Source organism: Struthio camelus, chromosome 1, assembly GCF_040807025.1.
Source record: "Struthio camelus isolate bStrCam1 chromosome 1, bStrCam1.hap1, whole genome shotgun sequence".
In the NCBI taxonomy this organism is placed as follows: Eukaryota; Metazoa; Chordata; class Aves; order Struthioniformes; family Struthionidae; genus Struthio; species Struthio camelus.
Genome location: NC_090942.1, coordinates 36,777,266 through 36,921,444, shown reverse-complemented (window position 1 = coordinate 36,921,444; position 144,179 = coordinate 36,777,266). Strand labels below are relative to the sequence as shown.

Here is a 144,179-nt window from a genome sequence, read left to right as displayed (position 1 = left end):
TCCCTTAGATCTCCCTTAGGGACCCCTTAGTCCCTCCAGTAGCCAACTGACCCATAGTCTCGCCCTTGGAGACCCCCATCCACACACACACACACACACACACACACCCCTGCCTCCCAGGTCACTTCACCTACTCAACAGCTCATCCAGCTTGATGTTCACTCACTCTGCCTACTGGCAGCACAGGCACATGATGGGCCCCTGCCCCATGGCCTGACTCTGGTTGCTGGCACTCAGGCCTCCTCACACACACATGCACACAGAATAGAGTCCCTCATGCAGGAAAATAGAAAGCAATTTAATAAGAAGACAGGACAGACTCTGCTGATCAGAGAGAGACTCTGCTGAAAGGTGCTCTGGGGAACTGCTCCTGCTGACTTCTTGTGATGAGCTTTACACTTCGACAGTGGGGCTGATGGTCTCCTGGGACAGGCCTGGGAGAAGGAGCCCGGCTCCTCTGAAAAGGAGATTTCGGTTCCTGCTGCCTACATTGTCTCTCTGTGCTACGTTGTGTTTGTGGAGATGCAACAGGGACAATGTTGGCAGTCCAGACTGCTAAGCACTGCACTGTTATACAGTATATATATGCACATATATGCATATATACATATAATTCGTCGGTTATGCAGAAATTCCCATACACTAGTATAACTCATTTCTTGCTAGAGATGAAACCTATCCATTTATCTGAGAAGAAAATTCATACCTTAGCTGACATTTTAACTTGATATAGTACTTGAAAATAGATCAAGTTTGAAAGTACTCTCGGAAATCACAGCAGTCGGTCACACTATCTGTCTAGGTGCTGGCCTCCACCATCCAGAAACCCAGCTGGTTCCATTCTGAAGATTCCCCATTATTCTCAATCCCCCCTTACTGTGTGGTAAATAAGTGTATACACCTCCCCACACATCACTCACACATGTCTGAGGGCTCCTGCCATTTCCCAGGACTTTCATTTGAAGAAATACTTGGATGGCAGTTATGCTATTGTCATCTCATCCCTTCTGAAATGTCTGTCAGGCTTGATTTGGATGACATCATCTATTGCACCCTATGTGCTTCAGACCACAATTTATACTAAACCTGGGGAAACTTCAGGGAAAAATAACCTAAAGATGAGCTAAGGAGCAGGTAGCAAGACATCCAGCATGAAAAAGGAAAATAAAAAGGCCTCTCTGCCAGCTGCTGTTCAGGACCAACACAAGTATAAAGCTACTCCTGTTCTAATTTAGCCTTTAGTGGTTGAGGTCAGTAAGATTTCTCCTCCTATTTTGAAATTGCTTATCTGAGGGAAGTGAGTTAATAATGCCTTTATAGTTTGCATTCTGTTATGACTTTACTCTAAGCATTATTAGCAAGCAGTTATGTTCTGTATTTTCTCAATTTATCATACATATTTTTAAAAAACACCAGGATACATGCTACAAAACAACCAGGCTTCTTGATTTATTCATTAATGAGCAGAGCAATGCTTCAGATGTTGTGTCTTAGAGGCTTGAATTCCATACTAATCACTTCCGGATCACACAATTGCAGCTGCTACTTTTGCAAAGACAAACTAAAAACAAAAAAGTGACACTCCTTTAAAATAATGTGGTTCTGCTGCCTTCTTCTCCTATAAACAGCAAGAATAAAAGTTCACCTCAGTGAACTTCCTTAGGGAAATACTGCAGTGCCAATAGGGATAGTTGAATTAACTGATGAGTGAATATTACCTAGTTTTGCAATTTAAATAAAACACACATGCTGAGTTCTGATAGAAAGGCTTTGAGTTAACTCTTGTGGGCTTTCTGCTGCAGCCCCAGCATCCCTTCTAAGTTTTGGGAGGAGTTTGTTTGTTTGTTTGTTTGTGAGTGTAGCTCCTTCCTATTGCCTGTGATTTGCTGATACGTTTGTGAGAATATGGATTTTTTTTTTTCTAATATTATGAAGATATTTCTCCTCCAGTCCTAAGAGGCCGTGTTGCACAGAACACAGTAGTTTCTATTTTTTATTCGCAGTTCAAGGCTGTTAGCAAATAAACCTCTGGAACGTGTTAATAGATCAGATGTATCATACATAGGTCTGCAATGAATGGCAAATGGATGGTGAACACTCTCCTTTCAAATCTTACATATAATTTAAAGTGTTGATTCCATTAGAGAAGAGAGTAAATTGATGCATTATTACTAATCCTTTATGCACCTTATATATTTTCTCCAGGAACTGTGTTTAGACTACTGACAAAACTAAAGGCTTTTTTGTTAATGCTGCAAATTTGATACTTGAATCATAAAGAGAAACTAATCTTTTTTTCAGACTCATGCATCAGTAGAACTGCCTGCTAAATTTCAGTTTGGGAATGTACTATATTATACTCCCAATGTATATTGGGAGTGTCTGGTAAAGTTGTTCCTGGAGGTTCAGAGTAAACCAGTCTTTCTAAATAAGCTCATCCAACATACTGAACAGTTCGATACAAAGAAGGGGAGATACAGGGACAAGTAGGGCTACCATTAACAAGGTTCTTTTCCAGTCCTAAGAGATTTTCACCACCAATCTGTCTCGCTAGCTCCAAAATTAAGGTCCAGTACTGAATATTGAGTAGCAGACATGGAAATATCAGACAAAACACACAGAATGGACAGTCTCTAGAATTTCTGAGAGGGATTTAGTTCCTCTCTGGTTTATAAATATTCTGTTTATTCATCTAGGTATAATATTAAAATTGAAATAAAATATGTAGTGTATGATGTAATGAGAGATTGTACAGTTAATTTGTTATTTGAGTCAAATTTGATCTTAAACTTTAAAATGCAGACACAAACAAGATACAGAGTTTTCACCAAAACTACCAATGTTGCTCTTTTCAGAGAGATTTTGTAATCTCTTCTAAGATAGGAGTAAGGAAAGGTCTTAAAAAAGTTTAGCTTCTCCGAAAAATTGTAGATAACCTAAAAAGCTGTTGATATGTATAATATTCCTCATGTTCGGTGATTTAAGTCTTGGTACTTTTGACATCAGTGAGATCAGAATTTCAGCAACGAGTTATAAGGTTAGTGCAACAGTATCTGTAGCAGACAGATCTCATTTGGAGGTCTCCACTTACCTATATTCAACTACTGCCATAAATTAGAAGATTCAATGTAATAAATATTTGAGAAGTAGCATGTCTGAACACTTATCTGAAATTTTACAAAATGTTCTACTAGAACTCATTCATTTTGTTAGTACAGTTTTTTAGAAATATAGATTGCAACTAATATAAGTATTCTGATAATGCAAGAACAGTTTTTGTAATTTCGCAGGCCCTATTGATTGATTTGGCAGTATTTCTGAGTTTATGCCTGTTCAATAACTATCGTTAGCACACTTCGATAGAACAGGATGTAACAGCTATGCATTATTTAAAAGCCATGCCTCGACAAGTGATGACAGTTGCACATGACAACTTTGGAGATGTTTATTTTTTAAGATTTCACAATAATCACTTTTCAGACTTCTTGCAAAATTCCTGTTAAATAATAGTTCAAGGCAGCTCAGCAACAGTACTTTATTCTATTAAACTAGAAAATTCCTCCCCAAACCATCTGGGCTGGCAGGTGTTCATCATCAGATCTAGGTTGCTATGAGACCAGAGCTTGCTTATGCTAATTAGTCGTATAGCAAGAAACTCCAACTTTGCTCATTTGAAGCAACTTACATTTGCAAGAGCATATTATCAGTACCTGTAAAGCTCAAAGTGTAAAGCTGAAATCAAGGATATGAGAAAGTGATGATTTCATCAACTAAAAAGCCTTTTAAGTAAGGTCTGCGATGGAGACATTCATACACATAAAGCTCTCAGTTTAGTCCTTGCCTCTCTGACCCATCTACAACTGTTATAATTCAGTGCACTCGCGTCTACTGATTTGAGATGGATCAAATCCCAGGTCCAGCTAAGTCACTTAGTTTAATGAACAAGAATTAGGATTATTTCTCTGGGTTCATTATGAAATCACGGTAATGCTCAATTTTCTCCTGTGAATCTGTTTAATGCTTCAAGGTCCAGGACAAGAAAGGGCAGGAAATGCCGTGCAGTTCAAATCTTCCAGTTGTGATTTTTATTGTTTTTATTATGATAAAACTCTGAAGCTCAAACTACGATTAGTATAGAAGCATCCAATTATTAATATTATAGACAGACAATAGATATAGCTGTAGCATTTTCTATACTGGAGGTGGAATAAGAAAAGGTAAAAGTCAGACAGGATTCAGGCACTATACTGTCCAGACTGCCTAAATTTTTAGCACGCTAAATAAATCAAGATTTCCATTATGGATTCCAAATTTCCCTGCTCACAGGCTCCCAAATTCTCCATCCCGTATGACCATCTAACCACTTAGTCTCTTTGTAAACATCATCAAAATTCAGAGAGAGGGTAGAAGAAGAGGTATGCAAACACTAGTTACATCCTCATTTAGGCCTGGACACCTGGAAGAGGGCTGAGTTTAGTCTCAAGTACAGTGGCTATGATTTCATGGTCACAGTGGTTTCATTCAAGAATATGATAAGAGAAGATTGTATAAATAATAAATTCACTGAAATGGTTTCAAGAGTAATCTCTTCTCACAGATTTTTCTATGCATTCTCATCTTCACTGCAAAATGTGTAAGGAATTCCCGGAGATCAAAATTCAGGGAGTCCCATTTTCACTGAGATACAGTCATACTTTTTTACTTCTTGCTATTTTTGTCCCATAAGTCTTGCAGAGCTTGTATAAAGGCTTTAGTAGGAAGAAGGCAACCTGTCACAGTTCTGCCCATAATTGGTGAATAATGTTGTAAGTGAAAACTGTGGGTTTGAATTCCCTCAGACCAATGGAGTCACCATCACCCTTGCCTAACAGTAGTTGCTCAAAAGGTGGATATTTTTTCTCCTCTAATTCCTTATCCCTATACTGAAATCCAGCTAAAACAAAGATTCCTAATAAGTAGCCCTTAATCAACTGCCAAGGCACCAGAAATCATCCTAGACAAGTTCTTTGCCTACTCTTTCTTGTTGGCTGACTGTAGCTGTCCGCTGCCAAGCCTACAAGAGCACTGAATCACTCCTTGAAGATCCTGCTGTTTGTTAGAGGAATGAGACTCACACATCTGAGGCCACGCTGTTTCCAAGTGATTTGTCCAAGGTCACACAATTATGTCAGATCTAGAAACTGCATTTAGATCTCCAGAGGTCGTGCATTCCAGGTAATTAGTTCATTAATTCTATTCAACTATCAGGATTTAACTATCATAACAAAGTATTTCTTTTTGCATTGAGAGACTTTTTTCCATCTCATTTATGGCCTGTTGATTTTTGATGTACTCAGCACAATGCATGTGGACTGACTCCAAGAAAGGGTCCAGGCAGTTGTAGTTCCCCTATGACTACCACAGTTCATGTCTGCTCTAGGACAAGCGTCCATCTGGCTTCCTCAGTATACAGGGGCTTAGATTCTATTTTATTTTCTCTTAATGGCACACAGCCACCTTGACAGCAAAGGAAAAAAAAAAAAGTTACTGTGACAGACCAGCTTATGATAAGCACAAAAATGCATTAGACTTTTAATTCATGGTGCTGGTAAGCAATAGACAGCCTTCAACAGAAGCAATGATTTGCAGTGCACAATTTTTGTTACATTCCCAAATTCAGCCCTCAGAGTCTGTCATTATGCACTCAATAGCAGTTGATAGTTGAGGTGCATTTGATGTGTTCTTGAACCATGACTTTCAATTTAGTTTCATGTGAAAGTAATTTAGGTAATGCACTCCAGTAACAAACTGGTGTGAAAGCCAAAGTGAAGGGAGTCAAGAGATTTACTTCAAAAGCTTCTTCTCTCTTGATCTGAACCAAAAGTGCAGTACAGGGGTATGGTCAGTTTTTTTTTAAATATCCAGCCAGAGATATGAATAATAATGCAAGTATTCTACAGAATCACTTTAACCCGTAAGTTCTTTGAGATAAAAGCATCTTGAGTCTATCTATACTGTGCCTAACTTGAATGGGCCCTTATAGAGTAAATGTGTTTGTTCATATGAAAATAATACAGAAATGGTAGGTTTACTCACAAAGTTCTAATACTTGACTGAGGGTGTAATTTTGAATATCAGTCTGTTCCTAAATTTCCATTTTCAATCACAAAAAATTAAAAGGAACAAACCCTCAGGTCTAATAATTTAGCTCTGAATATTAGAGTCATTGAAATTCTTGCGAAGTCCCTGTATTTCAAGGGAGGTTGAAAATTCTCCTCCCCCAGACTCTATAAATTCTCTTAATGATAAATAAATAAATAAATAAACAAATAGGTAAGGTAAAAGTAAAGATAAGGTAAGAAGTAAGGGACAGAGGGGAAGGGGAAAGGAGAAAGGAAAAGTATTGATGTCTGTGAGATTGACCTGGAGGGAAAACAGAGAAGTGATTCATTATTTCCTGCGCCCCACCCCTCGCAAAAACACCACTTTGTTGTAACAAGAGCTGGAGCAATATAACATGTTGCACTCATTTGTTGAATCACTGGAATCTTTAAAGTCTTATTCACTCATGCAAGAAGAATACTGAGAAATCTGCTGATTCAAGGAAAGAGTGATTATTGCATAGACATCATTTTACAGCTAATTAAGGAGAAGCAAAGTTTGGTGTTGTCTTGATGTGGGCAACAGGAAAACAGGCATTGTAATTCTGTAGTACTGCAAGCTCTTAGAAATCAAGAATGAAAAAATATATGGAAAATAAGCTAGCACTCATAACATTATAGATGAACTAAACACCTAGTGCTTCACTTTTTAAGATTATGGAAATGTAATAAAGTGTAGGAATTGTGGGAGATTAAAATACATTTTTGATAAGCATCTTTTCATTTTAATTTAGCTGTGTTTGTGTCATTGACAATTATCACACTGGCATTTGTGCAACAGGTTTTTGTAGCTGTTTTGAATTTTGCAAGCATATCTAGCGAAGAGCTTTCACCTGCGATTCATACATATCACAGTATAAACATTGTTTTTGTCACTCTATACCTGCTCCAAGTGATCTAAAATGCCTATGTTACAAAAGGAGAAGGAAGTTAGTTTTCCAAGCCATCAATCAATTAAAACGAGTAAGAGAAAGGAGGACGATGAGGAGTATTTTCTGAGCAGAAGGATCCTCTTTTGGAAAGCCTTTGCTCTTCTTCAAGTAAAGTTGCCACTGTGTAGCTGGATAATAAGACAAGTTGAAAGATTAGATGTTGCACAACATCCATTCTATATGGCTTCATTTGCACAGACGCATGGTAATGGGCTATGGGCTTTCTGACCAGTGTGACTAGTCAAAGAGCTGATGGAAAGGAGAAATAACACATACATTTTACTCAGAGAAAAATGTAGGAACAGAAAGAAAAAAGGAAACGGAGTCATACACACAGATAAGCACATTACTTCTTGAGGCTTGTGGTAACAGTCCTTCAATGATTTAAAGGCTGCTGAGCACTCTGTCATACCATCTTACTGTGTTCTTGTTAGCATCTTCTAACATGCCAGCCATAAGATTCTAAAATTGGGGTTTAGGAACTAATGCTGTACACTTTTTTACGATGTTTTTTTTTTAGGTTAAACCAACCCTTACAATCTGTTTTCTGAGAGGTGTGAAGATCAATTATTCGAAATACAGAATGCAAAAGAAGTTGTGTCTTCTCTGTTGTCCCTGTGGATGGTGCTGGGCAGTTACCTTTTCTACATGTCTCGATCTGCCAAATCAAAGTTAGAGACAGCCATGATGAAGCTGAGCTGCTACATAAGCCCCAAAATAACCTGTACATATAGCTACCAGAAAAGGAACTAAAACAAAAAAGCTGCTCTCTAACAACTAATACATAACCTGTGGCTTTTATTCAGCCTAGCTTGGTACGCACATAGACCAAAATAAGGTAGTTAGAAAACCACATAAACGTGCCAAACGGTGGAAAGAAGGAGCAGATGCTGTGACAGTGGCCTACAAGAAGGATGAAGTAGATGCTGTGATGGGAGTTGCAAAGTTTTAGCAGGACACAGGGAACTGGTTTTCCATATCAACGGGGAGACTGTGGAAAGGAGAAGGGGAGGGGGAGGAAGGGGAGGGGAGGGGAGGGGGAAGTTCTGTTCTAAAAAAGAGTCAAGAAGCAGTACAATGACCTGAGAAATAATGCAGTATCTGGACCGTTCTGTGGCAAGAGGTGAGATCAGCTCATCCTCAACCACAGCTTTGTTTACTTGCAGTAGATGCTTAGTAAATATAGTGTGTCTTGTAGTCCTTGGTAATGAAGTCACACATCAGCTGACTGGTGACATGTGTCACTTTGTTGGCACTTTTGAGTCAGTCACAGAGTAAATGAGAATAGTTATTCACCTTCTTTCCCTTTCCCATATCCTTAAAGTACCTATTGCTGAGCAGAGTAAAAGTCAGTCAGCTAGTCTGACTACTGAGTGGTGACTGTTCCCTTAGCTGGAGGTCCTGGTAGATGGGGGGGTTACAGCCTTGTCCTCATGTGTGACTGCTGGAGGAGAGCAATCAGTGTATACCTGCATGGCACTCCCATCAGGCGATCCAAAATGCACACAGCCTCCTGCAAGGCTAACGAGGCTCCTTTCACCTCCCCCTCAGCAGAGGCAGCAATGGTAAACGGGGAGCATCGTGAACTGTCGCGAAGCACTGAGCACTCAGTATTCAGAGGATGCCCTGAAGATGTAGTTCCAGAGCCACTGCTACACCTGCCTTGTGCTTTTTTGCAGCAAAAGGGAAGGAAGCTGTCGGGCATCGGGTTATGCCCTCCTGATCCTTGGGAAGGTCTGAGCCCCCAGTGCTGTCCAGAGCAGCCTAGAGGGATCCTACCATGGCTGAACATAAACAGAGCACTGCCTCTACTTTGGGACTGCACAGGGTAAATGAGAGTCACGCACTTTTGAAAGCACTTAAGAATTTCCACGTCAGAGGGAATTTCCCTTGGACCTTCCTTGCCTTATGACCTTCCTATGACCCCCTTATGCTTCTTCAATGACACAGAAGACACGGGTCACAAATCTGGTCCACACCGTGCTGCTGCATATAAACCACATTGCTCTGACCGACTTGTCTCAAAAGATGCTTAGAGAATATTCCTCAAAGATTAAAAAAAAAAAGACTTAAACCTATAAAAAGTCTTATAAAAGCACTTCACTTAAATGAATTTCTAATTGGAAAGTGTTAAATGTTTAAGGTTCACCATTTATGACTTTTTGTTTTTAAATAAATTAGTAAAATTCTGTTGCTAAGCTAATTAGGCAACTGCCTTTCATTACTGTGCTGCCTCAGCTTCCTGCCAGCTTGGGTTTTCATAAGCAAAATGAGCATGATGATTCCAGCCTACTTTCTAGTTGTACAGAACCCTCATATCTGGCATGCTTCAGCAATTAGCAAAACCTCCACATGTAATGGCTTTACTGGTACAGCATCTGAGCTCCACCTCTGGTAACGGATGTAATTTACTAAACAAAATAAGCCAAATATGGTTCGTGGAAGAAGAAAGTTATTGACACCAAGGCATATGACAGCTTGACTTTGCTTCAGCTGTGCATTATTTCCCAGTAACATTTGTACTCACTGCATGATTAAGTAACAGCCTGAGCAGAGGAATGTTGCCTGTGTGTAGAAGATGTGGTATATACTGACAGTAAGGACTCCATCATCAGCCTATGCAATGCAAATGACTAATATAAGGGTCTCAGTCATTAGAATACCTGCATAAAATCCTATAAACTACTGCTGGATCACTTGCATAGAGTCCATCCCATAATATGTTGCTCCTCAGCTGATCAGCGGTGCAATGAGAAGAACAGCTTTTCTATATCTGTGAGGATAAATGCATTTGGCCTGTGGAGCAACAGGTAGAGCAGTGCTGGCAGCTAAGACAAACTTCTGATCCTTCCCATGGTACAAAGAAATGACTAAAGATAAATTCTGCAGCAGATGAAGATCACAAAAAGAAAGGCATAAGATCCCCTCAAAACTCTCTTGTCATCCCGCTTCAGATTCGTTTTATGAAGGGTTTTTCTTTTTTTCCTCTTGGAACTCATTGCAATAACAAAGCACTTCAGAAGAATAAAAAAACAAAACGACTCAGCCCATCTCCCACCACCCCCCCAGAAAAACAAAACAAAAAACACTCCCGAAAACACACTGCTATTGGTTTCTTTGGATGAAGCAAAGACTGAAAAAAAGAGAGTTGAGTAATAAGCAAGCCTTCCACAATAAGTACACTTTGCAAGACTTAAAGCAAGATAACAGGATAAGAAGCCCTCTACAAAGTGATAATGGATACATTGTTCATGATAATACCAGCAATAAAACCAAGCTGCGTTTTACAATAATGGATCATCTTGTACAGATGATAGTGTTCAGGCCCCTCTGTGCTCTTTTTTCCTGGTGTGAAAAATGAACCATAAACATTAACAAGTACTTCTGTCTGACGTCTTGATTCTCTGCTTGAAAGATGCCACTTTTAGGTAAAGAAAGCTTCAAAAGCCTGCCATTATCAAATGAAATAAAATCAGTGTGACTTGAGGCATTTGAACTCGGAACTTGTGTTGGATTTGTAGCAGCGTTATCACACATATACACACAAAGGGAGAGAGAGGAAGTTTTCCATCTGCTTTCATTTTTTTCTTGTTTTAGATGCAATTTTGTTCTAAAACGCACTGGTCAAGCCTTCTTAAAGGCAGACAAAAATTCATTTCAGATCTTGTTGTCATTAATCACTTTTCTTTAAGTCTAAAAGAGAAGCCAGAAGCCATAGATGGCACTTGGAGGCAGGATCTCATTGCAGGCTCTGTGCTTGGATCGGTGGAAGTCCAAAGCAAACTGCAGACGTGGCGAGGAGTCAGTGCCGATGCCGCAGCTGCCAAGTCATCTGGCAAACCTGCTCTAATGTCAGAACTGAATAATCTTGGCCCTGGGATGAAGATATGGACCTGGACCAAAATACTGCTGACCATATTCTTTTAGTAGCCAAAGTAATTAAATAACCCAAGAATGGAAACAAATGGAATATTCCAAAAGTCTGTGCAGGTATATTAAGCTGCTCAGAGTTGGAAGTTAGGTAATAGTGCAATGGGCCAAATTCAGCTGTGTTTCCAAGAATTTCTGATACCTGTCCTTCTGACGTCCTTCAGCTCATACAGAACTGGTCCCTGTGGGTAATGCTCGGAAGAGTCAATAGTGAAAATCAGAAACAGCAGTCTACAGACGCTTTCTGAACTAGTTCAGTAGCAAATGTCAAAAAAAGTCAAGGGGAAGAAAATTTAAATTCTGCCCCTCAAAAGTCAGGTCTGTGCAGAATTTGGCAAGCAGTCAGCAAAAAACCTTCCCTCCGTGCCTACACCTAGGAGAGGGGCATGAATTTGATACCTACATATGCTAGTAGTCTAGTAGTTCACTCCATTTCCTAGCAGTTAATCATAAGTAATCCTCATTTGCTGATGTGACAGATGGTGACAGCTGAAGTTTTGAGTCTCTTATTTCCCTCCCAACATGAGAAAGGGAGCACATCTATCTGAAAGCAAAATCTCAGAACCTGTGGCAAGCAGCTTTTATGGAATCTAGCTCTTAACTCTGTCCCAGATTTATTTCATGACAGAAAGCAAAGACTTATTCCAATCTTCTTTTCATAGATCTTTATCTTTTTTTAAGTTAACAAAACAAGTTCTTTTTTTATTATTTTAATATATGATTAACACACTGAGTTAATCTACCTATTAATTTAGGATGGAGTTAATTTTATCAGAGAAAAATAATTAAATGGTGAGTTAATACAGAAGGTCATCGAAAATAAATTACTTTTTATTTATAGCCTTCTTAATACCTGGATAGGAAAGGGTCAGCTTTCTCATTCACTGACTCATTGTATTATTATTTTTACTTAGTGTGATTTATTTTGTGATTATTAAGTGCTAATGTTGGGAACGTTCTCAAAGATAGATATTTGGACATGTTTAATTTAGTTTAGTTTTGTTTTGTTTTCCTGCTGACTACCTCAGAAGGAAAAAAAACATATTTTTTGCTTAACTTTAGCTGAAAGATGAAAAATCCTAAAACAGATGTTGCTGAAGGAGAGGTCAGGAAAGTACAGAAATATTTGCTTTCCCTGTCTGTACCAGGATCATGCTTTTAGAATAAATTATATAATTAAAGTTGTATAATCAGTCTGAATTCTGGGCCTTCAGTATTGGCTACTCAACTTTAACAATGACCTATTAGTTAATGATTAATTACTAACATTTTTTTGTCCTTATCAATATATATATATGTAAATTTGCCAATGCATTTAAGTGGGCATATTTACTAAATTATTCTCCAGCTCTACGTCCGCCAAAATAAGTACTGAGTAGCTAAAAGAGAATGCTTTACTTCTCCTAACTCCATCTCCAAACATTAGTCAAGTTTGGATAGGTAAGCATTTGAAATCTAAGAAAAGGGGGTGATTGTTTTCAGAAGTTTAAATCTGTGAGACCAGCTCAAGAGGTGATTCACACACACCCCCCACCCCACCACCACCTTTGGTAGTAAAATGAATGAGATTGCCCTAATTTTCTACAGGATTTTAACCTATAACTTGCTACAAAATGAAACTCTAATCAAATAACTGTCTGTGAAATTTCAGAGGCTTTTGAGGAAGGGAAACAAAAAATTATCAGTAAAATATTAGAGCATAATGGTATCCAAATTATTTCACTGTGCTTAAAACTGTGAGTAAGTCCACAAATATATTTAAAGAAATACAATAGGGTTTGGATTTTGTTCTTTTAAACATAGTTTTCAGGACCATTCTCTTGGTAGTTACACTAGCTAGTATACTAGATAGTATGTAGCTATATACTAGGGGTGGGTGTGGTATACATACATGTATATGTATGCATATTAGTGTATATATATACACTATATGTAGTATATAGGCTACTATATGCAATATTATATACATATATAGTATATATGTGCATACAGTATGAGAATACAGCAGTATTCACAAATACATATAGTGTATATAGTATATATACAATACTATTTATATACTATAGTATATATAGTAGCATATACAGCTATATAGAGTGTGTGTGTGTATATAGGTATATATTTGTATAGCTATATTAGGTGTATATTTGAGTTATGCATACATAACTCATTTTCAAGAGCAATTTAAAAAGTCGTAAATATGGCAGTCAAAGGCTATATCTCTATGGACTCACAAAATAGTTAATCTACATGCATAAGAACTCCATACCAAAATGTACCCATCTGACTCCATTCTAAAGTACTATGCAGTTGATTAAATAAAAAGAAACACAAAATCCTTGGGAGAGAAAAGTCTGTTACAAATATGCAATCTCCATTATTTTTTCATACTTACCCACTCATCATATCACCGTGAAAAAAATAAATATACATGATCAAAATCAAATTAATTTCTGTAACTGGATAAAATAGATTATAGGTAAGGAAAAGTTCTAATGAACTTCCTTATAAAACTTTATAACAGAAAGTAGATTTCCATCACAAGCATATAAATATTTCCACTGTCCCTAGTACAGGATAAGGTTTCTTCTCTCATTTTAAAAGCCATCAGAAGTGTCATCCCACTGGTAGAAGTGGATTGAAAAAGTTTCTTGATAGAGAGTATATAGAATACATTGCCTTGCATTAAAAATCTGAAATGTTTCCCATTATATCAAATGCAATTTCCTTCTCCAACTCCTAGGAGGTTTTGAAGCAGATTCTTCTCCTATAAATTTTGCAGACATGGCAAGCTACCATTTCTCGATAAACTTTTCTAATTCAGCTTCTGTGCCACCACTCTCAGGAACTTTTATCTTCAGCGTAGTCTGCATTTCTTAAAGTTGCACTAACACACACATTTAATCACTCTTGGAAGACAGACTTAATGTTGCTACTTTTTAATGAAGTAAGGTTGCTGGGGAAAAAAAAAAGTACTATTTTCATTATTATTACTTATAATGTCAGTGAATTTAGCACTCATGGAAATAAAATTGAATTTCAGTGACTTTGGCAATTCACATTACTGTCAAACACTGTAGAAGGTATTCATAAGCCTACCATTGGAATTGAGACACAATTTGTCTTTTGGACATACAGAACACAGTCACAAATGCCTTTTCAGGCACAACTACATTCCTGTAGTTGTGAGGAATGATTAAGTTGGAAACCCTAATCTCTCTCCCTTTAATTGTAAACCAGGACAGCATGTGAACAAAGGTTTCCAGAGATTAAATAAGGTGTATTGATTGACTGTATCATTTGTCCCAGCATTGCACACAGCATTGTACATGTCCGGATCTGGAGAAGCTATTTCTGCTTAGAAAAAAATGCAGTTTTTTATGGTAAAATATGTAAATAAATGGAGTCAAAGTACTGTTATACCATTCAAGCATTGGCAAATTGACACAGGAAGATTTCATTTTCATAGCTGTATACGAGAAGTGGAAAGTATTTTGGGCTCTATGGTATTCTGATAAATGTTTGTACGATAGTATTTGATCATTGTATAGATCTGATGAAAGTGTGCCATGCAAATAGAAATTAAAGGTGCTATTAATATCTTTGTTTTTATTCTACAGTGTCTATTTGCTATAGGTTTTTTTTTACCCTGTTCTATATATATATTCTGCTTGCTTTTTTTCCTAGCCAGTAAATATATCTTTCCCAGGAAGTTCACCTTGCTCAGTGGTTTCCACACATAGGGGAGCACAGTGGAGCAACGGCAGGTGAGAATCCACACGATTCCCTGCCCTGGCAACCCCATGGCCAGCACAGATGGGTGATTAGCCTGTAACAGCTCTGGAGCACCCCAGGCCAAGGGGTCACTGCCCCAAGCTTGGGTCCATATGCGAGATGAGGACATCACGAGGCTGCACGGACTTACTGTGGGGTGCTTTGGGGAGGGCCCGATGGCTGGGGAAAGGACACATCAAGGTGGTTCAGGGAGGAACAAGCCTGGGAAAACAGTGGAGCAGAGGGTAAGAGGGGTCAGGCAGATGCAAACTAGGGCTTTACCCTTGTCTGGCCATGTCCTACACCTGATCCCCACAGCCAGCCCCATTTCCTCATTACGTTCCACTTCTAACTATTCTCCTGGGTGAAGGACATGCATGCACAAGTGTGTATAGAGGTCTAAGAGCCAGCAGCTGGAGGAGGACCATGGGTCAGGGGGGCCATCACGTGCCTTGGTGCCAGCATGTGGAGCGAGCGAGGGTGCTCTCGTCTGTGTGAGCACTAGTGAGCATCAAGCCGGACGAGCTGGTGAGTAGGTAAAAGGACCTGGGAGGCAGGGGAGTGTGTGTGTGTGTGTGTGTGTTGGGGGGCTGTCTGTACCAGCAGCTGGCAGGGGGCTGTGGCCTTGAGGGTTTATTTTTCCCTTTGGTGACAGCAGCTGCAGAGCCTGGGGGCTCCTGGCGCAGCTACTGAGAGAATGTATGTGTGACTCCAGCTCCTGGCGGGATCCGCGTTGAGTATTTGTGTATGTTTCCCACTAACAAACCTTCCCCCTGATCAGCCAGAGAGGGGAACAGGATGAGGCCATTGGAGCTGTCTGTGTCTGCCTGTGCTGAGTGTTTCTGTGCTGATCTGTGAGGCTGGCTATGGGTATATGTAGATGTGCAGCATAGACGTGTTTGTGCCTTTGCCTACTGGGAATACGTGCTCAGCCCTGCTCCTGGTTGGATCTGAGGGCATGGAGCTGCAGCGGTCTTAACTCTGTTGGGTTACTGTATCCAGTCATTCCTAATACACCCTGTAAAGGTGGTCATAATTTTCCCAAGTATACTCAACAAGTTTACTCAGTCTGTTGTAAAGAATTTTCTCCATTAGAAAGTAGATTAAAGTTGCTGTTGCCCTCTTCACCTATCAGCATTGGTATATTACCTTGAATTTTTTGTGCCCTTCTGGCACCTTTTGTTCACCTTGCATTATCCTGGTGACTCCTGCGCTCAAAGACAATCATTTTGCCTATAGCCATCAGAACAATTTTTAAATATTCCCTTTTACAAAGGAAGAAACAGAAGCAAATTCTCCTAGATATTTTGCCTATTACACACTTACTCGACCAAGTGAAAGAAATCTCCATCCTTCTGACTGCATGTCAGGAAATAATCCAGGAATGTAGGAACAGTCTATGAAGGGGACATCATGTGCTCTGGCCTTCAGTTTCAAAACTGAACATATCCACAAAGTCACAAATTGTTGTTGATAATAATCATTTCAAAGCAGTACAAACAACAATACGACATTTTAAAGTGTTGCCAAAAGCCATTCCACACCACAATGATACACCTCTCATTTATGATTGAAACTTTATAAGTATACTTTTTTCAAGAAAAGAAGTATACAAATGTCTTCTGTAGATTGGACAAGGACTTGTAAAGCATATTAGAGACCTTCCTTTACATTAGTAGTGGTACAACTTTGCTACTGTCTTTTTTTTCTTATTTTCATTATCTGAATGATAAAGAGAAAAGACAAGCCTAATGAATCCTACAGGAGTTGAGCGAAAAAGACACGTTCTTATTTGTTCACTTAGCGAAAACTCTTTAGGAAGGTATTATGTACTTACATCTTCCACTGCTGATCTGTGAGGTATGAATTTAAGCAGGCTTATTGATGGGCCCTAAGAACTTTTCAGATATTGTTTTCTATACTACTTTTTATAGAGAGTCTCTGTTAGTGGTCTGGAATGTAGCAGTTGCTTAGGGCAAAAACATCATCTACGGTGCTGCATAAAAACAAGGTGTATTATAACATCCAGTGTTTTTACAAAAAAGTATGTTGAGTTTCAGTAAAATCAATCCATATCCCTGTCTTGATCTTTTCTATAGCACAGTTACTTACATAAGGTAGATTAAACTCCCTGGATATAAAAATTTTTGTTAGCTACTGTTCTGAATATCTTACAAAAAATCTAAATGTCAGGCCGTCTAAGTTCAGTGGCATTAACAGATATTGAACATGGCCCAGCTCACAGTGGTGGCTGTGCTACTCTAGTAGAACACAAGGAAGACAAAGCCATAACAAACAAACAAACAAAAAAGATATTATACCATAGTATACCTTGCTCTCTAGGGCCCAGATTTGTCCTACTGATTTTTAGCTATATAGGTTGCAGCTTATGCTCAGTAGCATAAATTGGCTTAACCACACTTCGAAGTTGCTGATCAGTTGCCATACGGACAGCTGATGAAGCCTGGCTGACGTTGGCTTGGAAGTAAGGGTACTCAGTCAAGTAGGATGAATTTGAGCCTGAAGATATTACCTCTACTCTCTGCCCTGTCCTTTTTCTTCCTTTCTGCTTGGAGTTCAAACCCTAAGAGTTCGGGGTAAAAAAAGAAACGAGAGAAAAGTTAGAGGGCATATAGTACTTAAAAGATGAGACCTGCGACATGTACAAACCTCTAATTATTAAATATTGTGCTGCATCTGAAAACAAGCATTACCGAATACAATAAACACGCAGAGGAAAACGGTTTCGCCTCCGCCTCCGCTACCTGCGCTAATCATTCTTGCCTACAATTGTTACAGTGTTGGCAGCTCTTCTACCCTCCATGCACTTGATAATGTGATGCCTTCTCTCTCTTTCTCACTCTTTTTTGTGTAGCTACAGAAAAGCCACAGAGCTGCAGAGACAATAGAAGCATTTCCCTGTGCTGGGATGCTGCCCTTCCTCTGTCGTGGGACCAACACTGTCTTACGATCCAAAGCAGGGAGAGAGGCAAAGCAACCAACTCTGTATGCATTAGAGGGGTATCCTTTCCAAAAAGAAGTCCAGCTGACTGTTTTTTGAATGTATGTGTTCACTAGAAGTGAAGCAGCTCACTGAAGGTCATTGGCATTACACATGCACCTCAGATTTTTGGGATACACCTTTTGACTCATCTGTGGTAGCATTACTCTTTGAAATATAAATTACCAAAATAGGGAATTGTACATTTCAGATTTGAATCTGTGTAACAAAATTATAAATAGTGGGTAATGCTATCTTGCAGTATTTCATTTTATAAAGTGATACTACTTTGATAGTGGAAAACTTAATTGAAAATATATATTTGACAACTGTCAGAAAAAAGATATTGGGAAATATAGACATTGAGTCTGGCTGTGGCAGCTGTTCCTACGTTTTTGTGTGATTCTTGTGTGAAAATATCCATGATTCAGTTTCATAAAAAAAAATAACAAAATCTGCAATATAAAAGGTGTTAAGGCATTCCAAATCATTAAAAAAAAATCCAACCCATTGTAACTAATTCTAATTTCCTTTTCGCTGTATGAAACATGGAGCGACTTCAGTCATTTAATGTACCTTGGATTTACATTGACAGATAAAGTAACTGGATTGGGAAAGCAATTGCATCATTTTGCATTTTAAGTTGTATTGCATTTTCTGCCTGATGCTACAAGATGATGAAGGAAAGTCAGAATAATAATAATCTTTTGTAAAAAGAAAATACAATCATTACTTGCACTTTTTATATTAATTATAGGCTGTAGATATCTAGTTTAGGCAATGCGATGTCCTTATGTTTTACTGCAGGAGAGGAAATTTAAGTCTGAGTTTTTTGCTAATTTATAGGAACTTTTGGTTTTCACATTTTTTACGTGATCTCTGGCTTAAGGCACTTGAGAAAAGCTTGGACACATTCACAATAAAATGTCTGGAAAGGCTACACGGGAAAAAAACTCCATCTCCTTGCTGTTTCTGTAGATGCTTTTTAGGGGCATTGGGATACATTGAAGGCACGATATTACTTGATTTTCCAGGGAAGAAGATGGTGAGGGTGGTAGGTGTGAAAATGGAATCTTTTTCAGTAAGAAGTGAGAAATCAGTGACAGATGTGGAGTAATTCACTAGAAGCTTAATGGCTGTTAACTGCATTACCAAGTTGTTGAGTTACATGTTCTACACTTAGAATCAGTTTTACAAGGAAGTCTGTGTCTAACTGACAGGAGGAGGTATATTTTCTCCATAGGTTTTTGCTTGCTCAAAGTTTTTCTGTTTTTTTTTCCTCCAGGTGACAGCCGACAGGGAATGCTTGCGACCACTACCCACTTTTCTTAAGAATGGCTTTCTGACTGTATGCACAGGAGGAGCATATAACCCTGCCTTGTATTTTGTAGTCTTGCATTAAACAAGGCTTCTTTCCAAAGCCCTGTTGAGCATGCTCGCTGTACAAATATTAGGTATGACTACAAGCTCTACTGGACTACTGGACAGAGAGAGACTTAAGCAGTGAATTAGAGCACAGAGCACAGAGATCTAAAATAATTTGGCTAACTGGACCCTAAAATTCTATTTCTGCCATGTACATCCTGTGCCTACGTGAATAATGCGATCAGGACAAATATTGATGAAGAAAAGAGAATGCATTCCTCAAGACTTACAACACTTGCGAAGTGAACTTGCAGAAATAGTTCTAATGAAAGCAATTTTTCTGGGGTGCTATTTGTCTGGAATGAGAGCAGAAGAATCAGGCTGATTGCTAGAAAAACAAATACAAGAATATTATTCAAAGGTATATCTAAAATACATTATATTTGAGGTTTTCAAAATACTTTACAAGAGTCGATGATTTAGGGCCCAGTCCCACAACCAGGCATGTAAGTAGCCTTTCACATGTATATAATTCTATTAGGTCTGATATAAACATACTTGTCAAAATAATCATGTTTGTTACAGGAACTCAGGTTTTAGTTCTGGAATTTCTCTAAGGTACATATATATGTGCAAAAATATGGATAGGATTTCTCCTTCATCTTCTACATTCATTTTTTACAATAACTGCATATTAAATTAAAATATATTACTGGTTTTATCAGCATAGTATGTACAGTGGTTACCAGTTCTTTCCTGAATTCATCTGCCTGCTATGTTCATTTTCCACCCACTCCAACTGTATAGTATACATCATTTAGAATATTAGAATCTATTTATGAAGATTTAATGCTTAAAATTTATGCAGTTTATAAAAGCAATTAGACATTCTTTTCAATGTTTATTCAAATTAAGGATTAGATCTCTATCAGCAATGGAAAAGAAAACTTTATATAATAACCTCTTAATAATTTATCTCAGTTTCAGCATTGTTATGCCTTTTTGCCTTTGCATGGAGCTATTTCTTACCAGGTAGAGACTCTTTTTCTTTAGCTTCCTACTGAAAAATAAAGATATGCAGAGCTATATCTTATAAGTTATTCTGACTAAATATGCTAAGGTCTAAGGTCCAGTAAAAATAAATCTGCTCAGAAAAAGAACAGATGTGCTTTGGCCTAATAATTCTAAATACCTACACAGCTTCAGCAGCCTGTCAAATTAATAAAAAAATTATAGATTTAATTTTCGGTAGTGGTTTTGATTGTCTACACTTTACAATTTGTGATGTCAAGTTAAACGGGTGAAAAAATGCAGGATGCTTTCTATGTAAATCTTTTGAAAGAAAAAGTAAACCGTCTTTATGTGGGATTAAAAATAACCTGCAATCTGCAAACAGTAGTAAGGGAATATTTGCCAAATAGTTCTGAATTATTGAAAATTAGGGTGAAAAGTCCAAGATTTGCTTTGTTTTGTTTTCAGCTTGTGAGTTGTAATTCATACATCTAATCCCAGGGTTATTAAAAAAGTCAAAAGAAAAGAGAAATCTTGATACTGTGGTTATAACTGCAACTATATCAGCAGGATATCTACTCGACACATACACAATATTGATCTTTCTAGAAAGGGAGCAAACGATTAGTTAGATAACTTACCTAAATCCAAAATTGCAACTGAAAAAAACTGTATACGGTAGCTGCTTATATATAAGGTGTTTTACTGGATGCTCTTTGACCTGGAGTTCCCATGATTTCTGTACTTCTGACTTCTATGCGTGCCCCTCCATGTTTGGACTTCAGCTTGCATTTAATCATCATTGAACTCTGGAGACTGCAAGAAGACGACCAACGCCCCTTTACTTGTTCCATAAACAACCTTTCTGCATGTCTAATGACACTAAGCAGAACGAGCCCTTCATGAGCGGAAGTCTCAGGTTCTTTATTTTGTTACTGTGACCACCATCACCAGCTGTCCTACATATCCTAGGGATTAGAGCACTCTCCCTCAAAGTAGGCAGTATGTATTTACTTCCCTACTTGAAATGGAGAGATACAAACTGGCATTTCTCACTCCCACTTCCAACAAAAGCTTTAGCTTGCCCTTAGTCCTGATTCTGGTGATAAACTCTGAAAAGGAGCAGTAGTCTAAAGGCACTACATTTGCCTTGTTTAACTTGAAGACACCTAAGTCTACAACTGGATCTAGTCTAAGAAGATATAATCTTCTAATTCTGCTTAAATATCAGGGACAAACAATACAGAACCAAAACAACCAAACAAACAAGCAAACAAACAAACAAGGTATTACCTCAGTTGATAGCCACTGAAGTTAGCACCCCTTACTGTTTCAAGAATTTTTTTTACATTTAATCCAGCGCCAAACTGAGATTTTTTTCATCTTTAGACTCACAGAAAGGTATTATATAATAACCGTTACTACTAATTCCTGCAACATGTATTTTCCTTTGGGGTCTCCAGCCAAACTGAATGCCTCCATCCTTCCTTCCTCCCACACATCCAGTGTGGAAGATCCACACTTCTATTACATTATAAGATCTGTCAGGGTCATAGCCCAGAGTAATATGGTTGCAAGACACATAAATATATATTTAACATCTACTAATAGAAAGATGTTTCTTTGATGATAACACAGAATTTTATGAATGCAAGTCAAGAGCCTACAGACGTTCCATAGCACTAAATGAGGTTCCATTCACATGAAAGAACTTACTAAAATTCCCCTGACCCATGGTTCCCCTCCAGCTGCTGGCTCTTAGACCTCCATAAACGCATGTGCGTGTGGCATAGAGGGTCCGTCACCCAGGAGAAGAGTTAGAAGTGGAATGTAATGAGGAAATGGGGCTGGCTGTGGGGATGAGTTGCAGGGCATGGCCAGATAAGGGTACAGACCAGCCCATTTGCACCTGACGGCATCCCCTTACCCTCTGCTCCCACTGTTTTCGCAACAGACTATGGTTAACACAGGTGGGATCTGCAGAAGCACCCTAAGAACATGGAGGCATGAAACCTCCATTTTCCTTCTGCCTTCCAAACTGAACGAGTTCCAAGTACAGGTGAAACAGTACAAGTGTCATACAGATCTCTGTCTTTTAATAGAACTGAGATATCCTCATTTTTTTGGCAAATTAGATTGGTTAACTATAGGAAATATCTGTGCTTTATTTTTTATATACAATTTTCCTAAATTGGTTAAATGAAGAGATGCAGTTTGCAAATGCAATAGCGTTGTTCTGTCTTGAAAATATCTTTCTCAACTCCACCTCACCAGTGAAACTGCACTTCCCAAAATATATCAGGATTTTATATTTAAGAGTCTATATGGAACCCTTCTTTAACTTAAAAGAACGGTCCTTAAAATATTAATGTTCTTTTTCCCTCTTTTTACATTTGTCCATTCCTTGAGGTGAAAAACGCAACTGAATTTCTCTACAGCTTCTCTAGCTGTAGTCTAGGGGTTCTTTTGAGTATTCTTTTTTAATTTGTAGAAATTTTGAAAGTAAGCATATTCATTTTTGGCCTATATATTTACCTGTAGCCATGATATATCCTACAGGTATACCCTATTCTTACTAACAGTTGAAGTTAGATACTTTCTGATGCTTTTATATTAAATGTTTTGGAGGCTAATTAGAGTCAATAGCTAAAAAAAGAAAATAACAGTGGAAAACCCTACAAAAGAATTTAAAACAGAAAATTATCTCTAAATAAAATTATAGACTTAAAATTAAATAGCTAAGTCAGAGAAGCTGAATGGAAAGCAATAGCCACTTTTATATAAGTAAAGTTCGTTAAAATTGAAAGAAATAATGTCAATTCATCTGAGTTGTTTCCTCCAGAGATGGCTGATCCCTTATTCATTAGTTAACTAATAACAGTAAGGGATTTTCTACTAAAAGTTTTTGTGTGTAGGGGATTTCTTTAGGATTGATTGCTGAGAATCGCATCCAAGGTATTATTAAATTATTCACATTAATCAAAAACAAAGGTCAGCTCCAGTGAGGCTATTTAGGAACACACATTTCAAGTACTTACATTCCTTTAAGTAACCAACATGGCCCATTCTAAAGCTATCCGTAATAATTCCAGGCTTACTCCTGTCTGATTTTTACAGAAGGATAGTAAATTATGTCATAAGCACAACCTTTATTCTTTTAAAGGTTGTAGGGATTTCTTATGACTTATTTTTGTCTTCCACAAATTATGAACGGTACCTCAAAGGTTACTGATGAGAAAGGTATTTTCACCTATTAAGGTAGGGATTTGATGCAATACGAGGGCAGGAGTTACCCTTGTTCCATTTTCCCAGTCTCCAAGATCCTTGCCAACTTTGTAGTCATTTACGTGTAGGAGTGAATAGAGAGTGAGAACTAGAAACAGGTAAAATGAAAAGTTTTTATGTTCCCTTTGTACGTATGAAAGTGACTCAAGTGAAATCTGTGATTTGGCTTTTATGTTGTCTCACCCCAATGCATGTTTTAATTTTTGACCTAGATATGCTGTTATTCTTCTCAAATGAAATAAGGGACAGACTTAAACTTCTGCTATTGAGTCTAAGTTTTGTAAACCTGCGAGCACTTCATTCTTCCTCCTGCTGGTATTAGATCATCCTACTACCCTTAAATGGTGCTTTCATAATGCATGGATACAAGGATGTTTCTCTGAGAAAGCAAACTATGCCATTTTGCTCCATGGTGGAATACTTGGTGCCCTCCAAAATTATGACACAGATATTCTACATCCATTTTATTTTCCTTGTGTCAAGGACAAGAAAATAATAATAACAGTAAAATTAGTCTCTCCAAGCCCTACAGAGCATCACTCACTACTGAGAAAACAATTTCAGTGGGTTAGATGATCCTGAGTAAACTCTGTAGTAGGAGATGTATAAGAATAAAATGAGAAAAAGTATTTATTATAAACCCAGCAACTAGAAAATTATAAGAATTCAGGCTTGAGTCTCATGTGAAGACATGTACGTGATTTGATTCCTGTATTATTTTAGGTTTTTCTTATTATTGCTATGTACTCTCATCGGCAGAATCTTACTCTTACCAATAATCAGGAAGAAACAACAATTACCATTATCTTCCTTTCCTCTCTAAGACATTATAGTAAAGAGCAGTACATAGTTTCAGAGGTGGGAAGATGATGGACAAAAATAAAGGCAAAAAAGTACGCATAGCAATGTGACTAACAGAGAAGAAAAAATATTTCTAGATTGGAAAGGATTTAAATAGTCATACAGATTTCATAGTCATTTCTTAGTAACATGTAGATATGGTGCAAATCAATTTTGTTTTTTCTTTTTTTTTTTTTTTTTTGCCATGCTTATCCGGGCTCACACCTAGTAATTATATGACTTCAATCACAAAAAAGTGCATCTTTGAAGTGAGATTCCATGAGCCAATTAGGCAGATTAGTTTCAAAACACAGATGATGCAGCAGTTCTCATTTGTTGACCTTTGGACAGCTGTGCTAATGGGTTTGTCTCTAGATTATCAGTATATTAGTTCAATTACAGCAACTTTAGCTGAAAAAAGTTAGGAACCTGATTAAAATTCACGGGTTACATAGAATACATGGGCTCACTGTCCAGATTTATCTTCTGCTGTTAGGCATAAAAAACACAGTTAAAGAGGGCAAAGACATAGCCAGTGAAGTGGAAAGTCAGCTCAAAGTCCTAAATGTTCCGAATTGTGATGATTTTAATTGGCCTTATCAACACAAAATTTCTCTGTAAACAGTTTGTTGTTTAATTTTGATAAGGCAAGCAATATGGACATAAAAATATGTATGTTTCACTTACTGGGTAATAGGAGGCTGATGAATGAATTATAGCTTGACTGTTTTTTTAGAAAGTTTTTAATTTCTGTATTTTCACTTTCAACAGTGTTATGCATAAAGTTTCGTACTTTAATTAGTATGAAAATACAGAAGCAAATGCAGTAGTCACTATTCCTCAGTACTGTTATTCATGTATTATCTCAGATTTTAGAATTGTCTTAAATAATAAATATTTTAAATAACAGATTTTTTAATAAAATATTTTATTAATAATTTATATACAATTTAAATGATTTTTAAATAAGATGAGGAACCTACAGCCATCCCTTTCCCTGGAAAACTAACTGCAAGCCCTACCATTTGTTTAGAAGTTTCCTTTTCCCTATGACAAGTAGTAGGGCTTGCAGTTTAATACTTCAAGAGGAACAAGGCAGCACATCATATCATAACATCCTCTCACCCTATTTCCTGCTCAGTATTACTACTGAATCTAGTTAAGGCCAACAGCATTACTAAAAGTTAAACTAAGATGATCTTCAGAAGACACAGAACCAGTATTAAGGATTTTATGCCACTTCTGCTTGCCATTAATGTTATAGGGAAAAAGACACCTAGATCTGGCTCCTGCTGTTGCATTTTTCCTGGCGATCACTATACTCCAAAATCAATTAAACCATTCATGATAAGAGTGAAAACAGCTCAGGAAGACTGGTCTGTGCAGAAAAACAGCAGGATCAGGATTCTATAAAAAATTTGTCTATGAACCTCACTCTGATCTAGCCAGTGCAAAGAATTAGCCGCCTCCCAGGGGCAAACTGGGCTGATGATAAAGCAAGATTTTATTGCTTACTAAAAATAGTTCTTACAGGATTTTTCACTTTGATAAGGCTTTTATTGATCTTTTCGTTGATGATCAAAGCCATTTTTGGTACTGATAAAGTAAAACCTGAAAAGCATGATGAAGGTGTAGATTTTACAAGGAGAGAGGAAGCAAGGGAGAGGAAGAAATATAAAAAGAGAGAAAGATAGGGAGATGCTTTTCTTCAGAAAATAGATGTCAACCAGTGCTATCCTAACAGGAGAACTATTCACTGACATTTGGGTTAGGGGACTAAAGTAAGTTACAGGCTAATTCACTTTTTCTTCCTTAACCAGATATTCAGATTCAATCCTGTTTACCCAAACAGCTTGCGTTAGGGTCTGTGGGCAATTGCTTTCTCTAGGCAATGAAGAGAGAAGGACACCTACAGTAGACGGTTCAGCTTTTGGTTTACATATTCTAGAAATGCCCATATCTTAATGCTTAGTAGAGAGGAGCCTGAATGCCTGGAGATAAATGGGATGATTCTAGGTTTCTGATCTTTTCTAATAGCACTGTGTAACATAAAAAATTTGTCTGCCCCTTCCCTCTGTGACTGGACAGAATATATCAATCTTTATTTTACAGTTCTTAATAATATTGACGTTTGTCAAGCCTACTTGCACGAGTGGGTACTCTGCTGATCACATGAACTATAGACCAGTGTTTTATACAGTCAGATGGAGTCATATGGATCTCAGCAACTAATTTAAGCTTATTGTTTAGGCTCAGTCTTAGTCTGCAGGAAGAGATGAGCAGCTCTAAAAGGTTTTTAATCTCACTTTACTTAAAGACCTATCTTAGGATAGCAGAACTCTCCCTATAGAATTGATGACAAGAAGGGGAAAGGTGATTGACATGTCAAATAACTGAGGTGTCGAATTCTAGCAGTTCAGCAGAGAGGTATTTTGTGGTACTATAAAACTAGTACAATAGCATAAGACATACATAAATAACCATTATGTTTATTATGAATAAAGGTACAAAATCAGGTCTATCATGTAGCCAATGCATCTCTAGTGAAAGCATTCAATTTAGTTGTGTAGGTCGTCTAGAGTCCAGGAGCTTCTGTTTTTTTCTTAGAATCCCTTTTATTGTGACTGAAAATATTCTTTCATCAAATTTCATTGGTTCTAGGTAAAATCCGTGGTGTTAACCCTTGCTTTTTTCCTTGTTAGTTTAGTATAATTGCTAAAAAGGAAAAAGTTCCCTTGGGAGTGTGTGGGGGCGGGAGGGAACTACACCGTGCTTGTACTATGCAAGATCAAATTAATTGTGCTTATTTACATCAGTGAGGATCTAGGTTCTCAAAGGGAGTGTTATTTAATCAAGCGTTACAGATTCAGTTTTACTTAAATCTATTTTTACTCTAACACATGCTTTCACTTTTCTATATCTATTCAATTAACTTCACAGTGACACATCACATCCTCTTATTTCTCCCCAAATTATTTGTGACAAATTCGCAGTTCTTAGCACCAGGCTTGAACTGCTCCAGATGATACATGGCTTAGCTGGTGAGCTCCTCAGATGACCAAATGTCAGGTGACATATCTCTTTTATAAACTAGTCAAATCTCATTTAATTCTGGAAAGGAAATCTTAAAGTCCTTTTGTGTATTATGTAACAATTTATTTTTCCCTCACAGGATTGAACAGAGATATCTAACAGAAGCAAGCCAAGAAATTTATTAGACCCTTTGGAAAAGCATATAGCACTAGGGTGTTAGGAAGCTAATGCTACAAGACAGCGATGATGGAAACATTTTTCATAATGCTTTAAATCTAAGTTTTTACTCTCCTCAGTTCAGTTCTAAGCTGCAGAGTCTTGAAGTTTGAGAAGGTCAAGTATGTCTTTCCTTTCTTTTGTTAAACTGTGTTTCATGAACAGAGCAGCAAGTATGCTCTTTGACTTTACATGATGTCTATTACCAGGATGTTTTAGAGCCATTCCTTTAATCTTATGAGAAGATTCTTGTGATGACTCACATAACAAGGACAGATCTCATTTACTGATCAGTGAAAGCAGACTTAGTTTCTGACACTTTCATATATATCCCTTTTTTTCTAAATAATCTTCCTAACAGAAGAGCTTAAGGAGATGAAATATAAAATAGTTAATTATGAAGACAGAGAAACTGCTTGAATTAAATGAGGATTGTTCCCTATGAGCAGGCAAAGCTTTAAAAGTTGAAATATGAAACTTTTTTTAATAATTAATATTTTAAAATGGAAATGAATCAAATGAAAATTCCGTTGAAAGTTTCCTGGAGAGCTCCTCAGGAAGTACATACTCGGTACAGCACATTCCTATGGACCTTTCCTCACGCTGAGGAAAATGAAAGTGAGAAGATATAAAAGCTGTATTCAGCTCTGGGATTTTTAAATTATTTGATTAGAGTAAGAACTTTTCTTAAGTATTCACTGAAAACTTGTTTGACCTTTTTTATCTCTCCTTTTTCATTAAATGTAAAAGATAATAAATAAACAGCTCTGAGAAGTATCTGCTTTCTGGACTTTTTTTTGTCTTTGAGACATTTACAAAATATTGAAGGTCAAATAACATATGTATATAAATAAGATAAGACAACTTTTAAAAATGCATGCATTTTTTTCTGTTTTTTATGTAAATATATATCTACATCTACATATAGATACATATATCTATATCTAGAGAAGTCCCTGAGGATTCCTTTTAAATTGCAACTCACTGCAGTCAGAGTCTGTTTCCAAAATTGTCACCTGCCTGTCTGACTAGTAGATTTTAATGATAGAATTTATCCCAATTAAACATATGGCTAGTATTTTCAAAGCTGCTCCTAACATCTCTAGCTGAGAAACACCAACTCACACAAGTTAATTCATTTTAGAAGGTTACAATGGGTCAAGAAATCTGTTGGACAAGAGTGAAATTTGCAGAGCTCCGTGAAGATCCTGGGTCTTCACGTGTATTCAGAAATTCAGTTATACATCTAATACTAAGGTTGGGTGCAGGTCAGAATGTGCATGCTCATTCTTCCCTTATGTTAGATGGTTGTAGACTGGTAGGTAGACAGTTGTGTAGAAGGCCTTGAACCAGCTTCTTAGATTGTTTGCCACACCTCTTCCTAATGTAATAAAAATCATATTTTAAAGAAAATGTGCCATTCAAAATTACATTGCAGTGTGCAGAAACTTTACACTGCAGCTGTGAGTCAGGCTGTCATATAATGCAACTGAAGGCATGAGGCTGACTGTGACTTTCATCAATTCACAACGAATTTCAGAAACACTATTGTTAACTGATGCAAAGAGACCACTATACTTTGAGCTTCATAAACCAAACTGTTGCTAACAACTTAACGGAGCTTACCACATTCTTTGTGGATTGCTCCTGTTGTTTCTTCATTTCTTTCTCCTTGACTTTGTACTTTTGATGTGAAGGCTTTGGAGAACAGCTTACTTCCTGATCCTGAGAAGAACCTGCCTTCTTCATTGCAGAGTTCCAACAGGCAGCTCACCTGTAACTGTGTACAGCCAAGATGTAGACTGGTGATGCTGAAGGAACCTCAGCCTGTGACACAAGAATAGCTCCCCATTCTCTCTTCTCAGCCAGTACAAGATTTAGTGAAAAGCTGAGGACTGGTTTGAAGTGCTGGTCATCAGTCCTACTCTCCCATTCCATAGGCTGCCTGTGAGGTCTCCCCCCATCAAAGCTGCTTACTAGTTGTATAGGAAGTTGTTACTTTCAGGCAGATGGAAATAACAAAATATGATGTGGCTCAGAGAGTCATTTGTCCGGCAGTGCTGTCTGTGGATCAGCAAAGCTTAGGGACAGCTAATAGAGAGGTGATGTGGATGATCTCTTAGCAAAGATACAAGTGATCTTCTTGGACAGTGCATAAGTGAAAGAAGCTTTCTGCTGTTTTACATAGGTATCTATAGGTCTATTGTGAAAATCCCAGCTGAAAAAAGAGGCTGCTGCTGTGACATTGGTGCTTCACTGTATGGTTACAGCATGCATGTGCCACAATCTGTCATACAGCAGCAGGACCATATTGCTATGAAATTATTCTTACTTAGCAATTTAGTCCAGTATGATTTCAGTTAGACTATTTTGAGAGACACAAAATTGCAGCTGGAAAGTGCCTGTGAAAAAAAAAAATATGAGAGGGGAGCTAACCAGGCAAGAGCGAGCTCCTGGACTCCACTTTTTACCTTCTCAGGGTAGATACTACTCAAATGCTACTGGGAAAGCTAACCTTACGTTATGTCTCCAAATTGGGGAATGTAACAGAGTGCATCACCTTTTGAAACAGAGGAAAAGGTGGTGGGAAAAGAACACCATTCACCAGCTGTGCAGCACATGAATTTCTCTTCGACTTTTGGTGACAGAGAGGAGCTACGTTTCAACACAGTGGCTGGTAATGGGAGTAGGAGGAGGTATACACCTCTCCTTGCTCTGCATTCTCTACGAGTCCACAAGGCTGTGTCACATTATCCAGTTAATACAATTTAGGGTTAATCAGCTGGAATCACATGTCAGATATTCATTTGGTATTAAAAAAAGAGAAATGGTGACAGTGAGGAAGATGACTCCTTACACACACTAGACATTGTTCTGAAAATGTGGTGCTTGATTTACATTTTTAGCTTCACAGAGCACTTTAAGATCTCTAGCACCTAATCTATTAGCACCCTTACAAATGTCCATATCTATTATCACCTGTGATAATAAACCTGAAAGAAATTAGCAGCTGAGTACATAAATAGTCGCCTTTAATTTAATATATAGCGCAGAGCTTTGGTGAACTGTCAAGTTATTTCTAGCCCATAGGTGTTAGAAAGTGAGCAGCTGTTCCAGTACTCTTTCTTTAGGGAGGCTAGCAACCTCATGCTGAGAGCTTATTGCCTGCAATTCTGTACAATGGGAAGTGGTTCCTCAGACGTTACAAAGGTGACAAGGAAAACAGTATGTGTTTTGAGAATATAATAATACCAATAATCACTGATGTTACACCTTGACTTCATAGGTTTCACTTTGCTTCGCAAAGCTCTCTGGACATCATTTTTTGTATGCTTAGAGAAGTAGGATGTTAGAGAGAAATCAAATCAAGTAAGTTGTTTGGAAATTTCCTGAAAATAATGCACATAACAGATAAGACACAAATTCCAGTTACCTTGCTTTTTAATATTCTTTTTCTTTATGCTGTGATCCTGTGTGAAAGGATAACTTTCTAAATATGGAAGCTTTTCCACAAACATCTATATCAAAGGAGAAAGGCTGATTTACAGCAGTGGAGGAAAGACTCCTGGATATGATAGTTCTTAGTCTCCTTATGTTTGGGGGTTTTTGTGTTCCTCCCACCTGCCTAAAGATACTTTCATCATGGGATGGCTTAGGATTTTCACACAGTCACATCTACCTAGTTAAAATAAAAAAATTATTTCAGAATGTATTTTTCTATACAGTGACTGTAAATTTCCTGGCAGAGATGAAACTCTCTTAATGATAGGGAACCTAAAGTGGAAAAATATCTTCACAGAGCTCTTTGACTGCCTCCCTGTGTGGTTCTTAAGAAGTTTGGCAAAATACATCAGAAAGAAAATTCCTCAAATTGAAAACTTTTCATTTTCCTGTGGATTATATTCACACACACTGAAGGCCATGACTATCAGAGAAAGAACCACACAAACCATTCAGCTTAAAGGTTTTGTGTTCCCAGTCAGAATTTGTGATCAACTACGGGGATATAATTTCGTTGAAGCACCTGAATTAATTTTGTTGATGCTGACTACACAGCCATAAATTGCAGACGCGTTTAGTTGTGAAACATGGCAATTGAATTTTGATATGCCCTTTATATCTACAGACTTCAAAATTTAAGGTGATCGCGTTTTGGAGTTGCTTGGTTTACCCTGTAAGATTTTTTATCCCTCTACACAGCTTGAACAGACAGAGGAAGAATTTGGATAGTGTTCAAAACAGATACTCCCCTGGCATGACTTTCAGTGAGCTGAGCCCCGGAGCTGAGCACCTTGCAGAGCTGAAACAAGGCATCGGTTGCTTATTGTGTATCGTTGATGCTGAAGTATAATCTTCAGAAAGTGCAAAAAGTGTGAGGGAAGCAATTTCCACCCCAGCCTATACAGCCAGCTGCCTGGTCTACACTTGGAGGAAGGTGAGAAAAAGGTTATCATGAAGGCCTCTCAGTGACTGTAGCATCCGTAAACAAAACACATTACTGGCTCTGATGACACCACTGTGGGAATTAGTTATTAACTGACATATAAAACGGAGTTGTAAATAGATTCAGGGTGTTTCGTGCTTGCTTGATGCGCTGCACCAATCGTGGAATTTCAAGCAGCCCTCTGGCTGTGAACTTGTGCTAATCTAAAATGCTTGGAGGCAATTAAGCATGGTAACACTTCTGAGAGCCTGGGCCTGTAAACTTCTGCGAACCATCCGCTCGCCTACCCTCTGTCAGCTGCACTGAGTCTCCAGGTTGCTGCTGCTGGGGTTCAAAAGGGACAGCTTAGGAAAGTGTTTTTAAAACCTTCTCATTTGATTAATTTTGAGACAAAAGCTCACTATAATAAATCCGAGTGGAGCCTATAATTTATACCATTTACTGATCCTGTTAACTTATGGGGAAAATATTGATAGGAAGATTAACTCTCTGGGAAAATAAACGCTACTTGGGGGCATTACTTCCCATTTTCAGATACTTTTTGTATCCAGAGTGAATGTCCATGTGCCTTGAGTTTGAGGATGGGAAGGGAAATTTCTAGTTCCATAAGCTATTCATTTTTGGTCAGCTCAGGCAAGATCTCTGATGAATGAGTGGCCGTGTAAACACAAGCCAGCTGATGATGTATTTTAGTAACATCCAGCAATAAAAACTTTTACTTGCTATTATCACCAGCTGAATAAAAAGAAATAGGAGATCACCAGTGTCAGTCTGCTTTATTTCAGTCTTTCAAAGATGATAAAATACTCCGTCTTGTCAAAGCAATACATTTCCTAGGACAGTCCCCGTACACCACCCTGTAGGATTTTTCTGGCTTGAAGTTATTAGCTATATCTTCTACTGATCATTCACTTTGCATAAAATACTCACTGTTGGACGATATATAGTACTGGGGCTAGAGTGCCTCCGTGAGAAATGCAGCAAAAGATTGGCAGCCTCCACTGCAGCGAACAAGACGTGGAGCAGCACCAGCAGGATAGCGGCTGCCTAATTCCCTCCCTAATACCCAATAGCTTTCGGAGAGGGAACCATGGGCTCGTTCATGTCAGGCAGAAGAGAGGAATGAACCTGCCTCTCTGTATGTTTGACGAATAGTATGTTCACTGCTGAATCCTGTTTTATAAATGGTATCCAAGTCTACCTTTATTTCCATTCAAGAGATCCAAAAAGCTTTGTTTGGTAATTAAAACAAAGAAATATTTTTTTGAGGGGAGGAGAAATTCAGTTCAATCTCAACCATTTTCCCCCCAATTATTCAGTTCAGTGACTGAACTAAATAATTACTCACACTGCCTAAGTGCTCCTCATCTATCATTCAGATCAAGCTGGAATTGCAGTTATTAATCAAAATACATGTTGATGGTTGGCAAAATGAATCAGTCTTCCTCCAAAATAAGCTCATTGTCAGTGAAAATTGATACATGTGTGACATTTCATAAAATTTTGCCATTTCTTTCTAGAACGTATCTATCGCTTTAGGAATTTACAGATCCATTTCTGAAAATATTTATTTTATTGAAAAATATGACCACATACAATTTACAAATTGCTGAACTGAATACATAATTCTTTCTCTTTCCCTCAGTATTCTGTTTAAGCTTGTTTCAAGAGAAATTTTTGAGAGTTTTAAGACCTTTGATTAACTCACATTTTCCTAATTATTTCACATGGCTTTTCTGGTCATAGTTTCAAATGCAATATAAAACAAAAACTTTTATTCAGAGCCTGTTTTTCTGTAGGTTTCAGTGAACTTTGATGAAGACAATAAAGCCAAACTGGATTTTGTTAGAGTATTTCAGCTTGACTTAAAATGCAAATAAGAAAAGTGGCATTAGCAAGCTTCTCATTCCAATTTCATAGGCATTAAAGAGTTCAAATAGTTTGTGCACATTTCCATCTTGTGAAAAATTATGTGAAGGGGGAGTAGTAAGGGCAACGGTGATAAGTCATGACTGGGACTGCATACAGTCAGTATGGAAGGTATTGGAATTCCTCTACTATTCCAAGAAGTCTTCAAGATTTATATACAGATATGTATATCCAAATATGTTTTTATTAACTACAGTCAAACAATTTCTATGGAAATAAATTATAGTTAAATTCAGAAAAAAGAGTTATCGAAAGAAAATTCACAGCTTTTGTAACAAAAAAGGCAACACTGATAGATATTGCCACTCAAAAGTATTCAAATTAAAATTCATGATATCGATATGTTACAAATTAATGTTAACATCTTTAACTGAAATAATTTTTGAAGTATTTTAGAATGGTATCTAGAACGGCCCAATGGTATCTTTTCTAGTGATGGATTTTGATTCAATTTTTTTTTTCTTTATGAAGACTTAGCCATTTCACAGTGATTTCTCAGAGGTGCTGTTTATCATACATGATCTGATATTTTTGCTTTTCCAAGGTTCTTGGAAAATATAACACATATATTTTTCACTTTTTTGTTCCTGCTGTTACTTAGGTGTAATTTTTTTAAACAGAGGAATAAAACTACAGAAGTAATTACCTCTGAGTCACAGTGGTAAGTGTAACCTCTTAACTCCATTTGGGGAAACCAGTAGAGTTAAAAGGGTCTGTTACTAGAATAAAGTACCATTTGTCGGAAAATGTACTCTGTAGCAGCTGACCTTAGAGAAAGCTACAGATTGAGGTCTCCGCCTATCTTGTCCCAGAGTTACTGAAGTACAAAACTTCAGGAATGGGTATGTTTGGACTGAATGAGAGGTTCTATTAATTAGCAATGTATTTTAGTATTCAGTGAGGCAACATGTAGACATCCTTCCAGGCACACAAGTGATACTAAGAATGTCTTCAAGTAGGGTTAAATACCATGTTCCTAGTAAAAGGAAAAAGGAAAGAGCAGTAATGGACCTAGTTCACTGTGCTGAAGGAATGATTTTATCAATAGTTATTTTTAACTCTATTCCTAATTTTTGTTTGGTCTATGCTTTAAAATACATTATTTATGAGGACTGCAAATATCACAAGGGGCTAGAATATAAAAGAAATCTAAATAAACTCTAGTAGATGAATCCACATTGGCATACCAAAAAGATGATAGTTAAGACTCCTTGAAAATAGATTTTACAGTTATTAGAGATCTAAAAATAAAGGTCAACTGCTTTAATAGTCTAAACTATTTCTTTCATATTCAATAGTTAATCTTTTTTTTTTAAATTGTTCCCTGTTGTTTCCAGTAGCTTACTGTGATTCTATGCAAAAGGTACATAGATAATATGCAAAGAGTGAGTCAATTTCTCTAATTTTAAATATCCAATCAGATTCTACAAATAAACACCAATTTAACTGTGGCAAGCAAGCATAACCTCAATAGTCAATTGACAAATACCTATGATTTGGCTTAGAAAGATGAGAAGGACTAATTATCTACACCCACTATTTTGAGCCATATAGACAAATTCCTCTTCTGTATGAGAATGAATGTTGGTGGTAAACAAATTATTACATGTATATGGAATAGAGAAAAATACCCCAATCAGAGCAATGGGGAAAAAAATCCTGCTTGTCCAGATGGAATTTGATTAATTTATGAGGTTAAATCATAACCCTGGTAGAGTGAGGAACAGCATAGGGGCTGGCAGTAAATTCTACTGCTAGTAGTATCTTTCCTATACAATAAATCTTTCAGTTCTTTGTACGCAAGGGGAGAGATTTTGAGATCTTAGTGAAATTTGAATAGTGAGCCTATGAATATGTCTACGCTTTAAAAGTGCAAATAACTTCCTAATAAATAATCTTTAAAAAGTGACAACATATACACCCTTTCAGAAACTTTACACAGCAACTTTATTTTCATTTTCATTTTTCTTTTTTTTAATTACTTATCATACACATTTTTCCTTGTAATTTTCCATAAATATGTATCAACAAATTTGACATATTAGACAGGCCTGGAATAGAAGTTAATGAGCAAGAATGCATTTAAATACAATGCAGTGCTGTGCATAAGCATTTTACAGAGTTAATATACAGTATGAACAATGAATTTTGTCAGGTCAAAAAAGCATTTGGCATATAGAAAGAGAAGGTTATCATCCACTCAGATCTCTTTGGAACATAAATAGCACCTCTAGCTAATAAATGATTGTCTAAAAAAAAAGGTCTAGCCAATATATTCAAGTAAAAACCGTACAGTATTGCAAAATATAAAAAGGAAGAAAAAAATCTTAGTCAACAACAATGGCTACTGCATATTTAATTATTGCATAGCAATACGAAGTTCTGTTGGTAGACTGCAGAAGTGGTGAACTTTCCAAGCAGGCCATAAGTGGGAAATGCACCTATGTCACACTTAAGGAAGGGTATTTATGTAAGTGCTTTATGTACCACTCTTCAATCTCAATAACTTTAGGTAGAACTTTTAAGAGTCAGAGGCTAATGTAGACCTTTCATTCAATTGCATACTTGCAAATAAAAATAAAAGTAAAACTTGGAAAAGTTATGAAAAATGGTCAGTGCTTTTATATCTTACTATTCAGGAGAGATATGCAAAACCTCAATTTTAACTGATTTTTTTTAATAGGAGTGTTGTTTGAAAGGCCTTGAGTATCCTCATTTTCCATACACTTTACAAGAACATCGTATCCATCAGTAACCCATATGATCTTGTCATATATCTGTTAACTGCAATAGATGAAAACTCAGTGTATTCACAAATCATCTAGTTAATCCTTCCACAGCAAAAACAACCAACCAACAGCACCCCTCCCCCTGCAATTGTTGCTTTTTTATACTCTAAAAACAATGAAAACTCCCAGTGATCTTAGGCCACTCTGACAACTGAGTCATGGTAGAAATATCAGTGTTGTGTAGTACTATAACTTTCTGAATGAATTTCTAATATAAATAAAACCAGCAGAAACTGAAAAAAAATATACTCTTGTAGAAAAGCTTTAATTTTTCTTTCATTTGCTGAAGTCTGTTATCTGTTTACAAATACATTTTATTTATCAGGCACAGTATGCAACTTACTCTAAAGTATTATATATATTTTATATATAAAATATATAATATATATATAAATTAGAGCTTTATATACAGGGGAATACACACACGCAGGCGCGCGCGCGCACACACACACACACACATACATACATACATACATACATACATACATTCCAAAATGTATTCTTATTTCTCTGAAAATAAGAATAATGAAGATTATAAACTGCTGAAGGAAGGCTTGAAAGGAAATCAATAATTTTCCTTTGGGATTAAACAGATTTGTTCAGATATTTATTTAAATATACGTTCTATATTTTATAATCTACATTCAGAGTTATGTTTTAATTATTTACATAGACTATCAAAGTAACAGATATTGTGCGTTAATTTAGGGATTGATTCATTAGGAATATTATGCAGGCCTAGCTAAATTTGCCAGTTGCAACAAACCCTGCATTTGCTGTGTTATATCTGATACTCCTGAGATCTGATATGGAAAAATAAGGCTGAAGCCTCCCCTGAAGCCCCATCACCTCCAAGGTCTGCTAAAGCTCTTTGACTGTGGTAGGTTCTTTCTGTTGGCTTCAGCGGACTTTGTATTAGATCCTAGAAGGCAAGAATAGTTTGCAGACTAAAAGGAAGAGTATCTTTGAAGAAACAATCAATCACCTGTGTTGTTAAAAACAGCACATGAAGAACAATCATTATGCCTTGGCCTCAATCCAACTTTTTGTGATCATCTTCCCCAGCCGCCTCACGAGAAGGAAAGAGAGCTAAAATTTTATATTATTTACAAATCAGATGATAAACTTTTTTTTCAGGGATGCACAATGTGAAGCGTTCTGTAACACTCCTTTTTAAAACTGTTTTGTATGTACTAACAATATAATGCTTCCATTTCATTATTTCCATTAATTTAGAAATGGAAAGAAAAAAAAAAGGAGAGACAGCATCTCACACAGAGGGCAGTAGATCTTTGTATGTTTAAATGAAGCATGGAGTTTTTACACCACTTCATTGGTGTAAAAACTACACCAGTAAGTCTTCAGAAGGCAGTCTATAAAGCAATGTCAATTGATAGAAACAAAGAATAGGGTCATAAACATGCAATGCCTGTAAAAAATGAAACTAAGTGACTTCAAATATTTGAGAAAATTCCTAATAAACCGTATAGGCTTTATCTCTGTGTTTTTTGTTAAATATGTTCTTTCAGGGTCATGCACGTCTCCAAACTGTAATCGAGAGGTAGATGATGACAGAGAAAAAAATTGAATGGCAAAAGAAGCACATGCAAATTATGTTGAAATTATATAGCACATTGTTTATGCAAAGGTGCCTGTACATGCAAATGCTTTTAATATATATGTAAAAATATCAGAAAAGTACCCAACAGCCCCCCCCCCCCCCCCCAAATCCACAGAGAGCCTTGTTAAAATTGATATGTCATTTCTGGTAATAATCAGTTAGAAAATCCCTTTATATTCCTCTGTGCGAGTAGAAAAACAGTTATCTATAGAGAAACTAACAAAAGTTGTGTCAATTCAATTTTGATATAGGCAAAATTGTCAGTATAAGTTACAGCAAGCTTGTCTAAAAAAATAGTCACTAGTTTTGTTTAGCGAAATCCTGATGCCTGCCCTGAATCTGGCTGTATGTGATGTCTGCAGCTTATTATGCAGCTGAATATGAGTATGAACATGCAGCTTTTTATCTATCACTAATGCAACTATCCAGACCTGGAAGTAACAAGTGAAAAAAGTCACATACTCATCTGAGGAAAGATAAAGACATGAAAACATTCAACAAAAGTTACTGTATGCCAGGGCCTAATCCTTTGTGTTATATTGGAATGAAAAACAGAAAAACAGGAAAAAAAAAAATCTTTACGAGGAATGAGAGGGGAAATGAAATTAGAAAAATAGTAGTTAAGTATGCAGATTTAAAGGGTAATAAAGTGAATATAATTTCTACATGGGTAAGCTAAATGAGATTAATTCTACCTCTTGAGTCAGTCTATTATATACTGTTACTTTATGGAATCTTTATGGACAGTTGTACAAAAAACATTTGAAACTGGTCATTTGCCACAAGAGCTTGTGAAACTCCCACAGGCTTCTCCAAGTTTTGACCAATTAGGTACTCATGGTCCAATGTTTTTAAGTACATTGGATGTTGTTATGCAAAGGACCATTAAAATTAATGTGAATTTTGGATCATGAAGTCACTGAAATTGCTGCCATTAACTTTAGCAGAAAAAGAGAGAGAATCACTACAAAAAAAAAAAAAAAAACCCTACCTGGAGGTAAAAGAAGACTTCCCCCAACTCTGTCAAAAAACGTTCACAGCTCATGTCCCAACTTACGTTACAGGATTTAAGATCAAAATGTGCTTTTGTGAACTTGGGGGAAATGCTGAACTTGGAATGATTGCAAACAATTCAGTGGTAAGAGGTGGCAGGGGCGAACTTTTGATATGAAACTTGAAAGAATTGAGAATTATTGGTGATAAGTCTGTCGTTGGAGTTGGAAAGGGCAATACAGAAGAACTCCCCAGCTACTAGAGAGGTAAGCTGTCGCAAAACCTTAAAGAGTTAAAAGTGACTGTACATGGATGTATACTCTGAAACTGAAATTTAACCTTGATGTTGGATAGGAAAAATATTACTAATGTAGGTTAATTACCCCCTCTCATACTAGTTTTAAAATGTTGATACTATTTTTCTTGATTAATCGAATAAGAGCAAAATGATAATTAGGCTCAGTGATAATATGGCAGAGGAATGAAGAGGATGAAGCATAAATGATTAAAAATGAGATTATGACCGATTAAGGATATGCTTGCACTGCCTGACAGACACCTTGTACTGCATAACAGATGCACGTGGTATTTCTTGAAGTTTGAGAGTACATTCCCCGATTGTAGGGCAGGGACATCCCTTGGTCCTGCAGCCCCAGTGGTCCAGGCTGAAGGCTGCCTGGAATAACTAAAAGAAACCAGGGAGATACAGAGAGATGGTATATACCCAGCTCTTAGCCTGAAAATAGAAACGTGATGATGAAAAGACTTGCAGTACAAGGTACAGCTCAGGGCAAGTAAGAACGATATACAGGGGTCTATTATGGTCATTTAGCTAGTTTGCTGCTCAATATAGATTGGATTCAAGAAATGTATTATTATTATTACTTTTAGAAATAAAAGCTACATATATAAAGTAAATTCCCCTTCAGGACCTTTTATTTGGAAGACACAGCTTTTGGAATTCCAAGCAGTTTTGCATAGATATGGTCCCAACCTTCCTCACTCAGCTCTGTGTTTGAACTTCCCTAACATTCAGCAATATCAAGAATATTCTGATTTTTTTTTCTCTGTTGCCACTTTTAAGAGCAAAAATAATGAAAGAGGTGTAAAGAAACGTTTCAACTAGTTCACACCTTATATTGGTTCAGGTGCCTGCTACACCATTTTACCTTATCATGTGATTAAAAATTGCACATTGGTTAGAGGTGGTAAACCAGCTCTTTCATTATTATTATTTTTTTAGTGTAATTGACTGGAGATGAAAGAGTAGTAACTCTTCAGAGGATTATGTTTATATAAATTTTGATTTCTTCTAAGATAGTAACATTATTTTTGGTAGTTGTAGTCTGTTGTGTCTATGGCCCAAGGAACTACTTTTTTTCCCTCACTTCCTATGCTATGTTGCATTGTATTCTGATTTTGTGATCCTGAACTCAACAGGTAAGTTGCCTGAATGGTTCCTGAGAACATTTTTTTAATCTTTCTTCTGAGTCCCTTATTTACTCGACAGTAACATTTAACAGATGAAGCCAAAAGTTGATGCCTGTTGTCTTCTACCCTGTATTTTTAATCATGCTGTTTTTTGCAAAGAGATAATAAGCACCTAGAGTTTTGCCTCAGTCATTTTGGTTCAGCCTCTATATTCATCTCTTTTCAAATAATCTCTGCCTTTTTACCACTTGCTGTCAAAAGCAGAGTGATGTTCCTGATGACTACTCTTTAGCTAAAGTTTTAGCTCATCTTTCACAATCCAGCATTTTTAACTGATATTCCTAGCAATATGAAAGCTGAGTGTTTATGAAACTTCTCACCTCTTTCTCCCTCTGGGCATGTAGCACCTTCACAGCCTATGGATTCTGGAATTAACCCTGTGTATTTGTATAGCGAAAAAGAGAACAATGCCTTTACCTCATGGGGTGCTGGCAGGTCTACATCTTGGGAAGAGGTGCAGTGTACTGATTTCTTCTCTGAAGCAGGGGGCTAGAAGACAAACTGTAATTTTACCAAGACTACAAAGCCAATCATTCTTCCTTCACAGTTCACTGTTCAAACATGATTTTTCTCCCAAAACTCTGAAACGCACATATTTTGTTGCCGATGCTCCTATAAAATTCAAGACTTTTAAACATTGTTTGGTGTTCTTGAAGACAAATAGGTGAAATGTAGGCATTAATTTATGTACTATGCTGATAGTAGATTTATGATGCTGCTTCCCAAAAATAGTGGAAGGTAATTAAAAGGTTCAATATTACGGAAGAAGTTCATCGTATATATGGTGATAACCCAGCAAAACAGAAGCAAGCACTACCAAATTTAAAAAAAAAAAATAATAATCATATTGAACACTACTATTAGGATATGGCTTTCTTAAAAGCACTCATACGCCGGCAGGACTTTATGATTGCATTTTTTTCTTTTGATATTGGCACTTCATAATGTGTTTAACATAGCTTTCTGTCCATACATTTACACTTTTTTGAGATTTGAAAGAGGGCTCAAATGAGATATTCATTTTCCTGAACTGAATGTGCATGTATCCTGCATAAACAGTGCATAAATGTTTTATGAATCAGACCCTTAATTTTCACAATTTCAGAGGCATTTACATGCATCTCTCCAAAGTGAATAGCACCTCTCCTCACCTACAAATAAAACAAAAATATTTTCATTTAATACTTTCAGAAGCTTTCACTTTTGGCTTTTAAGTGCAATGCTAGATATTCTTTGTAAAGTAAAATTGCAGACTTATGTTTTCTTTTGCCTAAAAGAAGAAAAACAGCAGTGTACATTTTAATTGATATTTAATATGAGTATCTGTGTGGAATTGTAGACACAAGACCAAATACTGTGCACAAAAATGATATGTCAATACAAGGCTCCCAGACTAGCACTGTTGACGTGCCTTGCAGCATTTTTGCTCAAACCTGCAATGCGAAAAAAAAGTGGGTTTTCACTAAGTACGTGGGAAAGGCAGGTACGAACTGGTATGAAGTTACTTGTCTGCAAGGACCTGAAGTTGGACCTTAAATCTCCCCTCAACAGACTGTCAAAGAACTAATGACTTCTTATCAATAAACCTGATTTGGAGTAATTGCCATGAAATACATTCAGGACACAAAAGTCAAGGGAAAATATCCTTTTAACACCAATGGCTTCTGAATCAAGTCCCTAGAGAAAGAAGGCTTCACAGACCAATGCAGTTCCTTCAACCAAACATGAACACAAAACTGAACAGACTGATTGTCACTCTTCTTAGCAACGTAAATCTTGATTTAAAACCCCTTTTTGTACAGGCAGATTTTAGCTTAGTTCCAATTAGTAAGGTCTGAACACAGAATGTGAAGTACAGTGTAGTCAGCTATCTCTGGAAGAAACAACGTCTGGAATATACTTTAATTCAACTTTTACTGCATTTTAGATATAGAGCCTACCAACTGTTTGCCTTCTAACCCTAACTTTCACATCCATATTGACACAATATATTTTTAATCTAGTGGGCATACAAAAAGGAAAAATGTTTCCAGTGTGCTTCACATAGTAATTCTATCTCTTTGGAAACAAATCATTGAGTTTATATTCTTTTTTAACATCAGTTGTAAATATAGTGTGGGCAGATTATTTCAACAGATTTTACTAATATTCTAAAGATGAACATAAAGTGAATTCCCAAATCAGATTAAGAGATGCTTTTACATTAGAAGTTCTTTTGAAAGGAAACTGTCATTGGAAGGCTTTATAATCTGGCTTACCTGACTCTGTCCAGAGTTTGGATGGATTCATTTGCATGGAATCACTACCTCTGTGACCTCAATTTTGTATAACTGAAATAAATAAATAAACTGCAAATGGTAATTTAACTTGGAGTCTTGCCATGGGGCATAAATCTGTTCCCATCCAATATTGTGACTGATCATTGTTACTACAAAACTTGGCCTGTATCTTGAAAAAATATTTCTATTGGAAGTCATAAATGTTGACTTCTGAGCTATACTGCAGATTAAATATTGGTTTCTCTTTCTGAAGGATCTTCTAGAGCTTTGTTGGCCCTGCTGGAAGCATCTTCATTCTCATTGTTTGTTAATGGTTCGGCTTCTTTAGGGTCAGCATTCTTCTGTGCTTTCTGCTTCTCATCTTCTAACTTCTTTTCTCTTGCCAAAAGCCTGTAGTTAATGGCATTGCCAATGAACAACCAGATACTGGCCACAATCACAATCACTCCGCAGACAAAATACATGTACTGATATTCACCAGTAACATCCACTAACCAACCTGAAAGACAAAGACAAATGGAAAAAAAAGAGACTTGAGAATAGAATATGCATTACATTCCACATCTTTCCCTAAAAGAAATATCTATATATTGCATGCTTTCAAAGTTGGAGCAGAAAAATATTGTCAACAAATTCAATTTGTCTATCATACGTAGTGGACCTCTAATAAAACTTATATTAGTCAAACTAGCAACTGCCATAGGAATCACTGACAACAATGAAATGTTGAAGAATAAAGTAAGTAAAGTCTAACGAACAATGACTGACAGTTTTTAGGTCTTTCATTTTCATTCCTTCATTGTCTTATTTTATTCACCTCCTAATTTTGTTTCCTATTGTTTTGGAGTGACTGACACTCACGGAGGCTGCATACAGACAATAGGATGAAGAGGTATGTGCCTTCTCAGGCTGCTGTCACTGTATATCAACTGCTTGCCTTTCATTTTTACTTTCCTGTGTTTGGTGAAAGAAATAGAAAGGCTTATCCCTTCAGCCATCACATACAACTGCTGAGATTTGCACTCTGAAGCCTGTACCTAAAAATTATACACACACTTCTGAGATTAATTTGGTTATGGCAAGGAAAATAAAATATAACTGTTCTTCCACTTTACGAGCCATTCTTTCTGAATTTTCTCAGCTCCCAAATCATTTGTACATATCCAAGTATTTAGCTCCAAACTCAGCCACACTATCATCGAAATTCACGGAATAACTTGCATATTTCAATTTAATGTTTATTTAGTTGCTTTTACTGAGTCGGAGCCATAGTACCAACATATTCACTTGATACACATTTACAAGCTATCAAATTATTTTAGTTTTTAGCTTATTCCACAAGCTTTGTATTAGGAAAAATTCAAATGATATTACTATAGCACTGCAAGTGTATAATTCACCTATTAGTGTAAAAAGTAAAATTTACTGGGTTTTATACGCAAGCAGTCTGGCAAAACTGATTAAAAATGAAATTCTGCATTAACATTACTTCAGCATAACATTTAAAAGATATGAAATAGTCAAAACTGTAATTTAGCTTTTTTTTTTTGTTAATCCCCTTTGTTGTCTCTATTTAACAAGAGAAATCAATTATTCATACTGTTATAGCACAAATACATGCTTTTCCAAACTCCTGCAAAACTAATATATTGAAAAATAAACAGTTGCATACTCTATTGCTCCATTAATATTAGATTTAATATCTTTAGAGTTAATATCTATTTCAGAACCTGATTGAGAAGGCGAGATTCAGTCACTGGCCAGGCCCCCCACTAGGTGGCATAGGAAGAGCCTGTGTTAGAAGGATATATTTTGTTCTGCCATTACAATTAATTCATATATTAAATGACCAAGGAAATATGGAATATCTTGGAGACTATTAAACATTTATTTATAAAAATATTATCGAATTGAAATGAGTGGAATTATTTTACTTTATTTAAGGTTTTATTCAAGGATGCTAGTTTGACACAAATTCTGACCATAATTCTAAAAATACTTGAACATGTATGATTATTTTCAGGCACACGTATTATCCTGCTGACTTCTGTGGCACTGCTTGTTAGGGTGTAGGGGAACAAGTGTATGTTCAGAGGGCTGGTCACATTATCAGTGTCTCTACTGAGAAAACGTATCAGTATTTTTATATTGCAGGGCTGACATTACACATTACATTACAGGCATGTTGTAAATCACACTAATAGCATTACTAAATACTTATTACAAACTAACAGAAAATCCTTTAAGACTGTTTTCATCATCTCTGGCTCTAGAAGCACCAAAGTTATGGATACAGTCCAAGCTATTCACCTAGGCTCCCTTTAAGCTCCCTTTACACTCAGAAGAGAGGAATAGGCAACATCACCATCTTTCAAACTATGTAGGACGATTTACTCCCTGAATTACCTTACACATATCTATTGGCTATAAAAACAGGCTAAACATCTGGCTCCGACATGTAGCATGGAACGTGGGGCAGGGCACAACGCCCCACGGCACAGCGTGGCAGGGGCTGCTGGGGGGCCCCCTCCTTTCTGCCACCTCTTGATCGAGTTCTTGTGGCTAGACATAAAATCTTCTCTCTTTAGACAAACTCAAGGTGAAATTTTTAATTTAAACGAGTGTCCCTTTAGCTGCCATTAGGTTAGAGAAATTATACACCTCTGTGAGATCATTATGAAAACTGACCTAATAGAGTCAGCCTATTTGAGGAAGTAAGAGCTGTGTCGGCAAAGAGCAAGTGGAAGCGAGTACACGCAGACTGAGGCTGCAAAGTTAGCATTAAGTGCTACTAGGAAAATATGCATTTATCACCTGGATTTATTGGCCAGGTGAGATATGCTGTAAATCTCTCTATTGTGCATGCATACACTGTACACCTTCAGAGCTTCATGTGGATCTGAAGCTGTAAAGCGCTAAGATCACCAGTGTAGTGCAGTGCTATAGTATATGCGAAATCACAGAGAAAACATTACATAACATTAAGAACAATTTTTAAAATAATTCAGTACTAAATTGCAAATATACGCCGTGATGTCTGAAGAAATAAAATAAAAGAGATTCTTACCTCCTAGAGGAGGGCCTAGGAGAACAGGGCAACATTCCACTATAGTGACAAGTCCAACAGCGCTGGAAAATCTGGCAGCACCAACAAGGTCCATCAATGTCTCAAAAAGAACACTGCTAACCATTCCAAACGCAAACCCAAAAAATACAGAATATATCACCAAGCCAGTGTAATTTGTTGCCAGAGGGCACAAGATATGACAAACACCATTGTACAAGACAGCAAAACTAAAAAAGTACTGGATCTTTGGCCGGATAAACTTGGAGTTTGCTACAAGTCCCATCGAAGGCCTAGCAAACATATCTACAAAGGCTAAGATAGAGAGCAAAAAAGCAGCAGAATATTCATCAATTCCCTTGTGCTTGGCATAAGGAGCCAGGAATACAATTGGAGCGAAGAAACCAATAAACATAATAACATTTCCCGATAAATAAATCAGAAAACCTCTGTGTTTGAAGAGGGATAAATCTAGGTATTTATTCACAGCTTGCCAAAAAGACTTCTTGTTGTTTCTGTGCAAGGCAGAATCTCCTGTGCCTTTCTCAACATCTTTTTTCACAGGAGGAACAGATTTAGGTCCAACAGGTCTCATAAGTGATCCTGCCACACAGCAGTTCAAAAGAAGTCCTCCCAGAATGAGAAAACTTCCTTTCCAACCAAATGCATTAAAGAGGAATTGATTGAGAGGTGCCAATGTGCTTAGAAACACTGGACTTCCAGCCATGGCCAATCCATTAGCAATGGGACGCTTCTTATAGAAATACTTGCCAATCATGGTCAAGGCAGGCTGCAAGTTGAATGCTAAACCCAGACCTAAACAACACATAGAACACAGTATTACTGCATGTCACACACTAAAAATGTACCATACAATAACTAAATATATTTAAAAGGATCAATATACAATCCAGTGATTTTTAATGAAGATGATGAAAAGCAACCAGCATTAGCGAATGAAATACAGCTTCACTGCTTTCTAGGGGAGGTAATGCCAAGACTACGTCATGGTGGCATTCTGTCATTTCCTTCTGCAGCATTACAATAAAAGCTGAAACTTGTTGGCCTGTTTCAGTAATGACAGAGACAGTGGAAAGACAGAGGAATGGTGATATCAAAACCTTGACTACACCATTTTGGGTTTTACTAAGCTGTCACGCAATTCTCTCTTGGCTCATTTCACAAAAGTTATTAAATGTTACCTCAGCTACAAAGAATGTGAGCATATTTGAATACAAAAATCTCAGCTTTTATTTCCAGCCCTATTTAAGATTGAACTTGGGCACAAAAGTGGAGATTAAAATCACTAATGATTTGGGAACATATCCAGCTTCACTTCTACAGCTGTGGAAGTCACTACTAAAGGTGGAAGTGTGGTAGAAGAGGACAGGTATGGGAACAGACTGAAGGGTACTCCACACAGCAGCCGAGTGCTCAAACTGCACCTCTAGGCCTTCTCTCTCTAGTAAGATGTCTAGGCAATACGGGACAAGTAGCTATGTATTTGCATAGGAGAGAAATTTTCTTCTCTGACAGCCTCATTCCTCATCCCTGACCTTACTTTAAGACATAAAAAAAAAAGTGCTTTAAAGAACGGGCATTGAACAAAGAAATTCCTATATTCACTTCTACATAGTCCTCTTATGAAGAAAGATACGATATTCCTTGCATATAGGAACAAGTATTATCTAATTCATTTATTATCTGCTATTATTTGCCCTCTAATCTCACCTGCCTTCCTTATTCTGAAGAGATGGTTTAAAAAAAATGATAAAGAGGTTATTTAATTTACTGGCCTCATTATCCCTTTAGTTCATTGCCTTAGGTAATTTCCAGGCCTTCGATGATATATGAAAAACTTTATTTTGGGGTAGAATAGAATTTTAAACAGAAAGTTATTAAACTGAAAATTGTCATACTTTTCTATGAGATGGTATGCATGTACAAACCTACAGAAAGCTGTTACTAGGTTTAGCATTTTTACTAGAATTCTGCTAGCTTCTGCCACCCCATTTGAAGTGTAGCATGATTGAAGGCTAAAACAATGAATGTGAAATTCTATACAAATGACTGTAATAAGTGCTGTCACGATCCAATCAAGTTTTATACCGTAATTACAGTGCAGCGTGGAATAGTACATACATACAGCATTTACTGAATAAAATGATCAGCTGTTCCTGAAATATCCTAAGAAATAATTTAACATCATACCAGCTAATTTAAAGGATTAGATAGTTCAGGTAGCTGAAATGAACTGATCTTGCTATCTTCTTGGTTTGCACTGGCACAATTCTTTGCATAGTCGGTTCCTGGTCAGTAAAGCTCATTGGCACAACAGCATTAGAAATAATATAATATAATATAAACAATACATTTTAAACAGGACTCTTACCTCCAACAACGCCAATACATAGATAAAGTTCCAGGACACTATTGCAGAAGGAGGAAGCAATCATTCCAAATGAACACAATATACCTCCTGCTATCATCACAGGCCGGCTACCATACTTATTCACTAAAATGCTGCTTATGGGACCTGTTGGTAGAGAGAAAATACATTAACAGGTACTCCGTCATACATGTATTTATGTTTAGGACTGGTAAGAATCTGCTACTCTTGGTCCTTGAAAAAGCTCAGATGTTTCCTTACTGATTTGTCTAACAAATGTACCCTGTGAATTTGCAGATACATGCACCTGGATGTGGATATATTGCCTTCTTGACTATATATGTATGCATATGTGCATATATATGTATTTATATGTGTAGGTACGATATGTATGTACATATATATTTATATACACATATACACATTTAGTCATTGAGATGGATCAACAGATTAAAAGCATGAGACAAGCAAGAGGGGTTGTTACAGTTCGCAGAGAATCAATACTGAGATCAGTCAGTGGAAGTTTTGGAAGAGCAAGGGTTGAAGAATTTCAAGTATCAGGAAGACATCAAAACTCTAGTTAATAGAATAGGAGGAACTACTATTCTATTAGTAGACGAGGGGTAAATCCACGCACTGCAGATTATCCAGGCAGGCCAACTAATAACTAATCTTTTTAATACTGCAGCATGTCCAGGACCCTCATGTAAGATTATGCATGAACTTAAGAACGTTGTCAAATCAGAGTACAAATCTCTGGCCTCCGAGGCTCATTTTCCCTTATCTGATCTAGAAAGGAGTGTTAATGGGCAATAAGATGACTGTAGGTTGTCAGGCAAAACCTAAGATGCAGTTTAGCATGAAGATCTATAAAGTTTGAAAATATTGCTACAATCTGATTTTCAGTTTCAACTGCAGTTAAGTTTATAGTGCAATTATGTCCATAATAAACAAACAGCTAGTGTGCAATTTAGCATGACATGCATTATATGTTTTTTAAACGGCCATGACTACAATAGATGGTGTGCTGCATAACAAGATCAAGAGGGTGTCAAAGCTCTTTAGGTAAACTTACATGCCATCTGATTACACTGTATTTGGCCTGAATCATTACAAGTAGTCTTACTTTTGCAATACCTACACTTACCCAATACAAATATAAAAACACTCACAATAAAAGTAATAAATTTCAAACTGAAGATAAAACAGGCATCTGACATAAAATGAAATGTCAAGCACTACATTTGATTTCACTGCAAATCATTCACTGTACTGATTATAGTTTAAGTCTCTCACAATAAATATCTAAAGGAATAAATGCTAGAATTTCCATGTGAAAAACCCAAGTACAACTAAATTTAGAAGTGCATATTTCATAGATGTGGTATTATTTAGGCCTCACTATTTGAGTTACCTTAAGTGTATTGAATTTTTATTACGAATGTGTTGTAATGGTTGAATTATTATTTGCATATCTACAGCAAAAGTCTTAAACGCATGCGAAAAGATCAATTGTTAGCATACTCCCTTAGGGAACAGCGCTGCCCTCTGTCTGCCCATGATCCCTATAACTCTTCAATCCAGAGGTTCGTTCCAAATGAACTTGTTGGAAATGCAAAGATTTCAGTGATATTACAGCTCTTACAGCTTGTGTCTTCATTAAACAGCTTGGGTCCCAAGCAGTCGAGGGAACCACCTCTTTAAAAAAAGGGGGGGGGGAACTCCCTGGCCACTGATCACAGACAAATATGCACAGCTTTGTACTAGTAAAAGCACTGTATCTTCTTGTCCAGGTAGCTGTGCAGTCTAAAGTAGATAGGCGACAGAGAGGAAAAACAGAATAGCTATTGTCCTGGGAAGGTAAAGGCTGCTCACCCTGGACTGAGTGTGGCTCAGGTTGGAAACACATAAAGAGAAGAAATCAGGCTCTAGCTCTGCTGCAGTTTAAGCATAACTGCGTATTGAAAATCAACAGAACTTCCCCTTAAAAATCAATGGCATGGACTGGCCTACCAAATATACAACAGCCCAGAGATTTATTAAAAGACTTTAAATCACATATGAAACACCAAAATTATTAGCTGATAGCCGGCATTAGGAGATACCTAACACTTCTTTATTTCTATTTGGGGGGAACGACTGAGTAGGACAATAGTGATAAGGTGGGGCTTCCCCCTCCTTCAAGGCCATAAGAAGAGGCTACAAAACACGAAAGACTGACAAGTTATGCTCAAAGCACTGAACAAATATATCGTGCCTCCTTCTCCAGTCTTAATAAACTTTTGCTGAAGCAGAGTTTCAATCACCACTTTTTTTGATATATAAATATGTTTGAACAATCAATAGTTTGGCTCATATTTGAATTAAAAAGAAAGATTTTTTGAAATGTGTGTTTCTATTGGGTCAAAAAAAAAAAGTTCCTTGAATGCTTTATCTGACTCAAAGAAAAAATTTTGTAAATTAAATTTTAGAAAACTTTCTGGAAAAAAAGTTTTGATTGTTAATATTACTCAAAATATCCGCAATAACAACATGTCACTTCTAAAATGCTGGAAGCATTTGCAAAAGTGATCTGAATTCATAAAGGTTTGCTTCGCATTTGACATTTGACATTTGCTTAACATTTTGACAAAAAAAAACAGGAGTGGTAAATGTTGTCTTTCTGTAGTCACACTGAAAATATTCTTTTGCTGATCCTTAGAAAAAAAAATCTAGGAAAGAGGAGTCATAACAGAGGAAAATTTAGCTATATTATTTATAGATTTATTCACTAGAAGCAATGCCTTGAATTGTGCTCTTATATGAAGACTTAAATAATTATCCAGCTATTGAAAGACCTACTAGTAAACTGTTTCTTTTCTCATTAAGCATGGAAAAGCTAGAAGGATGGATATGAGACTCTGAAAAAGACGAGGGGTAAATCCACGCACTGCAGATTATCAAGTATTGGAAAGAGAGGAAAATCATTACAAAAGATTATTGTGCAATATTACTATATTGTTGATTTATTTTAAATAAAACTATGGATCAAAAAGGCAGCATTGTACAGGATTGACAAATATTTCAAATTTCAATCTCGGAGGTAAGATCTGCTGTAATAGTTCCCCAAAGTAGTACTAACTGTAATGAAAATACCACTATTTTTTAATATAGTTTCATCAAACCTTACTTCCTTCTCCTACTAAGTAAAGAAGACAAGGCAGGAAAATCAGCCTTTTTTGCTTGCTTGTTTAGGAGTTTTGAGGTTTTTCTACAGAAATGGAAAGTTTCATAGTATAATTCTTTCAGGGAGATAGCCTTGCAAACAGTTCCTTCTCAGAAACAAGAAAATTGCTCTGCTGATCTTAACTATAGCACTTAGGCCAGCACTGTAAGTTACAGCTTTTCAAGTCAAAGCATGTAATGTTAGCCTCACCTACACGGTATCCAGCTACCGAGAGGTCAAATACGGATGTATTGATTGAGGTAGATAGTGGGTGAATATACCAGAGGAAAGTCTAAGCTGTCTGATAAGTCCAAGCTCTGTACTTTCAAATGACCTAAAACTGGAATGTATTATGAATTGAAAGTGAATTGAACATTCTTTTAATTCTAGTATTCTCTTTGAGATTTTTTTTTTCAAGTTAGTGATATATATTTAGCACCACAGCTCCATTTCGCTTTTTCTTTGAGTATATTCCAGTATTTTGATTTAAAATTCATGCATCTGGAGAATTTTAATTGTTATATAAGCCACAAAGCTAGATTAAGCCAACTCCATAAGTCATCCAGGAACCCTTCAGACCTGATGACTAGACTAAACATTGTGTTGTAACTTCTGTGTATGTTTTTGATCTTGGAGTCTTACAAAGTGATGAACATTCATACTTCAGCATATATGCATCTACATAAATTGCAGCTGTTTGCATGTCTTCATGCCTTTTATAGCCATGCACAATTTTCTTTCGACATTGAACAGCTTCTACAATTATTTAAACCATGTTCACATGCCAGCATGTATCTATATTCCTTACATTTTTTCTTCTTGTTAGCCAAAGCAAGATTAAGCTGTTTAGGTAATGTATCACTGGCAAAATCATGCTATACATTAATTCAAGTTAATGCACTAAAGGACTGCTGGATAAGTGTGTTTACCCTCCTGAAGCCTAAAGTAACTACATAACAGATGTTAAGTTAGCAAGGGCCCACAAGAATACTTCCTCTGATTTCTCCCTTAGGTCCTACAAACCACCAGCCACAAAGACTATCCACTCCCTAAACCAGATTTAAGACCGTTATCATAACACACTAGCAGTTTCCTAGCTGTATTTTTGTTTCATATCTTTCTATTTGAGGTAATGATCAGACTTCCAGAAAAGGAGTCAGATAGCCGCTGTAAAAGGTGCCACTGAAGAAGAGGTTCAGGAGGGTCCGTACAGCATAACACAAATGGTTTAGAAGAAGGCAAATAAAAATAGAAGCTTTTCATGTCCTTCATCACATTTCAATGGAAGATGGCAAAAGTCATTTCAGCAACGTGAGCAGACATTGCTTCATTCATTTGGGACATGATTATGATGTTTTATACACAGCCTATAATAACGTAAATGACACCTATTTTTATGAAATTCTATTCTGATGGCAAAGTAAAACATTTAGCTGCACATCTCTATTAGGAAAATGTAAGGACTTTGACTAGCCTCTGGTGAAAACCAAGGCCTTTGGGTAAAAATATAATACAGTTCTTATAAACGAAAGTTATTATTTCTTAAAATAACAAAGGTAGCAATAATCTGTTTTCCTCTCACTTACAGATTTAACTTTTTGATCAGCATTTAAATCTTCTTTCTTCTGCTAAGCCATGCTGTTGTAAATTAAAAGCAATAAAAAGACTATATAACTGAAAAATAAGTAGCTGTATTTTGAGGAAATAATCATTTTTTTCTCTTAAAATATGCTTATTGTGCTAATATCGTCTAAACTGAATTTGAGTAGTAAAGTTCACTCTAAAGAAATGTATAGCTTGCTATTTTTGTGGAAACAGATGCAGGGCTCAGCCTAAGTACTGTAAATATAACATATTCAATATTTTTAATATTCTTTCTCATGCAGTTACATTCTCAGATACACACACACACTCAGGTACACATATCTATATAATTTGGAGGGTTTTTTGGAGGGGAAATATGCACTTCGAAAAGTGATCTGATTCTGCAGACAATGCAACAACTCTATATCTAATGTCTCTAAAAGCTTAAAGCATGCAAACCAGATAACAATATTTCCATTTCATAATACTTGGAGGAATTAATACTGGCAGATCAGTTTTAAGGCCACAAAATAGAATAAAGGAAGATTTATTTGGCATAAAATCCATATCTTGCTCAGCTCTCAGGTAGAATAACATTTAACAGCCCAAATGTATTAGGTACACTCCATTAATTTACAAGAGGAAGAGAATCTAGGACACTAGAATTCTTGCTGCCTTCTCTCCTTTCCATCATTTTTTTTCATACAAACTCGGAAAAAAAATTTCTCTTAGACAGTTCTTGCCTAAATAGGGAATGTTTTGTATGACAGATGAAAAAATGTTCTGCAATTTACATGTATAATAACTACTTAGAATGGTTATAACTGTAAGGATTGGCTTGTAGCAGCATCAAGCTGCCACAGAATGTCTTTCATTTCTATAATGAGATCATCTTCGGGTCTATTCTACATTTATATTCACTGAAGGAATTACAGCTTCTTTAAGAAGTACATATACTAGGTTACAGGTGTTTAATGCATTCTTCTTAGTTTGATTTCTTACTGCTATAATATATGATGCAATTAAAAACCCTTAATCTCTATACTTTAATTCACAGACAGTCAGTCTACTTATGCTTTATAATTGTCCTATCTATCTGCATTATCTATAGTATGGAACTAGACAGGAGTTAGCTTAATATAAATGTAATTTTCTAAACATATATTAACAATGAATACTTTATACGGTGTCATTAATCAAAAGCAACCTGAAATGACTCAATCTGAACAATATCACATTTTGCATAAACAGAAATCTTGAAAGAAGCTGAAAATAAATGCAATAATAATATTTGAAGTTGCATTAACGCAAGTTATCCTAAAGAAGTTTTAGAGTGTACCCTGCAAGTCAAACGATTTAAGCACAAGTACAATTTCACAATTTTGGCCATCTGCGCAGCAAAATCAATGCAGCTATCCATACGGGCTTGCTTTAGTTTTACTTTTGTTTCCTACCAGGCTTTAAAAGTCAGAGGCACTCTAAGCGTTAAAATTACGATAAACTGTTTGCTAATATCAGTCAGATTTTTTTTCTTCTTATACAAAATAAATAACTTATACATAATAAAGAAGTAAATACAAAATCCACTTACAGGAGCTGATTTCCTTTTTTGGCAGAGTCCCCAAGATTTTGCTGAAGTAGTCTTATCTTTTATTTTTAAATTACTCCTTCTACTACAGATGTTTTACACAAGTACCCAGTAATGCTAGTGGAACGTCATTTCTTGCATCCAGAGGAAAAGCAAATGAAAATTGATTCCAATAATGTTTTAAAGCCATCCATAAAAATATTCTGTTTTTCCCTAGCAGGACTAAGTCAAAACACTGAGTGTTCTCTGATGGTTTTACCTGTAGTTCAAAAGCCTTTAGACAAATAGTATTAATAGCCTGTATGTACATCTAAAGAAGGCTGGAGGGGACAGAAAAAAAAATGTATGAATTGGTAAATATTTAAATGTCATACAACTATTTTTGTATTATATTTCCATCACATTCCTGGGATTGGCTGTCTGCGTTCCTGACACATTCTGTGGTTTTGTATAACAGCAGCAAAAGTGACATCGTTCAACAATGGCTGTAAAGCATTCTCTACTTCCTCTGTGCTTTTGGCAGTATTTCTCCCCCCGCTTCATATAACATTTACAACTGGCTGCACTGATTTCATAAAATCAGATAATATAGTAACCTTGACAGAAAGCAAAGAGGAAAAAAAAATGTTTCTGCAATAAATATCACCAAAAAGAAAAGGTGAACATTGAGGTAGGGTAGCTAAACTACGAGCTAAGGTGGCTCAGCAGCCGAAAGCACAGCATGCTGGGGAGTAAGCACTCCGTCGTTAAACAGTCCATCACCCCCTGCTCATCACTTCTCCCCTTCCAACCATATTTCCTCAGTTTCATTATCTGGGATACACATATCCTCAATTTTATCCCATGAATTATATCAAGTTTTTATCTTTTGATTACTAGTGAGGATTGCTTTGACCTTCAGCTATTTCTTAGGAGTTTCACGAGAAAGAAAATAACCATGTGTGAGATAGCACGCAGGAGCCTGGGTCATGGCAGACTGCCTCAGCACACTGGTGGCTTCTCTAAAGTTTTTTCCCTCAAAGGGTTAGAGTTTAACTTTGAATTGATGTGCTCAAGTCAGTAAGATGCTCAAGTCACTAAGATATACGTCAGGCTCCAAGTATGAGCTGAGAGATGTCATTTTTCCTAAAATGTTCAGAAGAAAAATAAGTGATCAGCAGTGCTGATTTGTGCTCTGCATGTGTTGCTTTCATGTAGAAATTACAGATCCTTAATCTGTTCTTCTTCTGCATTGATACACCAGAACCAAGGGTAATATGTGTTTTGACTAAAGTTGTTGAATGGCTTACAGGTTTTTTCTTTATTTGCTTGCTTGCTTGCTGTTTTGTAAATGTGTATAGAGCCATGGACTACACAATTTAGAAAATTTAACTTCAAGTTAGTGAGTTCCTGCACATATTTCAATTTTTAAGTGTGAAAATTGCCCAGTTTTTAATCAAAGTGTATTCATGCTGATTGTTATTTGCATGGGTACATGTTGATAGTGGATATTAAATGTTTTGCATGATCTGCTATGGAAACTTTTTTTCATGAAAGGCTAATACAGATAGTCACAAAGCAGAAGATTTAAAATTGATTCATAACATTACTTTTCAAGCTAGCAATACAAAACCTCATAATGCTTAATCAGAAATAAGTGTAATTCTATAAGTTGCTAAATACTCAGCAGTTCTCAGAATGAGGTTCCATTTAAGGTCATTGACTTAAAAAAAAAAAAAAACTTAGAAAAAGAGTTCTGCTACAAAATTAATTGTTCAAATTTTGTATTGCCATATTTATTGTGAGAGAAGTCACGTGCCACACGTCACCACAGCATTTTTTTTCAACTTCACTTATGTTTGTACTCATATTAATTTCAGTATCACTTAGTAGGGTAAGGCACAAGAACAGGTATTTGCAAAAAAATAGGTATTTACACTTGGAAGAAAAGAAAGAAAGAAGGAAGAAGAAAGGAAGGAAAAAGTTAATGATGAGGTGGAACCAAAGTACCAATAAAAGAGAGGTATATAAATAGATACAATGTAACACCAGGCACATATTTTTCACAAAGTGGCCTGCATGCTTCTGTAATGGGGATCGCCAGAAATAGAATCAGCACATGATACATGAATTGCAAATGCTCTTCTTGGAAAACTGTTGTTTTCTTCTGAGAAAACTGTTGTTATAAGCTTGCAACTTAAGCAATAAATGTATCAATGTGATCATTAGAAAATTCAATGGCAAATGTAAGTACTTTTAAGATTTAATGAAAGTTTCCTGCAGAAGAAAATCTAACATTTTTTTTTTCCAGCTTATTATTTAACAGTAACTACTTTAACTCCTTTACAGCTTGTGTGCTTGTGTGAATATAAAGTTAACACAGATTTTTTTCAGACCTAAAACTGTGTTGGAGATTTCACCTAAATATTATTACTGGTGACATGCACAATGAACCTCTGCCACAACAGATTACTTCTCCTTTAAATGAAAAATCAAAAAAAGATCCTCTAATTTCACCTCTGTACAGTCAAAAATACAGGAAGGTTATATCAAAAATAAACTTCATCAAATTTAGATGCTTTTCAGAATTCCACCAGGGATTTCAGAAGGCATAACTCTAAGTATAGAAATACCCCAACAAAAATATTTAGCAATTTTATTGCAGAGGTCTCACCCTTTAAATATTATCCATTCCAGTGGGTGCTCGAAGGAAAGAAGTTTCTCTGTGTGGATGCTCCGAGGTGAAAGATTTAGTTCAATGTGGTAATATCTGCTTCTGGGCACTTGTACTGAAAGAAGCATCATATTTCTGAAAAGGCTAAAATTAATCCTAATTTGTCTACTTTCAGTGAATGATGGAAAATTAATACTAACCTGAAACTAAAGGCTAATTTATAGCTATCAAGTATTTATAGTAATTCTTTTATCTCTGAAATAATCTTACTAAAACCCTGTTAGGCCCAGACATAGATACTGCACACTCACGCAATAGAAAGATAAACACGGCCAAGATAGCAATATTTATTGAGAGGCATTCACTATAATGTAAACAAACAAATCTAACCGTTTGTTTATGATAACATTTATAATCTTTTTTCCTCATTTGGCTGTGGGACTTCTCATGATATAAATGGATTGTTTTATTCTGAAATAGTATAGAGTACTCATTTCATTCATATATGTATGTACGTGTGTGTAGGCGTGTGCGTGTGTGTGTGTGCTGCATCTGTTTACATATGTATGAACATATATATGTATGTAATATGTGTATGTATGTGTATATATATCTAATCTGGAAATGTCTGAACTCACTAGTGAGTTCAAATGACTTCAAAAGTTGCAACTAAAGGTCAACATACCGAAGACTTAGTTTTTGGTACATTGTGCCTTGCCAGAACATTTTTTAGCTATAAAACTCATAAAAACTCATAAAACTTTATTTTTTGCTAATTGTGTGAACGAGATTTCCAAACAATTTTTGTACATTCTGCTGTTAAAAAGGAAGGACAATTTTCATTATTGTTGCTATTCCTTAAACTGAAAGGAGAGAGAGAGGTTACAATACAGCACTGTCACAGCTATAATTATAGCAACTTGAAAGTAAGAGATATGGTGTTAATCTCAGAGCTAATCACTGGAAAACCAAACACAGCTAGCTAATATTAATTCTTCATAGCCATTTTCCTAACCCATGTTATTATCCAGTTACGAATATTTTCCTTGATTTTTTCTTTCTTCCTCTTTGGGCAACGACTGCCTTTTGCATGAATTTATGTGTGCACATGTGAACACAATATTCATAAGTGTTCACTGCTCATTGTTTCTTATTTATTATTCCCTATTATTGTTCATGATTTTTATACACCTTCTTAAAAATCTCTGGCTATTTTGCCTGGAAGCAAAACAAGATTTTTTTATTTAGACACCAAGCAGACATCACAGAGAGCAAAAAGTCAAAAGCAAACATTTTATGAACATCTTGCACAGATTACTGGTTCTTATGAATATAAGACATATTCTCTGCAACTCAGATCAGTTTGCAATAAAAAATTTGCAAAAATATATATATATATAAATATTATTCAGATAATGCATTCACTGTGAAAAATTCAACCAATTCTAGTTAAAGTTAATATTGCCATCTGGATTTCCCTGTCTTCTACAAATTGACCATCATATTAATAGTCTCACAACAAGTATCCCTTCTTTTTTTCCCTGTACATCATCTTACAGGCATTTTTTCTTCCAAAATAATATTATATCCAACTTGGAAATTATTCCTTATATAATGCTACAGGTAACAACATGTAATTTTAGAGAAAGCACAAGATGCATGGAATTATGTATGTCCACTGTTTAGTTATTTGCTTCTTCATTATTTTTATTTTCTTCTTTCCACTCCTTTCTTTATCATAGTCTTAACTTTATTCTAGTCTTAACTTCACACTGCTTAATTAAACTTTAAACTGAAAACACTCAGTATACCTGTGATGTTTCTATGGACCATTTACTGTGAATTATAGACTATAAGCGGATCATTACATCTCATCTGCATATTCAGAATATATGCAACTAGAAATATAAATCTGGATGTACTTATAACTTCAAAGCATCCTGAGAAGTCATCATATTTAGATCATTACCAATAACATTGTTAGATTATTTCCAAATGTAGTCTACCACTTCTTGCAGATAACTATCCATATGTGAAAGACATCATCTGCTAAGCACATGTGGTACTTAAGAGGCATACTCATGGATTGTAAATGTTAGCTTAGCAGTGAGTCAGAGATTTGCCTCATTATTTCTGGAAAACGCACAAAGTTGTTCATATGGTGATACAATGCCTGCATCTAAATAGCGTACCTGGCAACTGTAGCTTTAATTGGGAGATCCTGCCGATTGCTCAGCCTTCGAAACAATGTTTTGATGTCTCTCCTTTTAAATCTATTATGAATTTAGCTGGCTCACAAATGATTAAAGGATTCTGTCAACAAGATTATTTTTTCTTACCTATCTGAAGAAAATATTGCTAAAATAATAATAAAATTCAAAACAAGGGACTACATTTTAATATTGTCATCTGTGTGAGTCTAGAGAATATTGGAGGAAAGGAGAAGGTAGAAAGGCAAAGGTAAAGGCAAAGGAAAAAAAATCACTCTACTAGTAAAATCAAAATGTAGAGCCAGGTCTGCACCTCATGTAAATCATTGACTATTCTCTGAATTCAGTAAAGTTAAACCAGTTTATACAAGTTGGGGGTGTGTTTTTTTGTCTTTTAATTTAAATTCAGGTATTTGAGGTTCAAAGACAGCGTTTAAGACGGGAACTGAACACATTCATTAGGTTTTGGCACCTAAATTATTTAGAATGCAAACACAGGCAATAATAGTACATTAATGGAATAATGCCAGGCATAGAACTTGCATTTTCCCCAGTATTTCGTAAAAGAGGAGACAGAGTAAACCTAAGGGACAGGATGGGGAAAGACAAAAGTAAATCCAGCTGTCAACTCAAAGCAAGAATCCTTCTCCGCTTTGTTTCTTCACTTTTGTTTTCTCTTTTCAGACAACTGAAAAAGTGAGATGTATGGATATTGAGAAAATCTCTTTTAATTACAGAATGATATGTAAAGGTGGCATTGAATATTTTCTCTTTTGGGTCAAAAAGACTAAAAGCAGGATAAACTGCTTTAAATAAATAGCAGTATAAGCTGCTTTAAAAAGTATAAAAAGTAGTATAAACTTCTTTAAATAAATAAATTCATTCATAAGAATGAACTTATTCTCTTCCTCCTAGTCCCGTACTTGCTTCTCCTTAACTTCTCAAGATTATTCAGTCCTTTAACAGCAAAATGAACATGTCTGAGAGTAATGTCCTGTCCAATAGAGAGCTGAAAGAGAAAATAGAAGATATATCATATTTATTATCTATATGGTAAGTGAGTAGATGTCAGTTTATCTTTGTGTTTTCCCATATCCATCTCATCTACTTTTCATCACTGGAGTCTTTTTAGAGACCCACAAACATATCTCTTCAAAATATATGACTTCAGTAAAAATATTGCTATGGACACACTTTTAGATTTCCATGTATGAAAGGAGCTTCACATGATGAGTTTTTCAATCTTTGAGTCATTTCCTAGGTATGTTCACACGCCATTTCTTCTGCGGGCTGGATCAACACATACCCCTTCCATGGACTGCAATCAGCCAAAACATTGTAACTTCCTCTAATGAGAGGGAAAGTATGCTTTCCCCTATAAAAAGAGTATTTCATAAAATATGACCAAGTAAGGAAGACTAATGAAAAATGAGTAGAGGAAGCCTGGGATTTAACCAGTGGAAAAAAGATATTATCACAGAGTTGGGCAAAAGTATTTATAGCGTGTACTAGAAAGGAAACAACATGCATAATGTTATCTCTACCGCCCCTTCCCTTACAGCAGCAGAGGATACATCCCCATGACTTCTGAATATGGGGGGGAGGGGGAAGTCTCGTTCAAGTTTGGTCATAGGAATAGGAAAATATTTGAGCCCTGCTGAAAAAAAGCAACATTCAGTGACCTAGTGCCATCTTATTGTACTTGCAGGCATTATTTTTGTGGCTACTGAAACAGGCATATTTTCTTACCTGACATCGAGAAATAAAACAAGCTACCACTGGCAGAAGCCTTATTCTCCATGAACTAATCTAAAGCAGCTTACTTCTAATGGCTGCAATGCCTCATAAATTCAAAATAAATTAGTTGCCATTAAAATACAGGCTGCTTCTGATTTGCAATACAGATGCTGCCTAGACATCATGTGTTTCTGGAGCCACCTTTCTTCTGAGGAGTTATGCTGATACTCTTCAGCCAGAACATATAAAAATCATCCAGTGAAATATACCCTCCTCTGCGAAGATTTAACATGTGTGCTTGTGATGAGAATATTACTTAGGTTTACTAGTAAAAGAATTATTTTCTTCCCACAGAAAGAACTACGTTTCTCTAGTAAGATTTAATACATCTAACTGAGAAACAGTTGGTTAGAAAGTTGACTGATCCAGGCAATATGTATATGGGAACACTTTGTCAAGTGAATTTTTTATAACTCAAGGAGAAATGATCAAAAACATGATAATGACATAAATTTATTCCTTTTTATTAATCTCACATCCCACTTCAGCTCTATCTCTCTGTGAGCATAAGGTCAAATGCTTTGTACGCAACTTACTGCTTATGTTTGAGGAAGTAAATATGCAAAGCGTCTAAATGAGAATGGCAATGATTCACATATGTTTGCACACTCTTTGCATATGTATAAATTACGGCACACTGTGAAAGACAAGAGAATGTCTCCCATGTAAATTAAGTTTGTGATGTTCTATTTGATTTTTAAGGAACGATACATAAAATTGGAACTAGCATTACATGAAACTTTCTTATACTTTAACATCCATTTTATTCCCAAGCTGATTATATTTTCCATAAATTTATAGAAAAATTAGAATATGTTAATCAAAATTATTGTTGAGTCCATCAGCTCTTACAGCCATCTGTAATGCTGATTACTTTGTCTTCCGTGTGAGAATCGTGCAATTTCAAATCATTACCACTGAATGTTCTGTTACGTAGTGTGTTGCTTCAGCAATTATATAGAAGAAGGCGTATAGTTAGGGTCCCTTGTTCTACTCAAGCCACTTTGCAGTACTGGAACTCTGCGGAATACAATAAATTAACTTTTCACTTGCACCAAATTTAAGACCTATAGCTAAAGTCAAATTGCACTGTGTACTTAGATTTTTATTTTAAAACTTTACATTTTAAGGTCTCTGAAACAAAGGTTAGAAATAAACTGGATTAACAATTAACTGTTGCTAATGAGGTCAGAAAAACATATTTATTTTAAGTATCATGTTAAGAAGCAAGTCTCCAGAAGATTCTTTAGAAGGAGACTTTTTACTTAAGTAAATACTCCTTAAGTACTCCTCTCATTTCTTTATATATATCCCCTAAAATGCTGCGGTTTTTAAAGAAGGTAGAAATTTCCTTTTTCCCCCCTAAAAGTAATAGCAAAAATCAAATTGTTTTATAGCTCCATGCTAAACAAATAAACAAGAAAACAACACACATAAACCTCATTAGATAAGGTGAAGTATTTTTTTAATAAATACCTTTTATTGGAAAAAATCCTTTCAATAAGTAAAAAATGAAATATGAAGCACAGATAAGCTTACTGATAGCTAAGTCATATCAAAAAGTTTAATCAAATGATTATCTAAATAAAGTGAATAGCTCCAGTTTTCCTCAAATACATCCTCACAGCTAATGTTTATTTCGTCTGTATTTTCTTATGGGGAAAAGATATTAATCATTTATAGATAATACAACGCTAGGTCATTTAAAGGTTGATACAAATAAAATGGGATTTTCATGAGTACTTCTGGAATTACTTGAAAACAGTGAAGATATATGTTCACACGACCTCGATATTACAAATGCCTATGCATAAACATATACATATATATAAATAAACATTTGTATATATACAAAATATAAACATATGTTTATATGTTAACTTTAAGCAGATGAGAAATTTATCTTAACTTTGAACTTGATGGGCTCATTTAAGTATTCCATGATTAGCACCATCGTGCCCATACTTGGAAGGGAGTTGCAGGCAGTTATTTTACATGTCTTTGATAAGAGCATAACATTGCCAATGAAAAGTGTCATTCATCACTATGTATATGAATAGATCTATTGTAAATTTTCCTGCTGTCATCTTTTATTTTTTCCAGTGCCACTAGCCAAACTATGACCCCAGAATACTTGGCTATAAATTCCAGTAAGACCTAAAATTCACAGTATGTTGCACATGACCTGAACTTCTTTATCAATGAAGTATTTATATGCTTGTGTTAGTTCATTTCTTTTACTGCATTTTGCTGGGCAGATATCCAGTGGAAAAAAAAATAAAGGTCCTTATTCTAACCATAAGTAATGTCATGCTGTTTCTCACCAGCTTTAAAACTTTATGTTGCTTAATTAAATGTTTCATGATAACAGTTATAGAATCTTGGTTTCCTATGGACTGAATAGTTTTTGTAAAGACAGTCTTTAAATAGACTATCTAGAGGTAAAAACCTCTAGCACTTTGCTGATCTGCTTGCTCCTCTGGAAAACAGAACTATTCTGACTAGGCAAATATTCAGTCACCTAATTTGAGATACACAAAGCTTAATAATGTCACAATAGGCGAGGATTAATTCTGCCTGTTGGGTGTAAGCCAACAGTGCAAATGATTTAGACTAGAACTGCTCTTGAAGCTTTTCTGAATAAAATTTGGCTCCCAAGGACATGAGATTACTCCATCTTCCAGGGAAAGCCAAGTAGGACACCTGCTGTCCTCTGTGGTGCCAACCCTACCGTGATGGCAAAGAGTCCTTGGGAAGTCCTGACACTAAGCCATTCCTAAGAATAAATTATTTTCTCCTATGTAGAAAGTAACAGGAAGATAAAATCTAGGATAAATCTGCAGTTCTGTAAGTGGCAGGTGTAGGACAGAGAAGTTCATTCTTGTAAAAGAAGAAACATTTCCAGTCACATAATTCCTGTTCCTGGAAAGGCAAAGGAGTACTCTCACAGGATGGCAGCATAAGTAAGATCTGTACCATGGCAGAATCGGTACTGCCAGTCGCTACTGATAGGGAAGTGTTTGGGGATTCTGTTACAAAGAGCTTGAAGTGTATTCAACTTTCAAATCACTCACAGAGCAGAAGAAAATATAATAGATCCATAGATTTCGATCAGTTCATAATCAGCTACAAAAGAATTTCAACTTAGACAAACCAGCTCTTCTCCCAGTTGTGTTTTCTTCTTATCTAGTGATGGAATTAGGAGAAATTATGGGTATGAGAGAAGTTATTGCAAGACTTATAAACTAATAGATAGTTTTCAGATTACCAGGAAGTTCTAATGATACCAAAATTTGTACAGCTGAGACAATGCTGCTGAAACGTGGTGGAATTACAACCTTTGCTACACAAAAGGCTAAAAAAAGAAAATCAAGCCTTTACCAGTACAAGCTCAAAATCAGAGGTATTTAGAGGTTTCATTTGTCTCTGTATGCCCAAGTTCCTACTGATTTCAAAGGAAATTTAAGCATTTAAACAGGAATGAAGTACAGAATAACTTTGGGAGTTTCTCTTAATCTTTCCGCACCTCTAAAGACAGGACTTCTTTTCTAATATGTTTTATCCATCCTTTGATCTTAGATTTCAAGGCTTCAGGGGAGAAACATATACTGCATTAGTACAGGGAAACAATCTTGGAGGGTGGCATTACTTAAGATGTGTACAAAACATACATCAGAACTCTTCTTCTAGATTCCTTTAGCAGTCAAAAGACAGAGAAGCCTTTCTAAAACATGATTTACCTGATGCATTTTAGATATTTAACTTAGGAAGGGAAGAATGAGAAATGCCCATTTTTATTGAGCGGCAACAGAAGATGTCTAGACAAGCAGTTTAGACACAGGTGCCTACGCTGCAGAAAACTAAGCAGATGAATCCTATCCCATATAATCACTGTGTACTACTGTTAAAAAGCTGCGAGGGTAGCACTACTTCATTCAAAGTTTTGTAAGAGTCAAAACACTTAATGATAAGTGTCTCAAAGTAGCACACATAGGAAAACAGGGCACGCTAGATGTAGAAGGTATCATTGGAAAAATGTTGCAAGAAGTGTTTGAACTAGGTCAGGAAATCAACATCTAATTTCACAACACGGTGTCCTAGTTTAATCATTCTTTGATTTAGTTGTCTAGCTATAGTAGACACTCATTTGAACAAAAAGTCAGGTAAAATTGCAGTCAAAATGATTAACTGCTTCTTGATAATTAAAAAAAATGCCAAAATTTGCGGAAAAGAAAAGTAAACTTTTCTATTACACTAAAATTTTCAAGGACTTGGATAAATATTAAATTAAATTAAATTTTCAAACATGGATATACCTACTAAAGCTGAATTTGTATTTAATCTTTTGACATCTGCGATTACTGAACTATGAATATTATATGGTTAGATTAATGGGTTGTGACTGATCAAAAAGCTCTTTGTACTGTATATATGTCTATCTATGCATGTCATATGTGATCTCTGAGCGTTTAAAGTATTCACAACAGACACTTTTAAACAACCTCATTCTTTGAATTCTGTAGTTCCACTGGCATAAGCAGAAACCTGTCTCTAAGTCAGTGGCCGATACTGCTCTGTCAACAGCTATATATCTACATATCTTTATGAATCACATTAAAAATCTCAGCTGTTGCCATTTGATTCCAGTTTGGAAATATCTTACAACTATCTTAGTTCAACTCTGTTTCTCTTGAATATACTCTTCAAAACAAACAAGGGAATATTCCTTAGAGATTCCAAAACAATGGACCAGTAAAATTCTATAATAAGTTCTTTGAAAAGTGCTAGGTTTATTATTTCATTTAAAGTGCTGGTATGATTACAATGGTATACACAGCGTGAGTAGATAGACCTTTCCTTCCCCACAGTACTTCTCTGGTATCTGCCTAAATATCTCATGATTCCCAGTTGCGCTAGACCATTGTTTCATTACCTTTGAATTCTGCGACACACACCATGAATACAACCATTGTATGATCCAGTGATATGAAAAACTATATGGGAACTAATCCAACTTGATTAGTATACACAAAATAAGTATCCTTTCGTCAAAGTTTCACAAGCTGAATGAACATATCAAAGGCCTAAGTTTGTCCCTTGATATTCATCTTCAGCAAATTCAAAGCTTTAGTCCCTTAGAAAATACATTTTATGATACATTCTATTTATTATTGTTTGTCTTTGACCCATTACTCAAAAATAAGTGGGAGAGAAAAAAGATTCTTATTTAGGATGAAAAAGCTGTTGATATTGATTACTTTACTTATAGAAATGCCTAACTATAAAAGTAAATTAAGATGAAGACAAATTCTAAGCTTCAAAGAAGAAAAAGGTGCTTAAATAATATTCATTACATAATCCATGTTGCCCGCTTGTGTGTAAATGAGAACTGTTTCAGTAAACGACTTGAGTTAATTTAATTAAAATTGCCAGAAACTTTTCTGTGATATACATCAAATCTTTTCGAACAACCTATGGGTTTGAATGATGAAAGAGCATGGTAGAAGCATGGTGGGAATTCTTTGCCATGTAAGCATTTTTCTGATAATTATTCAAAGTTAACATCAGCATACAATAAAAGATAAAACAAGAATTATTTCTGTCAATGGCAGCATGTCCTTAATTTCGAGACTCGCTTCCCAAGGGTGGCTCAAGAGACCCCATTAAAAATTCACATTTTGTGAAACCTTGACAAAATCAGATCCCAAAAAGGTACTGAATTTTTTACAATTACATCTTATTTGCTTAGCCAAACTTGACAAGTTGCAGAAGAAAAAAACAACCTGAGTGGTTTTTTTTCTTCTGCAACTTGTCATGTTTGGCTACAAACAAAACAAACACAAAAAGACTATCTGAAAATAAATTATAAAAACATCTACAATAAAGGTGTTTTTTGCAACTTTCTTTCCACGTCCATTTTAAGAGTATTTTCTGAGTATTTTTAGGGTAGGCCTGAGTGTTTAAAATAATCATCAGTACCACAGAACACTGCCCTACAAGGTGCAGTTTTATTAAAACTGAAAGGTTTCTAAGTAATGTAAGAAGTGACTGTATTACCCTTCAGAGGCTTTATGAGGCTTTCTTAACATTCAGATCTTCTTTTAAAAACGGAATTATTGTAACTTTGTAATATTTTTGTTACTCTTTATACTTCTTTCCTTGTACTTATCTCCATTTCTTGGTAGGGCTCAGAATGCTCTGTTCTTGTGTCCCCTCATTATAACTTCTTTTTCTTTATCTACAAGTCTCAAATTAACTTGACATAGATGTTTTACATATATTTTAAGCTAAATGTGAAGTATTCCCTCATGCCCACGAGGCATTTGGAAAGTTGATAAGTTCTGCTTTCAAGGACACTCTAAATGAGGTTATTAAAATTCAACACTTTGCATATTCTGATGGAGAAAAACGTTTGTCCCTGACAACAAAGGACACAGGTCAATTCAAGAAAGCTTCTCAATCTCCTTATCCATGTCCACTCAATTCCTTGTGCCAGTACTTGCAAAATCAAAAAAAAAAAAAAGTTTACTGAGGAGGGCGAAAGTGTAGGAGCCTAGGTCCCGTCCAAAAGTAGAAAACCATAGCCATCTGTTGTTTGTGTTATATGGATTTTACAACTGTCATTTCCACTGTGCACTCCATTTCATCTTCACAGCAATATCACTGAAACACCCACTGAGACAAAATCACAAATATTTTGAACATACTGTATGATATGTTATTTTCCAAATTAATATTTGACAAAGTCACAATGAGAACTTGCCCGTAGATTACGTTTGAGTTGTCACCTCAAAAATGCTTTAAGGATCTGCTACTATATGAAAATTGTTAACCTGAAATTTGAATAACTTAGGAAATATAGAAAAAGAGAGAGGAAGCTACTAAATATTGTATTTTTTGACTGTAAGAGTATTTTGAAAAACAGCAATGGTCACTATTTATACTTATTTAGCATCTTTCATCAAAAAGTGTCCCAAAGTGTTTTTAAATGATTTGTTTAGAAAAATCTTACAGAATTTCTCTTTTGAGATTCAGACCAGCAAGACCATCCCACATCTCACAGCTGAGTATGTCTCAAAAGATTAAACAGCTCTCAAGCCAATCTCTGTAACTCAATGTCACACCCAAAAAGTTTGAAATAATATTTTTGAATATTTTTGAAATAAACTAAAACAAACTGAAATTGCCCTTGGAAAAATGATAGAAAATATTTAAAGTAAGAAAGCCAAGTGTTTTTTTTTCCCCTAAGGAAATCTACAAGACAAGGTCATCTCTGTCTGAAATGAACAGACACGTCACATGGCTTTCATGGCTGCCACTAAGGGCGCTAGCAAACTTACACTGAAAGTGAAGAAAATGTTTCTTTACTGGAAATAGATTGAGCTTGGATAAGAACCTTTTTAATCACCCTTAGCTGGTTAATGCTGTGCAAAGTGAAAAGCGAAGTTGTGAAAAAAAGAAGAACAAACTGAAAGAATTTAAAGTCAAATATATTTGGTCTTTTTCTTAAATTCCTTAACTCTTTGGGTGTTAGTGCATATATATGACTTTATAAGGATACGTAGGTATATATTATATATATACCTGTGCATGTATGCATACATTTTATATACATTTGTGTACATCACACACATACACAAACAAAAGCTGCCCTGCCGATTTAGCTCAAATACTTCCATCTTATCCCAACTTCTGTCTTTCAGTAACAAAAGTTTGGTGGTTTCAGCCACGGTCCCTGGTATGCAGAAGTCCACCACAAAACCATCATACTTAATTTAAAAAAATTGACAGTCTCTGCTCAAGAGAGGCAGAAGACTGAGTTGCCATGGAGACTGAACTACTGCTCTTCTCCAGAGGATGATTCCTTCAAGAACTGGCTGAACAGGAGAGGCTGTCCAATACCTGTAACCTTGATCACATCATAGGATTTTGCATTTTGGGATGGCTTTTAAGTAAACTCTGACAAACATCCAGGAGACAAGAGGGGGAAAAAATAGATGTATGGGCCTACTGCTTGAGAAAGCAAAAAACATCACTAACAACAACAACAAAAAAACAGCATGAAAATGCATATTACACTAGATTAAGAGGGGAAAAGAGTTTCATATTGATTTGATTTATCAGATTTGTCACCTCTGCTTAGTGCTTTCCTAACGGAGTGTATGCTGTGCTTGACCTATTTGCTGGAATTAACCAGGACTCCAGGAGACCATATGGATTGCCAGATGGTCTGCTATAATTTAATGTCATTTATTCTAAGTATGAAGTAAGTGATAAACATAATTAACATTCCTTTAGCTCCTTACTGGATGCCTTTTATTAGTTTCCTTTTTCTTTCTTTTTTTTTTTCCAGGCCTTGAAAGATAAGTTAATACCTTGTTACTGAAACACAGATGCCAGCTAATTACTGCAAGAGGCTGCAGCCTCCAAAGCAAAGAGCTCCTGCACAGATTCTAACTTATTCATTGACCCCACTGTGATGATTAATAGGTTGAACGCTAAGCTCTAATGAGGATGACAGATCTTAGATGTTTTCAGGTTACATTAATTAGTAGTATGATGAACAGAGTGTTCATCACAGACATACATATCACGCTTCATTGTAAACAATGCACCTTGTACTCATGATCTTAAAGTGTATTTCATATTGCAGTACATCAAATGCTAAGGAACCCAAACCACCTTCAGACAGTACAAACAATGGAATGATTTCCTTCAGAAATGTTCTTCCTGATCGCTATTTCATATTCTGCCAGTGATTGTCTGAAAGGCCTATTTTTTAGGAAGTGGTTCTAGAGAAGCTATGGCTTCAAAGAATGTTTATGTAAGACAGAGTTGCTCATTCTCAACATTTTAAAACTATGCTTCTATAACAAGATATTTGAACAACTCTGCCTACTGTCCCTGTGCTGACAATCTTTACAGTCAATGGGTAGGGGTTAATATGTCAATAATGAATAGTAAACCATCTTGTAATATTAATGTCAATGTACAGATGAAGTTAGTAAGCTAGTATTCATAACAGTGAAAGAAGTATTAGAGAAAAGGCAGAAGTACTGAGTGCTTCGTATTTTAAATTAAGTGTTGTGCACATTGGAATCAGTATATAAAAATGACCACAGCTGATCACCCTCTTGTTATTATCTATACGGTTAATAAAACTTGGATGAACTTTGAGATGACAGAAATGACATGAATTGAATGTTATTTAAAGATGAAAATAAAAGAATAGCAGCTGTGTTACAAATAAAATCTTCCTTTATAAAATTTAGCTATGATTAGAAAAAGTATTTAAAAAGAGTCAAGGTCAAAAGTCATAAACCAAGAAATGGGGAAATAAAATGACACTTTTTAACATCTGTACTCCTTCCTTATTTCAAACAGGCCCAGAACTCATTTGGGGGCCTCCATAGGTACCCATGTTCGCTCTACAGTACAAATATGGGCACTACATATGCATCCTGAAGAAGCAGCTCCTGAAGAGGGGACATGAATGTGACATGCTTTCCATGTGCAGGGCTGCCATGAGGACTACCTTTGGAGGGCTTGCAGATAGGCTGTCCAGATATGCCTGGCATGACAGCAATCAAGTATGCTTGGGCACATGAAGGACACATATTCCAAAGGGAAACACATTTCCAAGCTCACATTATCCATAAAAGCATTCTAGTTTGAGGGTGACATGGCCATAACACAGTACAAATACATCTGCTCTTTTTGGATGTATCACCAGATTACTTCTTCACTTGGTGAATTTTCTAATGACTGTTGCTGCTTCTACAAAATCCTTTATGATTCTCTGCTAGCATATGAATAAGAATGGAATAAAAATATCTGAACAGCAAGTTCTTATTGAAATTGACACCACTTATGTCCTCTTTATAGGGTCTCTGTCTCTGCTAACATAAATTACTTTATCAGCTGGTAAAATCACAAAGAGTTTTCATTAGTTTGCTTCCAGTATCACTGACAACAAGATTTTATAACAAGATTTTAAAACTTATTTCCATACAAATAGGTACTTACAACAGGTACTTACAGGGAGCAACTCAGGTAGCCTGAATCCCCTTTTTTATGCACCTATCTCTCTTCACTTACGCCTAGAGGAGCAAGGGTCATTCAGGTGTCAAAACTTAGGTAAGTTGAAATCAAGGGAAAGAGTTTACTATGCCAAAGACTTTGTGCTTCATTTAATAGAATGATTAAGTTTACTGCACCTGACATTACTGTACTTTACTATTATACAGATAACCCTTCTGAAAAATATTGGTGATCCTCTTTAATGATTAAAGATACTGCACCTGACTGTGCTATTGCATAGTGTTTTCAGAACATATACAGTGTGTATCTCTGTGTGTGTGTGTGTGTGTGTGTGTGTGTGTGTGTGAGAGATCATCATTGCCAACATTTTGAGATGTTCCAAGTGGGTAACATAACTTTCAAAGAAAGTTTCTCATAACTTTCAAAGACAGGTCATTAAAGGACAGTGTCAGATGTACTGCTGGAAATAACCTCCTATTCAGACCTCTGGACCACCTGCAAAACTGGTTTTCCTAAGTAGCAGCTAGCTCCTATTAGTACTTTACAAAATATCCCAAAAGAGTGCAGGAACAAAGCATAATTTAACAATTAGTCCTTGAGAAATATAAAAGATGCCATGGTAGGTTTTGCACTTAGTACTTTAAAATAGCTTTATGCTTTAAAATACTTTTTCATCTGTCTTGATCTTTACTAGCTTCCTCACAAGAATAAAATTGTCTGAGAATATTTGCTCACTGTTCATTTCAACCTCAAGAAGTCGATTGTCTATAACTCAGTTGTTATACAGATGGCATACATGAAATGTGGCTGTCAATCTAAACAGAAAGTAACCATGGGATTTTATCTTAGAACAAGTAAGGACAAGATATGAAGCACCTGCCTATAGAGGATTACCTGTGGCAAACTAGAGGACCTTCGCTGTCATAATAATAATTTTCTGTATTTAAACTACAACATGTGATCTATTGAGAGACCTGGCTGAGGCAGTGGAAACTGAGGAAATGTGCCCCTAGTCCTAGGAGAAGCTACTTGGACATTGCTTTGTTGGAAAACGTGGTTCTCAGAAACTGTCAATTTAGGTCAAAATTACAAAATAGAATTAGGTACAAACAAACAAATTAGAAAAACAAAAAGATGGAAGGGGAAAATGAATAGAAAGAGATATTAAAAAAATTAAAAGGGAAAGTAAACGCTGCTTTAGTGACGACGTGGTTACCAAAATTCTGTAGTAAACTATGATACAACAAGAAAGTGTGTAGTTAGGTAAATTCATCAGGTAATAATGAAAAATCAAGTAATAATTAACTTTAACTGCTTTAAGACCATACAAACAACTATGGTTTCTACCAATTTCATGAATGTCTTACCTCCTGCATACATGACAGCCAACATTATTGATGATATCCAAGCTATCTCACTATATGATGTGTGGAAGATTTCCTGTATTTCTTTGAAGAATACTGTGATGGCTTTGGGGAATGCATAGGAAAATCCGATGGAGATAAAAGCCCCAAAGACCACAACCCATCCCCAGCCTCCATCTGGGGGTGGGTACTGTGGCGCTGTTACTGCTGGTGGCATTTTCGGTCTATGTCTCCTTTCCAAAGAGGCTGAAAAAGAAGAGCAGAAATAGTGTTTCAAATAATATTCCTTTTGTCTTTATCAAACTGCTGTATCCAGTCACCATCCTCATGGATTACAAAGAATCCTCAGAGCACAGAACCAGCTCCCAGCGTATGTGGGACCATAGAGTGTGAATACATGTCCATAGAAACAAAATCTGCCCACAAAAAGCTTATGTGGCAAGAATCCTTCCAGTGTCCTGTTCTATATGTTATAATTATTACAGATCGCTGACCTCAGTCACTGAAGTTGTGTTTTGCAGTTAGTCACTTACTGGAAAGCGGCACATTTGTGTGTGTAAATTTATGCAGCTCTATTCAATGTGGATTTAGCACAGGTATGAAACAGAAAAAAGCTGGAAAACAGCCTTGTAGTAAATAATGACAAAAAGTTACAATATACTATTCCTAAATGTCATTTTACTAGCAACATTTACAAGTACTTCAGTAAAATCATTAGCAAGGAAATCCTGACACAGTGTTTTATCACATGCTATCAGTATGCCGTTGAAAGCTCTTTCTTTTCTCATGAGAACATTTAAAAAACAAGTTTTGAACTGGGATTTAAAATTCCCTGTCTATCCATAATAAAATATATATAAAATATTACAATTCCATACTGTACACATATTTTTAAAATATCAGTCCGCATATTAGCTTATGTTGATATTGCTTGTTGGAAAAAGATGGAGGCTGATAGTACTATTTTTACTCCATTTTCACATGTTAAATGACATCAGGAAATCATTCACTAATTACCTCACAAACTTTCCACAGCTCTCTTCTAGTTTATAATTCACTATGGCAGAGGCCTCCAAAATGGTATCTTACAGGCGTCCTGAGAATCAAGAAATTCAGAGAGCTCAAGAAACCACAGGTAATTCACATAAAACTCCTGAAATCCTGAAATGAGTTTTATACTTTTATTATTATTCCGATATCTAAAAACTTAAGCTTACTACATTCTGCATTACCTTTCTAGAAAAAGGTAGTAGTGAGAATCCACTTGGCAATGCTGAGATTTTTCCACTATAAAATCTTCTTATTCTTAGAATACAAAGCTGGAGTCCACCTGTGTTTTCTTCTGTGTGTTCCAGCCTGCACAGGCAGTATGAACTGGAAATTCCACCCTTCTCTCCGTTTCTTTCACGAGCTTTTTTCACAACTTATTGCACTCAACTGGCCTCCTGTTAGACCAGTACCCAAAGTGGCGGACCGTAACAGTACGTAGATTTCCATTATGGTTATGACTACCATTGAATCTCCATATCATTTTCCAAGCCACTTATGGCACATTCCAATTTGTTGTAGCAAACTGCGTTAGCAGTGCGAGTGATATGATTGCCTTAAAAAAAACCTAAAAAACCAACTGTGTCAGCTTATATTAATCCCTCAGGAGAGTGTCTGGAGTACTCTCAGAGTAAAAGAGATGGAGTACTGCATAAATTATATGTCACAGAACTAGAAAAGTGTTGCTTTTAAGGTTATCTATCACTAGGCTAGCCTTGTGATAGAAACCCACTGTATTTCTGATTCTCTGCTTTACTGAAGCTGATTGTAAGCACCACCTTTATAACAGAAGAACTCGAGGGCGGGGGGCGGAGGTAAATAAACCACAAAGACATCTAGCTTCTATGCAAGGTTAAAAAAGCCCAGAAAATTTGGCTTCTGTATGACATCATACAGATTTGCTGCTGGCAGCAATAGGTATCTGTTGCTTAGTACATAGAGTACATAAATCTTCTCATATCCATGTCCAGAAAGAACCCCTGGCATGTATTCTGCTCCTGCTTATCCTACTCTCAGCTTAATATTAGTTCATTGACGTACATCAGTGAGGGAAAATCTGGGCCTGTCACTGGAAGAAGGTGAACGAGAAGAGACAAATTCTGGTTGCTGAGACTTCCTTTGGCAAAGCAGTTAAATCTTGGTTTGTCTTTGCTGAATAAGGACCCATTTGTAAGAGTGTCTCAAAAAGCCTATTGTACCTTATACACACATACTGAATATTAATCGCCTTCACAAGCACAACTACACAGATTGCCATGAAAAGTGGAACACTTCTATGGGTTAATCAAGTGATGGTGAGCAACAGTTTTCTACTGTCCCAGAAAGCAGTTGTTTCGTTCATCTGAGAAAACTTTTGGCTATTTCTTTAAAATATGTTAACTGTTATTTCCCCATATTTCAAAGATTTGAACATAACATTTTTCATAGTCATATGACAACACTTTTATCCTTACTATAAATTTTATTAAAGCCACACAGTATCATTTCCATAAAAATGGAAAGTGATTATCAATTTATTGAAAAAGTACTCCATTTCCCAAAAAATAATATACAACCATTTTGAAAAATCACTACCACCACATTAGTCATAAGACAGTTCTTGAAGGAGTAAAACATCAGCTCTTTAGAAAGACCCCATTACAATCCTTTCCTCGTGGGAGCAGAACAGGCTGTTACATTTCAATGCTTTCCTCCCTTTAAATGCTTCACAGTAAATTCAGGCCGCATTAGGGAAAAGAGCAAAGGGGCATTGACTGCTCCTGCGCTTCAGTCTCTACAAACTGGTGCAAGGCCCACTGCATAACCAGCTTGTAGCACTGCTACAGCAAAAGATTTTGTGTTAACTTGCATTAGATGTTACACTGTCACAAAGAAGAGTCTGGATCATCATATCTCACACTTCCTGTTGATCCTACACAGTACAGTTAATAATAGCTTCCCTGATATTCCTTTATGATCTGGACAGCCAATTTTAGCTCCAGTTAATAAAAGGTGAAAAGGAAAAAAATAAATAAATACAGGTTTGCACTGAGAGGAGCAAAATACTCATTATGCCAGGAATGTCAGCTCCAACATCTCAAACATGCCACACCTGCTCAGGAGCTAAAAGCAACTCTTTCCTATTAAATCGTCACTTAGTCTCTCTGAAACTGAAGTCCTCCCAGAGCCATGTAGCACAATAACACCCCTAGCTCTAGTCTGAGCCTAACCTGCAACTAGCGTTTTAAATGAGTGGATATAAATGCTGACAAGGGAAGAGATGGGAGAGAGAGGAATGAAGCACTGACAAGCAAAATGTCTTTTCAGAGCTCTCAGAGCATATCATGAGTGAAGAGAGAAAGGAATATAGTAAAAGATATAGAAACAGGCATATGTGAGCAAGGGCCCAATTTTGATTTGAAGGGCATAATGCCAGAGGCGAGGGGGGAAAAAAAAAAGGCAGCATTTGTATAAATAAAGGTCACCACCAGTATGTTTAGTCAGTCATGTGAGCTCCATCATGTGCTTAGTGCTAGAAAGCGAGTACTGCTCATACCTATGCTTTTATAGGCAAGTAATGGGTGAAGAATGCTGCTTGCCATCCACATGGACAAGAAACAGGGCAGTAGTGACTGAAGCTCTTCCTGAGTGAAGCCATCAATCTCAGTTCTCCCTGTCAGCTACAGAGAGGTTGCTCAGCTTTTCCATACCCTGCATCAGCCTGTGCACAAGGATTCTTTCTCTTAAGCTCCTTCTAGTTCCCCTGCATAAATCTCATTTATGTAAGCAGTGTACAAGAGCACAGCTTGCTGTAATGGGAGCTGCATGTATCTGCTAACAAACAGCAGGAAAGAAACATGGTAAGAGGACATTTTGAAAAATGTAATATGCAATATTTTTATTATATAGATTTCTGCTTGCACAGTGGAATGAAAGAGAGGAATGAAGAAAGAAGTAAAGAAAAAATAAAAGAAAAAAGGAAAGATAAAAAAGAAAGAAAAAGACTGAAAAAAAGAGAGAGAGAGGCTGGAACAACAAGGTCAAACTAAGAGCAAGTGCTATAGACAAATGATATATCTTGATAACATGCACCGCAGACTTCAGTCAGTCATGATGAACCTGTTCAGCTTGCTCTTGTACCAATACTCCCTCAATATTCTGGAGTTGCCATTGCCAGCTGCCAGAATCAGCTGCAAATAGAACAGCTTGTCAAAGAATATTCTGAAAAGGCGTTAGCTTTTTCTCACGTTTACGGATACTCTGATTTTACCAGGAGTTTTATTTTTGTATTTCTACAAACATTAGAGTAAATGTTTTCTATCCTACTTGCATTGCATCTGCCTTGTCCTCAGTGTGCCCATGAACCCTTGACTCAGCAGCCATTAGTCTACAGCGTAAAAGAGCTGGTATGTGGAAAATCTGTCTGTAGTTGCTTTAGAACAGTAGGAATATTTGGCATGCGCGCAGTGTATTCCAGATCCACATAGCAAGTCAAGGACAACAAAGAGCTTGGCAAACTGGAACGAATTTTGCCTCATAATATCCCTGTAGGGTGATTCAGAATTATCATCCACTTTCAGACACGGGAAATAAGTATAATAAAAGGTTAAATAACTTGACTAAGTCTTGTAGCAAAACAGTGGCAGAGCTGGGATGTGGACTAGTGTCTAAGTAAACTGTGAATCATGACTGAGATTTTTAAGTACATGTGAGTTTTAGGAGCTCATTAACTAACAAATGCAGATTAATTGTACTGTTTAATACTGGAGTTAGAAGCACTGGTGGGGTAGAATTTTTTGCTTTATAGGTTTGAATAGTTATGCTGCTCTACCTTAACTCTAATGAATATTAATTGCTCTATTTGAAATCAATGACTTTGTGATTGCATAAGCAAAACAATGAGCTATATAAGAATTAAATTTCTTGAAATATAGAAGAACCTACAAGCAGCAAAAATTTAAATTTTCCTCTTTTTTATGAACAGCTCTTTAACAAGTTCCAGGCAGGATATCATTATAGTAGATATCACCAAATAGTATTGCATCCTGTACTTTTACTAGCTATTCTCATTATCCTGTAAGCAGCAGTCAGTATTTGAAGAAAAAAATATCTTATTAGTTGGGTGAGATGGGTTTGTTCTGACAAAGGGATTTTGTTGTGGGGAAAGAGAGGATGCAGAAAGTCTCTGACTGAAGGGATTAGGAGAGCTTGTTCTCTGCTCTGATCTCTACTCAGTTGCAAGGCACAGTAGCTCCTAATGAGCACTGGCATCCAGCCTTAAGGAACCAGGTAATTTTCCTATAAAAAAGGATGATAGGCTACATTTTGTCTGAATGTCTGTATTCAGAGACTGAGGTGTATGTGGTAAGTGAAACCCAGGTGTATTAAAGATATACTCAGAATCTGATTTTATTGCATCTTTGCCGCTAGAGTCTAACCTGCAGGATAAACATACCCTCTCTGAGAACAAAGCTGGCAAAACGTGTCCGGGCTATGTAGCGTTTCAGAAAGCCATGAGTCTTTGTAAAGCTTCTCCAACTTGCTCTGGATCGACAGGACTGTGTCTGTGAATGCTTTCCAGATTTGTATGTGACAATAAAATATATGACAAATATAGCATATTATATTAATTTATATTTATAGGCCTTATGTTATGATTTAATATTTTTGATAGAAGTCTAAGCAAATTTAAAAAACAACAAAAAATTCATTAGTTTTACTTAATTTTAAAGCCTATTTCACTTCAGTCTTTCATAGCACAACGTCAAACAGTACTAACATATTTTACCATAAGTATTTTAAGTATAAATTTATATGTTATTGAGAAAAGACAAAGATAAAAGGTTTTGTTTGTTTGTTTGTTTGTTTGTTTTGGCCTGAAGAGGGGATGAAGGCACTGGTTCTAAAATTCCCATCTTTGAAACAAACACAGAGTTATTCAACCCATCAATAAGTCATAGTTAAGAATCAATATTGTAATACACCTCTCATTCCACGGAAGCAGTAACAAGACAAGTAGGCACTTGAAAACAGTGTGGGAAATTAAAATCTCCTCACGCACCCAAAGCAGGCATATTAATATCATTCTTCCAAATGCCTCGAAGGTTAGCAGAGGCAGGCTCCATAGAGCAGGGCAGAAGGAAGGGAAAGGCACATGTGGTAAAACAAAAATAAAAGAATAATCAAAATCCCTTCCTTTCTTCTTATGGTTGGTGCTGTAACTGGCTGGTGCTTAGTCACAGCATTAGCTGTGTAGATAATTGTGTGTAAAAGCAAAAACTGTTTACTGAATTAAACAAGGATGATTCCAATTGTGAGTTCCTGATATCAAATAACAAAATAACAAAAGGTGTAATTCACCTTTGCCAAGAAGACTGGCATAAAGGCTCATTTCAGGTAATTACTTATTCCTGTTTAAGGACTCAAATAGGATTACTGAGACTAATGTGAGTCCAGTGCTGTGAGATATTGACTATAAAAAGCAAAAATTTCCTTTGAGAGTGTAATTAAAATGCCATTCACGCTAAGGTCCCATTTCACCAATGTTTAAATGGAGGATGAAAATTATTACTATTAAGTAAGTCACTGAAGTCAGAACCGGAACCTCCATCTGAAACAATGATGTGGAAACTAGTGTTGTGATGCCATTGAAATCACATTTTGGGCATTAGACTCGATGTTGACCTGGCTTACCCATTTATTCACTTTCAGTAACTGCTGAGTCAGTAGTCAGGTGACTAATACAGTAATTTGTCAGAACTAATGTTAATGCATCATTTATAATTCCCTGGAATTTTGTCTGGTTTTTTTTTGTTTGTTTGTTTGCTTGTTTTTTTAACTTCACACGTTGTGGTAACATATTCTTCCGGGAAAACATAATTGAAACTTTTGAAAACTGTTCTGTATTCTCAGTCACAGCCAGGGGTTGGACTTCCATTCCTCCTGTCTTCTGGCCTTATGTTTCCTGACTTTAAGAGAAACCTAAATGACTGGCTTACTCTGGAGGCCTAGGTGACTAATCTAAGTGAAATGAATTCCTACAAAAGTGATTGCAATTCTGTTTTAATTACTTCAAGAAAGTAGTCAATAGAACATCTAGCCCAGACAGTTTGGGACCCAGGCAAATTGGAGTGCACCGAAATGAAATGCTGTTGGCTAAATTCAAAATGTCAGTGATCTAGTCTGAAGAATTAGCCAGTTTTAATAATAAGTTGATCGAGGTTGATTAAAAATTCCCTACATTTGAAAAAAAATCCCCAAACTAATCAACCTTTCCATAAAAAAAAAGCTAAACCCCAAACTAGTTTTAATAAGCTCAGCTAACCTCATTCTTTATAGCTCAGTGTTGACTGCCTGCACTGCAAGAATATTGATACACTTATTTATTTTTAACCACTGCTACCATAGTCTAATTTCTAGTAGTACTCCATCATCTTTAATTATGATAGTTACCAGCTTTATTACCTGTTCTATGAGCCTATTATCGCAACCCCTTACACACCAGTTTTGAACTACTGCCAATGTAAGCCTTCTCAGTACTCAGCTTCTTTGATACTTACATTGTATGAATGTTAATCACAAAGAAGAATATCCAGAATAACTGAAATGACTTCAAGTAAACTCTAGTTATATGTTTGATATATACTTTTAAGAGTTGCAATGTTTGGAGGGACGGAAATTATATTTTCACTTATTTGTAATATCTTATAAATGGAAGAACTAAGGTTTCTTGTCAGTGTTAATGGAGTTATCTGCACAACTGCTGCATGTTGCTTGAGAAATAAATACCATAATCTTCCCAAAGCAGCAGATTTTCCGTTATCAGTAATAACAGATATTAATTTTAATATCACTCTCTCAATACTAAGCTCCAGAAAAAGCTAATCTATTCTTTGTGCAATTAGCTAAAGTTCTCACAAAGCAGAAATTTCATGTTTCAAAATCAAAATTCATATCTTTTTACAGAAAACTGCAATTTGAAAGTGGCAATATTTAGTCCATTTATTGCTTCAGATAATATTCACATTCATCTATAAGTTTAATATTTGATTTTATGAAGATGCATTAGATTCCAATTCAAAATCTGCTGACATAAATTTCCATAAATGTTATTGAAGATACTGTGTACTCATAGCAGTGCTCTGAGATTAGACTCCTACCCCTGGCTGACTGCTGTGCTTCAGCACTTATGGCTCAGTGAGCTTTCTACATACGTCCTACCAGTGGCCAAAATCCTGGCGTGAAAGCATCATCTCACACAAACTGAGAAAACATTTTTCTTCTGTGCTCTTGCAACATATGGCTCCCATGGGTGGAAATAGTTACTAATGCTTAAGTCTCAGTGACAACTACTTAGATTATGTAATAGGAAGCAAACTGATCTAGATTCTGTTCCTAAGAGCATATGACTGGAATCAAATAACAAGACAAGGCTGGAAAATAATTCCAGCCTACAAAACCTTATCCAGAGTTGACACTTCAAATATTCCTGCCAGTTTGGAAACTATTACTGGTTTAATAAATATTTTCTATATTATTAATAAAATGGAAAAGTTAGTAATGCCTCTGATGATATAGAAACTTCTTAAAGTGTGAGCTAGGAGATCTAATGAATTACATACCTTAAAATGTCAGCAAAATTACAGTAAATTGTGCACTATATAAAAAACTAGGCAAAAAAAAAAGGGAACAGAAGCATCAAAACTTACAGTGAGGAAAATACCTTTTCGAAGAAATTACTTGGAAACTGTTATAGCTTGGAAAAGCAGAAAAGTCGTAAGTCAGAAGCTGTTTGGTTAACGTAGATTTTAGATGCTTTATGAGAGCTGACAGAGTAAGCCTTCTATTTGTATGAAAATAAAATTAAAAACACAGACAGTAAAAAATGAAAAATGAAATCAATACAGCTGTGTCCATAAAGGCTTGATCTGTGAATTCCTTCTGCCCATGAAGGTTAAAATGTGAGCCACTAATTCCAAGCACAATACAGCCAAGAGAAAAATTAATCCAGAGGTCCTTCAAAAATTACTAAAAAAAATTAGTCCAGCAGAAAGAATGAAAGTAAGTATTTCATCCATGTGCCTTAAAAGAATTTAGCGGACAAGAAAACTTTGTATACATTTATAAAGAATTGATCTGAGAGCTCAGTCAGTGTGGCCTCATAAAACTAAGTTAAGAACTCTAAAAATGTACACACGTGTTCTAACTGTCATAGTTTACCTGAGTGTTTTCTCAGGCTGGAGACATTAACTGCCATTTTATTAATCTTACAACTAGTCACTCCAATGGCTCTGAAAAAGCAAAACTCTAGAGCAAGGTATGCTGCTCGCTCCAAGTGCCTCTGGTTCTCCGGAAGGCAGCAGGAACGCCCCCTGATCTCCTGAAGACTCTGCTTGCAAACATGCAGATAGCATGCTAACACAATGCTCAGGTTTGGGACTCTGCAGGGGCCATCCTTCAATATGCATTTCGTGACATTTCTTTAGTACAGAAATCAGATTTTCAGAGCATCTTGAGGACTCTGAAGGGGTAGGTAAAACATCTCTAATCACCCAGCAGAACTAAAGTAGACAGCTATATCCAGCTCACTCAAGTTTTAGCCTTTCTTATGTTTGTATTTATACTGAAAAAAGATTGTAAAAGAAGTTTGATTTTTATTTGAAAGTGCAAAACTTGAAACAGACAGCTAAACAAGTGAGGAGGTATGTATTTGCATAGCACAGTGTAGCACCGCTCTTGCTGGCTAACATGGCTAGCAGGAGCAGCATAGTCATGTTAGCTCAGTATCCCACCTAGGCAACTTAGTTCTACTCAGGTATCACTGCACTGTGCTATGTAAAATAAGTACATGTATGATGTTTATTTGTCCAGTCTGGAACATGATGATAAAAAAATCCATTTGAAGTATGCACCAACACTAATATAATTTAGGCAATGACAAGGTTTTAGCATAAACAAATACAAGGAAGGAAGAAGTTGTGATTCTATTTGATTTTCATGGGAAGGAAGGGGATGTTTAATTGCAGACTTACTATGTACTTTGTCCAAGTGTTAATAAGCTGACCTACTGGTACATACACAAAGTAACTTTAAAGACCAAGAGAGTTTAATCAAATTCTAATGTGTACTCCACCACCCATTGTGAGAAATGGGACATGGGGAGATCAAAAAACTCTCTTGTCTATTATGGAGGACATTTTTTGCTATGACAGTACATACCTCCCAAAGCGCATATCACAGTGCTGTACCTCTCCTAGAAATGAGGATTCTTGCTGTACTTCTACAGTATTGCACCTAAACTAATTTTCGAATGATTTGCAACAAACTCTAGAATTCATCAGGTGTCTAATATTAATCATACTGTTTATAGTAGTATCATTTTTGACATTTTCTTCTACCATTTACTAAATCCTGATAGAATGCGCAGAATATATATGTGTAAGACTGTGGTCCTGATCTAGCACAGTGTCATTGAAAAGTTGTTAGGTGCTCATGGACATAAAGAGACATCAGGAGATGACCAGCCACTGAAGGATGCAAGGGCTAAATAATTCTGAAATCCCTCCCCTCTGACATGAGAAACTGTTGAACACTCTAGAAATCAAATATTTATTTTTCCGTATTTGAATGTCCCATTATAGATTTTCTATTATGCCCAGCATTGTGTTTATCTTATATAACTTCCTATTTTCCTAGCTTAGAGTGGCATTCTCTTTGCAACTTTTTTTTTCCAGAGTGTAAGCCTTTTGATTAGAATTTATCAACCTTATTAGCTTGCGATGAAAGTAGTCCTTTTAAACATTCCGAAAAGAGGAACTCCTTTTGTTAGTTCAAATGGAAGACTGATAGACCACTGGCTCTAACTGTAATTCATACCCAAAAAGTAGACCTGTAAATTGAAGTCCTGAAGTGCAGCAGCCTGCTAATTATGTGATATGAACTTGCTATTGCAATTGTTCTGGTTTTACTGATTTTTGGCAAAGAATATGAACAGGAAATAACATTGCTTCACGGCTCAAAAGTAACATGATAAACCCACAATAAGATGCACATTTGTTGACATATGTTAGACTTTAACTGTAGAATTTATCTCAAGCACCAAAGTGCTTCGCAACCCTTCCTTGACAAAAACAGAGACTCATGAATATCATTTCTGTATCGTTACAAGAAAAGCTTTTTACTTCAGATTGCTCTCTTGTTCCATGTGATAGCATATTGTAAAGCAAATCTCTCTCATCATTATTGAGCCTGTAGATCAAAAACTTCAAATCCTCAAACTTCCACTATAATAACTGCAAGAGCAACAGCAGTAGTTTACATAAATGTGTAGTAAATGAGACATGAAATATAAAGATATGTCTAGTATTTGCATGTTTCCAATTAGCAAAAGGGCACAGTGAAAATATTCATCCAAGAAACCAGGTAAATCATATTTACCTGGAAGCTTAATAAGTCAAGAGCAAACCATATTGAATGTAGGGTACTGTGCAGGGTACTGGGTGCATCAATCTATGCAATGACTCTGTTGTTACTTTCAGAATAGAAGTTTAATCAGTTCAGAAGCAAAAAGTCATGAGTCATGTTTTTCCTAGTGACAAACAGATACATACATGCACTGGCCTGTGTATTCACTTTATTGCTTAGTAATTTCCTCTGAAGGTCACCTTAGACATAAAAATAAGAGTTTAGCAGCATTTTTTTGCATCTAATATTGTTCATAATGTATAAAAATATGTACAGTGCACTCCACATATCCATGCTTTTTGTCTTGATAACAAGACAAAGAGGCAGCAGTGGAGATTTATAATTCTCAAGGTTTTTCCTCGAGAATGCAATACAATGCTGGGATTCACAGCCTAAGAGCATTATAATCCATTGAAGATTACTCTTTCTGTCTTCAAGGCAATAACACTTTTCTTTATATACAGAACTCCCAACTTTGGAGTATATATGTTTTCATAAAACCCTTAAAGACATACTGTTGACTTATTTGTGTTGAAGTCTTAAACCATAATCCTATAGAAGTATGCACAGACTTTTGCTTTCACATACAGCCCAACTGACTTCAATGGGGCTCAGTTTGAGGGACTGAACTATAAATTCATATTTCTAATTGTTATTTAACTAGATCTTTCCTCAGTCAATAGCTGCAGATGAAACAACAATAACCTTCTGGGAAGACTGGATTTAAGTAAGCATTTTTTCTTTACAGATTCTTTTCCTAATACACTTTCAGTATCTCCTTTCACTCTCAAAATATTACTAGATATACTGCTTGGTCTTCCTGAGCGGAGATTATACTTATTTTGATCTGTTTGATTCAAGCACAGAATTTTTTGTTCTGTTCAGTCTTAGTTTCATTCTTCCCTTTTCATGAAATTTTGTATTTTGCATATGAAACATCAGGTTTTCTTTTTTTTCCCCCCCCTAAATTATGGAAGTGAGGATTCATCTTTTCAGTCAACAAAAGGTTTATACAAAGAGATAAAGGTTGGGTAAAATGAACTGTGCCCTAACTAATCCCAAATAAATTTGAATGTCCTTCACATGGAGAAAGAAAATGGGTTGTTTCTTTGTCTTCCCCTTAGCATAATTCATTGCCTCAAAAACTATGTCTCTAAAATGATGCATACACTTACTGCAACATTTACATGACAAAAGAACTCATATGATGAAAAAATGTACCTAAGTTGCATTTTTGTGCTTATGTACCTCAGAAAATGATGTTATCTATGTAGGTGATAGTGTCTAAGAAATGCAATTTGAATTTACAGAATTTTTCACTTGCCCGTTGTGGGGAAATGTGTGATTGGCCCCTACAGAATAGAGCTGAATGTTGAAAAATGCAGCACTGATAAACCTTGATTTTTTGGGCCTTAGTTTACCAACGTGATGGGGAAGTGAGAAAGGACAAAATGATTGAATGTACCTGTTCAGGTTTCTTGAGCAAATACCAAAGTGCAAAAGGATGAAGCAAATAGGGCTGTTTTCATCTCGAAAGCTTAAGTGAAGCTATGACTCATCTACTCTGCAAAATAAAATGTGATTTTGAGGAAGAGCACATGCGACACTGTCTAGCTCTGGAGTTTTATGAGTTATTCAGTTGTGTCTAGCTTCTTTCTGTTATGCCTCAGACCTGAAGATGCCTTAGAAGTTTAGCTGCTTTCTATAAAATAATTCATGCATTTACAGTGCTAAAAACATATACATGATAAAATAGCTATTGTTGTTACCTAAAATGCTATGAATATTTTTAATGCTAAGTTAACACAAATAATTCTTTACTTCTCCATTAATCAAAATGAAATCTTGAACTTTTCTAGCAATATCCCTTAAAAAGAATATTGTAAAATATTTTCATATGCTATTTCAGAGATCTTTACAGTTATTTAAATGCAAACAATATTGAAAGACAATGACCATGTACAAATTCTCTAAGAAAAAGAATCAAATATTTTCTGATGGATGCTATTTCAGTTGTAATTCTGGAAGAGACAGAGTGGTGATTCTGTACATTACAGTCTGCCAATTCAATAAAACAACAGAAATAGATTAGAATAGAATGCCAAAAAATGATTCAAAATTGTGAACTGACTTAGAAATAGTAATGATGTTGACATGAGCTAGATAATAAGGTCGTACTTGTGCCTCCTCCACAATTGCATAGGGAAAGATAATTTACAGTTACATATCTCACATGCAAGTCTTTATAATGACGATATATGTGTAGCTGCACCTTACTTCAAGAAAATGCTTTATTTTTTCTGTTAGCATAGCAAAACACTAATTGATTTGCTTATATCATACATACCTGCTCTGATGTGAAACAATGTAATATTGCTCTAGCATATGCTGCCATGTAACTACTAAAGCACTCTTAATTGCCATTAACGCACTTGAAATATAGCGCTTATTTCAGCAAAGCAAAGCAAAACGAAGATGGCTCTAGGGCACACGCGCACCATGGGACTGACATAAAATAGCTGCTATATAATCCCAGATGGAGGCTTTACCCTTATCAATTACAAAGAAATATTTTATCAACAAACCACTATTAAAAATATTTATAGTATTATTATATCTGTTCTTAGATATTATACTTCACAGAAGAATGCTACGTAGTATTAATTTTAATTTAACAACTGGTTGTAGACTTTTGGTTTTTTTTTTTCTAGATAACTATGCTAAGTAGCTGAGTGTGAAAAATATGCCCCCTTTCTGAAATATGATGTGATGTTTACATTACAAACAGGTAGATGTGCCTAGGACAAGAAATGAAGCAGAGAGATGTATTGAGTTTAAGTCTTTCAAGATCTACATTAGGTCTTTCACCCTAGAGCTTTCACCTCTTCCACTCCAGTATGAGCTGATTGGTATGTGTCAAGTTGATACACAGGTGTAACTTTTTCCTTTCTGCAATTTCCTTCTTTTTAATAAATTCCACTGTATTTATTCTTTCATCTTAAAGATGAATTTTTCATGATCTGTATTTATCATACGAGTGTAGTAATGATATTAAGGATATATCTGAAGGTTTTTAACTACTTGTATTACATGGAAGTGTAATCTACCAGTAAAGGGCAATGACATAGGTTTCAGATGATCTAGACCTGTTCTCTGATCCTGCATCAAACTTTTTGCAATTTTAAGCAAGCCTTTCATGGCTCAGTTCAACAAAGAGCTTAAGAATGTGCATAAATCCATTCTTATTTCATCAGAATATTTAGACTTAAAAGATTTGCAAATTGCCTGTGGGTTACATGTGTCTAACATGTTTATAACAGCATGTGAGTCACTAGAGGAAAACCTAAAGCCCACATACCCTTCTCCAAAGCAGCACCTTTTCCAGCCCAATGTAAATTTTGCTCATATTTGCATTTTCAGTGTCCAAAGAATATGAGATTATTTCCTCCAAAATGGAGTAATTTTATCAAGATGGAATGGCAATGTTCTCCTGAACAATCTCATCATTGAAACACTCTCTTGAAAGGGAAAAGATGTGGGCTAAAATGTTCTTGGACAGAATATAAACTTGAATGTTAGGTGATGTTCTGATCACCGAGCTGATGGCTAAATAAGGGCGTGCCAATGTCACCTAACATGGCCAATAGTGTGACCCACTACTGATTAGGTATACTGTGCAAATGCAGAACGGTTCAGACCTGTCAAATAGCTCATCTTGTCTACTTAAAGGATCCTAATAGGACTAAGACTTCAGTTATATAGCAAAATCAAGACTGAGACATTTCTGAGCAAGCCAAGAAGCAGAATTTTAGAACCTTGAAACAATTAGGAAAAGAAATCTAATGGCTTTCAAGGTCAGGCAGCAGCTATTTGAGGTTTTGACTACTGAAGTTTGGGATGTAGATGCTTATATTCCTTTCTGCATTAAACTTTATTGCATTAGATTAAGGGATGATAAGAACTGGCAAAATATATGTTCCTTCATTTAAAAATAGTGGAAAGAATCTGTCACGGAAAGTTCACTGTCTACAAGGCAAATGGCAATCAAGGCCATTTTTTAGGGTCATGAGAAGCTCTCAGTTTAAGTGCTTATATACAATCAATTATGTTAGCTTTACCTTATTCATTAAAAGAATTCAGTGATGAGTGGGGCTTTTGCAGATAGTATTGTCTATTGGCTTCTATTCTCTTTCAGTCTTCAGTGCGAGAGAATTAGGTATGTTTCTCAATGGCAAGGTCTTTAACACTGTATTATTTTTGCCCTTGAAAACTGCCTTTTGCACAAGCCAATGTCAAAATCTATTTAATCTATCTACATTTTCAAAGTGTTTATCGCTATGGTGCTATACCTGAGTGGTATAAAGATTAGGAAGCAACAGGCAGGCTACCTGCAGGTAGGTAGTAAAATCTGTACGAGTACTGTGATACCATGAAGTATCTCTGGAACAATCAAGGGAGACAAAAAAGACAGACTAGGCACTGCACAGAACTTTCCAAAATGAGAGCGGTAGTGGGGGTTGAACCTCAAATTTCAAAAAGATATTTATTTAATTTTTAATTCATGATAAATCCAATACAATTTTAAACTATAAAACTTGGGAAAGCATCAAAGGTTCATTTATGCAAGTAAACTTAAAATTAAAATTATAAAAATAACATGATATTTCTTAATAATTTAGGTCATAATGTCCAAAAGCATTCCATACAATAAAAAGTGAAAAGAAATCCTGAAGTCAATGAGAGAAAGGTTCACTTAGAAACATTCTTTCTCCTTCTTTCTTTCTTTCTCTCTTTCAAAAAAAAAATTAATAGATTTTTAATTGTAACTTTCTTATTTGGTCTAGCACTCTGGTTAGATTTACAGATGCATATATTTTGCAGAGGAAACAATAATGAGTCTTTTAGCAGAAAAAGAGATAAAAAGCATTAAAGAATGTTTCAGTTGAGGAGAATTTTTAGTAATACAGATCTCATAAAAAATTAAAGTCAATGGTTCAGACTTTACAAAAATATTCTGCTTTGTCTTCAGTATAAACTTGGTAGTTTCAATGCCAATCACATTTTTAACTAAGAGTGAATGAACCCTAGCAGTAGTATTAATTATGTGACAGCAATAGTCTCTTTACAGTTCACCTTAGATTATTTCTCTAACTAAGACAAAGAAATGTATCTTTTTTATTATTCTGAAGTCCACAGATTCCATCTTCAGTAGGCCAAGTGGGAATCCAGTGTCCAAAATCTTCTACTGAAAAAGTGTGATATCTTGATTTTGAAAATTCTAAATCATGATGTAGCAATAACCTCCTCCTTTTACTTGTTGCAAATGAAAGAGGTGATCTGTAAAACGCCCAGTATTCATACCTCAGCGTAAGAATTTAGAGGAGAAATTAAAGTCAATGACAACTTTGGTGTTATGTGTCACTTAGCTGAAATCATGTACATACACAAATTCCATATATTCTGCTCGAGCTAAATTATTGCCTATTTGTATTCTACAGCATGCACAAGTGTTTGTTAAAAGAAGCAGGAAGAGGAGGGCAATCAACCTATTTTCCATGCCAAAGTAGAATTTACTTATAAGAAAGAAAAAGCTGCAATAACAATGCAGGAAAACATACTGAAGAATCGGAATGCCATGCATAATATTTCTTGAAGCCTCGATTGTATCTGTCATCTATTCCACCTTCTGTACTTTTCACACTCGTCGTCTTCTGTGTCCTTTATTTTTCCAATATTTTAATATCTGGGCTCACATCAAATGATGTAGTAGGAGGACTTAATTGAGATTTCAGACAAAATATTTGGCATCACAGCAGAAAAAGGTCACCTTTCAGCCTTGTGACTAAAGGTTTTGGTTCACCCTCATTGACCCTGCCTGCACTTATACTCTGTGTTAAGCCATGCAAGAGTATAGGGAGGACTGTTATGCAAGAAAATGTAGGCAGGCTCACGTTAACCTTATACACCTGTTATAAAATATGCAATCAGCTCTCCCTTCTCAATGGGATTTGCTTCACTTTATGGCCATTTAGTTTCCTCTTCCCTTCTGTTCTTTTTCAGTCAATTCAGGAAAAAAAAAATCTGTATTTTCACACAAAAAATAAGGTGGTTTTTTTTTGCACAGTATAGCACAACCGCAGGTATTTTAATAAACTATCCATGGCTTGCTAGCAACAAAAAAATGAGTAAACTGTGACAACTAGGAATCCTTGAAAACTTTAACACTTCCAAACTGAATTTGTTCTGAATCTCTTCTGTGAGGATAGGAGCTGCTATTTATTTTTTATGATACTGACGGCAGAACAGAGCACTTCCTAATGTTTGATCTTTTGAAAATAAATGTTTTAAACACAAAAATTAAAAATTAATATAAATTAATAAGATTGCAAAATCATCCAAATTTTCCAAGTTTTTTGAGTTGTTCTGACTGGATGAGGTGGATCCAATACCTATATTTGCAATGATTTCAATGGAAGTCAAAAAGGCACCTTGAAATAAACAGCTGCAATTATGGAACTTCAGTTTATAACTATTAGTAATAAGCAAATAACTATAACTACACTTAGAGAACTACTTGTTTACACTTTCTAAAAGTACAAACAAATATTTCAAAAGATCTTTATTTAGCTCTGGTAGTGAATAAATAGATATACTTAGCGTGCAGAGAGTATCCCCCTGTACTTTTTCCAACAGCCATTCTCACCTCACATGACCAATGTTGTATGCCTCTGCGGCCCTGGAAAAGAACTGGTATACTGAACAATTTTCAACTGTGAAATCATTCAATAGATTTTGGAAAGCACATCTATCTGGGCCAAACTACTCTTTTTAATTTGACAGAGCTTATCAACAAAGGATTTCACAGACCTGTCACAGTTTTTATGTTCTTCATCAGAGGGTCTGATTAAACAATATTTTAAGGAGCACATAACATAATTTCTATTCTCTGTCACTCTCTTCTAATTCTTTAGCATGTTCCCTGGCACCCAGCACATACCTAGTTGTCTCTTTGCAATGATCAGACTCTCTGTTTCCTGCAAGTGATATAGTTGCATGGACTTGATCCCGCACAGGTTCCCCTTTAAAGAAAGATTACTGCTGGCCAATAAAGAGTACTGTCAGCAAAGCAAATATCAGGTACAGTGAAGGAAACTCAGCAGGAGAAATAGCTTTTGTCTTAGAACAGACACTCAGCTCCTGAACCAATTAGAGGAGGAAAACTGAGGAGTTTTATAACTAGCACTAAGGGGAAAGGGATATCTTTGGTAAATCTTTGCCTTCCCCTCAGTTTTTGAAGTTTAACACACAGAAAAAATGAGTCTTGATTATTGGAACAAAATTATGTAAAACTTTTCACAGATCTCCTTAATAGCAGTTTCCAACAACTAAATTAAAATGAAATTACGGTTTTTTGGTTTGTTTTTCTCCCATCAGGTCTCTGAAACAAAAGTCATATGAAACGTTAATGCTGATGACAAAGTAGTTAAAGAGATCAATTGAGGTAGCTGAACTACAAAAAAAAGTGTAACCCTGGAAATTATTTTTCCAGGCTCATCCTCTGTTTGAGATATGTTAATCTCACCTATGCATGCAAATAAAAAAGAAAGTTGTGCTAGAAAAAAAAAAAATTCTCTATAGTTAAGTTTTAAATTAGGACTCAGAGAAGATGACTTTTAAATGTGACCAGTGATTTCATGCATCTCAGTTTCTGAATAATCAACTCATGTCATGACAAAAAGGCCTCACCTTCAGAAACTGTAGAAAACTTACACTGTGCAAAGTAGTATGGTAATCATGATGCAAAGCAATAGGAATCAGGTTCTGTGTATGCAAAGCATCAAGCAGGTTTCTCATGGAAAAACTTATACTAACAAAATTCAGTGTATTTTGAAAGCAGAAACTGGAAGGCAGACATTTGCATCTGAATAGCTCCTAACATCATCTGATCTCAAACATTATGTGCGCTGTAGGGCTTACGATGGACTTCTGATTATCCATAGGTTGATTATCCAGACTGTGGATTAATGCTGCCTAGACCTGGCATATTTCTGCCTGAGATTTTCTGGGCAGAAATATCAGCATCTGTTTTATGTGACAAAGAAACAGTGAGTCTCAAACAACTAAACTGCAAGAGAACACTGTGCATCCACAATAGACGTATCTAAATTTTGAAATTTCTTTTTTTTTTTGATGTCAAAAGTCCTAAAATTATGACTTCAGAAGTTTTCCAGATGAGAAACAAGGGCCTGCCCATCAGAATATAAATGTCTGATAGATGTACTCAACTAAGTCATTACACAGCTGTGACAAAGTACACAGATGAACCTTCCTCTGTCTATTCCAATAGCCTGTATAATATTTACATGTTTTATAGTATCATCTAATCTTTTATTTTCTTTTGGTAATCCCGTTTACTCACGCTCACGCTTACTTCCTCAGCCACATGACTGTTTGCACATGATATACATTATAAATAGCATTTAGAAAGAATCATTTTTGTAATTATAAAAGTTTACATTTCTTATGGTTTCTTTTTCTGAAGCAGCAAAAGAATCTTATTTAGAAATTATCCATTAATATAGAGTTCATTAGGCAGTAATGGAGTATATTTTCTATAGACATTTCAAATCCCAGGGGTACGTCTTTTTCCCTAAAATGTTAAAAGAAAGTTCTAGCTATACTAGGAATAAATGGAAATAACTGAGAACAGTCAGCTCACAATCTAGAAAACGAAACAGACAATACTTTCATATCCTTAAAAGTTTATCTTGTCAAACCTTAGAGGTCTAAGGACCAAACAGTACTTCCTTGAAGTTTTATTCCACACATTCCCCCTCAGAAATAATCTTATGTTTTACAAAACTTGTTTCTGGACTCAGACTACAAAACCCTTTGCTACTGCTTGAAATAGGTGACTAATGGTCTGTAAAAACTGACCAGGAAGTACATTTTACATGAACAGAATGACTTGCTGAACCACCCTCAGCTAGCTGAATCCGAATAAATGAACCAAGCCATGCCATACTATGTCAAAAAAAAGCACAATTTTCCTACTTGCATGGTAAGCCTGTGACAAACACAACTTGAGATTTCCAACAACAGACATGCTGTTATTATGGCAACTGTACAGGGTAATAAAAAGAAACCCTGTGAAAGTCACAGATGACAAAAGTTGAAAGACATGGTGCTTAATTGCTTTCCAGACGTTGGGCATACTATGAGTCTTTCAAATATTTCCACAACTGTTTCTGAATCTGTAGGTTACACAGTAATTCCACAATAAAGTAACTTTTTATTAGTATTACAGGTGTACACCTGCACAGGATGGTAGATGCTGAAATGAGAATCTCATAAAGCAGACTTCAGACTAATGTTTTCATCTTTGACTCTTTGACTGACTATCATGATGCCATGATGATAGCATCAATCCATGATCTTTAATGGACTCTATTCATATTTACCTGGCACAGGATAGAAAGAAAGCTGGTCCTCTATTCACAAAGATGTTAAGATGCTGAAAAGCAGCAAAAGGTGGAAGCATCTCTGAGACTTCCATGAAGTAAAATTATCTTCTATCCAGAGACTTGTTTAAACAAGTAACGCAGTTCTAGTTATTCATATGAAGAATGTGAACTTGTGGGAAGAAAGAGAAATAAAGGGGAAAAAATAAAGTGTAGGATTTGGAAAGATGATATTCAGTAAGAAAAAAAATAGAAGAAATGTGCTGATATAACAATAGGTAACTTCTGGAGCAATATGAAAATAATGCAATGTATTTTTTTAAATTATAACATTATAAGATTTTTCCCCAGTCGGATTTTTCCCACTCCTCCCAGAAGTGCTGTCTATGGAAATATGAGGATTTTCTGCAAATCTAGAATTTCTAATGATGGACAAGCCTTTTCAGCTCTGAATAAGCTCAAACACGTATCTATACTGCTCAGAAAAGATCAAGAAGCAGCTAAATGCCTGTAGCTAGGCACTTTTGACTTATGCTACAGGTTCAGAAAAATCTTCTTTCCAGTTCATTCCTCTTTCCATTTTTTTCCAGTTCATTCTAGATTCGATACATTTCAGAAATGGAAGCACTCGCAACAACAGAATAAGCAATGCTCAGAAGGCGAACAGTTATATTTAAATACCATCCTCCTAAAAAATAAGGAAATAAAGGAAGTAAGTGTTCCTGTGAAAAACTCTTCCTAACCTGCCATTTTAGATACTGAGCTATTTTAGAGGCCGAGGCCTAGCTCACCAGTTTGAAATTACCCACAGATTCATCATCCAATGCTTTTTTGTCTGACGTCCTGTACAGTTGGACATGAGGAAGTGGGCATCAGGATATTCTGTACTTTATGCTAAAATCTCTCATGTCTTGTAGAAAAAGCAAATTACATACTTCTTTTCATATCTGCTTTATCAGATACCCACATACTGGGCTGTCAGGCATCTGCAAAAATAGTTATTATATGTGAACATGCAATACATCTGACCCAAATACTCGACTCTTGCTGGATTCTGTTACAGCATGCGTGATGCAGAGCCACTCTGCACACCCCCAGCTTGTCTGTCTCAAAATACAGATGCCTCCAAAACAGGTAAGATCTCCCTAGGTTCTTGATTTCCCTGTATGAATGCTTAAAAAGAAAGCCCGAAATGGCAGACAGACAACTAGATAAAATAAACTTATAGAACTTTACAATCAAATCTTGTTTGGACAAGGGCATCATGAATGCGTGTATTTAGATAAGAGTGGAGAAGGAAAGGGGAGGGAGAAAGAAAAACAGTGAGAGAGATTGAGGGAGAAAAAAAGAGGGTGAGATGGATAAAGCAATACTTGAGAGAGAAGGAAATGAATTACCCTTCATTGAGTATTGACAGACAAGGAAAAACAGTTTTAACTTGTGGACTGTTATGCAGGGAGAGACAAGGAATTTACATTCAGCTAAAGAAATACATTTCTCTAGTGAGATAAGGAAATTAAGGCATAGCTACACTTTTATGACCTTAAGGTTAAATTGCCCTTCAGATACCTGTGTGTGTGAAATTAAGGGCTCCTTGAGAATGGATACCAACAGCTACCCCCATGCTTAGACGCAATTTTGTGAATCCGCTGATTGACAGTTGCAATTACTAATGAAGTTGCATTTTTATCGATATTTTGCATTGTATTATGTGTAATACTTGCATTTGTGAAGGGCTTGCTTCTACAATTTCTCTTCAAATCTTGGGATTTCAACTGTACAATGCCAGCAAATCATCAGTCTTACAGTATGATTTGATTATAGAGGGCTAGCACTATTTTCCTCAAACACTTTATATCTGCTGCTTGAATTACAGCAACTTTTATTTTGGAACTAATTACATTTTCCTATACTAACACATGTCAGATTGACTCTGCTTTGTCAGTCTGCTTAACCAGCATTGCACAAGAATACTGGGCCCTTGAGTCTAAAATTATGTACACTGGCTTGCCATTTTCTTCTCTTGCAGCGACTGCAAAAGTAATTCAGCGGCACTATGCAGCCAGATGTTAGTACATTGTGCTGATCTAAATCATTCTTGCCAAGTTAGAAATGAACACCATGGGATCATTTTGAACAAATAAAGTAGTTACCAAGGGACAGAATACAATGTGTCTTATGTGAAAGATGCAATACAACACACCAGGTTTTGTTTATAAAACTCCTTAAAATTACTATTATTATTCATATTATTATTTATATTATTATTAAAGAGTAATTAACTCTTATAGTTTCCTACATTATGGAAGATCTTCCTCATAGGTCAGAGATGAATTACTAAGTAAAAAAAACCAACAGAATTACAGAACAGTTGAGGTTGGAAAGGGCCTTGAAAGATCATCTAGTCCAACCCCCTCTGCTCAAGCACAGTCACCTAGAGCAGGTGGCCCAGCACTGTGTCCAGGCAGCTTTGGAATATCACCAAGGACGGAGATTCCACAGCCTCTCTGGGCAACCTGTGCCAGTGCTCTGACACCCTCACAGGAACGTTTTTCCTCATAGTCAGGAAAGTTTTTCCTCATAGTCAGACTGTGTTTCGGTTTGTGCCTGTTGCCTCTAGCCCTATTGCTGGGCACCACTGAAAAGAGTCTGACCCCATCCTCTTTATGCCCTCCCTTCAGATATTCATCTCAGTCTTCTCTTCTCCAGGCTGAACAGGCCAGCTCTCTCATAGGAGAGATGCTCCAGGCCCTTAATCATCTTAGCAGCCCTTTGCTGGACTCACTGCAGGAGCTCCATGTCTCTCTTGTCCTGGGGAGCCCAGAATTGGGCCCAGCACTCCAGGCGTGGCCTCACCAGCACAGGGCAGAGGGGGAGGATCACCTCCCTTGACCTGCTGGCAATGCTCTTCCTAAAGCAACCCAGGATACCATTGGCCTTCCTGGCCACAGGGGCACATTGCTGGCTCGTGGACAACTTGTTGTCCACCAGCACTCCAAGTCCTTCTCCGCAGAGCTGCTCGCCCACAGGTCAGCCCCCAGCCTGTACTGGTGCCTGGGGCTGTTCCTCCCCAGGTGCAGGACTTGGCATTTCCCTTTGAAGAACTTCACGAGGTTCCTCTCGCACCATCCCTCCAGCCTGTCGAGGTCCTCCGAACGGCAGCACAGCCCTCTGGGGTATCATACACTCCTCCCACTTTTGTAGCATCAGCAAGCTCGCTAAGGGTGCGCTCTGTCCCTCCATCCAGGTCTCCGATGAATATATTCTGTGTGGGATTGTCCCCCATATTGCTACAGGTGCAAGGCTAGCTACAGGCCTCCAACGAGACTTTGCGCATACGGCGCACAACCCTCTGAGCTCTGCCATTCAGCCAGTTCTCAGTCCACCTCACTGCCTGCTCATCTAGCCCTCGCTTCATCAGCTTGCCTAGGAAGATGTTATGGGAGACAGTGCCGAAAGCCTTGCTGAAGTCAAGGCAGCCAACATTCACTGCTCTGCCCTCATCTACCCAGACAGTCGTTCCCTCACAGAAGGCTAGCCGGCTGGATAAGCATGATTTCCTCTTTGTGAATCCATGGTGACTTCTCCTGATCACCTTCTCGGGCCTTCAGGTGCTTGGAAGCGGTAGCCAGGATGAGCTGCTCCATCACCTTTCCAGGGATGGAGGTGAGGCTGACTGGCCTGTAGTTCCCTGGGTCCTTCTTCTTGGCCTTCTTGAAGGCTGGAGCGACACTGGCTTTCTTCCAGTCCTCAGGCACCTCTCCCGATCTCCATGACCTTTCAAAGACGTCTGAGAGTGGCCTTGCAGTGACATCCTCCAGCTCCCTCAGCTCTCGTGGGTGCATCCCCTCAGGGCCCCTGGACTTGTGTATGTCCAGTTTGGTTAAGTGATCCCTAACTCATTCCTCCTCCACCAAGAGAAAGTCTTAAATGTTAACTTTTGGTCTAGTGGTATCTGTCATATTGATTAAAAAAAATGGGTTTCCCATTAATTTAGAAAGAGAGTTCATGACAACTGCAGTTTCTAATCTTTGGAAATACATTCATGATTACCTCGTTCTTTATATCAAGGTTAAATGAGTCATCTTGAATTGAAGATTGAAAGCTTGTCAGTAATTTTATACATTGCACTGATACTAAAGCACAACTTAAATGCTCTGTAAAGTACATCTTACAAAAGAAAAAAAGAAATTAAAAATAAATAAATCCAAGCCAGTTATGATACAGAAATAAACATTCAAAGGCAGTTAAATGATTCTTTCATTATACCATTCATTTTAGTGTATTAGCAGTGATGGCCTATTTATGACTACTGAGTAAGAGCCCTTGTAGCACTAGATTTAGTTAAAATGTTGTTTAAAGATTCCTAATTTGTTGCTAAGTGAATTTTCCTCTCTTTCTCCTTAATTCTTTATTTTATTCTTCAATATACTTATCTGAGCTGTCTGTTTTGTAGGGATGAAGGTGCATAAAACGAAAAACTGCTTCCTCCTGAAACTATGCTTACTCTTCTGATTTGCAGAAAGCATAATTTTGCCCTCATTCAAACACACCTTAGAGGCACCTACTCTTAAAATGGATGGTTGGTGTAAAACTATCTGGGGAGAATGAAGATGGCTTTCCCTCTCACAACTTAGAGAAGATTTCTGCATTTGAGGTCCTAATCTCAGGTAACCATGCCCAAGAAGTGCAGGGTCTTGTAGCCCCATCTCAATTGTCCTAACTCAGAAAGCACCAACAAGAAGTTTTATTTTTGGCTGCCTCTCACAGAGTCTTCTGCACGCTGTATGGTACATTGTCATCTACAACAAACTACTTCATCACAGATATTTCCTCAGTTCATTTGCTTTTCTACTTCATGTCTTAAGGTCTCACATTATTTCACACTGCCATCATTCCCTTTATGCTGGATAATACAGTATGACAAAAATGCAAGCAGCTCAAAGAGTTTCTCACAGACCAATTACTCTATGTTAGCTTTTCCAACTCCTCCTCTTGACTTAGCTCACAAACGATGCATATATTTTGAGCCCCACACCACCATCATGATATCAGCTGAAGTTACAATGACCTCAAGGTGAAGCTACAGCAATCCACCCTTTACAGTGTAATTTTGCTTCTCTTCTACTGGAGCCCTAATTCAGATGTCTTCAGATAAGGACAGCCAGCAGCGTAATCACGTGTGAGAGTTACCTCCTAACAGTTCTTCTGGGACTACTGGCTGCTGTGTGCAGCCTGTCAGTGAGTCCCCTTCCAATGGCAACCAGCATACCAAGGCTGCACCACCATTTCTCCATGTCTGCCTTCCCAAGGAAATGCAGGCTGCAAAAGAAACACAAAGACCAAGCCAAAAACATTCACACTGTGTTATCTAATGTGTATTTCCTTTTTTCTAAAATCCACTTGTATGCTATTCCACTTTCACAAATATCTGAGGCTTACTTTCAACCAGGGCAAGTGCTCCAGCTTTAACAAATCTGAAAGCAATGGGGGAAAATGGAAAAACAAATTAACACTTCATAAAGCCACCACAGATAGTTGCATAGGATAAAGAGTAAAGGGGAATACATGAGGCAGCTCTTTCTAATCATTCTAAAGATGATGTGATCATATTAGTCACACATTGTTGCTGTTCTGTGTCTGTAAACCTATATCTATATAGAGGATAGTAGGTAAGAACTATTTGCTATTTCTTGTAATATAAGGATTTCTTGTAATATGAGGAAGCCTTCGATGAAATTATCAAGTAGATTAAAAACAAATAAAAAGAAGATTTTTTTCCATATAAACCCTTTTACATTTCACACAGTGGAACTCACTGCCACAGGATACAGTGGATGTCAAACAATCAAGTGTTCATTATGAGATCATAGTAGACATTCTCTGTTACTTACAGTCTATGCAGACCCAACTCATCATTTTTGGAAACAGGATGCTGAGTTTACTGAACTTTAGTACGAAACCATTTGACAACTTTCATATTCTTGCAAGAGTCACAGACTACACAAAATGGCATCACACTATTTTTAGTTTCACTAAACTAGCCTCAAACTATTGCAATAAAGCAGTTGTACTTCTATAGACTTCTAAAGTCTACTTCTATAGACTGAAAGATTCTTGATTGCATAACCAATTGGTTATTAGAGTTTTAGTAAAGATTCCTCTTAATGACTCTTGTAGATAATAATGAACTACTTACTCCTTACTGATTATTTGTCCTCCTTTGAAAAGATTTGGAAGAGAAAAATAAAGACACAGAAATGAACAAGATTTTTTTGTAGATAATTTAGAAGAACTTCCTACTACATTTGAATTATTTATTTCCTGTCAAACTACCTAAAGTTTCTTCTTTTCTTTAATGATGTATGTTTTTAAGAAATCTACAAAGGGTGAACTGTATCCTATTCTACTTTTCTAAAATACACTTTGAACCTTGTCCAAAATCTATTAAAAGAAGAGTATCACACTCAAACTGACATCCCACCCTGGAAGTAGGTAAAGATCATTTCATTGTCTAGACTTTGTTATTAATAATAGTTGAGTTTTGCAGACAAATTAAATTCCTCTTTGCAGCTTTAAAGAGCTAAGTTTAGTATACCTTAATAAACGCAATCTTGAATTCACGGTATTAGTCTGGAGAGAATCAATGACCTTATAAAGGAGTGACAAGTTTTACGAAATCTAATATTAACAGGTGGTTAATGATTACCATGTACATTGTGCTACTTATAGGATAAATATCTTCTGCATATGTGCTTGTCAGTGCTGGAAAAAGTGATGCAGTATGTAGATGCAACATTACTGCAGGCCAGAAAGTGTAACCAAAGGAGATAGTTAGAAATGCCTGTTATGACAGGCTGTAACCTAGGTGAAATGCAAGCAGCAGGTGGAGAAAGGGAATGTGTAGAAAGAGAACTATAGTGAGAGAAGTTTATAGAACAGGAAGCAGATCAGGAAAGCAATGGCTTAGTTGCTTGAGGGAAGATTCCCTGATGAGAATTTAGAGAAGGTCAAGGACCTCCCCCTATAGAAAGGATAATAATGATCCAGAAAAGAAAGGAATAATGGTCCCTAAATGGGAGACAAGTCTACGCACAGTTAGGAGAGGGTCCTTCCCAAATAATGTTTTATTTGAACTTCCCATTACCTTAAGAGGGGTGAGACTGTCTGAGCAGGGGAGAGAGAGAAAGGTTACCACTGTCAGAGATTTATGCATTTCCTGAACATGTTACAAAATTAAGTCTTTTGAAAAAGGGACACTAATCTTTATTATTACTCCCAAATGCAGGAATCAGTTTTTAGGGACTAAGTGATAAGTGCTTTCTTGACACAAGGCATAAATTTAATGACACGTGAAAAGTTTTTCACTACGAAGCATTGTAAAACAGTAGTTACTAGGAAATTACTTGTTTTATTAAGACAATATTTCCTATCAATAAAATCAACAAACAATCTAATTATCATGCCCAGCAAGGACTGTAGGCTTCCCTCTAGAAAAATAACCCAAAAAAACTCTTCAGTGATTCTGTGGCACAAGATACAACAACAGTTCAATGTGACAGGCTCTCAATGATAAGCATATGTTAATTATTTTTTCTGGGTCAGAACTAGAAAGTGCAAAACATCAACAAAGTGAATTCTAGACAGGAAAATCTCTGCTAAGAAATGTATATTCCCCTTTTGCTTTCTGTTTGCAGATCAGTTGTATGATGGCTAGAGAGCATAGCTACTGCTGTCACACCAGCCTCATGAAAAGGAGGACGATATAGAGGACAGCTGGATATACAGCACCCGATGGGGATGTGCTCTTCCTCCCCGCAGGCTGGTGCAGCTCCTGTTGCAGCACATGCTGTCCACAAGGAGTCCAAACTCAATGCAGCACCATTCTTCCAAAGGGGGCCTAGCTTTAAGCCACAGTCTAGTCCCAGAATTCAAAGTGCTTCTTAAATAGCCTATATATATATCCTTTAAATAGTTCAATTGCTTACAGCTCAGATCACTTGTTTGTACTGGAAATTAATTAGTCAGTTCTTTAAATACCTTTTTGTTTACGACCAGGTGGAAGCATGCCGTAATGTTCTCTAGTTTGTCAAACAGAATTTGATACACCTGTTGACAGCTTCTTAAGATTTCTTGTCCTTGAAGGAGAAAGTTCTTTGCTTTTCTAATCACATGATAAATGCAAAAAGGTCATGATCAGTCCCAACTACCACTGGGGAGATTGGTCTCCCTCATTCTGCCTTCTGTAACATTTGTTTTGACTGTCCATTGACTCTGAAATAGTTAAGCTTCTTTAAGATTAAACTGTTTTTCTTGAAATTTACAAAGAATAGAATTTATTTTTCATTCATTCCCTTAACTTTGTACAGACACCTAGAGTTTAACTTTGTTCTTTCGATACCTCAAACTATATATTGCTTGAAAAGCAAAAAGTACAACTGATTTGAAAATTTCTAGAAATAGAAATGAATATATCAGCTCATTTTGACCTTCCACATGGAAAAAAATTAATAAATTAAACATTTATGCCAGTTCTCATTATCAGAGTGGCTGGATGCAATTGTACGGTCCTCATTTCGCTCGCTCAGTCCTTGCTCTGACTCCGCTGGTGATTCTGTGTCAATTAAAAGAATTACCAACTTGTCTAACATCCTTAAAATATAGATATTGTCTATTAGTGCTAAAGTTATCTTTACCGTGCCATGCAGACAATGTCACAGCACACTCCTCCTTTGTAGTAACAGATTTACACTAGGGTTTAAATTACAAGATACCAATAGAAGCTAAAGGAAAAGTTGAACCTATACCCAAACATACAAAATGCAAGAAACAAAAAAGGATTGGTCTGAGAAATGCTTAGCTGCATTACTGTTTGCGGCACTAGAGCTTTGGACAAAAAGTGTTATAACTTGCAGTGTATGACTAGCCACCCATAGCTCATACATGGCAGATTATTATAAATATTATGCAAAATATATCTGTACAATCCCATACAGATCTGTAAGTGCTCAGTAGGACTTTTTTTTTTTATGCGTTCTTTCTCTTCTAAAATGACTACTGTGTAGAACAGATATATATTAAGAATGATGTATAAAGACAACCCCATAGTAAAGTCCCTTTTAAATACATAGATCAGGAATTAAAACAATGAACATGGTCTAATATTCATTAAACACTATTTTTGTTTTTGTTATTTTGTAAACTGAAGGACCAGCTTTGCAGAAATACATATACAGTATGACCCTTTGATTCATTAAAATGCTTACTAATTTCAAAGGGAATCTGTTTGAGAACAGTAGTGTTTTAAGGCTTCTACCTCATTATCAATAAATATTTTAATATTCAAACTAAAGAAACATTTTTTGTGAATGCTTACACAGCATTTTTAGTACTTGTGCAAATGCTTACTAGACCCTAGAGCATTATCAAGTTTCACTCCGATAAGCCTCTGAAAGGAGTCTTGCTGGGAAAAAAAAAAAGACAACCTTGCATATTGTGCCTATAAAAAACATTAAGATGCTCAAGATGCTCACAGTACTCTTATGAATAGAATTAATATTGGGACTAAGTGTTTACAGATGTAAGCCTTTAAATAGAATCCAGTGAGCAAGAATTGAATTTACTTTACTCCAATGTCTCTTACCCCCGCAAAAAACTCTAGAAAATAAATCAAATAGGGTTCAATGCAGAAAAAGGGGTTGATCTTGCTGACTAAAATATTGAAAATTTTATGCCTTCTTTTTCTCTGTAAAGTCCCTTTACCTTTTGCATGATTCCTGCAGACTTAAACTTGAGGCCTGCAGTTAAAGGGACATCATCAGCTCATACATTACTTTACTGTCAAAACTATTTCTTTTCTTTCTTAACCGATTATTATTAATTATAGGTTATTACTCTTTGTTTTAAACACAAAATGATCTATACAATATACACTTTACAGTAAATCATGATTCCTGTGCAAGAGTTTAAAATCTAATGCAGAAGGACAAATATAAATATATTACATATTTAATTTTCAGAATTTTTAAAATTAAATATATATGGTATATATCTTTTGTATCATTATACATCATATACACTGATATTTTTATGATTAAAGAAGTGCAATTACACTTCACTGCTGCTTAACTTATAGTACTAATTCATTGCAGTATAACAAAAATACATAATTTTAAGTGGAAATCTGATGAGGTAGACAGCTGAGTTTTGCTAGAGTTTTCAGGATGGGTTCCATATATTGCAAAGAGCGTGACAGATCATACATCACATATGGCAATTTTATCTGAGGTTGATGACCAGTTCCACTTGTCATGTACATGAACTTGATTCCATCAGCTTTGTATTATTTTAAATCACCAGATGGCACTTTTCCCTGCCATAAAGGCTTACGATCTGAGCGTGTAGGAGTTGGATCTGGGAGAAACAGCCGGCTGAACTGTGATTCTTTATAGATGTATAGATGTTATAGAGCACATTACCAGTAAAACGCTTGTTTTGTTTTAATCTCTATCCTATTCAGTTAAGAATATTCTTTCTTAAAATAGTTGCTGTAGACAAGCTATGCCTACAGAAGTGGAAAAAAGAAGAAAAATACTCACATTTGCAAACACACAGACTCTGCCCAGCTACATTTTTGCTAAAGGCACACACTCCCTACAAAACTATACTAAAAGCTGCAGTTCTGATTAAAATGATATCGGCAAAATGAAATAAAACAGTGTTGAAAAGTTTGTCTGCTTCTAAGTACCACTATAATTTTTGTTTTTCTGTTTTGATTATGTACTTCAAGTAATTCTCTCCCTTGCTTCTATGTGCAATCCACAGGAAGAAAAAGAAAAAAAATCACAAAAGTATGCAGTCATGGCAAGAGCTCACAGTGAAGTATGATCATGATTCATTATCATCACATACTAATGGAATATCTCAGCGGAAACATCATAAAACACTGTTTAAACATCATGCCGTGACTATTTTATCATCTCTGTAGCTACATTGCACACATCTCTCTCACTCTCCTGCTTTCTTCTGTTATGTGGGTCAGGAAGAGTGCTTCCTTTCTCTTTGACTTTTGGGAGAAGGGAAAGGATGATTTATTGGGTTTTTTGTTTGTCTTTTCTCCTCCATTCATTTCCACCTTCTAACTATTTCAGGGGATAGGAGATTGGTAAGTCAATTTTGCGTGACGATGTGAAAAACGGCTTTTCTGGAAGTAAGTTAAAGAAAAAGGTATTCTAATCATATAGAAATTTCACTAAGGTTGCATACAGTATAATGAAAAATGGCTTGTCTAAATAGGCCTCCTTTATAGAGATTTTGCAAGGATTTGGGGTCATCTCTACCTTAATCGTGTAGTAATACCTTTCTGTTGTCTTCTCTTTTTTTTGAACAGGCAAGTGTCTGTTTTTATTGTTGAAGAGCTACAATACACCAGTTCTGCCTGAGGATGGGACTATACAAATAAACACTGTTCCAGCCACTACTGATAAAACAAAGCATTTATTTATTGATTGATCTCCCAAGTATTACCTTGCTTCATAAATAGTTTATGAACAATGTGTTTTCTAGATTTAAGGAGAAGCAAATAATAAACAAATACAAGTAAATACAAATAGAAAACGAATACAAAAAGAGGTTAAAAATACTCATAGGAAATAAGCGCGAAAACTTTGCTGTTGACAAGTTTTGGCATTCTCAGTTTTGTATTTTGACATATTTAATTCCATAGCCTTAGTAAGCGGTAAGTCGTCAGAGCTCTACTGACGTCAGAAGAGTTGTGAAGATGACAGCTAAAATTCTGGCCTTTAAGCTGTCAGCCTACTGCAGAGAAATCAAAGACAATTTGGCTGAGTTTTGAGCTCAGTAAGCAAAGAATTTGACACTGAGACTTTAAACTGTGATAACAGGGATGACACAAGAACAGCACAAAAAATCAGCAAGTTATCTCCATGAAATAAATTCAGCCCCAAATAACGTATAAACAACCACTGTAAAATTACCAGTGCATTCACCATTAGCAAAACTGTTTGGGTTGGCTGGAGGTTTTTTTTGTTTCCTGTTACATATGAAAAATAGAGTCAGAAATTAGTTTTGCACCTACTTCAGTCAAAGCAATCTAATAATTTTAAAGTGCCTACAGCTAAAGCTAGTCATAGGACATTGAGTTCTGAGGTTGCAAAAGACTGAAATAAGCTACTTATGTCAGTGAAATATACATCCAGATTGCTTGCTTTGACGAAGCCTATCACTCTTTATTTTAAAAATTTCTGTCACTGCAGAAGAACCAACCGTGTAACTGCTCAGTGAGGCCAAATAGCCTTTATTTCATCCATTCCCTGCTTCACATAGGGGGATTTTGTTATTGCTGCCCTCCCAAAATCCTTATGAAAATAAGAGGTTTATTATGAAGACTTTTCTTAAATTTGTAAATAAAATTGATATTGCATGTGTAAATTACATCTTACTTCAGGATACATGGGATTAATTTCCCCTGTCAGCTCAGGCTATAGTCTTCCTTCCCACATGCTGCTATGGAAATCATCTACCTTGCCTGTTGGCTCAGCTCATCTTCAAATCTTGTTTCTGCCCTCGTTCATCTTTCCATATTAGTTGTGAGCTTCTTGAGCTTCTTCAGGGCTGTGTTTCTGCCAACACTCTGTGCTCTTTATCACAGTCCTATCATTCTCCTAACTCAAGCCAAGTCATACAGCCACATAACCACTTCCTCATAACCTTCACTCCAACTCTGATTTACATTTCACATCCATCAGTTCTGAAATCTGACCTGAGCTACACTGACGCTTCCCTCTTTTTAAAGTTCCTCTTTAGAAGACTCATCTTTGAACTCTCTGTTTTCTCAGAATGTTAGTAAAATACATGAAGAAAAAATGTCAACCCAATCTATAAAACCTGATGAGACTGGAGAGTGTCACCACTTAGTCATATTAATACTTGTTATAACTTTGCAGAAGTAGAAATAGGGTCAGAATATTTCTTCTGTAAAGTGCTTCATATGCTTTTGTCAATATATGCCATATAGTCATTAAAAAGCTGATAGCAAATATTGTGCAATGTGTGTTAGCGCACTGACTTGTCTTACATTTAATTAGGCAATTAGTTTTGCATGGATTACCACAGTAACCTGAAACTACCTATTACCACTAAGTAAAGCTAAAAGAAAATAGAAAAACAGCACATTACCTGGCAGAGAGCTGCTGTCCAAGACAGTAATCTGAACTTGATAGATACAGAGCCTTTGTTCAGTTTGAACATTTAAAGACTCTTTGGAGACCTGATTGGCTGATGATCACACATGATGTTTGCATGGTTTATTTTGTGTGACCAATTGCCAAATCAACAAGCATCTCAAATTACTGAGGCACAAGAGGTTATAATGATTCTCAACGTTGAGAACATGATCCCATAGAAGGGCATTCTTGGTTTACGAACATTACACTGCCTGTTTAGGATTTCTTTCACAGGTTCTTTGTCTGACATACAGGACATTTCCGTCCTCTGTAGAAAGGTGCATATTTAAAAGTATATTTAGATGCTGTAGCCTCTAAAATGAGTGCTAATATGTGGGGACATCTGAACATAGATTATGCCTAACGCTACAAGAGTTCAGCATATACAGCGATGCTAGGTGTTAACCTGCTTTTAAAATATATAGTAAGTTAAAAATCAGTATTAACATGATTTTGTTCAACTAATTAAAAATATAATAAAAATGCTCTAAAGATCACAGGCAAAACAGAATGCAGCTAACATGCTGCAGACATCTAATGTTTGAACAAAACTGTCCAGCAATTAACTATAAATATGCAATTAACTTATACTTTTTAGACTGCTCCATTTGCAGGCATAGTAAAATTCCACTTTACATTTTATGGAGTAATTAGAAACTTCTTTGTATTAATAAGCAGTGCTGGCTGCTAAACTAATTAAAAAGCTGCATTTTGCTGGAGAGAATGAAGAATTTGCTTTAGAGATGCAGAATTTATTTTATGTTATTTCCTTCATTTTACAAAAACTTACCATTTTTATATAGGACAAAATCTAATCATCTGCAATACTAATGACAGAATAAACGAACACATAAAACACAAATTGTATCTTAGAACAAATCATAACTTCATTCATTAATTCTGAGTAAAATTCATTTGCAAGTTCATATCAAAACCCTTTCCTTTATAATTGCAAAAAATGACCTTAACTGTCTTCCTAGAAGAACAAACAAACAAAAGTGTACGTGTTGTTACAATCATAATTTTTCACCCATCTCACTTACCATACTTGTGTTGACTCAGTATACAATAAGGATGAATAAGGCCTAGAAAGGATGAAATTGCACGCCGAAATTAAATGGAAAAAAGAAAACTGAATGCTCAGGTTAAAAAAAAAGTTGAAACTTACATTTGTCCACTGTGCAACTGACATTAAGGCCTCAAAGCTCTTACAAGTACTTTGCTTGGGAATTTTAAGCAGTCTCTGGGACAAATCTTTTAAGAAAATTACTGTTATTTTCACTGCCCAGCATTTTGAACGTTCACAGGGGAAGAAGCAATTCTTACAGTGAAGAATTTTTAATTTACCTGAAAATAGTGATGTTAATGATGATCGACATTTCTAAAACTTGAGGCTATCTCACATAAAAAGTGAGATGAGTTTTAGAACTGCTATAAGCACATCCAAAAAGAGTGGTTTAAATAAAATGACTAGACTATTTATGAGAAAATATTATCATTTAATTGATCTCCATACTGTCTAAAATTTTAATTTGAATCTGAAATGGTCCCTTCAAGAAGGATGAAATACACTGGAGATAAAATGTAGCAGTGATAGGTAAACCTCTGACGCAAAATTGCAGCAAGGACTCTTTGAAACGGTCTTCATCTCAGCACTGAAGACAACGGCAGGAAGGGAACATGTTTGCTGACATGTGCACATAAAAAGAGGATAAAAAGGAAGTAAACATAGGTTGCTGAACTCTGATAGAAAGCATGTGGTAAGAACAATAGCGCGTTTCCTATTATTGGAAAGAAACAGGAAGTGAGCTATTGTTCGTGCTGGACACCCTCTGTTAGATTGTGAAAACTGACATCGAGTTCGAGGTACAGCTTTTTTCTTGTGTCAGCAAACACGATCCCCCGCCACGGCCGCCAGCAGCAAGCTCTTCCTGCTGCAGGATCCCTGCTCCCCGTCCAGCCCCGGCAGCGCCGGGGCAGGGGTAGGCAAAACCCGCTCCGACCTCGAGATCTCTGCATCTGTAAAATCAGGCACGGAAAGAGGGAATGACCACGGGCATCCTTTCGATGCCTCTAGGTGAATTCGCAGCCGTCCACAGGGGATACTGACCGCAGGGTCAAGAGCGGCCAGCACAGCAGAGCTCCGACTTGGCACCGCAGCTGTGGATCATGGCTAGCTTTTGTCCATCCCCTTCAGAGAGCAAGCAGAAGGGTTTAAATCTCCGCCTACAGCAAGGCTAATCTTCTAAACTCAGGGAACTGAGCGAGGTAGGAGGTCAGGGCTAATGTTAAAGTGTGCTTCTGAGTGACAGAGCTAATTGGCGCAGGGCACATTAGTGGCAGTCGCTTGCCTCGCGGTTCATTGCCAACTTGAGCTTGACAAAAACAAAGTTAAAAGTTAATACTGTCATGGACTCTTGCCTATAAAAATGTATAGATACCAGTAAGGCTATTACTCAACTCACCATAGCAGACTAACGCACAAGTGTATTTTGTTAATAGTAACAGCAGTGAATTTTTACATCCAGCTGCTCGAGAGCTCCTAAGAGAGATGCCTAGATGCAGCTGCTTTACTGCACCTTGCTGCCCGCTGGCACATATCCGTTAATTTTAACACTTCATTTCTGGAATGCAGACATTAGAAAGAGGCCGAAATTTTCTTCTGAGACCATGAGCTTAAACTGTAAAAACTGAAGCAAGTTCACAGTAATCGTTTACTTTGGATGCTTATCTGAGCATTTTTAGGAACAGTTTTCCTCCTCACTAATGTCTGTTCCAGTACAATACACTGCTTATTTGCAGAAATTGAAATATTAATCTCTTTTTTCACACAGCCATTTTTTTAATATCACAGCTCAATTTTTCCTTCAAGCACAACCTAAGGATGTTGGTTTTCTTGAAAGAATGCTTTCTGCTAGCAGTGGCAATAGGCCTTAAAGCTATGTAGTGGTTTGTTCAAACAACAGCGTTTTGGTCACACAGTGTTTTCTGCTGCTGTGAATTGTTTTTGCTTAATCCTCTGCAAGATTTCAGATATTGAGTAAGAGTCTATATTTCTTCTGCTTCTCACTAGTATATACTTGTAGCTGCCCACATTTTAGGATAGGTCTAAGTTTGCATTAGGGGCCTGGAAGGCACCGTTTGGCTTACACACGCTTTGTGACTGTTTTTGAACTGAAGAAGGAATTCATTACATCCATCTTCAGGTATCTGCAGTGCTGACATCTACATGTGATCGGGATATCTAGATTCCACGTATAGTCAATGGACAGAAGTTGACATAGTCAACAGACTTGCGGGACATATTTCGTTGACCTATTTTAGATATCTAAGTTACAGTGAAATAATTCATAGTCCCAAGTGCCCATATCTCTTTGTTAGGTATCAAGTGTGTCTAGGATAACTAGATCAATTACAGATATCTACGCTGCTTAATCCTGCATTTGATCAGATTAATCCAGTCCTTAAATGGCCATAATATGGTTTCTTGGTATTGCGGGGGATTGGAAGTAATGACCCCGTTCCTCTTTCCATCTAATGTTTTTATATCTTAGTTTTGTTGGGGTTAGAGGTTGTTTTTCTTGTTTATTTTTTAACACTTAATGAAACAGGAAACTGAAAAATAAATGTTTTGGATTCCAAAAATGTTCTTGTAGCCTTGTTTGAAATAGATCCATGACTAAACAGTACAGTGTTGAAATCTGAAATTTTGCAATCCCTTCTGTACTGCTGAGAAAAATAAGTTCAGTTTGGCTGAGTAACGAGTCTTTGAAAAGCACAGGCTGCAATCCTTATATGTTGTGCAGGATTTTATTTTGCTGTGTTTGTAAAATGTGCAACTCAGGAATGCTGCATTATGCACATTTTTGTGGCTAGCATGGCTATATAGAAGAAAATGTATGGAAGGTGCAGATAAACTATGTCATGCTTTACGTACATACTATAGCCAACTAATATTATCTTTTTTGAAAGTTAAGTCTTATACAGCAAAAGCAAATATCCAGTTGTCTGGCTAGTCAAACAACAGTGATAATTTCAAATTCCATATATGCAATTTTAATTCACAATTTGTTGAACTAAATCATTGCAGAAATCATCCAAATAAAAACCAATCAAAAACTGAAACAATGTTCAATGCCTTATAGAAGAACACAGAGGACAGCTTACCTTATGGAAAGATTGGACAGTCACCTAGAGCTGCAGAATTGGAGAGGCAGCATTTTAGAGCTAATTTATGATTTCACTCATTAAATAGCTAATAAGATACTAATTGTTATAGTATATAATACTTTGTTTTCTATTTCTCTGTTTTTTTGTAAGAAATAGCTGAATATGAGGCATTCTGAAAGTCTACGAAGATGCCTTGTATTAAAAATTCTTTCATGTTAATGCTGGAGAAGAGGCAGCAGAATATATTTAACCCAAGAAAACAAAATAGCTAGGACTGTTCCTGATGATACAGATGTGGAATTTTCATCAGGGATAATTCACAGCTGACCAGAAAAACAGTAACTATTTGCCAGAGAAATTGGCAAGGCTTTCTGAATAAGCTCAAGAATTCCCTAGTAGATCTGTTTGTGGGGGAAAAAAAGGCAAAATTAATTTAAAAGTATTCTTGGTAGATTATTTAAAAAGCATTATAATGCAGGCCTGAAATTCTGTTGGCCTAGATAACTGCAGATACATAACAGCTTGAGTAAGACATGCCATAGGGTGTGCCAGGACTTAATAAAAACAAGTTTGTGTGTGTTAGGTATGAAGAAAATGCAAATTTGAAAGTTACATTGTATGTCACATTGCCCAACATTGTGTGAAAGTGCATCCATCCCTTTAGCCTGGTTGTTGGTTGATTCTTCCGTAAGTCCTCACTTGCAGTGGTTAGCACCAAGGGATAGTAACGGGTGAAGGGAGAAGACCATGAGGAAACATGAAGGGAGTGTTAACAAGCCCAGGCAGAATTGCTCCACCAGGCCTATGAGGAACGCAGTGATTTTCTCACCTGCCTCCAAGAGGAGGGATGAGAAAGGGACGCTGGTAATAACTCTCCTTTTGTACACTTCAGAATGAGCAAGGCACATCAGCGGGCTAAAAACTGCAGCATGCGGAGGGCTGTGTGCATCTGCGCGCAAGCTGCAAATGCTCAGGCTCAAGAGAAATATGAGTAGTTTCCACATCATTACATGTAATGTAGTGCTAATTACAATGGCACTGCTGCAAAAACACTTGCTTTCCACCAGCTCCTCCATCTACCGGCCATCCCCAATGACCAAACTCGGCTTTAGCCTGTTCCAAGGAATACTTGCTGCATAACTTCTGTCCACTCTTGTTTCTTAATTCACCTACCTCAACTGCTGACAGTCTTACCCCCCTTATTTTAACAAGTCTAATAACTCAAAAACACATCAGCATACAGAGCCTAAGGCAAGCAAAGTCTGCTCTACAACTGTCTTAAGTCTTGTTCACCACAGGACCTGCTCACCACAGGACTGATGTTTCATGTTTCCCCTCGTGCCCCGATTTCCCTTCAATCCTCCTTGCTATCTTGCATTTAAATTTATCTATAAGAATACATAATCTTCCTAACTATACACCAGGTAAAAGAACGCATTACCTTCAGTATTATTTTTAAGGCTACAGATGGTTGTAACTCTACTGGATAGAGTTAACAGCTGTGCTTATTTGAATATCATCTAATGTCTTAAATAAAGCAGTATAAAGTTAGCACTGCTTTTCTTGCTTTTTAAAAACACTGTAGCTTGTGAAAGACAAAACACACTTAAGTCAGTAATAGACATCTGCATTTTTTCTGTTATATCCAGATCAGTTCAGATTCTTATACTGAATCTCTTCATGTCCCTTTAATAAATTATTTCCTTCAGAGAGGAGAGGATGCTCTGAAGACATTGTGATATCTAGAAGATAAGGAAGATGAGGCTGAATGTTATTATTGCCTTTTCTAGCATCTTAATTTTTAAAGGTATCAGTCTTGTGAAAGTCATCTGTGACCCTTAGCTTTCAGTTAATAAAGCTCTGTAGTTGCATAATTATTATCTGTTAAGCAAAAATATTTATTTCCATCCTGTTAGAAAACAGAAGACAGTCTCCAGCCCAGAAGCTTATAATACATATACAGATGTCTAAATATGTGTTATATTTGTTATAGGTAGGATCACTCTTTCAGCCAAATTTGGGTCATGATTAAGGGAGATACTTAAAATAAGCAAGCAAAAAACCATCGGTGTATATTATAGAGGGAACATGAAAATTCTACTTGGGTATATATTATTTTAATATATAAGTACAGCGGCAAGAATATATGGCAATTGATTAAGTAATTTGTTTTAAAGACAAGAAGCAGATATAACCCTTAGTGATTAAAGGTGGAATATAATTTCTCTCTACTTTGCCTAGAGGGGCAGCTGGGCTGGCAGAAGCTTTCACCCCGAGGGATCAATTCTTGGCTGTAGTTTCTATCAGAGTAAAGCAGGTTCATTTTTATGGGCAGAAATCAACACAAGCCCTGCCAGAGACTCCTCAGGAGGCACACAAATTTTATGCAACTCCCAGCTGGCCTAAATATGGCAGCAGCAGCACCTTTCCTTTACAACTGTTTTCTTTTCTGCTCTCTGGACTAATCAGCTCCTTTCAAGCCACCCTGACTAAATCTGTTTGAGACAAATATTGCTCTTTTAGGGACCACAGGTAAAACATTCAGATCAACACACAGATTTGCTCTGTGGCAGCTCTGTGGCAGCCATTTCATGCACGTGTGTGTTTTTAAAGATGGTAATCGTGCGACAGCACAAACAGCCTCTCAAAAGTCAATGCATGGCCCGCAACAGAACTGTTCAGTCTGATCTGATAAGTTACGTTGCTGTATCTTCGGGTTTAAACTAAAGCCAGCGCTCTGACAGTACTGTACATCCCTTCACTTTGAGGCATGGAGTTTTTTAGGTAGCGTGTGCTAATGTTTTTCCTTTAAAGCAAGGCAGAAAACGAGTCTATGCTTCGCTGGACTGCCTTAGACTGAAAGCCAAACAGCCTGATTGATTATATGATATACCTTTCCTTCCTTTCTCTACTCTCAAGACCTTGCATCTTCTCACTGCTGTCACCAGCCTTCCTACTGCTGCTTGAAGGAAGAATCATTGCATCAATCTCCAAAACAAGAAATTACCAACAATCTGAAGAAAAAAAAAAATCAAAAAACAGCTTATATAAGCTTTTCTCTCTTTACCACAAGCAATGGTTCCTCGGGACTCCCTTTTCCTGCAGAAAGAAGGCGGTGCATTTCTCTCCTCAGCAGAGCCCAAATAAACAGTTCTACCAAATGAAGAAATAAGTAGAGGGATTCTTTTCGGGCAGGGTCAGAGGAGCAAATGAAAATGACCCCGGGAGCACAAGTTCAACCAGATACAAGAGGTTCCTTGCTCAGTGGGGTCTGGCTAAACAATCACTCCAATCTTTTAGGAACACAAATACTAACCATTCCTTTCTCAACGGGGTAACAGAAACAAATACACAAGCTTAATGAACCCGGCAGGGATCGACCAAAAAGGGCAAATTCCCCTTTCAAGCAGCGAGAATAATTACGAAGGCAACAACCTTAGCCACTTGACACTGGAAAACTCTGGTTGGATGATAACAGGAGTCCCTTGCTCCTGAAGAGGTTTAATTTACTATTAAATTTACTATTACTATCCTGACTAAAAACTCATCTGTTCAGCTCTGACAGTTCATGAGCTAGGTCTAAGCAATGACAATGAAATGTCCCCTCCAACCATTTGATCCCTTTATTTTCTTACTGGGCCCAGAATTTGTATGTCCTTCCATTTCTATACTCCTAATATATAATTTTCATGCTTTTTTTTCACATTGTTCTCCTCATATGAAATAGTCTTGCTTTTTTTTAATCCATCAGTATCCACTATTTCTTCTATGCAAGTGTTCAAAGAAATGCTCTAAAAGAGTGAAAAAGAACCCCTCTATCTTGGTTATGGAACTTCAATAAAAAAACCTTATTGATGTCAGGGTATCTCCTGGTAGTGCAAACTTGGTCAACAGTGGTATTTAGAGGTAAATACCTCACCTAAAGTCCTCCAAAGCCTGGAATCCTTTTAGAGTGCTGTGACTGGATCCCATTCATAGAAAGGACAATTCTGTATAATTACTGGCCACATTCCACTCTCCTACCATTCACACATCTCATTATCACATGCTTATTCTGATAAATCAATGATAATCCGTAAGTTAGAGTCAGAAGAAGAAAGGAGGCCTTTCTTCACTGCTTCATGAATGGAACAGTCCAGTTCTGGCTGTTTTGAGCAAGCTTACCATAGATTCACTAATTTTAGACTTGAGAAAGTTTGATTTCTAGTCTACACTGTTCACTGAGATGCCTTCTGCAGTCAGTGTAAGGGGACTGATTTCTCCTACCTATTTTAAACACATTCCAGGTGCATCAGTACACTTTATGAAATGAAATAGCACAGTCTAATGGTACTACGAAGATCCTGGATATGCAGCACAAATGACTACCAGTTCTTAAGTGGCTGTATGTTTGTGCTGCATTATTTTCACACATTACACTACAATACTAAAAAAACACATGAAGCTCTAGACAAACAGTTTCAGTGTTATAGTTGATCTTACTGAAAATACATCCACATGTATATAGGGTACTCACAGTGGATCAAAATAGACTGTTAAGACCATACTTCAACACTAGCACTTCCTGAAACTTCATACCAATAGGCTAGCAGTTTTTTTCCAGTGCTTTCCTCTCTTTCCCCTCCATCTCCCAGTATGCATTATGTTGTAATGTCTTCCTTATTTTTGTATCAACTGCTCTGTGTTTGTATATCTATATATGGTTATTTATTTTGGAAAATGATCTCCTCACTTACATATATTCAGTTTTCATACTGAAAAGCAAGTAGATGCTCCAGTGAATCTACATTAGAATGCACGATTCTCAGCTTACAAGACAACCCTGTCTGCCGTTTAAAGTACTTATAAAATAAGCTGTTCAGCATACAGTTATAACTACCGATTTCAACCTGTAATTGTGTTAGTTAGAAGAAAGGATTGGTTTGAAAGTAGGATTTAAGCTTCAGTTATTAAGAGGTAACAACCTACTTATCCAGGATGCAGTAACACTGGAATTAAAGATCCTAATTTAGGAGGATAATTTAGGTTTGACAAGACTGTTGTGTTACCTATAAGAAAAAAAATATTGTATTTGTGCATCTGTGATAAGGCTGGTAAATGGAAAACAAAAACAACAACGAAAAAGTAAATTTTATAGCTACCTTATTAAAGTTAAAAACATATTTTGGACCCTCAATAACAAGTATCATTCGGTATTCTGTGAAGATCTTATTCTATTAGACTAGCAATTTGAATATAATGATTTAAAAACAAGCTTGTACATGACAACTAGTATAGCTTTGCTAATTTTTAAGGAAATAGGTACAAGGAAAAGAAAAAAAATTCATGGCCTCAGTAGCTAAAACACAGTAATGAGTGAGAACAGTACAACTTAAGTAGCCAGTCAAGATATACAGCATTTCAGCAATACTAAAATATACCCAGAAGTGCAAGTTGATTACCCAGTTAAGCAAGACTGTCTTGTTACATTAACAGCTTTCTATGCTAACACATTCAGAAGAATCTATTTTAACCGTGTAAAGGACAGGCTTTTGGATCCCAGTACATTATAAATGCAATATGACTATTTTCTGGGTTGCATGAAACAATCGACTTTGCTATTAGGCATAATGTTGGAAGTCACTACTATTTTTTTTAATCACAAAAATAATTAGAGTTGGAATCCTTCCACTGGATTCACACTCTTTTATGCAGCTGGGAGTTTCTGGACACAGCAGTGTGCACATAACACATTTTCATTTCATATGTGAGAGCTCCTTTTTCATTGCACACGTGAGAGGGAGTCACCTGTGCATGTAGAGATCAACTTAACAAACACGCATAGCAGGGTGACTTAACACACAGTATGCTGGCATGTGGCTTCAGGGCGCTGTCCAAGCACTAAATAAGGAGCAATGCCCTTTTCATCCACCCGTTGCTAAAACACCTAAACAAATCCCTCCTGGAGCATCCATTTGTCTGCCACTGAGGTCACTGGCCATCATTACTCAAGTAAATCTAAATGATGGATCTAGCCCTTATTAAATTTCACAGTTTTGTAGTGTAATGGCTTTAGATTTCTTTTATATTATTTGCAAAGTACTTCTGGAACTCATTATATTCTCAAAAATCTGGCTAAATGATGATGGTAAAACTCAATACTTGTCTTTTATTTTCAAGACTGTAACATTAATGTTTGAGAATTGTACTATCAGTTGTGTATTTTCTCATATCATATTTGATATGCCTTTATTAACACTTTATTTGACAGATATATCAGTATACAAGACAGCACAGCCAAGATTGCATGTCCATTTAGACACAACCACACATTAACAGCAAAAACCTTACTTCTGTGTGCTACATCTAGGCCACAGCAATAACAGCAAAAGTCAACATTCTATTTCTTTGTGAAAACATTTTGAAAATCATTAAAGGTTTGTTTTTTGTTTAAACTTTAATAAGACAAGTCAAAGCTAGTGATCCAAAAGACTAACAATTGAGTCTTGAGAAGCAATCAAAAGAGCCTCTTCAGCCAGTACTGTGCATAATTCAAGAGTAACTTGCACTAGAGTCAGTGAGATAAAGTTCAGAACTGGAGTCACAAACACAGAGGAAATGCCAATTACGCAAAACTGTCATATTCTCTGAGTGCACCTCTGATTTTTAGGTGTCAGCTTTAAACGCCCTTCCTGGATTCTTCAACCTGATGCGAGTTTGGCCCTTATATTTATTAGCTTTGCTTATAAACCTCTTTCACTATACTAATATAGCTAAAACTGAAATAGGTCATGTGTGGCATTCATAATGCTGTAGTGATGTTGTGTATGAGGAAGGAAATAAGCTAAATTGAAATAAGGCACCTTCGTATCCAGCGTAACTACCTCAAAACATCTCTCTTTGGATAGTTATATCAGGGGGAAAAAAAGAGAGAATAAAAATCCTTATACCTCTAGCAAACATATTTATATCTGCACAAGAATAAGAAAAAAAGGATCTCCTTTTTCCTTATTCTTCACAAACACAATGCATACTTCATGCTCTGTAAATACAAGCTATTATGGTATATTTTTCCCTACCTTTTTTCCTTAATTACACAACCCAGATCTCTCAAAATATGCAAGCTTTTGTTACTCCTTGCTGAAGTCTGGAGTTGTGACTTCTAATCATGGGCTATTGAATCCCCTGATTAGCCTTTTATAGTGTTCGTAAGGAGGAGAGAAACAGGCTGCCTAATGGAAAACAGGGAGTTAGGACCCCTGTGTGATACAATGAGCAGCAATCTTACCAATTCCTCAGGGCAGAAGGAAGCCCTTATTTTAGCACTATGTACAAATTATTATAAGGATGTACCTCTTAAAAAGTGTTTGGTAATGGGATGATAGGCCCATTGCCTTCTTCAGCTTCCAGTGCCAATTAATTTCCTTTCACAATCTATTCTCTTATCTCCACCTGCTCCCAGATATAATCTCCTTGCTCAGGCAGCTTGAGTCTGTCCTCGGCCCTGTTTTTTTCTGTCACTTACACTAGGGTCCAGTGCCAGGCTCCACTTTATGTCTCCCTGATTCCCATTTCTAACATCAGCAGAAGGCAGTGTTGGGAAGTCAGGGTCCGCTGTCCAGGTTCAGACCCACATCCAGCCCTGGCACGGAATGCAAGAGCAGTGATTGCTTGGAAAGGCTTGTTCAGGGCAGCACATACTCAGCTAAGACAGAATCTTCAAGGATTTGAACAAGTAAAATCCCAGTTATTGAGAAATCAGACACCTACATTCCCACAGGAAGTTTATATGCATCATTAAGTTGGTCTTTTGTTTTTCCTGTCTTTTTTGAATCTGCCCTGATGGCCATATTAACAATACAGACTATAGGGACCCAATTTGGTAACTGCAACTCCTGTGGCATCTTAATTCAATAGCATGGTAAACTGTTGAGACGACCTACATTTTAAGGTTTCCAATTTCTGTCTCTCAGTATGGTCAGCAAAGACAAATAGTTGTGTCCAGGACACCAATCTTATTTTGTTGGTAGTTTCAATATAGTCCTATGTCACTTTGAAAATTCTAATTTTCATTCTCAAGTATTTATATAATTATCCCATAGAACTGAAAAAAATGCCATAAATCACTTCATTTTTACATTAAAAAAATGCTCTAATGCAACTGATTTAAAAAGCACATGTTGAAAGTGAGCACATTTCTCTACCTGCAATACTAATCACATACTTTACCATAGGATCTAATTTTAAGTCAAATATGCATTTTGCATACACACTTTTCCATTTTTGTCAGCACCACAATGGTACAGACTTTGGGTTTTTTTTCTTCACATGATTTTAGTGCTGGATTGTACAAGCTTGTATTTCCTGAATCTAGAAAACAAGCAGTAAGAAGCACAAGTCTAAAGTTGAGAATAGGAGTTTGAAACTAATAAAAGAGACAATTTAATCTTTCCCTTTTTACTATCTTCTTTGTGCCTGTGCCATGGACTGCAAGAGTTTCTAAATGATGGGCAACTTCTTACACTTCTTATATGTTGACAAGCATGGATGCTCAAATGTTAATTAAAAATCTATTTCTATGAAAGATATATTTATGCATTATGTAATACTGTTTTGTGACTGATTTTACTAATTTCTATTTCATAGAACACGTGCAGGAAAGATAAGGCAACATGCATCATTCCATGTTCATTGCCACCGCTGTAGTGACAGCAAGTGGTTAAAGTTCTTTGATGTCAAATACATTTTAAAGAGCCACATTTTACACCTCTTTGTCATATGTGCTATCCCTAAGTCCAAACACTTGGGAGTGCTGCCCATAGTTTGCTATCACTGAGGCCACGTGATGGGAGGGTACTAGGCAATGGACACGTCTGAAGCAGGCACGGTGGTCTCTGCTGGCAGGTTTCGGAAAATGAGGTATTCCTAAGGACCAGAACTTCTTAAAAATGTAGGAGAAGATGTGAAAAGCCATGGAAGGAGACATCCTGAGCAGTTTTCTGTGGAGCGTGTGCTTTCTAAATATTCCCACAACACCTGGATCATCACCTACAGCTAATTCCTCCAGTGGAAAACTTGGAAGCGAGCCAAAAGTGAAAGAACTACAAAACCCTGGTGTCAAAACAACTGGAAAGTGCTCTTCTTTGGGGTAAAAGTGTTCAGGCTGAAGCAAAGGAAGCACCACTCAACCAATCCTGCATGTGTCCGGCGACTCGATTCCACAGAGGTCTGTGCTTCTTACAGTCACACACTGCCGTTATCTTTCATGGTAACCATACGGATAAATGAAGAGAATGTCAAATCCACCTGTTCTGGAATATTCCGCCTTCTAGAACATGTTTGGGCTTGCTGCAGTTTGTCAATAACTGGCTTAATGTATAAGCTTCCTATCGTATACAGTTATTAGCCGATTCAGTACCGTTTCTATTGTTACTTAAAACGCTGCTTTCTCATTGGGTGGGACTGAAATGCAATCAGTAGTCATGACATCAAGATAAAAGAAATTTAAAAAAAATGCATTTCAGGCTTAAGTTTGCTCTCTAGTAATACCTGACTATGTAGTAACACCAGTTCCTGTTCATAAGATCTTAACTTAGCCCAATCGAGGGAAAGACTATATAAAGTGTTAAGCTACGGCGCTGTTCTTTTCCATTAAGTTTTCCTCCTTTATTTTTGAGACTGTCTTTTTTTGATTGTCCTAATTACATTAATATCTTTCTAGAAATGCCCATTCCCTTCTCCTCATACCTCTGATTACATGCTTCTGACAGTGTCATGAGATAGGAAAGCACCAAGTCCTGAAAATAAAAAAATATTAGCAGGTAACTCGGTTCTTGACCCTAAAGACAACAAATAAAGGAAGTAGTTAAAGCCACTATGGAAACTAAAACCAAAAAACAATATATTCAACAAAAGAATCAGATCATGATGATGAGTCACAACCTCCCCCAAATATTGTGATTAACAATCTTGAGATTATAAGGAAAAGAAAAAAGTCAAACAAACTAAGACACTTTCTAGTTTGCCAAGCATTGTGACCTGGTGGGCTAAAAATTTACTCTTCAATAAAAGCTTAAGATTCTTGTGACTGTTTGACTGAACAAAGCAGAGATATAAGAAATGTGGGAAATATTTGATAGATTGTAAAGCCAAGTAGGGTTCCCTGGTCAGTTAGTCTGACGTCCTGTATTCCTCACGTCATGGAATATTATCCCACTGCTCCTATATTGATGCCAATTACTTCGTTTGAATACTGCAGACTTTTCTTAGAAGGTTCCAAGGTTCACGATAAAATTACACAAGTTGGCACAACGGCTCACAAATACATACAAGGCATGGAATGCAGGTTTGGACTTACTTTCTTCAAAGATGCACATGCAGAACACAGCCTGTTTCTAACTTTCATTTGACATATGCAACAGTGCATCAGTGAGGTCCCATTTTCCTACGTATCCTCCTCTTTGATACTGTGCACACATGAGGCCATATATATTAAATGAAAAGAAACAGAAATTAGTAACAATCTCTACCAATGATTAACGAATATAACCTAACCTTTATTTAAGAGAATTAGGTTTTGTAATCATATTGATCTTGAATCATGCAAAATTCATTTAACAGCACTGATCATTAGCATAGCCAAAGAACTTTTCTTTTTTTGATCCACTATTATTTAAAAATAGCGTAAGAATATAGACAGCTTTAATTCTGGCAAATGGTGTAAGGGATACAATTAACTCATAACTCGTACTCAGAGAACACTTTTCCTAAAGCAGGAATCTACTCAAGAAAAACTCAGCTCTTCACAAGCATTGCATAATTTCACAGGAGAATAATCAGGTGAGCTTGTCTCTTTTATTGAACTGGAAAGGGGCCCAACATAACTTGAGATACTGGCAGCAAAAACCACCTGCTCATTGTACAAGGAGGTCAAGACAGTTTACTTAAGAAATAAAGTTTACTGAACGTGATTTTTTTTCCAAAAATGAAAGAAAAGAAAATTCCTGGGTACCAGAAATATATTGTTAAAAAACAAGTGAAAGAGATTTAAATAGTGAACAAAATCCAAGGAGGCAGAGTAATGAAAGAACATTAAAAACAAAAACAAACCAACAAAAACCCCAAAACAGCTTGTGATTCAAGGAGAAGTGCTCTTTTTTCTCCCTTAATTTGCCTGTCCTTAAAGAACCGCATCTCCTCTAAGGCTGCCCACAGGATCTCCTGCCTCCATAAAACGCTGATTCTAGAATGAGGATTTTGCAATAGCAAGAGCTGAGTGAGTGTAAATCAAATATAAACCCTAGAGAAGTGATAGATGGAATTAGGTTAAGGAGCTGGAAAGAGGTATTTTTGTACTATTAATGATGCATTAATTTACACTGAAAATAGCTGAAACAGAACTCAATCTCTCCTCACTACAGCTTCAGAGACACAATGTTTAACAATATTCTGTTGCTTTGGTATTTCCCTCTGAAATATTTCTAAGTGCCCCCAAAACTTTACATCTACTGTTCCCTCCTTCACCATTTTATGTGTAAAATACCTGCACTCAGATCAGTTGTATTATTAGATAATCCAGAGAGTCTTCCTACATAAAATGCGTGAATTTATTTTTCTGCATTCCACGAGGACCTTCCATGGAGATTATAGTGGAGACTTAGGCTACCTATCCCACATCCCTATGATATGAATGAAATAAGGCTGATTTCATGAACCAGAATCACTCACTGCTGCAGCAAAAGAATACATAGCCTCCAGGCACCACTGTTTGCCTTATGCCAAATGCTCATCCATTTTGCTCTGAAGCTACTTATACTGTAAACACTATGTTCTAAAATAAGCCAGCAGTGCCTTTACAGTTATGCAAAGTTACATGTCAATAATAAATTACACAAATAACAGAAGCGTCTGTAATATAACTTCTTTTCTGAATTTATACTTTGTGGAACAAATAGATATTTAGCACTCATTCTCAAGTATAATATTCAACTTTATCACACAGTAATGGGAGGAGAGGGGGGAGATCTATCTTTAAAAGGGAGAGGGGAACCACTTACGTATTGTTCCCAAATTTCCAAAATCCCAAATACTTGCATATAAAAATATTTACCATATTTATTGAATTGTTTGTCAGTTTTCTACTTCCTTTAACCATGACTCTTCACCCCTCTGTCTTGAAGTGTAACTTTTGTATCTTGGTTCACCTGGACATAGTCAAGGCAATATTTTGTTGGCTCGACGGGTGTGCTGCTAAGTTTATGGCCCCATTCCTGCAGTGGAAGCTGCAAGCACCTATTTCATTACTCTTTGATAGGTAACTTGAGAGACACAGATGGATGTCACTATGGAAACACGAGTGATTATTACAGAGACCAATGAAACAGGAATGGAAGCCTCCATGAAACACCGGCCTCCGTCAGTTTCTTTTTTCCCCAAATCTGCTTTCAGTAATAATTGCAGTGAGATTTCTTCTTCACTGAAATCTCAGGTTGGCATTGGAAAAAACTGTTATCTCTCAATGTTTTTCTTGTTTTGTTTTCTTGTCCGTCTTGGATTTGAAAAGTTGTGGAGGACCTGTGTTGGTTCTGTGTGCCTGCAGGACTGAAAGATAACATGTCCTCCTCCCTGGTCTCCTAGAGGGTAATAAGGGCAACCTCTTGGCTTCTTCTAAGATTGATTCCCTGCTCCAGGATCTTGTAGGGGCCACTTCAGCAACCACAGACCCAGGGCACAGAGACATCTCTGTGGACACGCAGAACCTCTTTTCTACCTGGGGGGGGGACAAGCCTGTGTTTGCCCCTCACGATGGAGGCTCCTTAGAAAGGGCCCATTTCCTTCAAGGACCTTGAATCCGCTGTGTGCTAGCAGAGATCAAGTAATAGTAGCGATAGAGAAGAAGTATCTTCTCCTCTGTGGTACCAGGTACACCAGGAGGTCAGCAAACAATGACTAGCTAAAGCCAGCAGCGTTTGCAGATAATAATGTTAGTGTTGTCGGAGTCAAGAGCAGCCTGGCCCTGAGTAACACGGGCTACGGCGTGCGTGGGAGCGGAGGGTCCCATCCAGACCCACCTTCCCCAAGGTCACATCATGTGACATCAGCGTGTCCTTCAGGCCCCATTTCTGGGGCGGCGAGCACGGGTTTTTGCGTGGCCGCCGCGGCTCCCCGCCCCGTTTCCCTGCGGAGCTGCCGCCAGGCTGCGCGCCCCGGGAGCGGCGGGGGGGCGGGATGCCGGGGCCGCCGCCTCCCCCGGCCCCGCCGCTGCCCGGGCGAAGCGGGGGAGCCTGGCTGCAGGGGCAGCGGCGGCCGGGCTGGGCTGGGGTCTCCGCTCCTCGCCCCGCAGCGGCTGCGTGCTCTTTTTGTACCGGCGGTGAGCGCCTGGGAGGAGAGGCGGCTGCACCCCACACAGCGTCCATCCATCCATCCCTCCCTCCCTCCCTCCCTCCACCCACCCGTGCGTGGGCAGCGGCTCCTCTTTGTGCGTGTGTGACTGACAGTGCGGCGCACACCCGCCCGCGGCCCCCACCAGGCAGCCCGGCGGGGCTCACGGCACGCCCCGGCTGCCGCAACCCCTCCTCCGCCCCCGGAGCCCTCCCCGGCGGGGGCAACACAGCGGCTTCGCTTCTCCTCCTCCCTCCTGGCGGGTAGGTTACTTTACCTGCTCTCTAGCTTGGGCTGGATCTAATCCCGCGGCCGCCGCCGCCGGCTCCTCTCACTGCCACGGGGGTGAGTGGGATTACTAATTTATTTATTTCCCATGAGGTGTCCGCAGCGGCGGCGGGAGGCCCGGCTGCTGCTGCGGGGCCGACGGGGCGCCGCTGTCCCGGGGGTGCTGCCGGGCAGCGGCGGAGGCGCTTCAGCACCGGCGCGGCGGGGCGGGGGCTGCGGAGGAGACGCCTCCCGCGCTGCCCAACCCGGCTCCGCCGGGCCGGCGGGGGCGCGGCGCGGTGCCCGGCCCGGCGGAGGCGGGCTGGGCCGGGCTGGGCCGGGCCGGGCCGGGCCGGGCCGCGCTGCGCTGCGCTGCCCGCCCCCCCCTCGCCGAGCGGCCGCGGGGGCGGCGGGAGCTCTCCCGCAGCGCCGCCGCGGAGCCGCCGAGCGCCGGGCCGCGCCTACAGCTCGGGCAAGTACGTGTCATGTTCACACACACACACACACACACACACACGCTCCTCGCGGCCCCACCTCGCTGCAGGATCGAGTATGCCAAATATTTCACACCGCAAGGCCCTTTTCACTCACTTCGCTTTTGCCAAAAGGTCACGTCGAGGTGCACGTGGGTTTGCTCACGTTAAGGGGAAGGGGGGGGGAACCCACCAACAACAAAAACCCTCAGCGGCCTTTTTCTGCAGAACGCGGGAACGTCGTCTTGTCAAGCCGGAGATGAAATTTAACGGGTCACAAACGTCTTCTTGAGTAACACCTGGCCAAACTTGGCCCTCCTCTTCCCCCCCCCCCAAAAAAAAAGTCGCATAATTTGTTCCAAGAACTATTGCATATGCGCCCTGAGCAAGTTTGTGAGATTGGCCACTGAAATCTCCAAAGGAAATCTGCCCTTAAGGCTGAAATCGCTTGGGGAAAAAGATAGAACATAACCATATAGTTATATAATTAAAGCTTTTATCATAATGCCTGTAGTCATAGATAAAGGTTGCACATATATGAGCAACAATTAATACAGAGTGAGGAAATTGGACTAATTACAGTTATCGAAATTATGTTGCAGAATATGTTTAAAAGCAAATGTGGTTATTGTGTGAATGTTTTGTCATAATTTAAAGAAGCGCTTTGTTTAGTAAGGGCTTTATGGATATGATCTTTACAGACATTTCAGGAACTAAAACTGCTTGTGTGTACGCGTGAGGAGATAGATCATGTGTTGTAGTTGGAAATATTCTAGTTTGCTGAGCTGTTAGTGAAAGGAGGAAGGACTTGATATGCCTGTTTGTTTATTTTCCATTAACAACATTTGAATCCCTTGGCCAGCACTAGCTGGATTGGACAGAGAAGTCTGAAAAATAATCCGGCAAGGAGCGTGACGCCCCAAAGAAAGGTTGCAGCATGAGTGGCAATACCTATCGCAGAATCTGTTCACAGCAGAATGCTATCTTGACGCACAAATTCTTAGAAAACAGGTTTCTTTCGTTCTGCTGCTTATGAAACTACTTGTTCTTATGTGAGAAACGTTAGGAGTTATTTTGTCCTTTAGACTAAAACATTGTTAAAACAGAAGACGCAAAAGTCTCAGTAATGTAACATTGTATTGTTCCTTCTTTCTCTAACCTCCCTTTCAGTCTGCTTATTGTCATAACGTGCTATTGTGTATCGTCTGCCTCCACTGCAAGTTCTTCGGATTCAGGAGGAGAGAATAGTTTGTCACGTGTTTGTAGAGCAGCTGGTTCACTAGAGTCTCTAAACAGATCCTGGCACCGCACTAAAATAAGCAGCAGTAAACAGTTCACTGGTACAAACAGCAAACTAGCTTTTATTCCTGAAACAGACGGCACAATTTGGAATAATTATTGTGACATCAAGTAAGCTCTAACATACCTGAGTTACTTACCAGAATCCAGGGACATTTTTAGGAGTAAGCGTGCATGGCAACTGCCAGGGCAGCTCATGGAAATCCCAGTTTCATGAATTTAGGTAGCAGTGCGGTGCTGGTATTCTGTTGTGCAAGTGGGTGAAGGGAGCCTCTGCCCAGAATCCCCACAGCTGCTCTGGAAGGAGGTTGCACTGCAGGCTTCGGAAGACCAGCAAACACACAAGACAGCCCAGCTAAAACCAAGCAGAGTGAAGAAGAAATATTAAGTAGGGACTGTTGGTAGTACAAGTGAAGACAAAGATGCCCATAGTCAGACTCATTGTTACTTCCATACAGGTCCTATTGATAGAATTACAGTTGTGTAAAATCTAATAACAATCTAAAAAAAAATCTAGTAGAAACTGATGCAAGATCTTTCTTAGAGAAGCTACTTATGCTGAAAACAAAGTTATATACTTGTCATTACAGCCATATTAAGCTATCTTCCATAGAAAACTATTCAAACACTTTGTATGCTCTCAGGAAAATCTTAGGCAATATAGAACCTCAGACAGTTCCTGCAAAATGCAAAACATGGGTGCGTTGTCTTTCATAGTAAATCATTAGAGTTTGCATATTGTTTTGTAGAATGCCAAGAAACTGATGTTTCAAAGAGAGTTGAAACAGTAAATACAGGAAGATATGTGCTAATTATTTTTCATTATATAGTTTTAATTCCTTCACTGCTTACCCTAAATAGAATAAATGCATAGTTGTATAAATATAAGTATAGATTTATTTTTATAAATATATACATTATAGATAGTAAATTTTATATAGTTGTGTGTGTGATATATATATATACTATACATAGTAGTACAATAGTGATGTATTCTGTATGTGTATATTTGTATTTATATTATCACCACATGTATTAACATATCTATATAGAATTTGTAGAGTATATTAATATATGTTAAACTTTATATAGACATATACATACTCTCTATACACATGCATGCACCATACAGCTTCTTCCTACATCTTCTTTCAGAACCATCTCTCTAGGAAATGTCCATGCGTCTTAATGGGCTTAATTTTGCTGTGTGCTCCATCACATTTTGCATTTTCTAGTCTGAGACAGAGACTGAACATAAACTAGCTGCAGTTATAATGGTATGTGATTCTGGCCTACAGTGCGCACAAGTTTAGATGCAGTTTAGTGTCTGTGTCTTGCTTAAAGTTACAAAAGATATTGTGAACCCTCAGAATAAAAGCTGATATATGATTTTATTCTTTATGCAGACCTCTTTCTACTTTTGCTGTGGCATCAGGGTTTTAAAGTGAATACACTCCTCTGCAAGTGCTGCAGAATGAAGACTCTGAAGTGATTCAGTTCCCTATTGCAGATTAAAAAAAAAAATTCACCGTTCTACATCCTTGCAGTATCTCTGAGCACCTTCAATGTAGGAACCCCATTATTCAAAATAAAAATATCCATAGCCACCCTCTAAGGGTAAGAATTAAAAATGTATTAGTAATAGTGATGAATAATTTATGTATGAATTTCAAGAGGCTAGCACAAGTTCAGAGCTGTGTATGCAAGTAAAGTTCAGAGCTGTGTATGCAAGTATATATGCAAGTGTGTCACATGTCGAGGAGGGTATCACTCTGTACTTTTCAGTGATCTAATCATAAAGAATAAATTTGATATCTATCTGGTGTATGTGTAAAAAGAAGTCACACATCTGGTTATTTATTCCATGTTCATTCGCTAGTCTGATTAGACCCTTGGGAGGTTGCATATGTCCTCCTGTTTGGGTTAATAACAGCTTGAGGTCGTTTGGATGATACTAATGGAAAATGTTTTTAAGTACTATTTTTCACTAGAGAAAAAGAAAATACTGTAAATGTTGAACGCCCAATGGTATTTTCTGTGAGTCTGTGTGTTCATTGCTTGGGTAAGTCTCCTACTGGATTAGTCCATTTCACTCACTCACCTCTTGTCGTGTAGCTTCATTTGAACAAAAAATTTTACAGGTCTTTGTCTAAGCTAATGTTTGTGTTTTCCTCTGCTATGTCACATGTCATATTTTCTAATCTCAGAGTCTGGTTCTAAATGGGCTGCATTTATGATTGTATGTTAACTCTGGCCTACAATGTACATGAGATCGGATTCCGATTTTTTTTTCCTGAATGATTTCTGTTCCTTTAATATGTAACTCAGACTTCTCTCGTCTGCATATACAAGGTGGTATGGTGTGGGTGTTTCGCGTCTCTAGCAAATACATGGGATATTGTCATTAACATTATATTGGTAAATCACCTAAGCCACTTCCTGTAAGCTTTGTATCAACAAGTAATCGTTGTTAGCCTGTGTTTCACTCCACCTTTGTTCACGCATACAGATAACTTTGTTTCTAACATAAAACTTTAATCTTAGTTCTGCTAGCACACCGGATACGTATACTTCAATTATTGTGATAAAATTCATATAAATATTACTAGACTGTAGAATTCTAATGATAAAAAATAGCTTAAGGATGTTTTTCTATTGAGGTCAGTTTTCTCTATAAGCAATAACCATGCCTATCCCAAACCCAGTAAAATTCTTTTCTTTTACAGCTCCTGGGGACACAGAACACAGCACATTGTAACTACAGCAATAGACTCAACTGCGAAAGATCTCTATCAGGCATCACAGAGAATCTGAGGCAGCTGGCAGTTATCAGCTGAAGCAGGTAGTCAGTAGACGTGTAGAAGAGAAATAGATAATAGAAAAGCAATCTGGAAACCTTGGAAAGATTATAAACCTCCCTTCTAGAAGGGAAGTAAGAACTCAGGTGGGTCACTGATGAGCTCGACTTCTAGCTTAGTTGTGCGTCTACAACTACTGAAAATACAGCAACAGTTTTACTGTTCATGCCCATTAACTCTGAAGTAATATTCAAGTTGTGGGAAACATACTTTGACGTATTCGGTTATAAAAATCACTATTACAGTAAAGTGAAGAAGGATCTTACTACCGAAAGACAGACAACCAAAATCTCAGAGACAGCCTGACCCTCCATTGAATTACAGTTGCCAGAATAAAAAAACCATTTACGCTCCCTTCTTATTTTACATGCTACTATATGTATACTGTCAATGCAGCCATTACACAATATTCTTGTCATAGTAATCATGGTCCTCTCTGGAGCGCAGGATTTTGTGTGTGTTTATGTGTGTGTATGTGTGTGTGTAACTGCTAGCTGTCCTAAAATAGCTGAACCATTCTATTTTCCCTAGCATTAGCCACAGAAATTAGAAAGATCCTTGTCTATGATAGGAGAAGTATGTGGTGATTTTAGTAGCTGTATATTCAAACAGTCCTACAAAATATCTTTCTAATCAGGTCAGTCATATTTACCAAATTCCTACCTATGGAGAGTGTGGAATCTTGCACAAGCTTGTTAGGAAACTGATATATGTTTGATAATTCTTCTTGCCCAGTTTTGACAAAATTTAGGTGCGTCCGTGTTGCTGGTAATGTAAATCCTGTGTATCCTTTGAAAAATCTTCTCTATAATTCTTAAGAGTATGAAATGAATAAAAAGTAATTGATGTATATGTTTTCATTGTTATTATGTACTATTATAACATGTACTGTAGTATGCCACTGAGCAATAATTAATTAAGTGCCCTTGTACATTCCAGCTCCAAATAGTGATTACTTGGGCTATTTTTCCTTTCATGTCTCTTTCTATGACTTCTTAAGTACTAAAAGTTCAGACTTTCAAAGTTGACATAGGTTAGAAGTCTAAAATGATTGTATTGTCTTATTTTGGTGCCTGAGTGATTTTTAAATTGTACCGGTATAATTCTATTGATGAACTCTGCCCAGTGTATATCCATTTTTTTTTATAACAGTCTCTCAGTTTAAGATGTTATGGAACTGTAAGTTTCTGCTCTTCTGTTATAAGATACACCTAACTTCGTAAAAGCATTTTAAATAGCAGGAAAATTTTCTTTCTGACTTAAGCAATTTTATTTGTTTTTAAGGGAAAAAAACAGTAAAAGAAGATGACAGAGAAATAGCCAAAATATAGAGACCATATTAGATAAAATTTTAGAGTGTATCTGAATATTTCCTGTGTTAGATTGCAGTATATCAGTAATTATCACTAAACAGTACAAAAAGTGCGTAGGGAATATATGGAGCCAGAAGTAAGAAGGCATCACTCACAGGGAATCATCCCTTCCATTTGGATAGAAACTGGTCTTTTCCACTTTTTTCTCTCTCATGAATCCTTTGAATGTTTCATTCTTTTTCTATACTATGATCCAGATTCAACAGAGATCTGGAAAAATGGAGAATAAATAGTTCATCTCAGTCTCTGGTTATGTAACTGTCTGAGATTTAGGCACTCCCTTAGGAGGTATAAACAGAGGGATGTCTAAGAATTTCTTTCTGGTCAAGTTCCCTAATCTGTGCATAAAAGGAAGCATATTTCATCATCTAATTGTGCTCAAAAGTGAATTCATTGTTCTGAATCTCAAAAGGATGAAGGTGTGTGTTCTACGTACAAAGATGAATTAGATAACTGTTCCAACAAACATCATGATTTAGCATTCCCAAAGACACTTCCTGTACAGCCAGGGGAAAGAGAAAGGCTTCCTACTTAAGCTTTCCGAATTTCCTCTTGGAGGCACTTAACTCACTGGCTGGATGAGAGCTGGGATGCCCAAGATAACAATTCTGAATCATCCTGCAAGGCAGATGTTATGACACTGACAGTTGCAACGGTCTGAACACGACTCAAAGTTTAAAAAGACTGCTTTGCAGAAACCTGAAACTTATATATGCATACTCTGCTGTGATGGGATCACATTCTTCTCTCAGGTTAACATGAAAAGCCAGCTCCTGAGTTGAATGTAACTTGGTCTACTGAATATCTTGAATATCTGGCCTGTATAATTGTTCTTCAGTACTTTCACTTGTTATTCATTGTGTTGAAAACACTAGACTGTATAATCAAAATCAGTCAGGAAGAACTTTTACTTCTTGCCTCTGTGTCTTTTTAAAGGCACAGTTTTCTTTACAACTGTCCTCTGCGATAGTCACTTTTTTCCCAGAGTGGGCAAACCTAACAGATAGAAGTAAATTTTGAATATTAGTTCTTTACAATGCTTCACAACTGTAAAAATCCTCAGTATATCATGTATTTGCTTTTTTGACTGATCCAGTCAAAAATACAGTCTTGTAACTCTAAACATCAGTGTGTGTGTTGTGGGGGCTACAAGCATTCTCCTGACAAGCAAATCGGTGCCGGGAGAATTCTGAACAAGAAAGCACAAGGTATTTATTTCTGTGGTTCTATTGGGGTAGAATTTAACTCTTCTTTGGAAAAGGCCTCAGACTGCTAATCCAAACGTCGTTTCTCCCAAGACTTACATGGCATGGCAGAGCTATGTGTTTGCAGGTGTTCCTATATACGCTTTTTATTTCTTTTTGGTGGCTCTCTTATTTTCTAACATCTAGACTGTGCTGGAGACTCTTCTGATCTCCTGGGATGACATGTTTCTGCTCTGGTTATTCCAGTCTTTATAGCATTCTAGAAAGGGTCTCAATCCTTGGCCTTCACTTTATTTTAATAAATTGTTTTCTGAGCTTTCTGTTCTTTTTACTGCCTCCAGGTACTGCTTGTCATTCCCTTGTAGAACTACAGTAGATTATCCTATAAAGGAAGCAGACATTTCTTTTTCCTGTAGGTAATGAGTCTTTGTACTGAGCCATCACATATAATCTGACGGACTGTACCCCGTCACAAAATTAATAATAAAAATTTCTTTCTTCATGTTTCCATTTTATGGTCGGTCTTTGTCTCACCGTGTGTAAAGTTTTTTTGCATACACAAATATGATGTCTAGTATTGTAATATCCACTTGCCATCAAGTAACTTGAATTCTGCAACAGTTAATTGTGATCTAGGGTGGGATTCCAGTGGAGGTTAAGATACCTTAAACATCTATATGTAGAAGTGACCAAATGTAAGCTGTGCGTGGAAATTCTCGTTATGGACAATAGAGTCAATACAATCAGTGGAGCCTAATCAGTGACTCCTCAGTAGTTGACGAGCTACTATGCATATATTCCAGAATGAGATGGCTTGTTCTGTAGGCACCATCTGAACACAATGAAAAAACATGATATTTGTAAAATGTCAGTATCATTTTCTGTGTATTGCAGTTCTCTACAGGATGCAGCTCCCCGAAACGGGAAGAATATTTCACTGTAATCATGAAGTTTCTGACAAAAATAATAAAAAGATCTATCTTGAATATTCCCAAAGTTAAATTGGCATATCATAAAGTTATCAAATCTCATCATTTGCTGTGTTTGGTGCACATCACACACTTGTATACTCTAAACTAGATATGCATATTTAGTGAGGAAAATGAAATCTCTAGGTAATCTTGGGCATGAGTTTATCCTGTACCAGTGCAATGATGTCAGTTCTTGAATCTGTTGGGCTTTTTTGATACATTTATGATACTAACAGAATTATTAGGGTTGGTATCTGTAATAATGGGAAACTGCATTGGTTGATGCAGATGGTTCCTCTGAATTCTGTTTGAGGGTCTTACTGATCTGTACCCTTTGAACAAAATACTTTCCTCTAAACGCAGGGTTTATTTACTTTGGTAGTGATCGTATGAATCGGAGGAAGAGAAGGCATTAGTCCTTAGTCTACAGATTTTTACCTTCTATAGCACCTCCAATCTGTTTCATTTTAGAGTGCAAGGCTGATCTGAAGGATCAACAGCTAACATACCAGAGAGCAGGTTTGGATGCAACCATCAAACAAAAATGGAGTGCAATAACAAAGAGCACAATCCAAGTTATGGTAGGACTAAGGTTACATGGGGTGGCTACTAACCCAGGACAGCTACAGAGACAGAGCCTAGACAGCTGCAGAGCAGTGGCAGCTAGCCAGTGCTGTTGAACAGATGAAGGTGGGCGCACAAGAAAAGGACTTAAATCTCAGACATTAGCTGTTCTAATATAGAACAAACAAGCGATATAAGAACGTTAAATACCATGACAAGAATTACAATAGTTAGTTGAAACAAAGTTATTGGAGTTTCTAGAGCAACTTTTAGTATAGAAATTCTCAAATAATCAGTAATCTCATAATCAAAGTATTTAAAGAAATGCTAGCTTTCGAGACATATTTATTTTTTTTTAAATTCCATATACTAGCTACATAATAAACAGTCTTTATCATCCAATATGTCATATATTGAGTTGTTAAAGAAAGATCATGTCTTCATAGGCACATTTCAGTTTATGCAAAGATAATCCAAGCTATCCCAAACTGGGAAATGAGATCTGTGAGCCTGGGTATCCAACTAGCCCACTCTTCATAGTGGTACGCTGTATTTTTTGTAAATTAATTGTCCTTTGAACAAACAAAAACTATTTATGAAAGCCTTGTTTCTTTCTGAGAGTACATTTTCAGATATAATCTATAAACTGTGCACACCTGCCCTCACTGAAAGTGTTACTTCTCCTATCTTATTTGTAAAGCATGGTCATGCTTTACAATACTGTTGCAGACTCTACCACAGAGGCCTGGCAACTGGAAAAAAGACAAATAAATACCTCAAAAGGGAGGAGAAGAAATGTAGTGCACAAACATCTCTTCATAGAACCTATAGCTATCTGTACTTTTAGAACGTTATGGTTTTCTTTGTAGGATGTACTCAACTGGTTTGGAATAACCATGGTAACAGATCATGTCAGGATCAGTCTTCTAAATCTTTTATTTTTCCTTATGAAAATATACCAAATAATTATAATTTCAGGTATGAATCAACCCTTGCACATTTTTAGAAATGTTAATAGAATTATTCTTCATTAAGTTCTAAGTCATATATACTATACAATATGTATACTTATATATTTTCCTATTAAATCCAAAAATCTTTCCTGATAAGGGCATCCATTCTCAAAGAACTTCTTAAAATAGAATAGCTTAATGCTGTAGACAATACATAGACATTGATGAAAACCAGGGAGAGGCAAACAAATTCCAACAAGCCTGGAAGAGCCTGTTTATTTCAGAACTGCTTTGACTCATTAGTGGAGTAATAAGATGCACAGAGAACTGGATCTCTGAAAGAAGTCAGTGATTTAAGGGCAGACTATTATCTTGTAGTTCCCATTAGTGTGCACATTAGCCAGATAGATCTACAGATGCTTCTGTCCCGTACAAATCACTGAAACAATAGATACAGGTTTTATATAAAATCAGCATGACCATAAAAAGGATTGTAGGCAACATTTTCCAATTACTGCAGTTAGAATGACCAAAGCATTTGAGTACAGCTTTGTCAGGATTTTTATTCTCCAAGGGCCTACCTATTCACAAATCTGAGGTAGCTGAACATCACAAAGTTAGGTTTTCTAATATGGATTTTTTTTTCTCAGAAATAATTCATGAAAACATTTAACAACTTTCATGTAAAAATGTGTTTTGATATATCTGATAGAAAATATTTGATCTTGCCTGAGGGCAAAAGAATGGATAAGATGAGCTGTCATCTGTAATTGTAATCTGCTGTTCCTATTCTTTATCTTTTAAACATGGATCAGTTGCAATGACCGATGCAGCGAACTACAACAGTCCTTTCCAAATAGCTGGTAGTGCTCTGCGAGCAGGAAGCTCACAGGAAAGGCCAGCAAGGTTCCAAACACCGTGCATTAAAAGATTTCAGTTGGAGGGTTAACAGTGCTAGGCACGTTTTGGATTTCAGTTACTTTATGTGAGATTCGTATGACCAAACGCAGCTTTTACAATGTAACAGCTACATCTGAGCTAAATATCTAGGCTGCCCTTCCCTGTAGAAAGAAATAGGCACCTGAAGGGCATGGTTAACCTTATTGAAAAGCTCTAAAATGGGTCAGATTAACTGTATGCTGGAACTGAACAGTTGTCTCCATTGACTGTAAAGATAACCCAGGGTGATAGTACAGATGTAGATATCAACAGGTTAAGTATCTAAATTTAAGTAAAATGAATCCCATCCTAATGTCTTCTCTATTTGCATATTACCATGCTTTCTCAGCAAAAGATCAGTGGACTCGTAACAGATTTCTCATACTGCCTTTAGCTGATTTTTGATGGCTCAGTTGTTCATTACACCCATTCTATCCTGTCCTGTAGTACAGCCTTACTTACCACAAGCATCCAATTTGGGCTGATACTTCCATACTGGAGAAGCGCATTATTAACTAAGCTGAAGATAATGAACGCGGAAAGCCATTCAGTAACAGGTGAGAATATGAGAATTTTCAGACTACTGGTCTTTTCTGCTGTACTCTCCAATACTGAACAACGACAAGGACTGAGAAGACATTGATTATATTGTCTTTCCTGTTTTCACTTTTGATGTTGTGAGAGAAATTTCATCATGATGCTACCTGTCCATCAACATATGCCCCTAAACATACTTAAAACTTTTTAAGTTAGTCACTTAACTATACTACAACTGCTGTTGTATTGACAACTACTTGAAAAGCATGCTTTGAGTAGATCCTCTGCTGTGTATGTAATACCCAATAGGAGGAAAAAACAACAACAAAATTTTGCTGCACTTATATAACAAATCTACCCACAGATAGCTTGAACCCCCATAAAGCTCTGCAGCGTCAGGGGTGTTTTACGCATTGGCAAGTTTGAAGATACGGCTATTGAACCTAGGCCAGCAATGCAGCTACCATATACCAGCACGTAGCTGGCAGCTAATCTTTGATATTCATGGAGAAGATATTTTCCTCCTACATACAACATTTCTTTGCCAAGTGCCAAATATGAATATATTTGGCACAGGTAGAAATATTTGATGCTTAGCTATTTTCTGCTTTGACAGGAAATTTTTTTTTCTCCCACATATTAAAGCTATGTTCTCTGTTCCTTAAAGCCTTCATCAAATACTTAGCTAACCAGACTTAGCTCAAAAATTGCTTTGCAGGGTATGCTAGCTTTAGCTGCTTTTTGCACATCAGTGAAATCTGTGTCTGTCTTTCAAATGATCAGCCCTTAAAGTTCTTGAATTGAAAAAAGAAATTTGATTTAGAGTTTTTCAGTGTGAATGAAATTGTATTTCCTAAATAAAAGTAATGTTTATTTAAAAAGCCTAGTTACCAGTCCTCTGGTAGTGATACTGATCGTTTAGAATTATCATATAAAATAAGGCATGATTTTCAAACGGGTGGAAATTGAATGTACATATAATAAACTCAATTTCTATTTGTTTCTCTGTGGGAATTTTTAAAGGAAAGAAAGATGGAAAAAATATAGACTCCTATACTGAACAAGCACAATGAGAATAATTTATTGGTTATAAACCAAGACTCATGTTTTATATATATAAATATATATAAATTTATATATATATATGAGACTATTTGATGATTTTTGCATCTTTAGAACTGTATTTGTTCAGTTCTTCAACATACATTCCTGTCCATATCCTAAATGGAAAGGCTGAGGAAAGAGTTAAAGAGAAGAGAAGATTAAAAAGTTAAGAGAAGAAAGAACTCAAGAAGTTAAAAAAAAATTGATAAGTTCTAATGGGGAAAAATTCTTTGTATATTTGGGTAATATTTTCGGTAATTTATTGGTGTTTCTCTGAGGGTTTCTTGTTGGTGGTATTATGGTAATGTTTTTATTGTGAATGAAGTCAGAAGTGCCCAGACTATCAAATGAATACTTTTCTAAATCTTAATAATGAGAGGTCAATAAGTGATTGTAAAATTACTTGTGACAAATCTCAGCAATTATAGGGGAATATAGTTTTCAATTTACTTGTGTACTTCACATTTAAGTCAATGAAACTGATCATGTTTTAAGGCTGTGTAAAGAATTGATTTTTCCATCTAGCTTCTGAATTAAACAATAGAAATAATTTTTATTTTGAGAAGCAAGTGATATTTTTATTTTTCTTTTTTTGGTGTGTTAGGATCCAGACTAATTAAAAAAAAAAATTCTGTCAATTAGTTTTAGATCAAAGCACTGTGTGGACTTCCACAAACAATTTGACTGGAATACAGGTAAGAAAAATCAAAGAGAAGGCAGGCCAGATCCAGATAAAGCTGCCGGAGGAAGTAATGTCTGTCTCTATTAGAGTGTTAGAATGGCCACCTATGTTGTAGAGCCTGGGTTTAGTTTTCATTTTGCCTCAGAGGAATTAAATCTTCCTCCTCTAATCTTAACTGCCAAGCTGTAAATGATGTTATTAAGAGAGAAACAATTCAAGCAAAAGTGACAGAAGTCTCTTCTCTCTTCACTGCAACCTCAGAATATCTATAGCCTTGGGAGAAAGCATTAATTTAAAATGTCTCTCAGAATTTCTTAGTCTGAGTTAAGGGACATCAGTCAGAATTACAATAGGTTATATTTTTATCATAAAGAAGCATTAATATCTACTTAATATAAAAATTTCCCTTCCCTCCATCCCACCTACACAGACACACAGAAAATGAAGAGATATAGTTTTTGCATAACCTGAAGGTTTAGAAGTTTTTAGATGGAATTAGAGCCTGACTTAAATTAAAGTGAGTAATAGGCACCAAGAGGTCATTCTAACCTATAAAGTATGTTATGTAAACTTGTTTTTGAAAGAAAGAACAGAAAGAAGAACATGAATGTTGTAAATTATATTTGTTTAAACCAAAGGAACTCTTGATTATGCAATTTCAAGGTTCCTAGGGAAGTCATAAAAAGTGTCTTAGTGGCAACCTAAAATTTGTCAAGATAAGAGGAAGTGTGCATATATAGGACCATCAGAGTTTGATTTTTTAGATCTTCTAAACAGGATTTGAAAGGATATCTTTGGCAATCAAGTTCAGTGTCCTGCTATTGCAGGCTGTCATGTTATATTAATTTTTAAGATTTAGACATCTATTTTATTTTTTTCCCCTGAAATTTCATTGGTATTTTCTTCCTGCAATTCCTCACTTGAAACTGATGTATTTCAGAACTTCTATCTCATGGCTTGTCCTTTAGACAGGTATCATGATCTCTTTATACTCAAATGGAGTCAAATATCAACCACCTCCAAGGACTCAGTTCACAACCTGTTCACTCTCTCTCGTTATTGCCTTATTTATCTGTATGTTATTTTGACACAGCTCACTGCTCTTGACAGATTAAACTCTGACTCATCTTTTTCAAACAAATTTTATTTGTTTATTTTTTCAGACTGTAAGTTGCTCCCTGTAGTTAATGGCCTATTAACTACCTATTGACTCAAGAAAGAATAAAAACTTATCATTGAGTGTAATCAGGATGTACCTTTGAGAGTAAAATGTTTTCATTCACTGCACTAGCTATTTAGATCAACCTCTCCATTAATAAGGGTACTAATACAAGTACCTTCATTAATGTATGGTATTTATGCTGGTTCTTGACTAAGGCCATTCACAATGGGAGTTAGGCACCAAAATAATAATAGACTTGGGGTGATTCATGTACAAGACTATTTTTTAAGCAAACTATAAGAAATTAACCCCCAAACCAAACAGTTTTTCCCTCCCAAGTTGTTAAACCTTTGTTGCTTTGCAGAGGCCAGGCAGATTCTCTTCCAGCTCTTTCTTCCCGCTCTGATTCCTATACTAACCAAGCAAGTACTTTTGATCTCTTTCAGTGACAGGTTCCCCATTCCCTGCACGTATTCTAAAATAGATAGTATCCTTTATATTATTTTATTAGAGCAATGCCTTTTTGCCATGACTTTTAGAAATGATTTTCTATGTTGCTCTTCAGATGAAATTCAGGTTCTCTGCTTTAGGTGTCTGTGACGATGCAGTCCTTACTCCCCTCCTTCCCCCCACCCTTGATGTGCTGCTCTTCTCTCTTCCATCCGCAACAGCATCTAAAATAAATTAAGGTATCTAAATCTCAGAAGGCACACTCTTCACTGGCTTTTAACTCTGGAGGTGTCTGTATTCAATTAGCACCTCTCTTTGGGTCTAAAGCTTTGTACATGCATAGATGCCTGCATAATTACTTTGTCTTCAGTAGCAGGTTGCCTTCTCTGTGTCTTAGTTCCATTATGTTTTAGAGATCTAACGATTATCTCCCAAAGGATCCAATCTAATAACTGTACTTTGGACAGTATCATGAGCTGGCAGCAAGGAGTTCAACATATGTCAAACCACAGTCACTTCATACAGAAGGCATGACCAAGGAAAGAGACACAATTATTGTGGTGTGTGCATTTTGCAAATTGTTATGGGTTGTAACATTCTAATGGAAAGCAATATACATGGGTTTTGATCATCGCTCCCTAGATGATTTATGCAAATTAGATCTTGGATTAAACAAAAAATAATAACAACATGAATTATCCACCTAGTATGGACTAGATGCAAAACTAACTTTTCTTTTCAGTTCTTTGGGCACCACTGTCAGCCCCAAGCCAAGCGATAGCCTTGTGGCTAAATGTAGGACACTATTTGGGATGTGGAAGTTGTGGACATAACATTTCTTGAATTTGAAGGGAAATAAATTATTCTCTGGAATATTCTTACAAAATGGGCTACATGCATAAAATAGGTAGCACTAGATGCATTTTAAAAATGGTGAGCCCTGCTTACTTAAGGAAAATACTTAGCACCTGAATCCAAAATAGTTAGAGAAGCCACTTTCAATGCCAAGGCTCAAAAGGATAATAGCTTAACTCAGACGTACCTTCCTGCAACATATCCTATTAACGCACGTCTAGACTGCTGTATACTCAGAATGCGTGAGCCATGAATGGCTAAACCTTACTTTGAAGTTCAGTGAGCTTTGGGATCACCAATAGCATTAACCTGTACTCCCTGGCACACCTGTGCTTGAAAACTTGAAAACAGCTCAGAGTCAGGAAGCGCTCTATCTCTAAAGCCAATTGGTGTAGACTGGCCACAGCCACACAATATTCTGGATCTTGGGTCTGTGCCTGCGATGGTATCCTTGTATCCTCATATATAAGCATCTCTTTTTATTTGTGTTTTTTTCCGGTTAAAATGTTTGCACTGCTGAAAGGATGTTGCAGCCCACCACCATCTAGTTTTCTGAGCACAAAACTGAGTGCATCTGTTACATGATCTGGGGTGTCATGGACAAGGCATGTGGGTGTATTTGAGGTACAAAACCTGCAGGAATAGTGCTGGAGATAGTTGGATGGAGTGTTAGATGGTAAGTTAGTAAGGGACAGTAGCATAGGGAAAGCCTCGGGTATGGGAGTGGCTTTTGGCTCATGCAGACCTGAGCATTTTCAAGGAGAGTACTGGATGGTACAGGTAAAAACTGTGCCAGACAGTATGTTAATAATTAAGTAGGAAGAATGGTTGGAAGGGCTTGAGCTTACTCCCTAGTCCTATTTTATTTAGCAGTGTAGATATAGCCAATTGAGATAAGGTTTTACTGCTGGGCTCATTTTCTCCTAATCCAAAAATATGTTCAAACATGACGAGATAAGGAGACAGAGGCAGATAACATCAGGGTAGTTCCAATAACAAGGAATGAACAAAGGTAGCAGAAAATATTTGCCTTTCCCACTCACAGCTGAAATAAACTGTTATTTTAGCCTCTGATACACGTACAAGTTTAGAGGAATTTATTAGAAATAGGAACATTGTAGGGAGACCAGGGCAGGAATAGAAAGTAAAGCAGAAAAAGGGATCACAGAGATGTGAAGAAAGAGCTGTGAATATATTATAAAACCAGAACTACAGAGATGGATACAAAGGAGTCTTAAATAGGACTTTCACGAATACAGTAGAGGTTGCAATGACACCTTTATCCTAGTCACACAATCGATCTTTAAGAGGAAAGACTGCTGATACTATGACATAACATTTTATTCAGGTGTTTCTTTTTAATAGAAGGTGAAAAGACTAAATGAGTCCAGAGATGAAATAGTAAATCAACAAGACATATCTTTGGTCAGCTCTGGTGCCAAATCTGTTTATCTTAAAAATTATGAAAATAAATGCTATCCTTTTTCTTTGAAAATTCTTCTTTAGATAATGCCTCTGCAAAGTACAATAAAATAATATCTAACTATATTCATTCCAAATATAAGCACAGAAAAAAGATAGTTTAATTATTTCTGATTGATTGTAAGTGTTTTTAAATTAGCGCTTTATCTTAAATGATGTTTTTGCAGATAATTGCCAAAATGTATTGTTGTTGTTGTGTTGTTGTTGTTGTTGTTATTTCTATTTGTAGATCTTTGATTGAAAATGACTGTGGACAATTCACTAATGGTGGCAGAAATGACAAGAGAATTTGCAGCTGGCAGGTTTACAAAACAAAGTAAGAGTATATATTGCATAAAGTGATAGCTAAAGAAAGTAAAATTGCTGTATTTCTTTTAAAATTCAGTTGTAATAATGTTTTAAAAATACAGAACATCATTGTTACTTCTTTTAAAAAAAGCTCTTTTCATATCATCTTCCTTAAAACACTACATATTGTTGGTTTTGTGCTATGTCTGTCTAAATGGATGTTAAATAACTTTTTAAAACATTATAGATGATTACCAATTACATTCCTGGGTTATTTATCTCAATAAGACAAGTTTAGTGCTGAGAGTACATCTGAAATGCGTATATGTAAAGATCTATACTGGTAGTTCTTTCTCCATGCACTGTTTTTGCCTTTCAATCCAGTTATGTTTTTTGAGTATTATTGTGAAAGGTGCTTCACAGAATAATGGCCTAAAGTGGAAAACTGCTGATCAAGCCTATTGTCATTGCAAAGCAAATTGTCACCCTGCTGTTTTTAGAATTCCACAGACATGGTTTTATAGGGCAACTTTGAGAAATATGCTTTCTAGATTTTCAAGGAGATGGGCAAATCTGTGAGAAATGTTTGCTGAGATATCAAGAACTCAGGTTGGGAGGGAGGGATGAGATATAACTTTAGCACATTTAATTCCTTTGACTATCCCTGTATTATATCTATTTATGGCAGAGGTGCTAGCATGTTTTTTTAATCCATTGAGAGCAATATAAAACTGCAAAGGTACTGAATCAAGTACATTATTTACTAGCAAAGATAACAGTGGGAAAAGCTTGAATGGCAGCTTTAAGTTCTGCATTAACACACAAAGATGCAGATCTGAGAACAAACACATCCTAAAGGCTTTGTACCAGTCTACCTCTCTTTTCAGAACTTAGCATGTCTTTGCTGTGAGTTGGAGAAGCAATGCTGTACTGCTTCTTCTGATGGCAGACAACTAGCACAAAAACCAATAAACCTGGCTTATATGCAGTGTATTATACTGTATTAAAAGCTTTTTACATTATCTTGCTAAAAAAGATCTCTGATCTGCACAATCAAGGTGATGCAAGACTGAAGATCAACCTTATCCAACTAGTCAAGTAATTTAGGAAGAGCCTGGTTTGAGTGCAGATTCTGTTTGCTGTTTCATGAGTGGCTGCGTTGGAGACCCTATATCGTGAGGAAACATAAATGCAGTTCCTCACCTATGTGCAGTTCTCTGCCTCTATCAACGGAGACAAATATTGGCCCTACATGACAATGAAAGCATCTTTTTCTTTCTTAAACAAAAGTAAATGCATTTTGGAACTAAACAAATTGCTGCCAAAGCTCTTTTTTGCTGTGTAGATGTAGTATTTTCAGATAGCAAAAGAGACTAGTGTGTACTTATCAGATAGCCTTAATCTGTCATCAGGAACTGTCTACAGGCGTCATGGTTGGAGAGTAAAACTTGAAAAATCCTCCTGTGTCCTTGCATCTTAAAAGGGAGTGCTCAGATAAAACGGGTGAAGAAAGAAGGCCAAAATATGCTAACTACAATTAGACAAGGTTTATATGAGACTTTGTGATGAAATTCCCTTCGTATAGCCTCTTCATCAGGGACAGAATGCATTTCACACAACATATGTCTTGACTCAAGATATTTGGGAGATTCTTTCTGAATCCCTTGTCAGAACAAGTGAGAATCATTTTTGGGAGGGGAGAGAAAGAATAGATTAATTCAAAAAAGCAGCAATAAACAGTACTCAATATCAGAGAGAAATTTATCTGAGAAGGGGAGAGCCACATTCAACCTCTTACTCTGGGTGATTTAGACCAGAAATTAGAACATTGGTCTCATTCTGGCTTCAAGAGCAGAAATCCCATTTTGAGAAACTCTGAGGAAGAGATGGATATTGGATGTGTAATTGTGCAAATAAGCCATGTTATGCTGTAGCTGAATTTGACCCAGAATATGATTTGAATATCTGCCATATTTCCAAGTAACTGGGAATGAATATCTGACTGAAGATATTTTCCTTGATTAT

At 36.8% G+C, this 144,179-nt stretch overlaps 1 protein-coding gene across 7 annotated transcripts; it reads right to left on the bottom strand.

Moving 5' to 3' along the window:
- Positions 1–35,830: 35,830 nt before the first annotated feature.
- Positions 35,831–125,250, bottom strand: SLC16A7 (solute carrier family 16 member 7). 7 transcript variants are annotated; one of them, XM_068934191.1, is made up of 7 exons: positions 124,970–125,093; positions 121,670–121,778; positions 99,113–99,241; positions 72,972–73,214; positions 48,530–48,673; positions 46,141–46,953; positions 35,831–43,572 (listed from the first exon to the last, which is right to left on the bottom strand). In XM_068934191.1, exons 2-7 carry the CDS (start codon positions 121,686–121,688, stop codon positions 43,301–43,303), a joined length of 1,620 nt encoding a protein of 539 aa, XP_068790292.1. In that variant the 5' UTR covers positions 121,689–121,778; positions 124,970–125,093; the 3' UTR covers positions 35,831–43,300. The 7 variants fall into 7 exon arrangements, with proteins under 7 accessions (XP_068790292.1, XP_068790340.1, XP_068790320.1 ...); XM_068934239.1 differs by lacking the exon at positions 99,113–99,241 and adding an exon at positions 73,986–74,064; XM_068934219.1 differs by lacking the exons at positions 99,113–99,241; positions 121,670–121,778 and adding an exon at positions 73,986–74,064 and having other exon boundaries at positions 124,970–125,158.
- Positions 125,251–144,179: the final 18,929 nt, after the last annotated feature.

Excerpts from the sequence above, each read along its gene's own strand:
- SLC16A7 (XM_068934191.1), bottom strand. Across the intron at positions 73,215-99,112 it reads CCCAGAAGAACTGTTAGGAG|CCTCTTTGGAAAGGAGACAT; the intron begins GTAACTCTCACA and ends CTTCTTTTTCAG. Across the intron at positions 43,573-46,140 it reads CCTAGGCCCTCCTCTAGGAG|GTTGGTTAGTGGATGTTACT; the intron begins GTAAGAATCTCT and ends TTTGTCTTTCAG.